The sequence below is a fragment of the Anguilla anguilla genome, chromosome 5, assembly GCF_013347855.1.
Source record: "Anguilla anguilla isolate fAngAng1 chromosome 5, fAngAng1.pri, whole genome shotgun sequence".
NCBI classification, from domain to species: domain Eukaryota; kingdom Metazoa; phylum Chordata; class Actinopteri; order Anguilliformes; family Anguillidae; genus Anguilla; species Anguilla anguilla.
In genome coordinates this window covers 37759913-37904091 of record NC_049205.1, presented here as the reverse complement: position 1 = coordinate 37904091, position 144179 = coordinate 37759913, and the positions used below count along the sequence as shown (strand labels likewise).

Here is a 144179-nt window from a genome sequence, read left to right as displayed (position 1 = left end):
CTGTTTCTTTGTCAGCAAAAAAACGCAACGAGGATGGCCCTCTCTCTCCGTATTCAGTCCACACTGCTTTTTCCTGCCTGATCCTTTGATCCTCTTCAATTCTGACGAGATGCAGCACGCTCACACACAGACCAATTCAATAAAACAAATGTAGGCAGTGCAATATTAGACTGACCTTCTGTCTGAAAATGCAATTTTCAGATGACAACGAAGCCACCGTCATGCAATAGCCAACGGCCTCCGTGAGCTTGTCTTCCAAAAGGGTGTTAAAACCGCTGAGACACAGTGTGGAAAGATTTGAGCCTAATTCTATACTTGTGAATTTTTGTATCAAGCCAATTGTGGTGGGTCAGGGATAAACTTGACAGTCTAGTCTTCCAGTTTTTTTCAGATTCAGGCGCAGTAGTCCTTCAGTTTGACCGTCTTACTCATTTTCCTGCACATTTGAGGCACATTCCATCTCCTTGCATTAGAATGAAGACATTCCGTTCCTTCTGACCAATTTCAGGAACGTATGAAATTCCACCCAAAATGGCTCACTGTATTTTATGGATTGAGATCAGACAGAATCAAATGGCAAGTGATTTTTGAAATCTCTTGCATGCAACACCAATCTGTACTTAGAGGAAGAGTTTACTTTCTGGAGTTTAGCAAAAATATTATTTCATTTTTGTGCAATGAAAGATATTTTAGACATTTTTCAGACGTTTCGGATGATCTGTGGCATTACACAGGCTAGTATTGGAGCAATGGGTTTGTGGTTTAAATCAAGAAACTACACTTCAAGTAGCTCCTAGCAGCTTGTACAGCAACCTATGTTTTCAAATGCCTTCTTGCAGTGATTAACACAAATGGGAGTCATGAACCCAACAACGAATGTAGCTATCCTCTGCTAAGCAATCACTGTGTGCTAGAGCCAGAGTTTTCAACAGGGGCTCCATCGACCCCTGGGGATCCTTGAAGGTACTCTTGGGGACTTCTGCCGCATCTATGCCCACCTGATCCACCCATCTCCCCCCAACCCCAGTCCGCAATCACTATTTCAAACTCCCCCTCAGCCCAGACTGTGATGGCAATCAGAAGCTTGGTTACTGGTGAATGATCACAGCACATAATGCAATTTATTGTCTTACAATAGCTTTAATTAGTTGTTAAATGCAACTGCTAAAATACAAATCTCAAACATGTCATGAATCCCAATTATGTATATTTAATGACAATAAACTGGAATTCAGTCAGAACTTTCAAACAGTTTCAAAACTTTTTTTAAGCGGCTTGTCAGGGAAATGCTGTGAAAGTTGAGAGGGAAGATCATTTAAATCAGTTTCAATTTAAATCTCAGCACATATCAGGTCTGTGGATGGGATATACGCTCTGAATAAAAAGGATGAAATAGAGAAACACCTCATCTGCTCTGAGGCTGTCATTTCAGAGAAATCTGCAGACAGCTGTAATTTTGGGTTCATTCTAGTCCTGCCAAAATTTTACCTCATCCCCATTGTCCAAGCCAGTGTCCTCCCGTGGAGATGAAGCGGTTTTTACCCATCTTACAACTGTCACTGAGCAGCATTGAGTCTCGTGAGGCCTCCTAGATGTGACCGGTTGAAATAATCATTAGGAAGGATTCCGTCTGTTCCATCCATAGGTCTCACTCACCCCCAAACTAGAAATATAAAAAACCATTATTAAATATATGCTTTAGATTTATATTTACAACTTTATTTATCTCCATTGGGCAGACAGTTATTTTAGGTCCACAGCGTTTCTGACAGCGTTTTTTAAAAGTAGGATCAGGTCTTGTGAGTAGTGAGATGATTCAGGATCCTGCGTGGGATTAAAAACTTTAAATAATGTTCAAGCCGCTATGTGTACTGTTGAATGAGGGGAAACAGAGTGTCAAATTAATTTAATTACTTAAACATGCCCTTTCTATCTGTCTGTCTGTCTCTCTCTCTCTCTCTCATACACATGCAAATCCTCAAATTCCCCCCCCCCAAAAAATCAACTTCAATACTTGTTCAGATTAGCCTCTCTGGCCTGTGTTCTTACAGTACTATAATGAATTATAATCCCGAAAAGGGGATTTTAGCATAAGATGCAGATGCAAATTAGAATACCTCATAAATAAACAAGCATCCAAGCTTAAACAAGAAGCCGGGATACAATGGATTAGCCATCTCTAAAAAAGAAATCCACGCATTATGGTGATTCACTAACAAGATCAATCGCAAATGCAAGCAGGGCAGCTGTGAAGATAGTCAGCTTGGCAATTCCCTGGAATTTTAAAATCAACTTCTCCGCGCAAAACTATATTGATATCGCTTTCTCGTAGTTCCATAAGCTCGTCATCGTCGCCCAGGCCAGGGATTTTCAGAGCTGGAAGAATCCCTGGGAAAAAAAAAAAAAAAAACAGGATGCAGTAACCGAGAGAGAGCGGGTTGCCATGGCAACAAAGGCGGGCACACCTGGAGCGCTGCCTCTTGTTTTTTTGCAGAGGGACAGTAGGCCTCACGCCAGCGGAGGGTGGTTTGGGGGGGGGGGGGGGGCGGGGTAGGCACGCGGTTGTAATCGGTGCGGCAAGGTGCATTAATGAGGAAGCGAGCCCAACACTCCGAGTGTGCGGCGTCCAGGGACTTGCGGCGGAAAGCCGAAGTCCCCCGGCAGCTTTTGGGGATAAAGGGAGCGCGGCGGAGAGGAACCCCCCTCCGCCCCCCTACCCCCCTCCACCCCCCGCCCCCCCCCTTCCAACCAGCTTCTGGCCAGACCGCAATCGGGGAAGTGCAGATTACACAGTCCGCCCTTCATATGCAGATGAGCGCGTTTAATTGTCGCGGCTCTAATTCCTAATGCATGAGAGGAAAAAAAAAGAGGCAACAAAAAAAAAAACGCATCCGGGGACGTGTATCCGATGAAATATTCAAGCCACCTAGTGAAAAATTCTGTCAGTTAGGCGCCTCCGTACTCCGCTGCCAGACAGTGGAGCCGTTAAAGAGGGGTGGAGAGCCGCTCGTAATGAGCCGGCGAGCGAGCCAGGCACCCACATTCGCGTTCGCGCGCTGTGTCTCGCGCCCCGCTTCTCCACTTTTATGTTGTCTTTTCAAAAAAATCGGGTGATGCCGGAGATGCTGCCGTTTTCTAAGATCTCCAAAACTGCCCCCCTACTGTCTTCATAATGTGGGACAAAACACATATCTTGCAGCGGTCCCTTTCTCCCTCCATCTTGTGTGTACTGCCACCACGACGGCAAAGGGAGCAGGAGGACTGTGCAGTAAAGTGCTTCACAGTTAAGGCAAAGTTGTTAATTTTAATTATTTATTTTATTTAACCTTTATTTAATACTTAATACTAAAGGATACTTAATCTTAATACTTAACTAAATACTTAATACTAATCTTTATTTAATAGTTAATACTAAAGGATGTGGCAAACCTAAAAATCTGATGCACTTTTGACCGTTCACCTGGAAAACAGTTTTAAGGTTTTTTGATCCTGTGGTGTCAGTACAGGTGGAGGAGGAGTGGATGGAACTGGTCCTCCTCTTTGGCTGCTGCCAGCTACCTGTTTTCTCCCAAAGTCTGGGAAGACCTGTGGATAGTGTAGACTGCGGTGATCTCTTGGCGACCAGTCCAGGGTTTGTTCCTGCCTCTCGCCCAATGCGCGCTGGGATAGGCTCCAGCACCCCCGACGACCATGACCAGGATAAGCGGGTATAGATTATGGACGGATGGATGGATGCAAGAAAGCGGTGACCTCACTTTCATGCATGCACAGCTGAGGTTGATTGGTAATTAGACCTCAACTCAAGAAAAGGCAAAAAGGCTTCCATCCAGCTTTGTTTTCTTTCCCCTCTGTCCACCCACCAACCAGCACAGTAGCCATAACCACTGCCGTGCCAGAGGTGGGTGTGGCCAGGCTGCATTTCATCTTTATCACATGGCAAACATCAGCTGATCATGACTTTTTACGAAAGTATTACTGTATATAAAACCTTAAACCCTTCAGGTTTTGAAGGTTGGAAACATTTTATTTTTATTTTTGCTATGTAACGAGTTTTCTTTTAAAACCTTTTGAAACCACTGAAAGCATTTGTACAAGCGTGTCTTTCTAAATATTAACATTCTGGAGTCAATGGGGAAATGAAAGGTTTTAATCCAATTATTGTTGTACCAAATTGGGGAAACCTATGAAAATAATAGAACTGCATACATATATGCTCCATTCCATATCTGAATTAGTAATAAGCCATAGAAACAACACTTTCTTTTGTTTTGTTTGTTCTTTAAGTTTTCTTCTCTTATATGCCAAGTAACTACAGAAGCTGGGTCAGGCCAAATTTTCAAATACTAAAAATATAAGATGCTGAAGTCTTGCAAAACAAATTCCTAATTAAGGTTTTCTGTAGATTTTCAAAACAAAATCTGAATAACTTGTTGAACCATATACATTCTCAAAGAAATGCATAAACTTAAGTAAAGAGCTTAGAAAATAGAATCATAATCATCCAGAATTACAGACGATATGAAATGTATGTGTGGGAGTATATTGTTTTTATATGCATACACTCTGCCATGTAGTTTATGCAATTTAGCTAAATCCATTTTTATATCGTCAACAGTTAAAAATGCATATAAACTAAAATTAGGACGTAAATATCATCCAACCATCCATTATCTTTACCTGCTTATTCTGGGCCGGATTGAGGGGGGTGCTGGAGCCTATCCCAGAAATTGCAAAATCAATCTTAATGCTGATAATACACTTAAATGTAAAAAATAACATTTTATCTAGTTTTAAATTTAATCATGCCTAGCAAGATTATTTCACTTAATTAACATTCCTTTATATGGTTTATAAGAAATCTATTTTTTGTACCCCACTGGCAGAAAAATTTGTTTTTTTCTTTCTTGAATTGTGTTTATTTGTTCTTAATTTTTTTAGCTTTGCAAGCTGTAAAAAAAAACAAAGGAGGCCTTGCTGAATAGATGTATCAACAGCAAATGTTTGTGTGTTTTATAGAATAATGAAAACCATGAACTAAAACCAAACTGTAATGAAAAAATATGAAGCCAGTCTCTGGTATGTGCTTCCACAGATGTAGTTTTATCATGCATATAGTTGATTTGGCAAAAGTACAAGAAGCAGAAACACCTTATGTGCTAAATATGGATTTGCTGCATTTGCAGAACACCTCATTACTATGATCACATTCCATCTTATTTTACCTTTATTTTATCTCTTAAAAGATAGAAGTAAGGTGGACAGGAAGGCTGTATCTTACGAACTGTACGTATGTGACTGAGGTTGAATGTGGGAGAAATAGCTTGATTTGGATTATATTATGAAATTAACAGAGTAATGGAAATGGATGGTCCATCAAGTTTGATGCAGTTTGGGTTAAATTATTTTAACCCAATTATGAACGCTTGTGATCATTATTAATCGGCAGATCAAGCTTTCTTAATTAAAACATTAATAAATATGTCAATTGTACAGACAGAGCAAAGTAAGAGCAGGAATGTTAAATTGTTCTGCCAATATGCTGGTGTACTTAAAATGAACAGCATGTCAGATTCCAAGGTTGTATATGAGAATGGGTTCTAAATGGATGCATTGATTTCAAATGCACTATATAGCACATCTTTAGGAAAGACAGACAGTAATTATTTCAGGTTCAGAAAGATTTATCTTAGGAATCAATGAACGTACAATTGACCTCCCCCTCAACCAAAGGTGTTTTAATGCACAGTCAAAGTGAATGAAAGGCTAATTATTAAACAAGCCTAGCACAATCAGGATGTGGGCTGAAGAACAGAAGAAACCTAGGGCGGGTGGCCATTCTCTTTAAAATATTTTAAACATAACAAGGAAACAAGCGCTGATGCAAGGTTTGAATCTTTTGTAGATATTTGATCTTGTGCATGTTTAAATCCATATCGATCAATCACATGCTCTGAAAATATTTGTATGTACTTTACATTCAAAACTGATTGTATGATTTGATACAAAATATATGGATTGCATCCCTGTTGCCAATATGTATATAGTCTAATATCAATTTTAAATCTACGCAGAATACACAATAATAAACTCTCAGATACAGGTAAAATGTGTAAATTACAAGAAAATTAGCAGAATATTTCCAATCCACTTCTAAATTAATGGGGACCTTGCTGTCTGTCTTTATGAATTTAAAATGAAATGCAACAATGCGCAATGATGGATGGGGCCTGAATGTGAATGATCTTTCATACAATAGTCCAAAGCAGAGATATTATACATGCATCTGTTTTGAGTTGCTACCACACAGAACGTATCTTTATTTGTTTGAGTTCTCCTTAAACGAGCCTGGGAGCAGATGAGAATGCGTCTGTACTGTCCTATTCATAAACAGCGAACTAGGAGTTTTGTCTGTTGCGTTGTTACGCAAGTATAACGAGCAGAATATATTATACTTTTTCACATTCAGTGATTTCATTGAAATTGTTTGAGAATGTGTTTAATTCTGTTTTTCGTTCTAATGTGATTATGAAAAATGATATTTTGGCTCACAGTCAATTTTGGTAATGCAATTTTAGAGTGTTTATGGATGCAATATTCATTTTAAAAAAGAACAAGCATCTTTCGTTACAATCCAATTAACAGCATGTAAGCTAATCAGAATGGCATTTGAGCAAATCAACAATATGCAAAAATAAACACACTTTAATTCAAGTGAATTTGGTTTTTACTAGAAATTATCCAATGGGTTTAATTAGCATTAGATATATAATTACATTTGATTCACATTCATCTTCTCTCATGAAATAACCCACAATATAAGCTCAATAAAGCGTAGCACAAGTCCAAAATCAAGTGACAGAAAAAGCATAAGTGTAATATAAGAAATTAAACCCATTCAGTTTGTTCTGATTGGCTGTTTCAGGGAGATAAAGAAGGAAGGAAATGATGTGTGAATGTTGTATGTTCTAAAAGTGATTAACTCTAGCCGGGCTGACTGGATGTGCATGGTAATGTTTCAAAGCTGCTATGTGTCGCCCATAGGCTTTGCTTTCAATGGTTTTTCTGCTCCTACTTTCCCATATTCTAAACACTGCTGATTGTGTGACCCCAAAATGTGAGAAGGCCTAGTAGATGGAGTTTTGCGTGTTTGAAATGCTAAACCTCTCGTGGTATGTCATGCAAGGCTTTTTAGAAGTCAACAAATATTTAATGAATCCTTCTGGGAAGAGAACAAATATATTCATTATGCATATATCACTACTGTACCCTGTCTGTGATGCCACATTTTCCAGAATGGATGGTTTAATCTTACTTTTTTTGCAATAAACTTTATCCAAAATACTTTAGAAATCTGTCATTTGAATCATGGCATCAAGGCTTTTCTAATTAGGATTATGTGTGTTAAAAAAAAAAAAAAACTGAAAGAAATACAGAGGCTTGATGTGAAATGGAGTGGAAGGGTCTGTTGTTCCTGGTAAAATTCTGTCACCACTCACAAGCCTGTCACCCAGCGGGGCTCTGACAACCTTCTCTGGAACCGCGGCCCCCTGACTGTTCACAAACCTAAATGGTGTTCAGTGAAAAGCTGACCCCAGTTGCATCCTCTCCTCCACATGAGACTTTTTCCACAGGAACTGCACCTTAACTGAAGTGCAGAGGATTTATTAAGCTGTTGTGCTGTTCTTTGTAGAGTGACCGTGTACTGAATTTAAAAAAAAAAAAAGAGGACGGTGCTGGCAGGCATTATGAACATAATACTAGGCTATTTGTTTGTTCATGTATGGTCTATGGAATGATCGAAAACCTAACCGGACATTACTGGAATTTAGAAATTCCACCTGGACAGATATTTCTGGTCACAAACAGAAAACTGGGAAAAACTTGGAAAAAGGGGGATGTCTGGTCAGCCTAATGTTTTTGTGCCCACCTCCCACTTCAATGTATCCAATCCAGATTTGACTACCATTGATTTTTGCACTGCGCGTCATTATGTGTCCTTGGTGCCGCTCAATGCCCGCCCACGTCACGTCACCATGGCGGCGAGGCTTCAGGAGAGTGAATTAACCCAAAATAACCCCCGAATGCGCTCCCTGTGCGTCGACGCTTCAGCTCCAGTCTCGTGATTGATCGCTGGCAGGCGTCTTCTCAGGTGCGCCAGAGTAGTCTGCTGTCTGCCGCCTGTCTGTTTCCTATGATTTCTCATACAAGTGGTAAAGAGGTAATCCCCACAGAAATCATCCCCCCCACCCCACCCCCCCACAGCCCCACCCTCCCAAACTGTTCCAGAAGACCACGATGCCTGAGTTCCATCAACCCAGCAGATCCCAGGCCGAAGACTCCAACTCGACATTGTCGCACCTTTTGTCCTATCTCATGCAAATTGTCGGAGGGTGGAAAAAATGGAGCCGTTTGATGTGCAAATGATCATTTTTGAGTTACCGAGCGAGCGGGCGCGCGCGCTATCCTTCCGCCCGTTAATTGCCTTCCCCAGTGGACGAGATAGACTTTATCAGAGAAGTGAAAAGTGCCGACACAGAGAGAACAGAGTTCAGACGCACGGGACCAAGGGAGGACAATGGGAGCACCACTGATGTTAGCAGTTCCTTTCTTTTCGTGGCTGTACTTTTCATGTTACGTGACATTGTTTTGGAAGAAGAATAGTTTGAGGATTTTCTCTCCTCTGCAAAAAATAAAGCCTTTAAACCTTCAGGAGCATCACAAATTAGTTGGATATTAACACACATTGTGTGTGTGTGTGTGTGTGTGTGTGTGTGTATGTGTATAAGATAGAGAGAGCAGTCAAGGGATCTTGGAAAGAAGGGATCCACAGATCAATGCGTGATGAAGATGAAACGACATTCGGACTTATTAAATCTAATTTCTCCTGCTCACTACAGCAGCACTATATTTGTCACTGTAGCCATAGTATAATTCATCCCACAGACTTTTTTTGGGCATAAGTTACTTTCATTCTCAGTGATGGATGATATGAGCAGCTGAATGGAAATCTGGTGTGCTGGCAGACTACTGCCCGGAGGGGCTTTGTGCTTAATTGTGACTTTAAAAAAAGTTCCTCTGTCAAATATAGTCAATTAACCTATGATTGTCATTGGTTTATGACCGAAAGGGGGAGGAGGTACCGCTTGATTTCAGTACGGTCCCTGTCTAAAAGATAGTGTTTCCAATTGCCTCTTACAAAATGAATGACAGCTGACAGTCGAAGATATATGTGGGTCAGCGATGTTTACCCTTGAATGTCAATGCTCTATATATCTTGAATAGCACTGGAGATGACTATGCTAATCAGGGAGCTCGGATACTCCCAGACAAAGTTGTTTCAACAAGTTCTGATAATAGTTTAATCCTATTGTATTGCATTGTATTGTATTGTATTTATTATGGACTACCTGCCGTACCACACTTGGATCCCAGAGAGCACAAAATTGAACAGATGAGATCAAAAGATGCCCAGAATAAAATGAATAGCTCTGCAGTAGAAATGTGTAATATGAGAAGAGCAATAAAAAAGGTTTACCTGCAGCACTTTTTCCCCCCCAAGTAATTCTCTTTGGTTTATTTCTTGCCAACAAGAATAAAAGCGCACTTTTTTCAATCGTATTGTTTGAATTTGAATTTAATCCTTCAATGGGATACTTGTTATTTTGTGCACAGCGCAGGTGCTTTGATAAGATTTGAGGAAGTATGTATGGCAAACAGAAAAACAAAACAAAAGAAGATAAATATAATCCCGGGCAAAAATTTGATTGTACAGCAATATTTTGGCTTATTTTGTCAACTGATTCGTATTAGTTTGCACATCTATATTTTCTAGACATACAAGGTAGGCATGTCTGCCATTTTTATCCTCTTCTCTTCTTTCCTTGTTCACACCAAACTAGTTTCTTAGCAATTGTGCAGGCCTATAGGTATAATGTGTGACCTAACTTGACCTCTTGCATTCCATTGCGTTGATTGATAGAGGGCAGTTTCAGCTATGACCTATATTCCCAACAACACTTAACATTCTGGAACTGACATATGGAGGCTTGTCATTTTTGTCTTGGTAGCGTTTTTAAGCAGAACAGAGGCTAGACAAAGGATGCATGACAAAACTAAAACTGTTGAACACACAACATGGCCTGAATTGGCAGTACAGTGAGTGAGCAGCATGGTGAAGGCAGACAGAAGGATATGCGTTTTTAATTGACAAGGCAGGGGTTACCCTGGAAACCCTCCTTACTCAGGACATCATACTGATTTATTTATGTTTAGCAGACGTGTAGAATATATTACAGGGATATTTCACTTTCTAGGGTTTTTGATATTATTTCAGTTTTGTTCTATGTTTGCTATTTGCCCAGACATTTTTTATATGTAATGAAGGATATTTCAATTAATTACAGGGTTACATATAATTAATTGTGATTAATCACATTTTTAAATGAAAGCACATTATTGAATAGTTTAATAATGAGACATGTTACTACGGCAAAACTTATACGATACAAACACTGTACATACACTCTACACACACAAACACACTCTATTAAGGCGCACTTCAATCCCTAATCTTTTCACTTTGTGTTTGTAATGTCACAATGCCAAATGTAACATCTGTAATTGATACTGACCTATACTATGTGTGTGGCACAAGGAGAGGACCACTGCTTCAAGCCCATTCCAAGTGCTGCAATAGGTACTCCAGCTCATACCCAATGTGGAAGGCAGCCACAGTGTTTCAGCACCATGGAGAGCGGCACAGTGCATATGGTCCACGCTCGCCTGTGCAGGAAAGCTCATCCGCATCAATTAAGCTGCAGCAATTAGCCTATAGCTGGTGGCTAGATAAAAGAAGGCACAGGCTGATAGAGAAGTAGAACAAACTCCCAAAGTTGGCATGCTCTTTGTCCAGACTCTCTCACCCCTTTATGTAATTTCAGGCTCAGAGGCTGATAACTTGTATTAAATCTGTACTGGACACCCTTGGGCTCTCCACCTCCATGACCGAGGCTATCCATGGGGCAGCCCACATACCACCGCCCCCTGGAAGGATGTGCTCACGAAAACAGTGGTGGGAGGTGACATTGAAGCTTTCCTCATTGAAGCACACGAGAGAACAGCTGAGCAAGAGATGTGGAACCTCCGGCAGTGGGCATCCACCCAGGCACTGTTCATCACAGTGGAGGCCATTTACATTTTATAATTTAGTCATTTAGCTTACATATATAGCCAAAATGACTTACAAACGTGTAGCCAAAGCGCACGGTAGCAAACAGTGCATGAGTGTGCATTGGTGTGCATGCCTCGTGACCTATGAGATAAAGGGAGAGAAGAGCTGGCTCTTATTAAAATTACATAAAAACATTGAGGTGCAATTTGCTTTTGTGGAAGGCATTGGGGTGCCTTCATTGGGGAAGAGATGGGACAGTCAGGCTGTAGAGAGGAGGCCAGCATGCAGACTTGTTTAATCACTGTGTGGAAGATAGGAAGAGGTAGTAGGAGGATAAAAGATTTGTAATTAATGCAGAAGGCCACTGGAAGCCAGTTGGACGGACCAGGCAGGTAGCATTTATTGCGTGGGTTGGTACAGGCTGGTTTCTACAGTTTCTACAGATGAGAGATCACAAAGGCTTGTACAAATAGCTGTGTAGCCTCTTATGTGAGCGAGGGCCACCGTCTCCTGATTTCATGGAGAACTGAGGGCTGGGCGCTTGCTGCAATATGATTGAGAGGCTCAGATGGTCATCCAGGGTCACACCGAAATCCTCAGTTAAGCCGGAGGGAGACGGGACAGACCTCGGAGCCAGGCAAAAGTGACAGAAGCAGAAATCAAATTGAAGAAGTTTTGTCCTGTCCCAGGTGGCCCCCGAAGGTGTGAGTGAGTCTGCTCTGAGTACCATAGAGACAACTGCTCTCAGGACTAATAGTTTCCTTGCCTCATCGTGCGGTATTGTGGTACAGCAGGCCAAAGAAGAAATCACCAGGCAGCAGTCCTTCTCCTTGCATCATTTCCTTCAGGAAGTAAGTAGATGGAGGCGGTAGGGAACTGGCCTCAGCCCGCCAAGTCACAGGTACAAGCCTTCTTGAGGTTGGTCTGCAAAGTAATTTCCTTGACACAGTGAATAGCTAACTCCTCACCTTTCTGATTTTAGAGAATTACATACTGTACTGCTGGGACATTCTTTCTTTAACACAACACAGTACCTACCAAATTAAAGATTGAAGGATGTAATAGGTTTTCTTTATACATAAAATGTTGCAAAAATGCCAAAAATACAATGGAATTACAGTAATGAGTTCCTGAAGTAGCAGGTTACCCACTGCCATTTTGCACCAGGTGCTGACAGCACTCATTTGGTAGTCAGTAATATATATAATGATTATAAATTGACATCATTTGGTTTATTTAGCTAGTTTTAGTTTGTGAATTTGTCAAACTATTTGTTTACATCTTTATATTATGAATGAAACTGTTTAACCAAGGATGCTGGAGATTTCTGTAAGTTTACTTTTCTATATTGAAATTTTTTCTATGTATTGTCTGTGCTCCCCTATAACGATATTGCAATGAAAATTCAGGGAAACAAATTTTCAGTTTGACGTTGTAAAAGCTTTCCCCTTAAGATTTTTACGTCTCGTGTCAGGGGATTCCGCATGAAAATTTCAGTCAGTCATGTGAAAGTAAGAAAAAGGTCATGTACTCATCAGAGTTCTCTGCGGTATTTTAATCTTTCTAGTTCAACTGAGCGAATGTCTTCTGAGAGCATCTGAAGTTAAAGAACAATCTTTACGGTTGTGAACAATTGAACTGTGTCATGGTTCAGTATAAGGATTCTCATTTGAACTATTTTCTCTGACAACACTTGAATAACTCAAAACCAAACAGCGCGAGTCATATTTGACTCTGAAATGACTTTCTTCACCTATTCTCCAAATTTCTGTTTTAACCTCAGAGCAGATGTTTAAATGACCAAACAACTTATTTGAAGTTAAGTGTTGTTGCGTAATCCTCGAGTTATCTTTTATACATATGCTTTAAGTCATTAGAAAAAATCCAATAGGAAAGATATGTAGTGATGTGTTTCACTGAGGCTTCCTGCATTGTGTATTTGACCCATTTGACACATTTGAACTTGCTTAGATCCTGGTATTGAAACCCATCGACTACCCAATACCCAGTATTGACTACCCAACATATGACCATCAGAAGTAAGAACAAAATTTGAAATTGAAAATGCAAAGAAAGGTGCATACGGATAGGGGGAAGGAGGTTATGCTCACACATGAAGGTAGAGGTACAAGCCAAGTCATGCCGAAACATGCTGTAGAGGGTTCAGGTAAGAAAGGAAAGAGTGGTCAAAAGATTAACCTTGTGAATGTTTTCTAACAACTCAAAAGATTTTCTAAATACATGTGCCATTGTGAAAGTCAAGCATGGCTGAATTAGAATTAAGGAGAAATAATATGTTGTATGAATATGAATTATATGCTGTGCGCTACATAGGACTTCATGAACACAGTATAAATATTCATAGACATTATGCAAAATAACATATGCTGTCCAGGTGTGCTGTGTCACCATGAAATCAGATTGGCACATGAGGGTCATTTATTACATGAATGGTGATGAACACCCTGCAACAACCTATGTCAATTGAATTCAAGTTTTTTTTTTTTTTTTTTAAAGTATGCATTATGCCATAATTGTGTTATGTATCCCTAATGAAGTTTTCATTAAAGCCTTAGATCAAGGATCTCAAACTCAAGTCCTGGAGGGCTCACTTTGTCTGCTAGTTTTTGATGTGTTCCTGCATTTAAAAGCATAATTTAAGTCACCGGTTGGCTAGAGAGTCTACATGCCTTGTTTCAAAGGCCACAATTGGCTGCTGCTTGAAAAGAAATCACAAAATCCAGTAGACTGCAGCCCCCCAGGACTGGAGTTTGAGACCCTTGCTTTTGACCATTCCGAAAATGCAGTAACACAAATGTTTTATCTCCATATGGGTGCATTTGTGTCAATTTTGTATGATTCTATACCAGAATTTACTGAATTTACTACAAAACCATCATTTACTGAAGCTAAACTCAAACTAATCTGAAGTAGGGCACAGAGGGTTCCTGGCTAGTTTTTTTTCCCCCCAGAATGACATCACATGGGCTGCAAAGTGCTGGTTTAAGGGCCCTCTGTCCGCCCCAACTCAAGACAGTGCCTTGCAGGGACGTGCAAGTCTAATGAATTCTTGGCTGCTTGCAGTGTTCGGGGAAAAATGTTCAGCCCGGTCCTCATTTGAACCCCTGCCACCGCTGCAGGGTATTTTTTGGCTTCAGTGGAGTTTGATCTGAAAGACCGGGAAACCAGGGGGCCGCTTTAAGTTCTCAGAGCCTTCGCCGCTCACTGTGAGCCGAGGCGCGTGGCTCCAGATCTGAGAACCTTCTCCTTTTTCCCGGAGCCACCGAAAGCGGCTCGTTGTCAGAACGTGTCAGAGCGGGTCGGACTCCCGGGGTCCCTCTCCTTTACAATAAGCTTCTTCCCCTTTCTCGATTATTTACAATTGAGCCGTTTCCACAGATTGAGGCACGACTGAATAATGTGTCGTGATGGGTAATCGTAATGGCTTTCGTGGGAATGCAACCCGTACCTACAGCGGATTATATTGAAGGAGTGACTGCATGAATGGGTGAAGTATATGATGTGGAGACCCGATGGATATATGCGATCCCTCTAGATTAGCATCCATCTGTTGCTCAAAATCAAAATATCAGTGTTTCTTGTTATGCTGTATATGGGCCATATATCACCACACACTGTGAATGGTCTTGACACCCTCCTTACATTCAGCTGTTGATTAATACACACTATTTGAAAAGTGACCCATGGGTTGTAAATGATCTTTTTTAGTTTTCCCATAACTCTTATCCACTCGAGTGATAAGTCCTTTGTCCTACTTCGGCTCTTTTACTTCTTTCTTTTTCAAAGAGATAAGTTACAACAAAAAAAAAAAAAAGAAAAAGAAAAACGCTGGTAAGTCCGCGCGTTACACGAGCTGGTGATGCAGACCCACTGGAAAGTACCAAGGTTGGTTGAGGACAGATAAGAGATACAAATGTATTATAATTAAGGAAGCTGCAGATAGGACAAAAGTGTGCAAGCTGGTCTTTATCTGCTCGCGTTCTGAATATAAATGAGCCTTTGGGACGGGGTTCGGAGGGACGGCGTTACGTTCCTCGCATTAAGAAGCCACTGGAAGCGAAGGAAAAAAAAAGCGGAAATGATAAATAAATATGAATTATTAAAATAACTCAACACTGATTCGGAGGACGTGAAGAGATTCGGAGCTCAGTGGGGATAATCTTACTGAAGGAAGTCAGGAAGCGCATAATAAAGGCACCTCAAAAAAAAACTAACTTAATAGGAAAATGAAATTAATCGCAGAAACAGTTCAGGAAATGGTCTGTCGCATTTTCTGAAATCCGAGTGATTGGATTTGACGGGAGCTGGAATATTTCCCTCTTTCCTTCCTCGGCTCCCAAGGACGACCGAACGTCGCGACGGAAAAAAACGAAGATCCCACCTGTAGCTCGCAATTAGTCCGGGAAATAGAAAGCGGAAAAGCCGGAGGAAGCCGCCGTTGCCGCGGCGCTCGCTGTGGCGGAGTCTCGTCCCCGCGGACACTGCGGCTCTCGTTTCCCTCGCCCTTCGCACCTCTTCACATCGAATCCGGGGGGGAGCGGCGAATTTCGCTCTTTCCCTCCATCGCGACGGCGGCGCCCGGCTGACCTTTAGCTCGGAATTAAATATTTCATATTTCGGGAGGCTAGACTCGATCTGGCTGAGCGCGAATCCCCGGGATCGGCGTCACGTGAGTGCGCGTTAAGGTTGGGGGAGAGGGCCGGCGCGAATGCAGAAATCTGAGCGCTCCCCAAAGCGGCTCGTCCCCTGTTACAGCGATAGGGACCGTGGGGAAGGCAGAAAATGTCATGCCCGTGCTTTTGATTAGCCCGAAAGACTCCAGGGCTCACGTGCAGGTTCATTTACATCTACAGTGGTGGTTCTGACACTGGCTGCATATAATTAATTGGATGGGAAGAAGGGAACTAAAAAAGGAAAATTTGCATGATCTATCACACAGGGATTGGACCCAGCGCTGATGCTTGGCCAAACAACAGGGACTGCCTGATTCAGCGAGATGAATGATCGTTCCCATTGTTTAGCTCCTCTGTCACAAATATCTTACCCCTGTCGGTGGTCGGGCTGAAGAAAACAAAAAAAATATCTTGGTGAATTGAAACAGCTCCAAGAAATAAAGGTCTCCTAAGACACATTATATAACATGATCTGTCTCAGGGGGTATTTTCAGTCAAACATATTGTAAAGACTGAAATTGCAGGGTAGTTGACGGCACAGCGGTGCAGATTGTAGGCTTCGCTTGTAACCGCAGCTTTTGAAGGTCATTAAAAGGTTTTCCTGCGAGCAACATTGACGCCGGGCACCCAGCATCACCTCATTGTCTGCCAGCGGAGGGCAGGTATTCTCGAGTATTCTGGGGAGAAACTGCAGTTGGTCTTTGTATATGAGTCCTTTTTTACCAAAACCTTTTCTTTCTCCTTAAACACAATCACATCGTGCTGTGCACAAAAAAGGCTAAATGGCACTAAAACTACAGAAATGCGGTCGTGTTTTAGTCTGATCTAATTTTTCCGCCTGGGTCACATTTTCTTTTTCCCTTTCTTGTTTTTCTCAGTGTTTCTGTGCCCTTTTTAATTTCTTCCCGGGCGGTTGTCATCTGTGATGGTCGGGATTTGTATCATTTCGCCGTAGTGAATCGATTTGATCTGGCTCAGAGCGAGGTAACTGACACGGTCCTGTTTGGAACGTGGAACACGGTCGCTTTGATCACCCGAGTGACCGGCGAGAGCGCTGTTAAACATCCTCACGGTCGCATCCGGACGGCGTCGGGCACGGGCCGGACCGTCGGCCGTGATGGCTCCCGCGGCGACGGCGGTGACAGGCACGCGGCTCGCACGCGGGCGTTAGCATGAGGCGGGGCGCGTTTCAGAGCGAGGCTCGGCGTGATGATAAACGGTGGGACTGAGCGATGGGTTTTTAATGTCATTAATTGGGCTCAGGACCTCATCTGCAGCGTTTTGATGAAAATGAGGAGTGGAGGAAGGGCGTGGGGGCGGGGGGGGGGGGGGATTGTGGGGGAAGGAGGGGTAGAATGCATTCTGATGAAGCTGAAAGCTGAAAAGATGCGCAGAGTTTGTGTGACTAACAGAATGTGTGTGCGTCTGCTTCCATGCGCATGTGTGAGAGCGTGCACACCTCTGCATATGTATGTGGGTCTACACGTATGCATGTGTGTGTGTGTGAGTGCACATGTACATGGTCTGGCAGTTCCAGCATATGACGTTTTCCCATGTTTTCCATTGGAAGCACACAGATTTTCTGACAATCTACAGGAGGCGATAGATCAGGGACATCACATATTGAAAAAAAGGTTATCAAACTTGAATTGTTAACTGTAACCCCTCCTGCAAAGCAGGATATGTCACTAAAATATATGAGGAAAAAAAGAAATGCTGTTTCAAAAGCAAACAAATGTGTAAAAACTGAAATATGTAAATGAGCAGTGTTATTTTGAATACAAAAGGGGTTTGAGCCCAATGGTCAGGTGACTGAAAACCTATGGACTTTAGTATACTGTGGAGAGGAATGATGAACAACCACACAGTCGCATTTGCGCGTTTGTTTAAAATTTAACATCCTCTGCTAGCACTGCAAACCTTTGCCAATGCAAACAAACCGATTTGTCAATTACACATCTCATTCAGGTGTTCCAAGAACTGAAATTACCCACTCAAACTTGTATCAAAGCTAAAACTGTTAACCAAAAAGAGAATTACCTTTTTTTCTCTACCAGCTTTTCTTGTAAAGCAAGCAGAATTAAGGCTCTGTACACTGTTCTGTTTATACATGCAGAAGATGTGAAGGTTCACTTGGGGAAAGAGGCGGGTATCCATTTTGGCTGCAGAGAGACATACACTGAGAGTATCTTGCTGATGTCAGCAGACTGGAATAATAGAGTTGAGACTTGCAGTTTCTTTGGAGTTTGCGTGAGGCACAGTTGGGAATTCACAATGATAAAGGAGATTTGGACTAAACCAAAACCAAATGTCACAATCTACTGAGCCAACAGGACAAAGGAAAGCAAGCAGATATTAGCATGCATAAAAACATAGGCAATGTGTAGGGGCCATTAAAAAATCTTTGATGGAGCTCTGCTTGTACGTTAGGTTACCCTGTGTGTGTGTGTGTGTGTGTGTGTGTGTGTTTGTTTGCGCACACGTGTGCATGTTCATGTGTGTGTATGTGCGTACCTTTGCGCTGGGGAGGCAAATATTTTAGTGACCTGTGGGACAATGGTAAAATGTGTCCCACCGATGTTATAACCAAATCTATACCATCGCTCTGAAGAAATTCAGGTCAGAAGGCATTTGATCATAGATAAACCAATTCTGGGGCAATGTACTGTCTAGTTTTTCTAATCTGACTGCAATCCAGCTAGCTTTAGGTCCCTTGTTTGTGTTTGCTCTCTGACAATAACGTATACAGTTTCATGCTTATTCAAAAACGACAGATGGCTTAACAGCAGCAAAAGCGTGTATTCTCCATTGATGGTTTAATCCAGATGTGTTGATGTCAAAACAATATTCCGTTATATTAGCAAACCCCAGTTATCATTAACAAAGCACACCCCCACTATGCAGACACGAGCAGGGACCTTATCTGATATTGAGGAATGAATCACACCACAAAACTAGCTTTACTCCTTTTCCTCCATAGTTTTTTTTCATCTTTCTTTCTGTTGTTCTGGTGTCTTTGGCCAGATTATGTGACTGCTTTTTTTGGCAGTCCAAATATTATTTTTTTTTGTGACCAAATATTTGAGAGTGAAAGTTGGGTAGAGAGAAATGGGAATTTAGAAACGATTGTATTTGTGTTAGGTTTTTGGAATGTTCTCATATGCCTGCACATAGCTGAAAATTTTTTGGATAAAAGCGTCTGCCAAATGAATGTAATGAAAAGAATTTCCTCTTGAAGACAAACTATCTTATCTATCTGTCTCTGTCGTATTCTCAGATAATGTAAATAAATGTGTTTTGATAGATTTTATTGATTCCATACGTGTTAGTGTTTGGATGAGCAGAGAGGTAGATGGGTAGAGATGTGGAGAGGAGGTGGTGTTGCAGTGTAGAGTAGCTCCTCTTCAACCTTGTTCAGTTCATACCTCATCTGCAACCTACACTCTGTGTAAGACACATTTATTGCACATTTATGATGTGTGGATTTAGTTATGCGCCTAAATGTATAATGGTTGTGATTCATTTGATTTAAGCATTTCAATATCAAAGGGTAAAATACGGTTTAATTAGGTTGATTAAACACGATACTTTCATTCTTGTGCCCTCTTGAGGGTGTCTACTGTTAGCCTATTACTGACTAGTAATATAATATCCTTACATTTATACAGCACTTTTCCGAATACTCAAAGTGCTTTACAGTGAAGGGGAACTCACCTTACCCACAACCAATGTGTGGCACCCACCTGGGTGATGCACGGCAGCCATTTTGCGCCAGAAAGCTCATCACACATTAGCGAAGGTGGAAGTAGATATCTCATGTACATACAGAACAATAAAGAAACAACAAAGCCAGCTGTTGCCTTAGAGAATGGATGAGGCTAGAATGTGTCTGCATCTTTAATACCCATTGCTGGCTCTGGTGGGACCAATGAACGTTTCACTATAATATTTATTGTGGGGGCAGGAAGGGGTAGAGGCTGAGGAGAAAGTGTGTCCCCCCCCCAATGTCAAACTCACTCCTATGCCCCTGGTTTTGTTATCGCGATACGAGGACTGACTATATGTAAATCTATCTGTTTTTCTAACGGCATGAATAAAAACTTTGATCACAAAAAAAGAATATTTTGATGTAGCGGGAAACCGCATTTATGAGAAAGACGAATGGGCGTATACATAACAAGCTCAGAAAATGATTGCGCATATATGATGGAGAGAGAGAGAGACCAGGAGAAGTGCGCACTGAATGACAGTAATTACGACCCTGCGGTTGTCTTTGTAGAGACTTTGAAAAGAAGCGAACCCCGCGTAGAGAAGACGATCCAAGGCGGAAGATTGCCTTAACATCTGCTTCGGCGTCTATATATCTATTGATTCGTTTTAGCTGATCGAACACCGCTCATAAAAATGTGCAAACCGTCCATGCCTGCACACTGTTCAAGCAGATAATAAGCCGTTTTACGTACCGCGCTTTTAAAATTTGTTCTAGCAGGCAGCAAATATTAACTAGGGAAAAAAAAAAAATGCAGAATTTTGCTGACAGATGTTGGGCCTCAGCTAACATTCAAAGCAGAAGAGACTAAGGCAGGTTGAATTGTGGGAGACTGGATGTGGCAGCGTTAATGAGGAAGCACAAGCCGACTGCTTTCGTTGTAGATTTTTCTGGCATATTGTCACTTCTGTTCATGGCTGTTCCAATTATATGTGACAAGGCTCTAAACACTAAAACTGTTTTGCTGTTCTTTACTCCATGAAATGTACCACACATGGTTAGTGTGAAAGGGCAAGGTGAAATGATTTAGGCTTCCTTGTCTCTATATTACCTTGAGGCATATGAAAAAATATTAAAATCCTAAAAAAGTTTAGGTATTTTAATTATTTGACATGATAGTACATGTATCCTGGATAACAAAACATGTTGCAGTGAAAATATTTTCAAAAATGTGTTACTGAATGTCCCTTGTAGTATATGTTTCAGCACAGCAGAATATACGGTTCTTTAAATTAAGACTTTAAAAGCATACTATGCAGGATTTTTTAAGCCTTGCTGTGGTCCTGTATTTATAATCAAAGACATCTTCTCCTCTGTCATCAAACCCGCCCACTCACCCCGATAACCAACTTTCGCCATCAAACTACCCAATGTAGCTAGCAGGATAGCTCGAGGTAATGTTACTTACAGGTCCAACAGCAAATACGCCAACTCCGTGTCGCTTTTAATCACTTTTCCGATTAAACTTCAGCTGTCGCCATCGAGGAAAAGCAATTCCAAGGCTAATTCTGCTTTTTGAACAAGCCCTTGCGCTTGTCATTTTGCTTCGCTGTCCTTATGCGTCTTCACCTGCGCCATTGCAGTAGCTAGCTACAAATGCTGCACTGAAACCTGATCCCACCCAACAGGCACTGCAGGCACACCCTCCCCTCCCCAAACAGAAAAGCATCACACTCAGAATCATCCCAAGCATATTTCAGAAGAAGAAATACAGGCAGAGGAGCAAATTCCGCAAATGTTTGCAAATACAGAGACTGCCAGTGCATCATAGATATGACTGAACATGGTCATTTTATAATATTTTCCAGGCAAAAATCCTGTAAAGTATGCCTAAAAAGTGCTGTCCAGTAGGTTTCAAGGCATTTGCTTTAACCTGAGCAGATACTCTTTAATAAAATCTGAGAATATGCACTTTATCCACTTGATGAATTGTTTGATCGCAAATCTAAAATTTAGTTGTAGAAAGTCAAATCAAGAAACATTGTCCCAAACGTTATGGAGCTTACTGTATATACAACAAAAGCTGAATCATTCTCAGAAACTGGAAAGGCTTTTGAAGACTTATGACGATTAGTGAAACCCATTAAAATTGTGTAACCCCAATTTTTCTGCTATGACAGAGGCCTGTCGTATTCCACTTAGCTGCTTCCCTTATGCAAGACATTAAAATGAGATTTCATCTTAGCCATTGAAATGTTGACAGTGCAAATTGCAAATGGCGCGCTCAGGCAGTACAATTACCATCCGACAGGTTTTTCCTTTGCGCTGTTCAAATGCCCTTTGCATTGCGTTAATTCAACTGGCGACGTGATTGGACGTCACAGTACTTAACTGTGTCTTTCAACCTAAAAATGGGCATTGAGCGTCAAAATGCTAAAATGCCTGATGATTTTATTGCTCGATGTTCCAGTCCAAAAAAGTAAGGTGGAGATGATGTTAGTGAAAGTAATTAAAAGCCGATGAAGAGAATCACGGTGTGCTCACAGGGCGATTGCCTGACCTCACCTGTAGTGCACCAGACCGGAGGTGACAGCTTTGTAATCCTCACGCTATCCTGCTATCTGGCACAAGATCCTAAAGACTCATAAATGTTTTACTGCTGCGCATGATAGTATAATGACATCTGGCCATTATGTGTTTGCCTCTCAGATTGCCAGTCTCAAAAGGGAAGTATACTGTAAAATAGCCGCCTTAGCTCCTGCACTGGCATGCTTTTAAGCATACTAATGTGCCCCAAAATTTTATAAGGACAAAGCATTGCCACAGACAGGACTTACTGTAAATGCAACCCATGCAATATGTATGTATACAGAGTGCAGAGATACAGAAATGTAAAGTAATTTGGATTGAGCTCTTAGAACTGAAACAATTGCAGCTCTCTCTCTCTCTCTCTCTCTCTCTGTCTCTCCCACTCTGAGCTGTGCAGGCTATGTACTGTAAATAGATATTAAATTACACAGCCACAATGACATTGGCATATCCTCATTGTCTGCACCATTGTCTTCACCACCGGATATACAAGAGTTAGTCTGTGTATACTGTAGAATTTTGTGGATTTGACCTCCTGTAGAGAGGAGATGAGGATGTGTGTGTGTGTGTGTGTGTGTGTGTGTGAGAGAGAGAGAGAGAGAGAGCTCATAGTGATGTACTGTGTGGTGGCTCAGAGAAATGGGGATGAGGATTTCAGTTTGATAGTATCATCACAAAGTTTTTTATTTTTATTTATTTTTTTAGTTTTACATAGGAGGGAAAACAGATAAAGGGATGAAAAAAAAACTATAAAATTACTGCGGATAGCAGCAGAATCTTACTCCTTTGATCTTGGCAGCCATCAAAGGGATTTGGGCTCCAAAACTGAGATGCCAGCCACTCAAACTTGGCTTAATATTCCTTGAAAAAAATAATATTCTCTTTTAATCATATTGCACAACTGGAAAGCATCCTATTTTTACCCATAAATGACTCCTCATTAGATATATGACTGAATTAATAATTATTGGTTATCATTTAATTCATTTATAAATTATTATTTCTCTTGTGTAATCCAAATTTTTTCCTTTGAGTAAATGACATTCTGGCCTCAATTAATTGTACTTCCTCTGTAACTTTTAGTAATAGTTTTAAAGAACTGACATATTTCCTTGGTTACGCCTTAAATAAAATCAGTGCCAAAACAGTGATTAGTAAGAATTGAAGAAAAAAAATAATAGTCAATTAAATCAAATTTTACTTTAGTCAATGTCAGGTCATACTTTTAACAGATAAATTATAAAATGTTACATACAGCTCATATAGTCTATGGATTTTGAAACCTGTCGCAGCTGCACTAATTGATTAACAAATGCATGGGGAATTGTGCATAAATGTAAATATGGCATCTAGCATAGATATGGAATAGTTTATTTTTTCACCACACTCAATATTGTCGCATTTTATTTTGTTAGTTAAACACGATTAACTCATCTGAGTCAGTGTACTGTAAGATGGTAAAAAAAAAAAAAAGATTTATTACTGCTAACCTTCCATTCTCAAATAGAGTGTATCCTTTAGTCAGAGACTGTCAGCCACGGAAAGCGAAGCACGAGCCATGTGACTGGGTGTTCCAGTCTCGGCCGCCATCATTGCCGCTCTGTCCGGTGGTCCGCGTCGGCGAGACAGCGATTGGCCCAGCCTTCGCTGGGGAATGACGAGGGGGTAAACCAGCCACTTCCCTTGACCTCATCACTCCCCAGCGACCATCTCTTGGAGTGGGTCCAAATACTCGAAAAAATGTATCCTCCTTTCCTCCACTACCAAGAGCAGCGCATAGAACTGCATTGGCGAAGCGGCTTCAAACTCGTCTCCACCCCTCCTTTCGTCTACACCAGTGGTGTCAAACTCGTGCCATGGAGGGCCGTGTGTATGCAGGTTTTCATTCCAGCCTCAGATCTTGATTATATAATTAGTTAAATTATTTGCTGAATTAGGGATGCAGGTTTGTGCACAATGGTGACCCGACGTCTATGGTGACCCACATTGTCTAAATAAAAATTTTCTTATATTCTGTGCTTCAATGCAGTTAAACGCATATGGCTGAATGAGTAATTGGACTCAATTAAGGCAGCATTAATTGGTTGGAATGAAAACCTGCATACACACGGCCCTCCATGGCACGAGTTTGACACCACTGGTCTACACGCTTCCCTTGATCTCATTGCTCTCAAGCGGTCAGTCCCGTTTAGGTGGGGAACCTGAAGATACACAACCCCAAGAACACGCTGACCTTGTAATCCTCCGATGACATGGGCGGTATGCAACTGGTGTTGCGTCTGCAGAGTTAAAAGAAGCAAGGATAGTTGTGACGCGAATCGGAGGAGTACGATGCTTACAGCTCTGACCTCCTGAAGGCAACAGGAAGGGTTGGGGGGAGATCAAGAAGGTTGGATGAGTCGGGTTGGGAAAAAGGGCCGTTAAAAAAAAAGATACAACACCAGAAAAATTGTTGGATGTTTTGAAGGTCGAAAGGCCATCAGTATGTTTGCCTGCTTAGGGGTCTGCATTTCATTGCTCTCTAGCGACCCCCTACTGGCCAGGCAGGTGCCCAGGGACTGCATGCCAGAGTCGCGCACGCAATGTCTTCCTCCGGCCCAACTCTACGTGGGCTTGGCTGTGAGCTATGGTATGAGCAGAAGCATGTTGGTGGTTTCTGGGGAAAACTGTGGATGTCTTCATTCTCCTGAATTGACAGCGAGGGATCACACAAGAATACGGCTGCAACGGTAATTGGACTTTCTAAATTAGGGGGGGGGGGACTTGGATATACTCAGCCCCACGTTGGGTGCCAAATAATTTTTTTTTAAGAAAAAAGATACAAGTCAAAGTTATGAAGAAATATTGAGGCCCTAAGTGCGTAATGGAATTCCACTTTCTGTAAAAATGTAAAAGCAGAGCTTATGTTTTAAACCACAGAAATCGGCATATTTCTCAACGCATTCCACTGTTAATGCGAGGCACTCTCAAGGCCAGAGAACTCAACGAGAGCCATGAATATGCGCCACAGTCCCGGCTAAACGATCGCTCTCCGCGCCCGAAATGAATGCGCAGTGCCGGGAACCTTGACGGTGCTCCTCGTGGAAGTAATTCCCTCTTTTGCCGATTGCAAAAACGTACGTCAATCTTAATCTGGAGGAGGACTATGTCATTTCTTGCCAATCAATGAAATTTTAATGAGAAAAAAGGGGGAGAGTCGTTGACACAGTTGTGACAGCTCGGATTGTCATTTGCCACCGTGAAGTTCAACGCCAATAATCCTGTTTCACAACGGCACCTCCCCGGATCGATTCGGCCTCTTGTTTTTAAGATTTACTCAAAAAGATCTCCTGCCATCGTTCCCGGAAATCGGTCAGGGCCTGTCGGTAATCATATATGTAGACAGTAATTGCTTGTTTATGCTCTAATGGAAGCTGAGTAGATGGAGTGGAGAGACTACATTGATCCAGATGCTGAGCAGGGGAAATCCGATTCTCTGCTGTTTGTAATGGGTGGGCAGCTTCCCAGAGTGATGATGGCTAAACCTAATTGTTGCTTGTTAATTCTGTTCTTGCATGCCGGATCGCTTTTAAGATTCCAAAATCTTGTAAAAGCTCAGTTAGCATTTTAACAAGTTAACTGTTTATAGCCCTGTTTTGTATAAACCATTGAAATGAATTAATTGGAAGATATTTAGTGGTTGTGTTGACTAATAATTAAGGAGTTCAAATTTTTTGCAGACTCCATGCGTACAATACAATAGGTTAGGCCTAGCTAAAACAGTTAACCACAACCCCTCTACACCTCAAGAACATTAAAAATAGTTTATAAAAATAATGGAATCTGTGGAACTAGGGAACACATGCGTAACCAAATTATCTATATGCTGTTTTGGGGTCTTTTAATATCTGCATAACATCTCCAAATCAAAATATCATGTATAGGTCTGCCATTAACAAAACAGTTTGCTGGAAGTAAATGAAGCCATTTATATATCTGCACAGCCAATAGAATCCAAATGCAAACATTTTGTCTTTAGGAGGTTGTGGATTATATAATTAGGCTGGATTTGTGAGAACAAGCAAAGCTGATCTTATCCTGCCATTTTGTTGTTTCAAATTTAACAAAATTAACTCCTTATTTACTATGGCAGTACCATGGTTGTAGAAATTCATCTAGAAGTGGCAAATGTCTATGTCCCCACTGTTATATATCTTCCTGTGCTATGGAGAACATTGAACTGAAATTCAAAAAGCGTGCTGCAAAAATGCACAACCCCCCATAGAGCTTTCAGCATGAAAAGGCAGCTATTTATATAGTGGTCTGACTAATGAATTGCAATCATTCGATGGAAACTAATTTTCATTTGTATGAACCTCTGGTTGCGATATCTCAGTGCGGTGAGCACAGTAGTCTTTAAGGAGAGTAGACTTCAGAGTAATCAGGGGCGTTTGATTGAATTACATATGCCCTTAAACAAGTGTGTTTGATTGAATCCGACCCAATATATACTTATAAATTTCAAGATAGATTCTGATTATTAATGTGTAAACCTTTTATTTATTTTGGCCATGAAAGCTCATTTGAAATGTGGAGGAAGGCTTGTTTTTGGTGCTGGTAAATTTTGTTTTTCTTCTTTTGAGTAGTCACTTATGCAAAATAAGGTCATTAATGAGTGCCTCGCTGTTCTCGAAACCAGAATTATCTTCCTCATATAGCTTCTGCTGCTGCCGCACAGTATACGTTTATACTGTACGGTTACTGGCCGAATACCCAACCCCCCCCCCCTCCCCCCGCCCCCCCCCAAAAAAACTGTACCTCACCCCCTTCTCTAGTCCCCAGAGCTAAAGGAGTAGACTTAAGATGAACCTCTAATGACTTAAGGCTGTGCTCTAATGATGCAATGAGACACACAGGGGCACTGTGTTTCTTACGCTGCACCACCTCGTGTCTGCGTCTCCTCTCCCGCGAGCCAGCGCTGAGGTGAGTTTTCGAACCCAGCCTCTGACCCAGAATGCCCCATTCTTCTCGCTCGACGCAGGAGTGACAGGTGCATTTCGCAAATAACTGAGGCGCTTGATATTTCAGCCTCCCTTTCCAGCGACATTGGGACTTGTTCCGACCTTGCTTTTTGAGCAAATGCATTGATTAATTACGCCACACGCAATTAACTCATCAAATCAAGTGGCTTATCCATCTCGAGAGAAGGCGGTGTCGCGATTTGACGGGGTGTCAGCGATCCGTTCATGTGCGAAACACTCCAGATTATTGCATTTTTTATATATATAAAAAAAAAGGGTTTTAGCTCGAGCGGAGTCCCGGTCCTCGGGCATGGGTGTGAAACACCGAAGTTAACCGCGCCTCTCAGGTCAGGTGTAAATAGATTCGCGCCACTGTTTCAGACACTCTCTGGACCCTTTTGCCGTGCCACAGTGCCAAATTCAAGAAAGACGAAAAAAAATGCGACAGGCAAACACAGCAAACCCCTGCTGGTTATAGCGACCAAACGCTGAGTTCATTCCTTTTCAAAGTGGCATGTGTTATTTACTTTCTGCATTTGTGTTTGGCAACTTAACATGGAAACCCTAAGCAATATTGTTACAGACTTCTGCCCAATGGTGGATTTGCAAAGGATTTGTTTACCCTCCTCCTGGCATAAATAGTTCAGACAGTCTTGTTGCGATGTGGATATAAATTGTTGGCATCAGACTTTTGATAATAAGGTTTTGCTCTAAGTTTCCCGTCACACGCAACACAGACTCCGCTCAGTGTTTGATTTCCTGCCCTTAATTCTTTATTGTTTCTTTTTATTTACCCCTTCATATGAAGCATGTCATTAAACTTCCGTATTATCTCTTCTCAGAAGAAAGTGTAAATTGTTTCAAATATGCTCAGAAATTGTCATACAGTATGTCTCGCAAACTGCTCATATAAAGATCCAACAGGGCAGGGTGAGCATGGTGAAACATCAGGGATCAGTGTTCTTTTTAAAATATGGTTCTGATTTGTTATTGTAGACAAGACTGTGAACACAGGCCATATTAATCTACTCCTTTCCTGCATCCTTAGCCCATGCCCGAAAGATAGAAACGGTTCATTTCAATCTTTTCTTGGCAGTCTGGTTATCACACCATTTAATACATATATGTTTTCTTCTCTTTTTTGCATTCCCCCATTCTTCTCTCTCTTCTTTATTGTGTTTGTTATGGCAATTGTGAGGGACATGGTCGGTTGGTATGGGCCGTGGTTAGTGGAAGCATTTCCATGACAACCGCTCGCTGAGGGTTCTCGCTGGGAAGGCGGCAGATAATTCTGAGATCTCCATCGCCGGTTTCTGCACGAGAGAACGAGAGGTCAGGGTTTTAAGCACCCTTAGCAGCGACAAACAAAATGTGCTCGATATTCAAAGAGACACGCGAGGCGAGCAATCAGGGATCTATTTTTAGCAGCGCAATAGTGAAGCAGCCTTTTCTTTTTGAGATGGGAAAAACACGATTGTTCGATAGACAAGTTTCAGAAGCTCGTCTATTGAATTTCATTATTTCGAAAGAAATGGACGCTGAGAAAAAAACATACAGTTCAATCATAAACGGTTTTAATTTCAACAGAGTAACATTGAATTGAGACCGGGAACAGACTGAATGGTCTGTAATGATTCATAAATGTACACACACACAAACACACACACACACAGACATGCACACTCACATGTAAGCACAAGAAACTGTGTATTTCCTGACTTTCCCAACAGTTTATAGTTGCAGATGGCTTTTAGATCAATACATGACATCCTTCCTTGGCCTACTATATTTGAGTCATTACTAACACACAGGCCCTCTCCCTCTTCATGTTAGCTGCATTTTGCACAAAGGTGCAAAATGGCTGTTTTCTTGTTTTATTGTAAAGCACACTGATATCATGATCCTATTTAAATGCAAACTGATCGTTATATCTTTTTTTAAAATCAAATTAAGAGCCAACACTGCTCTGTACTATGGCTTCCGAAACCAATCAACTCATATCAATGCTTTCCCAATATACTAATGCTATATAATTCTAGGTACCTCCCTCAATACTATTTTCAGCGCTTCCCATCAACATTAGCTGACATCACTAGTCAGCAGAATGTGGTATGGACTGAACATGTTTAAACTGAACAGTAATGCATTATTGAAGCCCATCGCCAGTAAGTGCTCTGCGTTTCTGTGGTACACATTTTATTTTGAGGCATATGGTCACTTACATGCCCTGCAATAGATTGGCAACGTGTCTAGGGTGTATTCCTGCCTCTCGCCCAATGCACGCTGGGATAGAGGCACAGTCTAATTTTAATTATGGAGCCCTCATGAAGTTATACTCTTTGTGTTTCTTGATTGTTTGTTCTGTGTGATATTTCTGCTTTTTTTCTCACCCCACTTATTCTGAGTTTATCTTGCAGAACACACGTTTATTAGCAAAGAACAGCAATTTTCTATGTGATATTACAAGCACAATCACAACTTGGGGACAGGTTCCTGGTGTAATGGTTTATAACCCACGTTCAAATGGAGTCAGCCTCTGTATGAACTGTCAAATGTGGGTTATCTGTAAATGAAACAAAAATAATTTGCCATATGCCTTGCTGAACATTGGATTTTATGCTTAAGTGTAAATGGATATAGCGAGGGAACATCCACTGCATTATGTAATAATATGTTCCAGTTTGGTTGTGTGCATAAAAGAAAGAGCTGGTCCGACTATTGCTCATATCCTATTCACATCATATCCTCATTCCTATGATTTTGGGCGCAAAAAAGCTTTTATTCCTCACTTGTTCTTAACTACCAAATATTTCCATTCACCATCTTTTCTTTTGGCGCACGATACAATATTTTCTTTATTATTACTTTAACTTCGGCACAGTCTTTGAATGTTCTATTTCCTTTTTCTAAAGTGGAATACCACAGGGATATACTGTACCCTAATGTACGGAACAGTATGTTCACAGTGAATTTGCCTGGTAATGTTTAATTAATAAAGTTTAAGGTTCAAGCAGGTTTTTTCTCAGTGTTTTATTCATGTGGTAACTTTTTTCATTACTACGTACTCAGGCGACCGGCGATAATTTATGAGGTAGTCATCTTCTTATTTATTTATGTAGGTCCATGGGAAGAGATGCATTCCTGGACTGCATGGGAGCAATAATGGACAGCAGAAAGTAGTACGACCCGACTGTACCGTACCCCTGTGTAGATACTGGGCAACCTCTTGACAGGGCCTGGACAGTTTTAATATTGTGCACATGCCATGAGACCATAACGCTTTACTGCTATCGTCGCCATGCCTACAGTGTCTCCGACCTGCTGCGAAGGAAACTGCGTGCGGTGAGTTTTCAGATTCCGTCTGACACGTCAAGGGAAACGTTGCCCCGCACGAACAGATAATGCGTTCGGAGGATTTGTTGTTAAATATTCCGGGCAAGAAGGTTTTTGTTTTTTTTTTTAAGTCAAAGAAATCAGGGCATGTGCTTTTTTTTTTTCAAAATCAAATGTTATGCAAGATAAAGAACAGATCTAAAAAATATAGGCCTAAATGCAATTCTGGTTTTGGTGAATAGGGAATTTCCTGTTTTAATTGTGGATGCTATTGAATTACTCCATTTGTCTGCAGAAAGGAAGGTAGAATACATTAAAGCATTAAACACTGATGGGGGGGGGAGGTTGGTTTTTGAGAGTGCACTTCTTCAGTGAAATGGAAAATGTAATTGCTACATTGTTGAGTCATGCAATAGATATAGTCCCATTTTACCCGTCTTCAAGGGACATGATAAATGGATGATATTGTTTACAGGGCTCCATTAAAAAAGAAGTAATAAGAAAGAAATAAAATGCTGACAGTCAATTAAAAAAGTGAAAATACATCATTTGTGCTCAAACAAATTTGTGTGAAAGCATGCATCCTTCTCCTGATGACACATCCATCTAATTTAGGACTGCTATTTAGGACCCTTCTATATTCTGCAGAAATATAGATTATCGGCTTTCACAGCAAAGCATTTTTTTCCCAACATTTCTGTACATTGCTATGCTTATGCGAGTGTCAACAGAAAAAGAAAATCTGACAGTGACAAAATGGAATATTCTTTGTTGTGGGAAATAAGCCATAATCTTTTCTTTGACTGAAATAGACGCCTCGCTGTTGATATGCCTGGTTTTCCTCACATGGTCTCTGGCTACCACTCATTTCTAAGCAGCAATTATCAGTTGGAAAGAAACAGATTTTTATTTGCAAAAATGCTAACACAAACCATTAGGCACCAGATGCAATGGGATCTTCACTGACATGAGCAGTTCAGAACATAGGCAAAGATCTGCGCCAAATATGGTTCCAAGCCTTTTTCTCCTGGAACGGGAGACGCCATTGCGCTTCCCACACTTTTGCAAAGAACAGTGCTGCTGAAACTCTGATACTCCTGCATGCGAGCCAGAGACCACTCTGCAAGCCAGACAGAACCACAAGAGAACTAGCACTGATTGGAGCAGATATGTATCTCTCATTTGTGATAATAGGTAGTCTGAAGGGTCCCTGGCAAAATCTTGGGAGCAGTGGCGGAGCCAGGAATTTGGTGGGGCTCGAAATTCAGAATTGAAGGGTCGCGGGGGTGGGTGGGAGATGATTAGTTTTCTACTTTTCTCGTTTTCTTGTAATCCACTTCTGTGTGCATTAATATTTGGGGTAGGGGGTGGGGGGATGGGGCGGTTGGGTTCCTCACATTGAAATTCTGCATGATTTATCAATATCTCCACACCCCCCATCCCCTCCAAGCTACTTGACTATGCGTCTGGTTGGGAGTAGCTTATGCAGTGGTTACCTGAGTTGCTCTTAAACTACCATCCTCCACCAGATGTGTCCATCTTCATCACAGTTGGCTGATGGTCTACTTCACAGGGCCCAGCCTGTGCTCATAATGAGCACCTTTCCTGACTGAGCCAATTTCAAGCCCATGGATCCAAGTTCGCTTTGGCTGCTTTGAAATGCAAAACTGAACCCCAATTTAGGAAACGTAATTAGGATCGGATCGCGGATGTTTCAGGGAAAGACACGGAGCTCATCCTCCCCGGGTGGAGTACAATTTCAGAGCAGGAGCCCATCAGGTGCTGTACATGCCATTGGGATGGCAGGTACGCCATGCTGCCAGGTTACACCTTGGCGCAGCAGCATGCCCCATACATATACTGTGACGTAACATTTTATATGTTTGAATGACCAGAATGTGTTTAGATGGTAAGAAGAGAGCACACAGAGCCAAGTTACTTGAAAGAATTTAGGAAGCATTGGGTGGCAGCATTGCTTTGGAATGCAGCATGTTTAATTTGTGTTAGGTAAGATAGCCAATATTGTTAATTGTAATTTGGCGTAATTTTTATATCAGTGCTTTTAATGGCAGGCCTAGATGGTTTGTATGTGAGAGTAACTTGGCATTTTTGTACGTTGAAAACGTGTTTTTCTTCCGATATGATGAATACAGCGCGGGTCATCCCTGGCCTTGTCTCTAGCGGCTAGAGACAAGGCCGGGGATGGAAGGGAGTATGACTCTGAGGCTGCGGTGTTGCCCGGGAGACCTCCGCTCCTTCATCAGCAGGTGCCCCCTCTCATCTCACCCCCGCTGTGTCGCCGACCCCGTCCCTGGCGCTTGGCGAACCCCGAGAGTCTGCTCGCCGCCACCCTGACCATGCGAGACGGAGAGGGCATCGTCCGGTCTCGGTCCGGAGCTCATGCCTCCTGAGACCTCCAGCTCACGCAGGGGGCTGCGATTGGCCTAGCGCCTGCTCTATAAAGGGCAGCCGGGCTTTGCCAGAAAAGGACAGAGAGGAGGCAGAGATTCTGAGCTGCTCTGTATATCTGGGTGTTGACTGATGATCACTAATCTAAAATGCATGTTACATGTATGATCATGCGCATGATGAGGGCTCGATTAAAACATGAATCCGTGTAACAGAGAGACCGGAGTTTTTTTAGGTTTGATTCCTGGGTTGGACACTGCCGTTGTACCCTTGAGTGAGGTACTTAACCAGCATTGCTTCAGTATATGTCCTGCTATATAAATGGATGCAATGTAATAGTTGTGTAATTCTTTTTGGAAGCCAAATGCTTGTAATGTAATGTTTTAGAAAATTAAACATTTATAAAGAGCTGAATGTTTTTGGAATTCTAAGTTTTCTTTATGTTCTAAGGTTGCTTTTTTCTCCACTCACTTTGCATTGAAAATTCATTTAAAGTCAGTTGAGCATGCTGAGTATCTGCTGCTCTATATATTGCACACCTTGGTGTCTCATGAAGAATTCACTGTATTAAGGGGGAAGTATATAACCAGTTGTGCAATTACACAAGGCTGTAAAGGTTCAGGAAAGTGTAATATAATTACTAAGGTTATCCAAATAACCGAAATTCCACTGTAACTGGAATTTCACACATTAAAGCTAAATACACATAGTGATAATTACACATAATAATAGTTACAGTACATACAGTGAGCATCATAATGTTTGGGACAACAACATATTTTTTCTTGATTTGGCTCTGTATTCTACAATTTTAGATTTTCAATACAAGCAATTCACAAGTGGTTAAAGTGCATATCCCCAGCTTTTATTTAAAGGATATTTTTATACACTTTGGTATCATCATGTAGAAATTTCATTCCATTTCAGGCCTCCATAAGTTTGGGACAAATTGATTCACAAGTGTTTCTGATTAGTCAGGTGTGTGCAGTTGCTTCCTTAGTGCAGATAACAGAGAACATTCAGTATCTAACATTGATTCTAGGTTTGTGGTTACCTTTGGAGTCTGTTGTTGGTATTTGTCAAAACGAGGACCAATTATGAGGCTGAGAAATAGGAATAAACAGTCAGGGACATAGACAAAATCCTAGGCTCCTATCAGCTGTTTGGAACACCATTAAGAAAGAAAGAAGCTGGCTTTACAATAGCTTGTATAGGGGTATCTGGGGATTTGTTTTTTAAAGCATGAACATATAGTTCAAGTAAGTTCAAAGAAACTTTACAGGGAGGTTCTGCTTCCAGAGGCTCCACAATTGTGCATTTATTCATAATTACAAACATAAATTTCAGTTTTTATTCGAGTTGGAACTTCTTTCCTGCAGAGGTCTTAGGTTACATGTGCCATAGGAAACAGTTCCAACTGAAAATAAGACTAAATGTAATCTTTTTGAAGACTAATCTAGTAATATACACACATACAACCCCTGGAGGCATAACAGTGTTGGAAAAGCTACTTTTGAGTTACCTGAAGTGCATTTTCTTGATTTAGACCACAAACCCCAAATGCCCCTATACCAGCAATTGTAAAGCCGGTAGGTCATCAGAAACCTCTGCTACTTAAAACATTCCTTCATTGCATGTAAAAACTGTCTGGGTCAACTGAAAACATGCTAAACGTGAAATGTTATATGTTATACGAAATGATTTGCTGTCAGCAGTGAGAAGGTGAGGATATGTATCATTACAGCTTACACCCCCAATGGGTAGATATGTGCTCACTGATATGTTCAGTGGTGTTCCCTTGACTTTTCTGTATTCAATCCAAAATGCACCTACCTGCTGGCTCGCGTTCTTTGCGATCTCTGAACATCAGATTGCGAGAAGCTGAACAAACAGATGGACAGATAGATGCATAACAACAGCGAGCGAAAGAGAGAAGAGGAACGAGGCTGAGAGAGGGGTGCCAGGAGGTGACGGGGAGGACAGAAGCGTGACGGAGAGCCGGGAGTCGGTGGCGGCCGAATCTCCAGTCCAGGTGGCCCCGGGGGATGGTGGGGGAGTTCCCGTATGTTTGCAGGATATTGAGCAACACGGGTCACGACTGTGCACTCTTCTGGAATGCTCCGAAAATAGAACAGGTCTCATTTGTCTTCTGTGAGAACATATTGCGTGGCATTATTCCAGTCCTGCCGTCGTCGCACCCTGGTGCCATATATTCCCTTTATTTGCTGCCATTTGGTTACATTTCCATCTGTTATCACGCCGCAAGGTGAAATTTATGTAACAGGTCATTCTTGTTTGAGATGTCGCATGCTTATTTGGCTGCTTAGAATATACCGCTAAGAAGTGCCATGCGTTTCGAAAAATAAAATATTAAAATATAGGAAAACAGGTTTTGGAGTTCAGTTTAAACTGAGTCTGGAATTGGCTTACAAGTAAACAAGCAGTTTATCTCCCACTGATTACATTTTTTTTTTAAATCACAGATTTGTTAATTATCTAATATAATGCGTTTGATTTTCCAAAAGCTATAACGTGAATTTCTTTTTCACAAGGTTTCGGGCCCCTAGGCATCCAGGATCATGACCACTACAAATATGTGCAAAACATCAATTGATTCTTTCACAATAACAACTGCTCTTTGTGTAAACAAAAAACGGTTTCAAGTGGTTTTTCTTCATAAAGCTCTAAAGCTTAATGAGTCGGGGACGAGTTCAGAACACCAAGTGATGACAAAGCGTCAACATGCCTGACTACTCCTGTGAAATGACGCAAATGCATTTTCCAGGCTGTAGTTCTGCAGTATGTCGGAAATCTGCAATAGCCGAGGGACTATGATAAACTTGAACATAATGCCATGCCAAAACGGGGCCAAATCCCTCATTAAATCTGAACCACGTATTGTCACAGAGAAAAGAACAATACCAGATTAGCTTGCATGCTGGGAGGTGACGTCAGGGGGCGCAATGTGTCCCACAGTCTCTATAGTGTTCTTCCTACATGCTCTGAGGGTGAAATGTTATAGAGGCATAATACCCTCTTCCTTATGTAGTTCAGATATCCCTTGACATGGTATAAATGACTACATCTGGATCCATGGCAAATGGACATGATTAAAACAAACTGCTTGTTACTCTGTGTCTCTAAATCTTCTGTGTCTTCTTCACCCCCCAATCAATTAACTTGATCATAGTTGTAAGCCTTTGTGCTCCACTGGAAAAATACAACAGAATAGATAGCATACCACAGATAGTAATAAGACTGTCATTCTATTCTGACAGGCAAACAGTAGCCTCTGAATTTGATGTTTAGTGCTCGTATTTCCATTTTCCATATGTAAAAAAAAATGGCCCTATGAAATTCTTTGCATTGCAGTCCATTATTGAGGAAGTACGCATTTTCTGCGCGAACAGTAATAACAGAGAATTCTGGGTAAGAATTATCGTGTGCGACATTTGACCGGCTTACTCTGGTGCGGCGTGACGAGTTCCTGAGAACCGACAGCGGCTAATGCTTCCCTCGCCAGTCTGGAAACAGCGGGTAGCGTGTGTGCGAGATCATGGGGGAGATGGCCTAACTGTTTCATTTATCTCGGCTTATCCTGGAATCAGGCCAGAAACGAGACGAGCTTTGCCAGAAATTTCATTACTTCTATTTATGTGTCTGTTTTGCTGGTTAGTGCCATTATCGTCCCAGGATCATTGCTTTCTTTCGCCCTTTTTTTATTAAACGAATAAAATGTATTTATGACAGATCGTGCTTCTAATAACACGTGTGCTCTGCCTCGGTGGTAATTAGCCTTGCGCGGCGGCAAGCGTGTGTATATTTGACTTGACATCGCTAATGTAATTTAGCATCTCAGCTTCTAATAACTCTCTTTTCATCCTTCATTTTCACAGAGTAAGAGATATGCTCGGATATCCACGGCTCTGATGCTACAAGGTCAATTAGCAAATTAAGGAGTCGTTTAGTCCTCTGTTAGATCAGGAATGAAAATGGAATGAGACTGGAATCGAATGACATGAAATGAAATGAAATAGGATGCGAAGGGATATCGTAGATAATGTGATCCAATAAAGCCGAATGAAACCGGAGTTTTAAAAAGTGGCTTACCGCTGATCTCCAATCGACAATCCCATACTGCCGTATGGCGTGGATGCATCACTCTCGCTCGTCTCACCTAATGTTTCTGGCTGGTATTGTATGCATGAAATTCGCCATCACGTGATGCCCCTTTACAATTCACCCCACCGGGTTCAGCATACACCATAACCAGAATAAAATCATTACTGAGTTGCAATAAATTGATTTGGCAAGGGCAGAACAATGCCGTGAAATGTTGCACAAAGCACTATAAAAGCAAAACAAATGAAGCCAGTCAATCTAAAATGGCTTTGTCTCATGAATTACTTTACTGCTGCAATTTGATGCCATGATTGCTAGCATAAATAAATGTGGGCTATATAGCCCGCAAGACAGGGTTTTAAAATCCACTCAAACTAAAGTTGAACATATTGTTTAGCACAGTCACAGCGTTTGGTGTTTGGTAATGAATAAACCATAAAAATAGCCATTTATCATCCTTTAAGACATGATCGACGTTGTCTTTTTTTTAAATGCTGGAACTTACTGGAATATCTGACACCCATAAAAGTGGCCTAAGGTAATGACAGAGGGAATGAAAGGGGCTGGTGCCATTGCTGTTTCATTTTAAATAAATAAATGCAAGACATGTACAGCCTATGATCACTGAGGTATTGGAAATAACCAAGGATGCAGCTGCAATGGGATTAAAAATAGTGTGAGAAAGCAACTGAGAACCTCTCAGTGTTCTCTCAGGGTTAATATTAATGAACCTAGATCAGTTTTATTTTCTGTTTGTGTTGAAATACACTCCAGCAAGAGTGTGTTTAACAGGTTCACGCAACTGCCATAACTGTGAGATTCAGGCTAATGTCATTCTTGTAAACTGCAAATAAATATTTGTATCCTTAGCAAAGCCATACATTGTCTCTGTAGAGAGTATTTATTAAGACATTATTAATAAAAAAGCACATGCATGTTTGTGTGTTCAAATCACCTATAGATGTATCAAGCTCCACAGGGGAGAGGCAGAAATATTTAAAAATCCCTAGTTGTTCTTCACAGGGTAAGTTTGATATCTTTCTTAAATATATTGTTGATGAAAATAGCAAAGCGGTCATTATCTCTAGAAAGCTGGAATCATCTTTTTTGTTTAAATCTAAGGATATTCAAATCATTTCTAGCTAGTGCCAGCACAGGGGTGGTACAAGGAAAAGTCGAAGCACTTTGTAAGATTTGTTTAAGAAGCTGAACTAAAAATGGAGGGTACCATGCCACGAACAGCCTGTGGAAGATGACAAGCTCGTCAGATATTTAAACCTTTCTTGTTTCCAAATGGAAAAAAAATAAAATAAAAAAGAAATTCCATAAATTACCCACCAACCTACCACCCCACCCACATCAGTAATTGCTTTCTTTGTTTCAGGGACAGTTTTAGCACTATGCATTGCAAAGTACCTTTGCTGTAACTGGATTCCATTAGTATGTCCTACAAAAGAGAACAACGAGGCAATGTTTAATCAATTATGGATGCTTGAGCACCTTTGACTAAACCTCAACCAGAATTCCTGGTTTGGTCCTGTAAGGCAAAAAACTGGCTCATAAAACCATCAAGTTGCATCTTTTCTCTTTTCGCCAGACCAGCCGTCAAATTCCACTGCTGTACATGGACGGAGCCATAAAATGCCACAGGTCGTAAACGGCAGCTGGAAAGCCAACGCCACAGGACACGGGAGATCGTAAACGGCGGCTGGAAGAACAATACAGTAGAACATGAACATTAAAGCTGCATGGGATGTTTTTTGTGACCTAATTTATTGGTACCAGTGGTCAGTAGACCTCTGAATACTGAGCTCGTGTAATGTCAGAGGACCCCTGGGTTCCACGCAGATACAGATCTCCAGTCTTCTGAGAGTACAGCCACTGGCCGCAACAAGTCTGGAGACCATCCGGAATCTGCTACATGCTACGGGCTTAGACACTGGACTTCTGAATTTTCGAGGTGCTGGGACTAGGTCCTCAGGCCTATGCCATGTGTACCAGTAAGAAGTTTTAGACCTTGTGAGTTTCTCGGACAAGTATACTGCTTGGACCCAAGTGTATGCAGGGTTCAAATTACGGGGGGGGGGGGCATAAGAGGACCTGGACCCCCCATAAGAGGTAAAAACAACAGGTCAGGGGGTCAAAATATTTATATATCCTTCTTACCTGTAATCACAATATATTTCCCATCAGTGGTGTCACTAGGGTTACCAATCTCTCCATATCTAAGTAAGAGAATTGAAAAGGTTTCTCCTAAACAATTCAAAGATTACTATCCTGTAAATGATCTGCTAGAGAATTTCCAACTGGATTTCATGCAGACTGTGAGACTGTTGTCTGTGAGACAATCATAACTGCCCATTTGCACTGATCTCCATCTCATCACCAATGCTTCACTTAATCTTATTGGATTTATCAACAATTTTTGATACTTTTGGTATCCTATGTCTGCGATTCAAAATAGTCTCACTTTCACTTGTGCAGGAAGGAGTAGCTTGAGTAGCTTACCTCATTTCACTCACTGAGCTTCCTTTTCATTTCCTTAGCCGAGGCTAGTCATCAACAATGATATGGCGATCCCCAGGGATGCATTCTGGGGCCAGTGCAATTCAGAGTGTACATGATACCAGCGGGTCACATCAGCAAGTGTCATTTTGGGATCCATTTATATGCTTATGAAACACAAATTTATGCATAATTTCCAGTTAAATCTGACTTGGCAGCATCTACCCTTACAGAGTGCCTTACTGAAATTAAAACATAGATGGCAACACATTGCCTGAAACAAAACCTTGATAAAAACCATAAATATTACTGATTAAAAAGTCAAATTTCTAAATTTGAAGCCTGAAATACATTTTTATGAAGATCAAATTTCATTGGCCACACAGGTTAAGAATTTGAGTACCCTTTTTGCCTCTGACTTGGTTTATTCCCATTTTAAATCAATTACTAGAATCACAAATCTTATTCTGTGACTCAGCAGGAGACACAGAGGTGCTGGTCCACTGCTTTATTAAGTTTCATTTGGATTACTGGAATGCTTTGTTTGCTGGTCTACTCGACAGTACACTAAATGTATTGAGGCTTGTCCAAAGTGCAGCTGCCAGGGTATTGACTCACGCCTGCAGGATTGAACACGTCACAACAGTTGTAAAATCACTGCATTGGCAGCCTGATAAACAGCACATTGACTGCAAGATAGCAACCTCGACATATAAGGTCTATAATGGGAATGAGCCTTCAAACATTGCAGAGTTGTTAGCACATTCCAGTTCGATCCTTGGAAGGCAGATGACTATTGGAGGTGCCCAGGTATTGCCTGAAGTCTGCAATACTGCGTCGCTTCACTGTTCCCTATTTGTGGAGCTCGCTTCCACCTACAGTGCTGTGAAAAGTATTAGCCCCCTTCCTGAATTTCTCTATTACAGCATATTTGTCATACTAAATGGTTTCAGATCTTTAGATAAAATGTAATATTAGACAAAGGGAACCTGAGTAAACACAAAACACATTTTTAAAAGTATTTCATTTATTTAATGACAAACAAAACAAAAGTAATTGCCCCCTATAACTTTGGCAGCAGTGTAGTATAATGGAACTGGTATTGTAACCTAAAGGTCACAGGTTTGATTCCCGGGTGGGACACTGCCATTGTTCCCTTGAGCAAGGTACTTAACCTGCATTGCTTCAGTATATATTCAGCTGTATAAATGGATGCAATGTAAAAAAGAAAAAAAGTTGTGTAAGTCGCTCTGGAAAGAGTGTTTGGTAAATGCCTGTAATGTAATGTAAACTAGTGGTGCCACCTTTAACCGCAATAACTGCAACCAAATACTTACAATAATTAGATATTGGTCACACATGGCTGTTGAGGAATTTTTGCCTGTTTTTCTTTGCAGAACTGCTCTAATTTAGACAAATTGATAGGTTTTCAAACGGTTCTTTTCAGGTCCGGCCACAGCATCTCTCTTGGGTTCAAGTTCAAGACTTTAACTAGGCCACTCCAAAACTTTACTTTTGTTTCTTTTCAGCCATTCGGATGTGGACTTGCTTTTGTGCTTCGTATCATTGGCTTGCTGCATAACCCAATCAAACTTCAGCTTCAGCTCACGGACAGATGACCGGACATTGCTTAAGAATTTTCTATAATAGCAAGTCAATAATAGCAAGTCATCCATCTCCCAAGGCAGCAAAGCATCCCCACACGATCACACTACGGCCACCTTCTTTGACTGTTGGTATGTTGTTATTAATGTGAAATGGTGAATTAGCTTTATGCCAGACATAATGAAACGTATGTCATCCGAAAAGTTGCACCGTTGACTCATCTGTCCATAGGATATTACTCCAAACGGCTTGGGGATCATTTAAGTGCTTTTTTGCAAATGTGAGATGAGCATTGAAATTTCTCTTGGTTAGCAGTGATTTCTGCCTTGCTACTATCCCATGAGTCCCATTTCTGCCTAGTCTCTTTCTTATTGTGGAGTCATGAACACTGACCTTAGTTGAGGCTGGAGAGGCCTGTTGTTCTATGGGTGTTCTTCTGGGATATGTTGTGATTCCTGGATGAGTTGTCGCTGCGCTCTTGAAGAAATTTTGGCAGGCTGACCACTCCTACTTCTGGGAAGATTTACCTCTGGTCCAAGTGTTCTCCAATTGAAGATAATGGCTCTCACTGTGATTCAGTGGTGTCCCAGAGCATTAGAATTGGCTTTGTAAGGTTTATATTCAACAGGGCTGGCTGCAGTCAAGCCAGAATGTATGATACACCAGCAATCCTTCACTGAATTTGTACACCTTTACCTGTATTTGTTATTATAAAATGTGTTCAGGATGTTTCTGGGCATGGCACTCTTTTCTGTGTGGGGAGGGTGAGTGCGACTACAGAGCCTGTGGTTTGAGATCAGATTTCAGTGGAGTGTTTGTTGCTAGCTAGCTAGTGAGGAAGCCCAAATAGAGTGAAGTAAAAAGACAAGCCGACAGGATACCACCACGCACTCTGCTCCTGCCGACTGGCTGAAGCTAAGCAAGTGTGGACTTGGTCAGTACTTGGATGGGAGACCACCAGGGAATACTGAGTTGCTGCTGGAAGTGGTGTTGGTGGGCCAGCAGGGGGAAATCTTCCTTTTGGTCAAATAAACCCCAATACCCCAGTGCAGTGACGGGGACACTGTGTTGTAGGAGATGCCGTCTTTCGGATGAGATGTTAAACCGAGGTCCTGACTCACTGTGGTCAGTAAAGATCCCATGACACTTATCGCAAAGAATAGGGGGTTCCCTGGTGTCCTGGCTAAAACCCCAGATCTGGCTCTCACAAAAACTTGCCACCTATCACCCCCTGATTCAATTGGCTAAAAAAATGTCCTCTCCCTCCAGTGGAGCTGTTGAATGGCCAACAACAGAGGATTGTGGTTGTACTGGGCAGCTGTACCAGGTGTGAATGTGTATGAGTGTGAAGCAGGGCGTTCCTGCAAAAGAGCATCGGTGCTCAGCGAATCTACCCTGGGTAAATAAAGGTTAAATAAGAAAATAAATAAAAACATTTGTTACAGTACAACTAGTTAACCTTGGAATTGCTTTTCCGTGGTGGCTGAAGTTCAGCAAGGGGATGCGATGCATAGTTGGCTGGTTTTCAGTTGGACCTGTATGTAATGTTACCTGAAGTGTGAAGCTAGTGACAATAAGGACTTCTGTGAGGGTCTGGATTTTTCTAAATAAAAGTCTGAATGATAAAACCACTATTACATTCAACATAATGGAATTAATTAAGCTATATGTTCAACCTAATGTAATTAACTGAGAAATAATTGAATCAGCCTTCGTACTGTACTTCACAATACTAGCATTCCCTTTAACTATCCAGCTAGATACATTAGGTGGGATACGTGGGGTGAGTGGGTGGGGTTTAAGACAGAGAAGGAGACTTATTTGATTGTAAACACAGGACCACAGAAAGGACTTAAAAAATCATGCATAATATGCCTTTAAATTTGGTTGATTGCGTAACTAATGGGGCAATTATGTTTTTTGCATGGGTGTTTGATAACTTGTGCTGCTAAATAAATTAAATAATAATTTTAAAAAATTACTGTTTCCCTTTGTCTACTATAATATTTTGAAACCCTTCAGTGTGGCTTATATGCAATAACAGGAGAAATCAGGAAGGGGGGGGGACACTTTTTCATGGCACTGTATGTTCAGACATTTGGAAATGGCTCAAAAGTGAGGGTAAATGAGTAAGTTTCCTTGAAAGGTAAGAGGGCCACCCTCCGGTGGCTGTCACACAAGCCATGTCCTGAATCCCCTCCATTCAGTTCAGGATTGGATCCCCGGCCGTGGCACTTTCTGTACTAACACCGTCTCCCATTGGCAACTCTTTCTGCTTTTCCCCTGTTTTAAATAAAGGAAAAAATTTCAAGGTGAGGATAGACTTTCTGCTCTCCTTCCTTGCACAAACCAATCACAGCTGTGATTTAATGCACTGGGCAGTAATCTATCTCAATATCTCCATATCAGTTTGCTTTCCCTATAGGGTGCACTATTACTTAGCACACATGTGAATATTTATACACTTTAGAGAACCCTCATATTCTCTGAGCAGTGTATTACACAATGACTGCAGAGGGGTGCTTCTGAAACAAAGCAAGCCAAGCATCAAATATAATTATAGAATAACATGTGAAGGTCTCACCTGGAACTCTATATTTGGAGTTTGGAGTCTATATATATATATATAACCTTTTTTTAGTTTTCCAGTCGTGTAACCTTGGTAATGGCTTCCAGCACAGGCTCACCATTTCAAGGCATAGCACTGGGCCATAGTAACCATAGTCTGGAAATTGATTAAATTATAATTTACAGTTGAAATGCTGCAGCATTATGTTCAGCCCATTGAGACTGTGAGAGAGTCAAATTGTCATTTTGTTGTTCACTACTTGTAAGTATGGCCATAGTTCTCTACATGCTATGTCTGTACATGTTTGTGTTTTTTTTATTTGTTCAGTAATGTAGTTCCTTTCCTTTTTTTCATCTAAGCATTGCTGAATTTCAATGCTTTCTCCTCAAATGCAATCTACTGTTTTGAATATTATTCACACTGTTCTAATGTAATCTAATGTAACTTGATATTTAATTATTGAATTGTCTTTACCAAACACATATTCTAATATTTGATGGGAATAATGTAATTATGTAAGTACTTCTGGTCAGTATCATAGTTCTTGGTCTTTGCACTGCATCAAAGAGTTATGGACACATATTTTTAAATTCCTGTCATTATTCCTCTGGGTGTGTTGATTGTGAAAAATTATATTTCAAAACAAAAACAAACAGTATTTAGTCTCCCACTGTAGTTCTGCGTATTTACTCTTTCGCTTTTAAATGCAAATGTTTCATTCTTTCTGTTTCTTTCTTTATTCAGATATTTAGATACAGCTGGTGGAAAACAAACCAAAGATGGCATTCCGAATCCCATCCAGTTTCCTTTAAATTATACATGGTTCTCAAAGGGATTCTGAATGCGCTAGTAAAGATAAGAAAGAACCATTAACAATTTTTGTTATGTTAATTACAGAGGGGATTAACAACCAAAAAAAAAAAAAACAAACTATGTGCAGAGCAACGTACAGGCAGTTGCCCTGATAATATACCAAAGCCATAAATAAAAAATTCACTTTGTAGATCATCTGAGGACAAAATATTTTAATGAAAAATAAAGAGCATAAATAACTCAGAAGCCGAGGCGTTCAGAGGCAGTAAACATTTTCTAGTTTATTTTCCCTGCTGTAACAAAGGCAGATTTTTCTTTTATCTGCTCTTATCTTCCACTGTAGCTTTAAAATAGCTTTATTTGCAGCCAATTGCAGGACAGAGTGCAGGAAACAATACAGGCAACAGAGTAAACATGGTTTAGCATCCTGTGCATTGATCTTTAGCATGCTGTGGGGAGGACAGCCTGGTGATTAAAATATATATCATCCATGGAAAAAAAAAAAGTGTGTATATATATATAACCCTAGGAACCCGCTGTGTGCCATTGCTATGATGGAATGGGCCTATGAATTCTGTGTAGAAATAATATGTGAACATGTGTGCTAACCGCCCAGCATTTGATAAGCCCTAACCCAACCTGGTCTTACCACCCATTCATATCAATTCAACACATTTCCATCAAATTTGTACTTACCCTATGAATGAGACTCCTCACGTCTCGATGACTCGATGAGTTTCTCTGAAGCAATATGCACCAAAATGAAAATCTGCTATTTTTCTTTCACTGGTGAAACACTACAGGTATGCCAATAATATTGTACTGTAACCCATGTGAACTGTAGTTCTGCTCCCTTCTCATCCCAACCCCTCCTTCCTCCCCTCCTTGTTCTCTCATTGCAGGTGACGTTGTGACCACCTGTAACATGACAGTAGCAGACATTATCAGCAATAATATAATCTTCTAGCCTCCATCCCATTGATACCTACCCCAGCCTACCCTCTTTGTCACCCTGACCAACACTACAGTGACTGCTATCTACACCAATGACCTCAGAGTTACACTTAACAGCAACCTAACCTTCACTGAGAACATAACATCTGGTCCTGCAGCTTTTTCCTGTTACATCTGAAGAATATTGCCCCTTTTCACCACTTACTCCACTCAGGTCCTGGTCTAGATCCTGCATGGAGTACTGCAACTCTCTCCTCACTGGTCTGCCTCCCTGTGCTATCAGGACTCTAAAACTGCGATCTCCCAAAATGCACCCATATCACACCTCTGCCCATATCCTTCCACTGACCAATGGTAATGCTTCCAATTTTCTGCATCATTTCACTGAAATTTTTGGCATGTTGGCCACAATGACATGCATTAATTAGAGTTTAACAAACCACATTTGTTGACCCCAGCATGTTCTGTTGTATGGGGAAAAGGGGTCAAAGTTCATAAAATTCAAATGCATGTTCCCCAACCGTTTAAAGCTAATTCTCATATAACTGATGCTTTCTGACTTTCTAACCTTAGTTATAGACGCAACGAGCGTTAACATGTTGTCATTAAAATAAACTAAATGTATTTATGTGCTGTGGTGAATCCATTGAAACAACCAAGATTTTGTGAAATGTAGCAATGGTTTTCAAATGCAAGCCTGGTTTTACTATCGGTCAATTCAACATATTTGGGAGTTGCAATCCCCACTGCATAACAAAACAAAAAAAAAAAGTGATCCTACGTTCAGAAATAAGAGAGCCATTCAACAAAGGTTAAGGAAAGTGTTTATGATGCCAAATGGTGTCATCAAGGTTCATGGATTTAAAACCAGTTTTTGGTTTTTCAACAGTGGTCTTTTAAAGGGGTACCATGGTGATTTTCACACTTTCTCGGTTTTATGTGCTATTTGCACAAGAGGCATTGAAGAAACACAATGAGCAAAGTATTAAATATGTCCGTTCTGTATTTTTGGAGAAATATGCGTTTTAAATTCATCGTCCTATTTTCAACCGGTTGAGAAAGTTGTCATTTTGCTACGTCACGAATACAGTAACCACTCCCATTTCCACGCCCCGTAAAGAAATCTGACAGGACACACCGTTCTGCTGTTCAGACAATGCAAATATTTGACTAACGTTAGGTTCACTTAAATTAGAGTGCCTTTAGATTATTTCTGGTTATATTCATTTAGCTAGCTAGCTAACGTTAGCTAGCTAGGAGGTTTGCTTTCATAAGGCAATGTTATCGATAACGTTAGCTTGCTAGTTTGCTTTTATGAGGACGTTAGAGTTGTGCTTTTATCTTAACTTGGCTAGCTAGATAGCAAAAATTATAATTGGATATAAGTCAACGTCCTTACCTTAGCTATCTACCGATACTTGATATACTAGGCTTACTAAGCTAGCTAGCTTGTGAAAATTCAGTCTCCCAAAGAGAGCGCGTATCATGAGAGTAGCTATGGTAACGGGGCACGGTCTGTCAATCATAGCTAACTGACAGTTCTCATTACCACGCCCAGACGGTTCGGGTGAATTTTTATCGTGGGAAATTTAGGCTTAGAAAAATACGTTTTTAAGTACATTGAAATGACTGAAGAATAATAAAATTATGCACATTTGTTTTGTTGTTGCCTGAAGACAACTGGGAAGTGTCACGTTCAACCACCATGGTACTCCTTTAAGCTTTAAGTTTGGTTTGTGTCAAGCTGACCTATTTTAAACCTCGTAAAAAAGTAATCACACTTTTGTGATGCGTGGTTCATAACCATTGATTAAACCAGTGTAGATTTGGTACTTGTTTTGTGTTTCTATTTGTTGTTCTGTATTAGCACTGTATCTTTTTGCCTGTATGGTTTCTTTGAAAATAATGAGATAAAGATGAAAAAATAATAGAAAATGTCAGTTCAAAACAATAAGTATCAACAATTTACTGCATGAAAACCTTTTAAATGTTTCATAACATGCCTCCAATGCCTTCATTACAGTGGATTTATATAAATCACATCTTTATCACAAAAAGTGAATTACACTTTCATAGATAAAAGTGATCTAGCAGAGGTAAATAACAACCATTAGTTTATGTTGTTTCAAATTTAGATAAAGTTAATATATATTGAGTATTTTTGTATACATTTTTTATATCTGTATTGTATTAAAACTAACCTGGGTATATTGACCTAGGCTAAGAGTTTCACAGGTGCTAATAAGTAAACAGAACATAAGGGTTAATTTAGAAGCTGCAAGGTCAAGCTCTTGAATATCCTAGCCTTTTTACCACTTTCTAGAGACTGCGTGAAGAACAGACTCTAGAGCAGTGGTTCTTAACCTTGTTGGAGGCACCGAACCCACCAGTTTCATATGCTCATTCACCGAACCCTTCTTTAGTAAAAAAACTAACTAACTGCAGACTAGACTGAGGGGTGGACCTCTGCGGCGGAGGCTCCACCGAACCCCTGAGACCGACTCACCGAACCCCTAGGGTTCGACCGAACCCAGGTTAAGAACCACTGCTCTAGAGCAATGAGAGTATTACATTAAGTAAACTGTGCTGTGTCAATGCCAGCATGACTAATGCTCTTGCATGGTAAGTAAAGGTTTTTTATTCTCATTTTCTTTATATTTACAGTCGATACAATTTGCATAGTCATCCTGCAAATATACAGGCCTCAAAACTGCCAGCAAGCAATAGACCAAAGTCACAGAGCTGTCTCGGTAAGGTTTAGTATTTACGAGCAATGAAATAATTCTGGTTGCCAGATACTTGCTTCATTTTATTTTTGACCCTCACTGATATATGACCAATGTATGGCTTTGATTCATCAGGAATCATGCATATTCGCCAATGTGCTTTGTGAGCTTGTGACTGAGAAAAACTGTCGTAACACATGACAATGATTAAAAGCAATGAACTGATGCGCACAGAGCACTTGCCACAAGAATGAGTTTATGGTTACCTGTAGCCACCGGCTTTTACATCGGTTTATGGAAGGGGTCCAGCCTTTTTGCAAAATTACATCAGTTGTCAGGCAAATGACAAGTCTAGGTGGATTGAGTTCCCCGTTCTCTTCGTCGCATGCTCTTATGTTCTTATGGCAAATTGAATGGCAGAAACCAAAGCAAAACAGTAACCTGGGACAGGCACAGAGAATGTGTGGTGTACTGAGAATGTGGCTCAGCTTGCAGGAAGCGCTGATTTGGCTGAACCGACCTCTGGCGACACGCTGACTGGTAAGCCGCTGGGAAAGCGTGCGCTTACTGGGGTTGACCTCAGCGTCCGAAGGGCGGCGGGAGTCAGAGAGGGATTTCACAAGTTTGCGAACTGATTGATAAGATGTGAATCAATTTTGCATTCGTCAGAATGATGGGTGGCATACATGCAGATGATCCTTTGACATTTGGTTATTGATGACGGTGACTTGCTGATACAGTTTGTGTGTGTGTTTGCATTTTTCTTTGGGGGGGTCTGCTTGCGAAACAGAAAGGGGGTGGTGATAAACTGAGATGAAATAGGGATCTGAGCCAAAACGTCTGAACAACCAGGGTGCATTCATCACAGGCTATCGATACTGCCCTGTTCTCAGTAGAAGCTTCAAATTAATTTTGCATGCATCAGACAAACCCTTCCAAGCTAATTAGGACATGGTGAAGGACAAAAAACATGCATATAATTGTTGGCAAATGTTATTAAGCATAGGAGTAAATACGGAATGAAAAATACATGATGCTATGCAGATATTAATGTCGTTTTACATAACAGCTCCGAATACTGAATGCTTAACGCATTTGGATTTCAAAGATGCCTTTTTTAAATTGGCTGTTTACAACTGCTTAATTGATTTTATTTGCAGCCTTTCCCTACATGGATGTTAAAACATATTAGCATCAGACACAATAACAAAGCTGATTCTTTCCTGTTAGAAAAAAAAAAATGGCATCTGCTTTTTTGAGCCAGGAACCTGATGGTGTACACAGACCAGCAGCTGTTGTTTATTGCACAGTCAGTCTTTCTGAGATAATATTTACAGCTGGGTGCAGCACGGATACCTGTTTTGCCCTCTTCATTAAAACTGTGCTAATTTCCCTTCAATGTGAATGAACAAAAGAAAGGGACTATCACACTCAGGGATCACTCGTTAATTAAACGAGCTGGCAGATGCAGTAATGCTGAAATGAGCTTGTCAGTGCGTTGACGCTTATTGCAGCTGAATCTCTCTCTCTCTCTATCTCACACAGCCTCTCTCTCTCTCTCTCTCTCTGTCTCTCTCTCTCTCTCTCACACACACACACACACACACTTCTTAAAAATCTCTCGTATCTCCAACTGATGAAAAAGTGTGAAAAAGCGAGGGAACTGTGATGTTCTGTGTAAGGACCCACACGCAGACCAGGGAAATCCAAAAAACGTTGTCTTTAATCAGTGCGAAGTTCGAAGCCAGGTGATCAGAGAGAGTGCGGTACAGAATCGAGTTTCCAAAAGAAAAGTAAAAAGACAGGCAAAAAGTCAAAAACCAGGAGATCAGAAATAGCGAAGGTACAAAGGGGCAGGCAAAAGAGAAGTCAAAGAAAAGCGAAGGTCGAACCAGATCAAACAAAACCAAAAGGGGCAGGCAAACTCGAAGTCGGGCAAAGGGGTGTCGCAAGAATCTCAATAAACAAAGGCTTACAAATAATCGGCACAATGAATTTGATCAACGTTCTGACAGGGACATGGTGGAAAAGACTGACATTTATACACTGGGGAAGGTAACAATCAAGGAGGGGTTACGTGAGTGAGGGCGGAGTAACAAACAACATCCAGGTGAAGAACATTAGGATAACTAATTAAATGACAGGGGACTGACAAAACGCGGACTGGAATCACATAGACAACAATGATAACAGACGGCCTGGGTTTAGCAGGTAAAACACGTGCAGAGAGAGAGAGGTGCAGTTAGAGCAAGAGACAGGTGCAGGCAATTGCAGAACTCAGCGTTAGAGCAGGCTAGAAAGAAAAGGGGCGGAGCTACAGCGCAGCATGGAAAAGGGGAGACTGGTTAATGTATTAGTATAGTGATCTAAACTATCAAAAACCCAAAACTAGTGTGTGTTAGTCCATTAGTAATATTCACATGTTAGTATATTAGCGAGGTTAGTACTTTACAATCTATAAGTTAGTAGGGATTAGTAGAAATTAGTAAAACTAGAAATCAGCAGGAAGAAAGTAAAGCGAGACTGGAAAGAAGGGGGGAAACCACGAAAACCCGGAACCACCCGAATAGTGAAATCACACAAGTACAGGGGAGTGAAGCAGCTCAGGGAACACAGACACAGAGACAGTACTGGGGAGACAAGTGACCGGGAAATACAGACTACAACAGTACCCCCCCCCCTAGGAAACGCCTCTTGGCGTTTTCACCGGTGGTACAGGGTGTTTGACATGAAAGTCCTTAACCATCTGCTTATCCAAAATGAAGCGAGAGGGGATCCAGCTTCTTTCCTCGGGGCCGTAGCCTTCCCAGTCCACCAGGTACTGAAGGCCGCGACCCCGACGACGAACATCCAACAGTTTGTTCACGGTGTAGGCATCACCACCATCAATGAGTCGGGGGGGAGGGGGGGGCTCAGGGGCAGGGCAGAGGGGATGGGTAACAACGGGTTTTAAGCGGGAAACATGAAAAGTGGGGTGAATTCTGCGCATGGTGGAGGGTAACTTTAATATAACAGCAGTGGGGCTGAGGATTTTAACAATAGGGAAGGGGCCAATAAAACGAGGAGCTAACTTCTGGGACTCAACACGTAGGGGAATGTCTCTGGTGGTGAGCCAAACACGCTGTCCAACTCTGTAGGAGGGGGCTTTAGAGCGGCGGCGATCGGCCGTCACCTTCATCCTGGCGCTGGCGCGAAGCAAGTTGAGGCGAGCGGTCTTCCATGTTCTCCTGCAGCGCCGGATGAAGGCTTCAGCTGAGGGGACCCCCACCTCCTCCTCCTGACTAGGGAATAGAGGCGGCTGGTACCCTAGGCAGCACTCGAACGGAGAAAGTTTGGAAGCGGAGGTGTGTGAGTTAATGGCATACTCTGCCCAGGGTAGTTGATAAGACCATGAGGTGGGGTTCTTGGAGCAGAGGCATCTAAGGACAGTTTCGATCACTTGATTGGCCCGCTCGGTCTGGCCATTGGTCTGGGGGTGAAATCCTGAGGATAGGCTAATGGAGGAACCCAACAGTGAGCAGAAAGCTTTCCAGAAACGTGCAGTGAACTGGGGGCCTCTATCGGAAACTATATTAGTGGGGATGCCGTGTAATCTAATAACGTGATGAATGAGTAAGTTGGCAGTTTCTTTGGCAGAGGGAAGCTTGGTGAGGGGAACGAAGTGAACAGCTTTAGAGAACCTATCAACTATGGTGAGGATAGTGGTGAAAGTGTTGGATGGGGGTAAGCCTGTGATGAAATCTAATGCTATGTGAGACCAGGGGCGGTGTGGGATGGGGAGGGGCTGTAACAGACCTGAGGGTGGGTGGTGAGAGGGTTTGTTCTGGGCACAGACCAAGCAGGCAGCCACAAAGTCCAAGATCTCTTGTTTCATGGAGGGCCACCAAAAACGTCTCTGAATAAATGTCCTGGTTCTGGTGGCCCCCGGGTGGCATGAGAGTTGCGAAGCGTGGCCCCAAAGGAGAACTTGAGAGCGGACTTGGGCAGGAACGTAGAGACGATCCGCTGGGCAATTACTTGGACCAGCCTCATCCTCCTGGGCCTTACGAACCATCTCCTCGATGTCCAAGTGAATGGCATTGATGAAACAGCTCCGCGGGAGGATGGTGTCAGGTGAAGGATCTTTGGTGGGTGGTTCAAACCGGCGGGAGAGGGCGTCAGGCTTGGTATTCTTTGACCCGGGGCGGTAAGCAAGGGTAAAGTCAAATCTGGAGAAGAATAGTGCCCATCGGGCCTGGCGAGAGTTGAGGCGTTTGGCTGTGTGAAGGTACTCCAGGTTCTTATGATCAGTCCACACCAGGAAAGGTGTTTGAGAGCCCTCAAGCCAATGGCGCCATTCTCCCAAAGCCATCCTCACCGCCAACAGCTCACGGTTCCCAATGTCATAGTTCTGTTCTGTGGGTGTCAGGCGGTGAGAGAAGTAGGCACAGGGATGGATCTTATTGTCCCTGGAGGAACGCTGAGAGAGAACGGCTCCCACCCCAATGTTGGAGGCATCAACCTCTACGATGAACTGAGCCGCAGAGTCAGGATGAACAAGGATGGGTGCAGAGGTGAAGTGGTTTTTGAGGGCTCGGAAGGCTGTTTCAGCCTGGGCGTTCCACTGGAATCGGGTCTTAATGGATGTGAGGGCGGTGAGTGGGGCTGCCAGAGAACTGTAATTACGGATGAAACGGCGGTAAAAGTTGGCGAAGCCCAGGAAACGTTGCAGTTCCCGACGACAGTCTGGCTGAGGCCATTCCACAACCGCCCGGATCTTCTGGGGGTCCATCTGAATGCTGCCGGCGGAGATGATGTATCCCAGGAAAGAAGTGGTGTTGCAACTAAACTCACATTTCTCCGCCTTGACAAATAAGCGGTTCTCCAACAGTCTCTGGAGCACCTTGCGGACCTGGATGATATGTTCCTCCTTAGTTTTGGAAAAGATCAGGATGTCATCCAGGTATACAAAAACAAACTTATTTATCCAGTCCCTCAGAACATCATTCACCAGTGTCTGGAAAATAGCTGGTGCGTTTGTGAGCCCGAAGGGCATCACCAAATACTCCCAGTGTCCGGTAGGAGTGTTGAAGGCTGTCTTCCATTCATCGCCCTCTCGAATGCGCACCAGGTGATAGGCGTTGCGCAGGTCCAGCTTGGTGAATATGGTGGCTCCTTGCAGGAGTTCAAAGGCGGAAGCCATGAGGGGGAGTGGGTAACGGTTCTTGATCGTAATGTCATTGAGGGCTCGGTAGTCGACGCAAGGCCGGAGTGAGCCATCCTTCTTCCCCACAAAGAAGAATCCGGCCCCTGCTGGTGAGGATGAAGGACGGATGATGCCGGCAGTCAAGGACTCCTGGAGGTATTTATTCATAGCTTCCGTCTCCGGCCGAGACAGAGAGAACAATCGACCTCTGGTGGGAGTGGTGCCGGGCTTCAGGTCAATGGTGCAGTCGTAAGGGCGGTGAGGAGGCAGAGAGGTGGCTCGGGACTTGCTGAAGACCTCTTCAAGGTCCAGGTACTCGGGAGGAACCGCCGACAGGTCCGTCGGCTTCTCGGGAGGAGGTGACTCAGGAACAGAAGAATGGGCCTCTCGCAGACAAGATGCTAAACAGAATGGGCTCCAGCCCAAAATCTTGTGCGAGTTCCACTCCAAGGTGGGGTTGTGCTTCTCAAGCCAGGGATGCCCGAGAATGATGGGTGAGTGGGGAGATTCAATGATGTGGAGCCGAAGCTCCTCTTGATGGTTGCCGGAGAGCCGAACCTTAAGAGGAACGCTGGTGTGAGTAATATTCGCCAACCTTTGACCATTGAGCGAGTTGGCCACTAGGGGGCATGACATCTTCTCCAAGGGGATCCCCCATCTCTCAGCGGCCCCAGCGTCCAGGAAGTTCTCCTCGGCCCCGGAGTCGATGAGGGCAGTGGTCCCCTTGGTTCGTCCATCCCACTCAATGTTGACAGGCAGGCAAGTCCGGTGTTTGGAGGAGGATTCGGTTGGAACCATACCCACTAGTGCTTCTCGACACACTAGCGGGCGTTGTCTTTTTAGCGGGCAGGCTGCGACATAGTGGCCTGGTTTCCCACAGTAGAGGCATGACCTGGTGTGCATTCTTCTATCCCTCTCCTCCTTGGTCAGGCGAGCACGGTTGACTTGCATCGGCTCCGGGTCCGACATCATGACTGGAGGAGGTTTGAGATTGGTAGAAGGTGCAGCAGTGGTTCTGGACCTCTCAGTGACTGCTCGGTTGTAGACCCCTTGACTGCGAGCCCGTTGGCGCTCTCGGATGCGTGAATCCACGCGGATAGCCAGGGCAATGAGATCGTTTAGGTCCTCGGGCAGGTCCCGGGTCAGCAGCTCGTCCTTCACGCTCTCAGACAGGCCATTGAGGAAGGTGTCGTACTGAGATCTCTCCTCCCAGCCACTGGCGGTAGCCAGAGTACGAAAGTCGATGGCGAAGTCCGACACCGTCATTCCCCCTTGGCGCATGCGCAGGAGTTCTTGCGCCGCATCATGGCCGTGCTTGGAGCGGTCGAAGACCCGTTTCATCTCTTCTGCGAGCAGCGTGGAGGTCTGCACGCAGGGAAGCCCCTCCTCCCAGGCAGCCGTTCCCCACTTCCTAGCTCGCCCGGTGAGCTGCGTGATGATGTAGGCAACTCGGGCCTGCTCAGTGGGGAAGGTAGCTGGCTGTAGCTGGAAGATCAGCCGGCACTGGGTAAGGAATGGGCGGCAGCCACCAGGTTCTCCGTCGTACTTCTCCGGAGGAGGAAGGTCGGGCTCACGAGCACGTACAGGTGGGATGTCAGGCGTAGCAGGAGCCGCAGGTTGCTGGGGAGCGAAGCCAGGCGAGGAAGCCCGGAGTGCAGATATCAGCTCCGCCACGCAGGAGGTTAGGGTCTGCAGCTGGTGAGAGACCGACTCCAAGTGGGACTGGTGGCGTCCCAACATGGCTCCCTGCTGCCCAAGTACAAATTGTACCTGGGCAGGGTCCGCTGGGTCCATCCTGGTCAGAACGTACTGTGATGTTCTGTGTAAGGACCCACACGCAGACCAGGGAAATCCAAAAAACGTTGTCTTTAATCAGTGCGAAGTTCGAAGCCAGGTGATCAGAGAGAGTGCGGTACAGAATCGAGTTTCCAAAAGAAAAGTAAAAAGACAGGCAAAAAGTCAAAAACCAGGAGATCAGAAATAGCGAAGGTACAAAGGGGCAGGCAAAAGAGAAGTCAAAGAAAAGCGAAGGTCGAACCAGATCAAACAAAACCAAAAGGGGCAGGCAAACTCGAAGTCGGGCAAAGGGGTGTCGCAAGAATCTCAATAAACAAAGGCTTACAAATAATCGGCACAATGAATTTGATCAACGTTCTGACAGGGACATGGTGGAAAAGACTGACATTTATACACTGGGGAAGGTAACAATCAAGGAGGGGTTACGTGAGTGAGGGCGGAGTAACAAACAACATCCAGGTGAAGAACATTAGGATAACTAATTAAATGACAGGGGACTGACAAAACGCGGACTGGAATCACATAGACAACAATGATAACAGACGGCCTGGGTTTAGCAGGTAAAACACGTGCAGAGAGAGAGAGGTGCAGTTAGAGCAAGAGACAGGTGCAGGCAATTGCAGAACTCAGCGTTAGAGCAGGCTAGAAAGAAAAGGGGCGGAGCTACAGCGCAGCATGGAAAAGGGGAGACTGGTTAATGTATTAGTATAGTGATCTAAACTATCAAAAACCCAAAACTAGTGTGTGTTAGTCCATTAGTAATATTCACATGTTAGTATATTAGCGAGGTTAGTACTTTACAATCTATAAGTTAGTAGGGATTAGTAGAAATTAGTAAAACTAGAAATCAGCAGGAAGAAAGTAAAGCGAGACTGGAAAGAAGGGGGGAAACCACGAAAACCCGGAACCACCCGAATAGTGAAATCACACAAGTACAGGGGAGTGAAGCAGCTCAGGGAACACAGACACAGAGACAGTACTGGGGAGACAAGTGACCGGGAAATACAGACTACAACAGGGAACGTGATATTGTCCTTTTTCTACATGTTACGTGTAATTCAGTTTGCTGGGGAGAGGGAGATACTTCACGGGGGAAGAACTGGAGCGCGGATTATGACATCGTAACGTGAATAAATAATACAATAAATATAGGTTTAGAAAGCTGGGAAGAGAATGTAGCTGAGGGGGACTTAAACAGAGTTAATGGTGCTCCTCCCATGCACAGGAACTTAAACCACGATGGTGCGTGGAGTCCCCCGCTCACATACACACTCCGCCCAGAACATATCCATAAAACGTATGAAAAATGATTAGGCTGTGACTAATTGCCCGTTTAGTGTCGCTGAAAGTTGTTAAACAGACCATTACCTTTTAATACCTAAAGTAAGGAATGGGATTAATTAAGCAGAAATGTATTCCTCTACCCTGCCAAGTCCCCTCTTCGCACCCTCTAAAAACAGTGTCTGACGGTCGTTCGGACCTTGGGGGAATGACTAGTAATGATGTGAGAATGGATTTCCGGTCTGCAGCCGCTGGTCCCAAAAGAATACAAAAAAAAGAGGAATGAAAAAATGGAAGATCATAGGAATGCAATTATAATACAATTAATATAAAAAATAATGAAAAAATTGTGCTATAAATTAATAAACAAATGACTGAAATAATGGACAAGTGAACAAACACAAAAACTGGTTTAAAAGGACAATGGGTTTAAAAAATGTGTTTTATTCTCAAGAAAAAACAAGCATTTCTCACAGGGCTGCTTTATTACTTTTTTTATTTTTTTCATTTATACTGTAGGATATTTTGCAAATGAATCCAGATTCAGTTCATTCTCCTCTCGATTCTCTCAGTAATTCACACCTGCCACCTGTAGTGTGACTACAGAACCAGTGTAACAGCTTCCCAAAATGGAAGGAGGAAATCGAAAGGTCAACTTGCTATTCAAATTGTTGCATTCAGTTTTGAGCTGAAGTCAATTATGAGTTTAAAGTTAAGATTTCTGCCGTCTCTGTTGCAAGTCTGCAGCAGATATCGGACACAAACACGCATTTAATTATTTTAAAATGCATTTCATGAGGTCATTGTCACAAGAGCTGTTTGTTCAAGCAAATACAGACAGGACAAGCAATCATAATAGGAAGGACAGCATCAATAATAGGAAGATTTATTAATACATTTTTTATACAATCTTTCTTCATTTTATTAATTAACTATTCAAATTATGATAAATTGGCATACAATTATACAAAACAAAATAATGAATTTCCTGAATGAATTTAATGATCACTTGGGACAAAAGGTTAATGTTAAAAAAACTAAAGAAATTTGTGATGAACAAAAGAACACCTTGGTTACAGACAAGCTGAAGATCATCGACGCTAGCCTACTCATAGTGTCATGCAGGTTCATCCAAACCAGAGGTGAGCATGTAACTGCTGATAACTCCATCAGCTTATGTTCTTTAAAATAAAAAAAACAACACTCCAAACAATTCTGCTAAAAAAAATAGCATTCTAACAACTAGCTTGGACCTGCAATAACTTAAAGAGATATGAACAGAAGGATTATGAATGGGTTTGTTTACTTTGGTCTGCAGGTGTGTATGTGTGTGTGGATTTTGGGTGGGTGAGGGCTGGGGGTGGACAGTCCACAGGTCCTGCAGTAAGCCAAATCTTATGCTGGGAAATCTGTCCCCAAAATAATTCAGAGAAAGAGGCAGAGCACAAGTGCCTCAGAGTCCACTGAGCGGGGAGTGCACTGAAGCAATTTAAGGAAACACGCAAGGAAATTCCTTTGCTGCTGCAGCAAAGATTCTGGAGTGCTGTACTGTAGATGACATGGATGGCGGCAGGGGGACATTATCGGAACACTTTTGATCCAGATTCTGATGGCAAATGGGACATCACAGGGGCTCTGATCAGGCGAGGGGCATTCGAGACCTAGAGCTCAAGTGATCCTGCAGTTGGCAAGGAAACCCTCCATCCACAGCAAAGCCACTGCTACTGCTGCGTATGGTCAGAAAGGAATGTATTTTCCAATAAAAAGGCAGGAAGTGTTATTAATATCCATATTACTTTTTTTGCCTATTCATATAAGCATGAAATGTACGCGATATTTTGAATTGTGGTTAAATTATAATGTTTAGCGCACACTATGCAGTTATTTATTAGACTGATTGTTAGGTCATGGAGGGATGATGAGAGCATTTATAAAATAAATAAGATTTCCTTCCTGGTTCATTACCAGGCTTGTTCATTTCACTAATTCTTCTAACTAATAGCGCCAGTTACCAACTGGTGTTCTGCCTGCCTCACAGGGGGGGCATAAACAAGAGGCCATGAGGGCAAGAGGGTGCAGAGAACATCAAGAGAGGAGCTATGGGACACTTAAAATGCCATTGTGGACCAATCTCTTGAGTGTGTCATTGTGAGAAGAAATAATGCCGTCCTTCCGCGGCCCAGTAATTGCAGCCGGTTTGCATCACCCAAAGTCACGGTTTATGACAGAGCGGCCAAGGGGAAGGACGCGTGCTTTCTGACATCCCCTTTTTGTCATGTGGGACACGGACTCCTGTTTGTCTGGATTCCTCCACCTGGACAGCCGCGGTGCGTTGCGTGCCATTCGTTCACTCGAGGGGGTGACAATGTGTCATTTCGTTGCACCCCAGACAGCTATTTCCGGCCGAGAGTTACTTTTGAGAAAAGCAGCCTTTGGACCGCTGATTAATTGCGGGTAATCTCCATTTCAATGGCTTCGGTAAAGAGGGACACAAACTATACCAGAGTGATGAACAAATATGCAGAAGTGTAATTAAAGTGTAAAAAAGATTAAGAAGTGTCAGGTATAAATTAAAGGTACCACCTCTCAGTCTGCTATTCATACCTTAGCATGGTTGAGGCTGAGCATTAAAACTGTCCTAACCCTAACATTAATCCTGTCCATGTTAATTCAAAAAAACATCAAAAGGAAGTCATTTTAAATATGTGATTTTTCCATTAAGATAGCTGAGAAACTTTATGTATACTGAACACATTTAAATATTTACAAGGAAATATGATTGAAATAATTAAGAAAAGAAATATAATAGACTCATTTATTTCCATATTTTTGAAATGTGAAATGTATTTGCCATATTAATGACTTCAAACACATTTCCTTTTTTCATCCTTCACTGAAATTGTGATATTTAGGTGGGTTTTCCATCACTCATATCAGAAGAATTACACATTCGAGATGGCACCTAGGGCTAGAATTAGGGTTAGCATTAGAGTTAGGGTTAGGCCAAGGACGGATTAATGCATGGGCCAACTGATGTGCACGGACCAAACATGCCCAGGGGCCCACAACAAAAAGGCGCCCAACAAAACAGCAAAAAACATCCATCCATCCATTTTCTAACCGCTTAATCAGGGTCACAGTAGCAACAGGGCAAGCAGAGCAGCCCAGGCCTCCCTCTCCCCAGCCACTTCCGCCAACTCATCCCAGTGGATCCCAAGGCGATCCCAGGCCATTCGGGGGATATAATCCCTCCAGCGTGTTCTAGGTCTGCCCCTGGGTCTCCTCCCCAGTGGCTGTGCCCAGCACATCTCCTGAGGGAGGCACCTGCCTGGAGGCATCCTTATCAGATGGCCGAACCACCTCAACGGACTGAGAGCCTGAGATACTTGAACTCCTCCACCTGGGACAGTTGCTCCCCCATTGCTTGAAGGGATAAGCCTTCTTTTTCTGGAAGAGGACCATAGCCACAGACTTGGTGGTGCTGATCATCATCCCGACCACGTCACACTCAGCCGAAGACCGTTCTAGTACACATGGAAGGTCACAGTATGATGAGGCTGGCATCATCCAAAAACAGCAGAGATGCCACTTCTATGTCCCCAAACTGGTCAGATTCCATACATCAGCTGCGCCTTGAGATCCTGTCCACGAGTACTGTACAAAAGACCAGCTCCTTTCCCTATTAGATTGCCATAATGCCTTGTGAATTTTATGTCAGGCACATATTCAGCCGACTATGAAAGGACTCATGGATTCTGTAAAGGCCCCAAAGCATACCTTAGTTTGCCATGCACTTTTGTCTGGCAGTGAGTGCAGTTGTCTCCCTCTGTGTTCCCATGAGTTTTCTCCTGTATTGAGTTGTGCATGCAGAAAATAGTGATTTCACTTCATTATATTGTCAGTAGTGCAATTTTTATGTTTGTACTTTAGGGGAAGATTTGTTTGCGTTTACTATTGGTGTTTAGCATTAAGGTTAGCTTGCTTACTTAAAATAAAGTTTTTTGATACTCGTTTACTACTCATATATATTAGCTCTTCAGTTAAAAGTTGCTGACATTATTGAGTCATTTATGTTCTGCTGTGCACTGGTAGAGCAACAGGTTACTTGTACATGAAGCTAAAGAATAGCTACCTTGTGCAGCATAATTTCAGGCCCTTGAAAAACTTAGCTCTTTCACATTAGTGCCTATTTGTTAACCGGACTACAGGTTTAATGGAAATGTACTCCCTTCTATTTTTCCGTTTTGAATAACCATACACCCACAGACACACATACCCCACAAACTTAAGAACACGCCTTAAGCTTTAGAGAAAACTAAATGAAAGAATCAAGTCCATTTGCATGGTGCATATAATTGATGTGGGTGTGGAGATCATAATAAATACTTCCTGTTTGGACATTGTGCATCCTGTGTTTTTATCAGATAATCCGTGGAGGTTCTTACCAGTGAGTAACTATCACCCAAGAGGAACATATCAACATTGAATATCTATACGGTACTTTTCAAATACCAAGAAAGCGCACCCTTAGTGGATTCCCCCATCCACTTTGAACTTGACTTAATGCTGAGAATGCACAGCTCCCCATACTCCTGCAGCACCACTGACAAGATACCCCAGGGCATACGGTCATATGCCTTCTCCAAATCTATAAATTACATGTAGACTGGATAGACAAATTTCCATGCCCCCTCATATATCTGTGAGAGGATAAAAAGCTGGCCTGCTGTTCCGCAACCTGGATGGAACCCACATTGTTCCTCCTTTATCTACGGCTCCACTATCTGTTGTAGTCTCCTTTCCAGCACCTTGGCATTGACTTTCCCTGTGAGGCTGAGGAGTGTGATTCCTCAATAATTGGAACACACCCTTTGGTCCCCTTCCTTAAAAATGGAGACCACCACCTCGGTCTGCCACTGTAAATGCACTGTTCCTGACTTCCATGCAATATTGAGAATTTGTATAAGTCTCTTACCACCCCAGTGACATCTGCCACAGGGATGGACTCTGATCCCTCAGATTGGTCCAGCTCAGCCTCCTGAAAGGAGGGCATGTCTGTTAGATTCAGCAGTTCCCCAAAGTGTTCCTTCCACCTTCCATCAATATTCCCAGTTGAGGTCAGAGTTTCACCATCCCTGCTAAAATCAGCCTGGACGGTGTCCTACTTTCCCCTCCTGAGGTGCCGAATGGTTTTCCAGAACCACTTCGCGGCTGACAAAAAGTCCATCTCCAAACACGTCCCATACCCCGGCTGGAAGCCGCAGCATTGCTCCCACACCAGACTAACTGTGGGCTAGCAGCAGCAGCAGTTGCACCACAGCCACCTGCACATCACAGCCTGTAATTCTACCAATGAGGAGGATTGTCCTCCAACACCACCACCAAGCGCGTGGAACCAGTAAAGTACAATCCATAGGCAGGCTAGTCTGCTAACTAGTCCGGCTGCATTTTCAGTACAATGGACAAATGTGAACTTCACTGTTTGGAAATAGTCAAAGTTTAATTACAGAAGATAAATAAATAAATATATAGATCATGCTGTAATTAACTAATCTTTGGACTGAAACTAATAAGATTTAATAAGAGTTATTTACTTTGTTCTTCTCTCACAGCACGTTTCCCATGAGCTAGCCAGTTGTAGGTAAAGTTTCTATTGATTCGGTGTTGTGTGTACAGTAGCCTGCAGTTAGCGTGTAAAATGAATTAAGCTTGTGACATTTTTTTTTCACGACGTAGAGAAAATTAAGCTAAACTTAAAAGCCTGTCACTGACAACATTTTTGCATTTTGGCTAGGCTGACCAGACATCTAAGGAAGCATGTCCATGCCAAAATTGTAATGAAAATGCAAATCAGCAATCGCATTCGGTTTTTGTCATAATTTAAATGAAAATAAAAAACCACATTTTAAATAGCAGTTTCTTATTGTAACCACATTATCCATGACAAAAATGAAACCATTCAATTGGTCATTTATCATTTCATTTTTATGTTTTTGTGGCACAAGGGTGACATAAATCAAATGCAATGGCATTGCTTTCGTTTACATTATCATTTTTGCGTGGTCATGAAAAAACCCTGCCAAAATTCAAATTGAAAATGCAATCTATCCTTAACATTTCCCCCATTCTTTGACTGACAGGTTGTTTTACTCTGAAAATAAAAATACACTATTTTTTTAAATTAAACTTTTAAAATATATATATATATATATATTTTTTACATTTCTTAGGAAAGGATTAGGTAACTATTGGGGTTGAGGAGAGATTAGGATAAGGATTAGGTTTATTCATTTATTTATTTATTTATTGTAGGTTCAGGTTGATTAGTTTCATTATTTTAATTTCTTTTTTTAATTTCATAATTTTAACGTTATTTTTTTCATAATATTTCATTTTTATAATAATTAAAAAACATCACACTTGAGAAGGGGTTAACACTCCTTCCCTTGTATTTCTGTCTTTGACTTGGTGATATTTAGGTTGTTTTTCTTCAGTTCTACTAGAAAAATCACATATGTGACTTGCTTTATCAAAGTGAGTCACATTGACCCCAAAACATATTTTGAGATTTATACACAAATGTGATGTAATCTTTCTAATGATACCAAAATTATATCTCTACTCCAGGCATCAAAGGAGGTGGCATTTTGAGTGCCACCAAACCAGTGTTTTTAAGAAAAATGGCTTGAAAGTTTAGTTTCATGATTGTAGTCATTACATGTGACTGGTGACAATTGGCTGGATCTACATTTAAAAACTTCAAAAAGTTTTACTCTGTATTTTACACTACGACATACTTAAAATTATGAAAGCCAAGATAATGTTCTTCAAAAATAAGATGAAATCCTAAAACAGCCAAAACATTTTTGATATTAACATTGATTTCTGTGAAGTCAGCCATAGTGACTTCCGACTAAATATGATAGAACGGGTCCCATATTTGAGATCACACCTAGGGCTAGAATTAGGGTGTGGGCTTAAGATAGTAAGGCAATGGTTAGGCTTCAGAAAACTATAGCTGTTTGGGTTGTGGCAGGACTGGGGTTATATTTAGCTTTGAAAAAGAATTAACAAGTGTTAGTCCTTGATTATGTTAGTCCTTGATATTTCACTCTTGGTCAACAATACAGTCAACAAAAAATACAAGGAAATATGTTTGAAGTATTTTTATTATAAATAAAAATGTATTTGTATGTATGATATGCCTTACCTTAATTTGAACCCTAGTTCTATACTTAGAAGTCATCTTGAATATCTTATTTTCCTATTATAATGGATAAGAAACCATCTAAATATCTTCAATACAATAAATCTATAGAAATGTGTTTGAAGTCTTTTTATTATAAATAAAAATGTATTTGTATGTATGATATACCTTACCTTCATTTGAACCCTATTTCTATACATATAAGTCATATTAAGTATCTTATTTTCTTTTTATAATGGATATCTTCAATAAAAGAAATCCATGGAAATGTGTTTGAAGTCATTTATTTTGAAAAAAATGTAACTCTAATCTCGCCTCAATCCTAAGGCTTTCCAAACTCCAAACCCTTACCCTAATTACTCCTTTCTTCCTGAATGGGTACACATGTTAATTTTTGGGGGGCTTTTTACATATTCAGTTATTTAAAAAGCAAAACTTAAATGTCTACAGTTCATCAAGATTAAATTGCACTGTTAACAGGACATGAGAGTGTACATTTTAATGCAATACTCAAGATTATGCATTTCAGTTTACTCAGCCTTGGGAAACTCCACGTTAGCCCTCCTTACATGAGCTTCCTGTAACATGACAAATGTTAGAGAAGGCATGCGGATAGACAGTGGTTGGACAGTGTGCTTGTGGTGGTCACCAAGCCAGACGGTGATTGAGTAAGAAGCTGAACCATTTTTGGGGTTGGCAAACAAAAATAATAATAAACTATTCAAGGTATAATATACCTGAAATACCTGATGAGTGCAAGAAAGACCTTTTGGCTCATGAATCAACTGGGAGGGAGTCCTCTCTTGTCCTCTTCCTAACTTTCTGATGTCACAAGTAGGTACAAGATGAACGGCTTGAGGGTTTGATCAGAAATTTAATCTTTCAGAACAAATTAAACATTTTTATTGACTCTTTTCCAAGTTTTTCTCCTTTGTCAGTGGAAGTCATAAAATGCTTCAAAAAATAAATCTCCTTTTGCATTCTTTCGAGGGATGCTTCAGCTGCTCTCGGGTCAGGGTAACGGGGCGAGCGAGGGACCAACCGTAAAATCATGTGAATTATTATTTGATTGTTAACCATCTGTTGCATGTAAAGCCCTATTGATCCAGCAGTACCCTTTGCTTTGCTATCAGAGGCAGTTTCCCCCCCCCCCAAGGTTTATTCTGGCCAGAGGTAAATCTGTCAGTGACGTCTAATATCCATCAGGCAGCCCTGGGATTTATACCTGAAGCACGCAAAAACCTGTGATGCGAGGCTGGGGGGCGGGGCCAGGGCACGACTAAACACGAACAACACGATGGCCTCATTTCGCAAATACGCGGTTCAGAATGAAGCACCATCAGCGGTGTTTTATAGGTGCATTAAGATCAGTGCCGGCACTGTGGGCTCAGCATCGGGGGAGATTTGATTGACGACTTCTCTAAAATACACATTTGAGCAGCTGCCAAAACACCATAACTTAGCTCCTTTAAAGCAGACAGGTTTGACATATCACATAGATGTTTTTTTCTCTTTTCTGTGGGTGCGTTTGCAATTTTCTGAAAGTATAAAAATCATAATTTAGCCAGTGCCATTCTTAATTTAATGTGATACATTAAGCAAATGCCTTTTTTCATTTTAAAGCATCATTTCTGCTTTATACAGCGTTATTAGCACTGTGTAGGTTGCTAATTGATGCTTAATTGAGTTAACATGTAACATTCCGTTACATTATAGGCATTAAGTGGATGATTTATCCAGTACGACTTACAGAGCTTCTGCATTTTTCCTTAGTAAACATTTATACAGCTGGGTATATACTGAAGCACTTCAGATTGAGTATCTTGCTCAAGGGTACAATGGCAGTGTTCTACCTGGGAACTAAACCTGCGACCTTCAGGCTACAAGCCTAGTTCCATAACCAAGTTACATAATGTTCCAGCAATTTTAATTGCAAAAAAGCAACTCAGCAAGCTTTTGCCCTTTGGGGAAAATGGTGAAATTCTAATGCATTATTGTTTATTCTTCAGCATCTTCCTTGATAAAGATATGAATTGATTGACTGTAATTAATTGACTGTAATCCCATAACTATTAATCTTGCAACATACCTTAGAGCTACTTTGTCAGCACAGCACTGAGAGGTGGTGAGCAGGAGATCGGAAACTGACTTTTTGCTAATTGGACACGTTTGAGAATGATCGCCTCACAGGGGTCCAGCGAAGCCACACTGTGATGTGATGCAACACTTAGGACCCCCCATCAGGTGTACAACCTACTTCACTGTTCACCTTTCAGAAAGAGAAGCGAGAACAAAGGCTAAATATCACCCCACAGTGCGGTTAGTCATCAGCGGTGATTCCATTGGACGAAACAAATGGACGGGAGATCGTCTGACTTCGATCGACGGCCTGACTTCGACCGTCGATTGAAATGGTTGCCCTTTCCCGTTCGTCGTCTATCCAAAGGTGATTCAGTCCGTGTCTGAGCGTCTGACACGGCCCTCTCCCGCTTTTCCGCTCCCCCTCCTTCTGTGTTCGGCCTCTGAGGATCGACTCCTGCCTCGCCCTTTTTGAGGAGGATGCTACTCCCTGAAGCACAAGATTGCACTAATAATAGGTTTAATGGCAACTTTCTGCTCCGTCGTTTCTGTGAGGGAGACATCTCGTAAAAGGCGAGCAAATGTGCATGTCAGGGAGGAACAGAAAGAGGAAAGAGGGCCATTTCTGCGGCTTTTATGATCGTTTAACTCTCGTGTGCTGATCTTACAAAGCTGTCAGAAATGCTATGGCATACTAGCCTGTACCTGTAAATGCCATAAAAGGCCTGACAGGCTGCCAAAGCCATGTCTGGCAGGGAAAAAACTTGGGTGTCTCTGTTAATAATCATCTGTCAGAAGAAGGTTCTTTATTGACTGAGATAGCGACTGCATGATTTTTTATCTTCATAACTGCATTACCTGGTTGATTGCAATGCATGCGGTAAAACCATTATATTTTTACGGTAAGTAACAGACTGACATTTTTAGATTGCTTTCTATGAAGTTTTTTTTTGGGGGGGGGGGGGGGGGGGGGGGGGTGGGGCTTGGGGGGGTCAGGCTATTACATTAATTTCTGACTGTCTCTTTGTAATCTGAAGGAGCTGGGATTTTTGGCAGGCGTTTTCACCAGTCTTTATCGTGGCTGTCCTATGGCAGTCGGAACGGCCCCTGACGTAAAAGTGATGAATTCTGGGTATAATGGAGCCGTCAGGTGCTGGCGGCCACGTGAACAGCCAGTTCCTCCATCAACAACCAGACCCAGACTTGCCCCCACCCCATCCCCCACCCCCCACTCCCCAATCCCAGCACCGAAAGAACATCACAAAGCACTGTTTATGCTATTTGTGTGTTTGTTTGTTTTTCACATGAGCAGAACCTTCTGGAAGACAGACAGGTTCGCGCGACGGGCGTGCATTGTCAGCTGCGCAAATATGTTTGCGAATCAATTCCGGAAACGGGGGTCTTAGAAATCTCATCAGCCGCAGGCTAACGCTCCTCGGCTCCCTCCCCCCCCCCCCCCCCCCCCCCGAAGGCGCAATTTCGTTGGGAGCCATTTCAGAGGAGATGCACCAATCATCCCTGAGCAGCCTGACAGGGTCTGAATGATGCTGTTGCGACCTTGCCCACACCGTCAGCCTCTTTCTCTCTACCCACACGTGCTCCCAGGCAGTCGCTCAGGGTGTCAGGCTCCTTTCCACAGCGACCGTCGACCGCGCTAGGACCCCGCTTTGCAGGTCTGCAGCGAGGAGCGAGCGCAGGAGGCTACGTGCCGGTTAGCGGACGCGTGCGTCGGTTGATCCACGGGTTCAGGGATTTTTTATTTGAAATTCAGATGAGATGCCGCTGTTGTAGACATTCACAAACAAACACCTTTCTAAGGTCAGTCAGGCCTGATGTGGAACCACAGAAATAAAATCATTGGTAATGTAAAAAGAAATAGGGAGTACATTGCTGCTGGTTAGTTGGCATTAATAAATGAGTGCATGTGTTAGAAAGAGGTCATAACTCCTCACATCTGCAATATATTGTACATTGTTGAAATAAGGAGCAGAATGTTGCAACAGCGCATGTTATAACCCTGTATGGAATTTCTAAATCTCGAAATCCTGGCCTCCTTAGTAACATATTTACTTATTTATTAATGCCAACTAAGAATGTATTATTTAATGATATACAATGTAATCCATATTCTGTATCAAAATCAATTAATGTTTTCTAAAATTTATTATGTCTTTTTTTGACAGAATATATTAAAGATTAGTTTTTAATTTATAAGTTAAGTTTTTACTGTTGGGCGCCCTACACATCTCATGATGCACTTTTTGCCCCAAATTTGCACACACACACACATTCACACACACACACACACACACACATTCACACACACACGCACAAACACACACACACACACTCACACTCACACACACAGATTTCATCAAAAACAGCAACACATTCCTTCTGTATGGAAATTCTACATTTTTTGACAGATTGTGACTTCGGCCCAGTGATCCTTTTCAGGACTGCGCAGGGCCTCATTTAAATGGCGCTGCGCTGTAGAATTTATGAACCAGAAAACTAAAACACCCCATAAATATAACTCAGGATAAAATCCCACTGTTACAGACTCGGTTACTGCTCTCACCCCCAACCAGCCCCCCTCCACCCCCCCCCCCCGTCCCCCACATCCCCCGACACCATGCAGTGAATGGGTGGAGAATTACAGGAAGTGGGTGGCGAAAAGGGAAGGCCTCGATGGGTTGAGGGTGGGCAGGGCAGGGAATGAAATGGTTTGTGCTAGTCGCAGCAGAGAAACAAATGGCACAGCGCTAAAACAAATTAACATTTGGTCACCCAGTCCGTTAGCCGATCCATAGTAATTAGCATGACTGTATTTAACTCCCATGGACCCTTCCCAGTCACCACCATGGCATTTCTCTCGGAACAAAGATATTTCTCTCCGGATCCTCAGCGCACTGAAAAGTTCTCGTCTGTTTGTAATGTAATTACGCCATGTTATGTATGCCATATGTTTGCAGAGCTTGGCAGAGTAGTTGGACTGAGTGTGTATTGCTCTTCAGTAAGCAGTCTGACACAGCTTGTACACCTTATAGACAGTGATTTGTGCAACCTAGTATCACAGCCAAGCATTTAAAAGGAGATGTTTTATTGTCAATAAGTTGACATTTGAAGTTGTGTTTAATCGATACCGTACTATTTTACACAAGGAAAAAAGGGAGATTTGCTCACTCAACCTGAGAGATTTGCATCAAGAGCATAACCCTTTGCAGCTATGCAGTTTCATCTAATTGATGTAATATTGTGTGATACAATATTACTGTTATATTATTCTTTATTTAATCATTTCAAAATATAACTTACCAAGAGGCAGTGCCATGTTAATTGAGTTTATATTTACCTACTTAGTCGAAATTCATCTAAATGAAATTTGTAAAACCCAAATTTGCGGATGTGATACTTTCATTATTCAGCTGCAATTTAAGCTGGATGGGTGGGAGGAGTATATCAATTCCACACAGTCAAATATGAAATATTGAATGAAATAATGTCACAACTCACCAGCTTGCGCTGAAAGCAGTGGTATCTTTCTCATCGGCCCTAACATGGGTACCCCCCCCCCCCCTCCCCGACACACACACACACACACTGCTGTGATCTAAACTGCTGCCAGCAGTGTAGCACGGTCCATGACATCTGAATAAAGATACATCTGTTTATTTGGGCATTTGCATAAAATTATCGATTATGCGTGTGTATTTTCGTATTTGGCAGCGGACGACGGGGGTGACTTTTGGTGAGCGCTTGGCCCGAGTTCTGGCGTGTTCCTATCTGTTGGCGTGCTTAGGTAATCATTTATCTAACCTTGGGATGCTGCTCTGTTTCGCGTTCCCTCAGCCAAGGAGAGAACACGTCCGCTGTGTTGCAGGGACAGCCAACACCAGACCTGGGTCAAATACGGTATTTGTTTTGGATTCAAATACTTTTCTGTGCTCTATTGATCTTTCCTGGTGTAATTGAGACTGCCAATATGACCAGAAGGCGGGGTTTGCACTTTTTGGGAGTATTTCATTGGTTCCAATACACCAGACAAGTAAAGCGTAGAAAAACATTTGAATCCAAAACAAATACGTACTGAACCCAGGTCTGGTCAACACCATTGATTTAAAAGGCCTCTGTAACCAATCCAGTCAAAAATCCAATGTTAATACTTATCATTAATATCCACATCGGATATGCACTCCATACCACATACAAAACTATTGTTGATCATATTTTGCATGGCTGCCCATATTTATTAAAATTTTGCATAGGCATTGTTGGGGAAAAATGTAATGGTTTTATTGTTCAGTGGTGTGTTATATAATCATGTTTTCTTGCAGTGGCTCCAGTGATACGGATGTAGCAGTACTAATGGTACCCAGCCAGCAGAAGTCACAGCCATGCCAGGGGAGTCAGAGCAACCTTCCCCAGTCAACCCCAATATTTAATTACATTACCTGCGACGGCATTATGGAAATGCCAACGATGAAGTGCAATCATTACAATTCCGCGCACATGCAAACAAGACCAGTCCTCTTTCTTTGTTGCAAATATGATTGCGCACCGTGGTTCTTTTTAATGAACATTTTGGAGGCTTAAAATGTAAAAAGGTTTGAAAGGAGAAAGTAGCGTACACAAGGCTAAGTGCTGCGACGGAGGGCAGGTGAGGCTGGGGGAGGAAGGCAGATGGGGGGGGGGGGGGGGGGAGAGGATGCAGAACGTCAGACGCGGCCCTCGCTGTGTGCCGGCCTCGAGCACGGCGTGTTAAAAGGTGATTAATAAGGGAAGCCGGCGGGTTTACATTATGGGATGCAGAAAGGTGCCACAGAAAGCTGGGAGGGCCGTTGAGAAGGAGGAGGAAATCAATCAGGGCTGTATTACAGAAAGCGCGCCCCTCTCTCTGGGGGGATGAGGGCGCGGGGCGTCTGAGAGACGAGTGAGATTTATACCCGGGGAGCGACTGTGCGGAGAACCAGTCCGGATGGGAGATTAGGCAAAAACAGTCTGACTCGGGGCGAGCGTTCTCTCTGTCAGTGTTCCTTTTTGCCGCGTACATCTCCGTTTTCAATGATGTACCATTTCCTGCTCGCCCCCTCCTCCTGCCATCTCTCTCTCTCTCTCTCCCTCTGCCTCTTTAATGATGGAGGTTGTTCATTTCAGTCTTTTCTCGAGGAGACGACTGTCATGCTTTCAGGACTTTCGTGATTCTGACGTACACATATCCCCTTCTATACCTCGCCCTCTCCTTCAAATTCAATGCAATATGCTTTACTGGCATGACTGTTCAAGAGAATATAATGTTGCCAAACAATACGTGTGGAAAAAAATAACCACTACTACTACTACTACTACTAGTACTACTACTACTACTACTACTAATAATAATAATAATAATAATAATAATAATAATACTAATACTAATACTAATAATAATCTGTTTGACTCTCCCTATCATATTTTTTTCTCCTTGTGTAGAAACAGAAAGCCTGGCAGAGGTTTGTGTTAATGGGCTCCAGTAAAGCAGGGCGTGTATATGGCAGAGAGGTGAGTCTGAGCATTTTAAATAACTCATATTGATCAGCGGAGCTATTGGCAGTATCCCTGTGGAAAAAAGCAACTCTGTTGAGTGCCAGCCCCTACTGGGAGCGAGAGAGCAGCCGTACCCTTTCCCATCATGCCTTTGTGCTCTTCCATTCAAACCGTCACCCCTAACAACCTTTCTCCTTTGCCGAGAAGAATGAAGTGGAAATGTCAGCATACGGAACATGGCAAATGGAAAATACCTGTTTTACTCCCTCACAGGTTCAGATTGCAAACACTGGCAATAAACTATTGAAATCACTTAGAAAATCAGGGAAAAGCCAAACTGTGTTGGCGTCCAGACAAACAGATACAGACAAACATTTCATGCGTGGTGTAAGCAAGATGACCTCACGACAGGGGGACACAAGAAGCAGCACTTACATTCCTTTCAAGCCCCCCTTCCCACCCCCCCCCCCCCCCCCCACACCACCCCACCCCCCCAGGACTAAAGTTTACACCTAGTGTGTGTACTGCAAGAAAACTTTATGCCATTGATTGACCATGTATGGTTTCGTAGAACAAAAATTGTACACGCTGTTAGATGGCAGCTTACCAAAAAATTTGATCTTTCTCACACATCTCCCGTAAATAAATCACACTCTTCCAGTAAATTCTGAAGGTTCAGGGAATTACGTTAGTGCTTTAAGGGATAACAAACCTTCAGGGCTCCCACCGTTTTGGTCCGGTTCTAAGGAACAGCTTTTCCATTTCTGTGGAATATTATTTCTAGTCTTTATTTCCCTGAGCCTCAAAATGACGTTAGGTAGTCGAGAGATTTCCCACATATCATTTATTTAATTTTATAATATTTATGTACTTATTCGTATATTAATCTATTTTCTATATATTCGATATTAAAGTGTACACGGTCCCTTTATTTGTCTCGTTTGAAGTTTTTGTGTCGTCTCAATGCAGGTCCTTTGTTTTCTGTTTGGCTGGTATATAGGGCAGTACAGTTTGGGTACTCTTGTCCGACACGGTCTGCGTGCTGCTGTTCCGTACCAGTTTCTTTCGGCAGCCCGGGTTGAGGAGACCCTTTTTGGCAGGCGTGGGGTTTCCCAAAGCCGTCTGCCCCCCGCCCGCCCGCAAAGACGAGGGGAGAGGGGAGGGGTCCAGGCAGTTGTGGTGGGAGTGTTCGGAGGGCGGGAGCTTGGGCGTGGCCGGGGGCGTGGCCGTGGGCGAGGCGACCGGCGGGCTGAGCTCGTTGTCCGTCTCCGGCGTCCCGCAGCCTCCCTCCTCCTCCCCCTCTTCCTCCTCGTCCTCGTCGTCGTCGCAGCACAGGGCGTGGTACAGGATCTTGTCGCTGAAGCGGACCCGCTCCCTGGTGCCGGAGTTGCGGGAGGTCTTGTGACTGTGCGTGGAGCTGGTCGCCTCTTCGCTGGAGGAGTCCGGGGTGACGATCAGGGGCCCGTTGGGGATGGGGAGGCCCCCGTTCATCTGCGAGTACGCCGTGGCGGTCGCGGGCGTGGTCCCGGGCGAGGTCGCGGTCGCGGTCGCTCTCGCCCGCGCCGGCCGTGACTCCTCCTCCTCCTCCTCCTCCTCCTCTGCTCGTTCGGGAGGTTTCTGGGGCGGCGCGGCGCTCGGAGACAGCGAGCTCTCCAGGAAGCTGCAGAACTCCCAGCTGTCGGAGAGCACGTCCGGGTTGAGGAAGTCCAGCCGGAAGGCGTCGCCCAGACCCCTCTCGCTGCTGGACGTGCTGCTCGCCGTGGCGACCGTCCAGTCGTCCGGCTCCAGGTCAAAGTCAAAGTCGGACGTGAGCTGGTCAATCTGACCGACCACCTAGGGCAGGGCAGGCAAACGAGGATGGAGGGAAAAAAAAGAAGAGAATGAAAGAATTAGAGGAGCGAGTAATCTACCGACTTCCAGCACTCCTGACTGCTGCCAATAGAAGGTTCCAGAAGAGGCCTGGGCCCATGAAATAGGCTGATCCTCTCCAGTCAGCATGCATCCTGCCTCAGCGTTTATGGCGCGTTTTTAAAAAGCACTTAAACCCCATTGACTTTATATTGATCCTTCCCCTGTTTATGGCATTTAAAAAGAAACCCGAACGCCTGAAGTCTACACCCTGCTTAATAAAAAGCCATATGCTCCCATATGTTATTTATTATAAAGTTCCAAAATGGCTAAATATTTGTACATTGTGTCTGGGTACATGAAGTAACGCATTGCAAATTTTGCTCTGGCATTTAACTTGCTGCGGCCTCATCCGCGATCCATTTTTTTGCGTACAAAAATAATATACCCTTTCATTTATGACTTAGAAAAAACCCAAATCCAGTCTCACGCCGGGGATTAACTCCTAAATCATTCTTCCGCCGGATTGAGAGAAAAAAAGAACAATTAAGAGTCCCACAGCCTGCGCATGAGTCTGTGATTAAGAAGGACGCGTTAGCATCAGCAGATGCACTGAGTGATTATGCAGGTGCTTCCCGGAGCAGATAGCATAAATACCTCGCGCCGAGCGACTTGATAATCAGGTGGTGAATTTAGGGGCTTAATGAAATACGAGGCGACTCTTTAAAAGAAAGGCAACCTTTACAGATCACACAAATCTCCGGAAAACAGAGAAGAAAAGCCCGGGGCTGGAGAAGGGCTCCGAGCGACCTCTGAAGGGTGGAAAGCTCGCAGGCCACGGACGCACGGCCGGGTTCCCCCCCCCCCACAGACCAAATAAAGCAGGCGGGGGGACGGGGGGGGGGGGGGGGCGGGGGCAGGGGACGGCACCCTGAAGAAGCATTTGCGCTAATCTTCTGAGCAGCGCCCCGCGGATAGGCCCATCCGGGGCCCTTCGCTTGCTTGAGTTCACGTGCGCGATCCCTGACGGTTCGATGTTCGGCATCGGTGAATACAGACGGCCCCAGAAGTCCTTTTATGTTAGCTGAAACTGTGTGTCTGTGGGACTGCATGCCAGTGTATATAAACACTGTGTGTGTGTGTGTGTGTGGTGTGTGTGTGTGTGTGTATAAATACATAGGCGTGTCAATATGCATGTGTGTAAGTGCCTAGGTGTATTTCTGTGTGCGTCTCTTATTGTGTTTGTCTTTGTGAATGTGTCCGTGTACCTTCTGCATATTCCAAGAGCAGCACCTGGGAAGCATGTTGATACAGTGTGCTGATGCATTTCATGGAGCACCTTCTGGTGGGTAATGTCTGCCTTCCTGGACAGAATGTCCATTTCTTGTGTTCATTTCTCAATTGCATGTGGAATGTTGGACGAAGAACAGCGTTTTCACCTTATTATTCCTCCTTTAATGGGGGATTTATTCAGCTGCTGTTTATTCAATGAACTACCTCATCAACACATCATCATTGTCCTACAAAGGTATAAAGTGTTGAAACGTATAGTTCCAACATTGCTATTGAAATTAATACTATATTAATACCAACAAATGAATCTTGATTCTGATTTTGGTTCCCATACTAAATTTAAAAATCTCCTTGATTACTTTATCATATGTATGATATGATATGTATGATTGTTCAGACATAAATATATGCAGTTCCAACAGACAATATTGTATAAGTGTTTGTGTATAGATTTAAAAAGAGCCTGCCACCATACAGTAGAAGCAGTAATAGCAGTTCAGTCCCTCTGTTCAGCAGGACAAATTTTGTTACAAATTAGCCACCAAATTCTACTATTATTAAAATAAAACTAAATGTATTAGAGGCCATATGCTCCCAACTCAGGGTTACCCTGAGGTACACCAAAAGACAAATAACAGCAGACGAACAGGGCATACGGTAAAGCATTCTGGAAACAAAGGAAACTACATTTTTCTGTTTAACTCTTATGTTCACTTTCTTACACACAGCTCAGAGGAGAATTTCAATTTACTCAAATAAATCAGGAAATATGTTATTAGGAGTCAGGGCACATTTCTCTGTTCTTTATAGGTAAGAGCAGACTGAAGACTTGATCATAATTACAGGCTGCAGGTTCAATGCTCCTTTGTGCGATTTAATATTCGTAGAACCCCGAGATTACAAATAAATCATCAAATTGGAGGTTTCAGGAGCGGAAATTATGGGTATAGTGCATTCATTTTGCCAACCAGCGTGGCGTAATGAGGAGAGGTATCGGAGGGACCGTGTTTTCCTCATCGACGGACACACAGAGTTGCCAGGCTTGTCGGCTGCATTTAAAATAAACGCACGCACCCGAGGACTGCGTGGGAGTCAGGATTTGCTGAAGAGTCTACTGTGTGACAGTCCGTCAGCTGTTTTTGTGCTTGACCCATGTTTTTTGGCTGACAACCAAACTTGCAATCTTAACTTTCCCCTGTCTGAGCCCTTCCTTTCTGTCTTGACAAGTTACTGTTTTTGACAACTCTCATTTTTCCCCTTTTGTATGTCATTGTTAAGCCGCTTAGCCCTCTGAAATTATAGAGGAAGCACACTGTAGTACAAATAGGCTGGAGCGCGTCGTTTGTCGTTCTGAAGTCCTTGTAAATAGCTGTTGTTGAAATTAAAACCCAGCGTATTCAGTGCAAAACCACATTGGTAGTTGTTTCCATTCATATAACACAAACAACTTACAATGTGCGTTTTGCACCAGACACAAATTGTAGTCATTCTGTCCCACTTCACCAGTCTGCTTAAATACATGTGTATTCATGGTTTACCTTCACCCTGCCAGGACTGAGGACATCACATTGTGATGTCATCATTAGTCCACTGTGGCCTTATGTTACTGTATTGTCAGCATGCTGCTCACAGTGGTACGTCTGTTTGATAACAATAATTTGGTGCGATGATGCACGCAGGCGTACGATTGGTTCCTTGCGGCGCCTCTTCCTTCCAGCTGTGCGGTTTTGCCTCAGATGATCCTTCGAACCGTGCCGGTATTGTGTAGTTGCCCATAGTGAGTCACAGTTCACAGTAAGGCCTGCACCCATAATCACACAAACAGCTAGGGGTGAGTTTGGATGCTGCTGTGCACATGTTGGTGCTTTTTCGGTTACCACGGTTACTTGCTGCAATAGCCCACCAGTTTCAGAGAAACGCACTGGGCTACTAGAGAGGCCTTTGTTCACAGTTTTCAAGTGTACACAATAAAATGTCTTGTGTTAATTCAACTCTAACAGAGTTTATATAGAGTCCACTAGGGACCATATCTACTATCTTAATGTAAAATGTAGTCTAAGAGTTGATTTAACACTGACCATTTTAGTCTGTCAAAAATGGGAATATAGCTTATGATGAAATGTATGCTGTATTTATGCTGTATTAAAGCCATGTAAAAAGAAAAAAATCTGATTCTGGTGTGCCTGCATTCAGTGAAGTATTGAACAAGTTTGTTTCATCCCTGTCAAAATATCAGAATGTATTGTTATTATTGTTGTTGTTGTTATTATTATACATCATTCATGCGTTGAGTAGGCATTGCCATTATTGATAATACATGAGCAAAAAAAATGTTTGCAGTTGCTATTCAAATATAAGGTCAAGGAAAATTGTAGAGCACTTTAGTTGGAAAGAACACTGTAGGTCATACTTCCACTAAACTATGGGCTCCAGAATCACAGGGACGCAGTCAATGGCACAACAACTGGGTGGACAGGGTGTGGCTATTGGATGTCGGTATTTTCATGATCAGAGGTGGGGAACAAGTGGAAAACGGGTTGGATTATGATGAATATATTATCAGCAGGTGTATTGCAGCGGCATTGCAGGACCTGGGGGAGGGGGGGTTCTCTTGGTAAAATCCTTCTTACATGACGTTGTTATACAATGTTCTGTTGCTATTCCATTTCAAATTTATACCGCTAATTCTGCGATAGGGGATCAATAACGTAATTATGAAAATAACGTTATTTACCTTACATAAACATTGGAACGTGTGCCGCCCCCCCCCCCCTTCGTCGTCGTGTGGGCCCCCCTAGCGGTTGTGGCCCAAAACAACCGCATACAGCGTTTATGCCACGGTCCGGCCCTGCCAACAACAGTCACCAATTGAAGTTTAACCTGTTGAAACTGTTGAAAACAAGGACTTTTGCAGAATTCTCAATGTAGAATAACCTAATTTCACCATGCCAAGCCGCAAGCTCTTGAGTCAGAAGCGTATTCCACAGCTCACATCTATCATCAAGGATGACCTGACAGCACAAATGCAGAAGGCTCAATACTGTATATCGGTCTTACGCTGGACATCTGGTCCAGCAGGGACATATGGTCTTTTTTGGGTATAATTAGTCACTTGCTTGTGGACTTTGAACTTCACACAGTAATGCTGGCTTGTGAAAGGTTCAAGGGGAGACACACAGCAGAGAACATTTTTCAGAAATGTGAGAATGCCATCTACAACATTGTCAACAAAGTGTCCGTCATTGCGATCGATAAAGCTGTGAACATGTGAAGGCATTCACTCTCTTCCCAACAGTGAAGGTTCATGACAGTGACACAGAAGATGATGATGATGATGACAAAGCTGACCTCACGGAGATCGGTATAATAGATGAACTGGGCTATTTGCAACCTGAGAAAAGCCCATGCTTCATCTACACTGTCCACCTTGTGGTGCATGTCCCCTGGAACAAGCTGGCCTTATAAAAAAACGTGATGGCAATACTTCAAAAGTTTTCATAAATTTGCCCCAAAACCACAAGAGCAACAAAAATCTTTGAGGGTCATCTGAAGCTCCAGGCTGCTAATGCAACGTGGTGGAATAGTCGGCGGTAGATGATGAGGTCACCTCTTCAGATCCCCTCACACGTTGTGTCACAGCTTCAAGCCCCCACTCACCAGAAAGCTCCACGAGACACGAGAGAATCAACTGATGCCAGGCTGATAAAGTTGCACCTGGGAGTCACTCCATATGTCGGACGTTATCGCTATGCTGTGACATGGCAAGCAGGTGAGTCTGGCAGCTGGCTGCCACCCTGGACCCAAGGTTACACTTGACTGGTGCATGGGCGGAGAAAGACACAATGGCTGTCTCCCAATACGCCTCGCTGCCTGCATCCTTAGAAGTGAGCTCCCTCTGAAGGCAGCATCCTAACGGTCAAGGAACCTCTAAAGGCAACAAATTTGGGATGCACTTTGAAGGCAGAATGACATCACAGAGAGTTCACAAAACCGACATGAGCTTAATGTTTACTGTTACAGCCGACCACTTTTACTTTCCAACTGACAGACCCAACGTAAAATAAATACAGATTCTGTGGGTATAGCTCTAATTGTCCTGATTCTCTATTTAAAAAAAATTTAGTTCAGCTAACTACATAACCAGCCAATAGCCTATAGTTATATCATGATTTCAGTATGTTCGCTGTATGTAAGCCAAGTTAACGCTAGCTATGTTGTACTACTGGGATGTAACATGATTACTAGAAAGTTAGTGGGCTAGTTCTGGGAAAACTGACCAAGGCTTATGAACATTATTTACATTATTCCAATGTATTAAATCATTAAAATGTACTTTTAGATGTGACAACAAGAAATTATTGAGTTCACTGTATATATGTTTCCACCACTTCGCTGGTTTGAGCTGCCATTAATTTAACGAAAGTGGGAAGTCTGAGGAAATAGTGACAATGCTGCCCTCAAATGCTGCCAGCTAAGTGGAAATTATCAAAGGGAATTGAACCAAACCCTGTCCCAAACTGAATTCCCTTTGAAAATGTGGGGAATAATCAGAAAATTGCTTTCAAATTACAAATTAAAAATTGGTAAAACCCCAAAATCCAAATGTGCAAAGCTCATACAGACTTTGCCACCACTCATTGTTCACCAGTACACATTTTCTTTCTCTCTGTATCATAGGAAATGTCTGAGCCAGAGGCTCCTGTGCTCATAGCGAACTGAAACAGATGTGGTTTCCATGCAGTCGCCCCATGCTTGCTTCCCTGTGATACTGCCCGGATTAAGCCAAACCAGGAACCTAAGTAGGTCATGCTGTGTGCATTTCAGGAAATTAGTCTGCCGAGTGAAAAAAGTTTGGACCGACTCTCTTCATAATGACTTAGCCGCAGCGTGGCGTCAGCTGTTTTTTAAAATTTATTTACTTTGAGAGTGCCAAAGGGGAAAGCCTTCTGGCCCAGCTTTAACAGGGTGACAGGGTATTTGGGGGGTGGTGCTTGACTGTGGCAGCCAGAGCTGGTGGTGGGAACTGGTCTGTAGAGATGCCACACACACCATAAATCCCACACCACAGACGCCCAACTCTTACAGAGAAGAGTGGGAGACAGAGCACGCTTAGATCAGAATCGTCAATTGCATCTAATGTCGAAACTCTTTAGCTTTAGTGCAGCTCTGAGCTTATGAGAGAAAGAAAGAGCGAAAGAAAAAGAGAGAGAATGGGAATGTATGCGTGCATGAGTGTGTGTGTGTGTGTGTGTGTGCGCACGCTCATTATTCGGATGTTTATAAAAACCGATGTGTTTAACCGTAGGGCTTATAAACCTTTGATGTGCCACCGCTGGTTAAAAATCTATGCGCAGTTCCAGCACCACTCCATGAGTGAGAGGCTCCACGCCCTCCATGGCTTCGGGTGCAAACCGAGAAAAGAGAGGGAGGAGAAGAGGGGGAAAGACGGAGCGAACGTCCAGCGTGCCAAACTCACAGCACGAGCTGCGTGATCAATATGCTGCAAGCCTATCCCACGTACTGTGGCCAGCAGATGTTTTTTAACGGGAGACACATTCCATTTTGCAGCATTTTGTAAAATCCACATATCATTACTCACCCACTGCTCACTTTTCCATCAAACCGAAGTATAAATATTGAGGCCCAATGGAAAAATCCATTTTCTATTCATGCTATTTCTGCAGTTTCTTATCTGAGGTGAATACATTCTATTTCCTTTTTTGTTTCACTGCCTTCTATAAAGCTGTCATTACCACCCCATCATAAAGCCACAGTAATGTTTTGTACAGCACCTAAAGAATTAGAAATATCCAGAGGCCAAACAAATTTGCAGTCAATGTTACTTTCTTTATCACTACAGAAATGACAAGCATGTTTCCTTGTCCATCTCAAGTCTTTGCGGTGATAAACTAATAATTTGGAATGTAGTGGTGGACTGCAGTGAAAGACAAACTGAATGGATTCAACTGGACAAAGTGGTTAAAACGAAATGGATTAAATGTCTGATTTAATGCCAGTCAAATTCATGAATCAGTTAGCCAGTACGATAGATATCTATGTATGATGAAAAGAAGGTTTTCAAAAGCTTCATTTTATTTTATTGATTTTAATTTAAAGTATGTATCAAAGTTGGAAAATGACAGCCTTATAGAATTTCAAACATACATTGTATATTTATACCTAATGATAAAATAAATCTTAACTCAAAAAATGTCCTGTAATGTGTAAAAACATGTATGTGGAGTGGAAAATGGGATTGAAATTGGGAGTTTTCCCTGGATTCAATCAATTTATCCTTTTCTCCGAAAGTTACATGCAAATATTCATTTGTTCACCTCAAAAGCATAATCTAAATTATGTTTGTGAAGGGAACAGCCATTAAATTGTGATATAAAAGTCACTTTTAAGGAAAAATGAAGACGTAAACCAGGTTGGAGTCAGTGATCATAACAATAATAAAAAACCCATTGAAAAATATGTTGTCAATGTTTGCACTGAAGGAAAATACTGACTACATTTTACTGAGGGACAAAGTTAAGGATGCATGTTGATTTAATGCAGGTCTTGGCAAGTCTGAAAAGGGACAGAGAAACCAAAGAGAGCAAAAGCTGAAAGACTTGGTGTGCCTTGCAACACATAACCTTGGCAGTGATGCGACTCCTCTCTTTTACTTCTCCTTCTTCCCTTCCGAAACAGTTTGTCATTTCCTCCCAGTTTCCTCCGCTTCTATCTCTGACAATCGGCGGGACGGCCACCTCAGAGAGTGACAACATATGCCACCCCGCATCCTCCTCACTTTCCCTTCCGCATGTGGGGGGACGTCTTTGAAGCCAGGACACCTTCATCAGGCCTGTCTGCTCCATGAAACCTACACTGGAATGCTGTGTGTGTGTGTGTAGGTGTGTGGTGTGTGTGCATGGGTGTGTGTGTGTGTGTGTGTGTGTGTATATTTGTGTGTGTAAGTGTGTGTGTGTGTGTGTATGTGTGTGTGTGTGTGTGTGTGAGAGAGTGTGTGTCTGCATGTGCGTGTTGTGTGTCTATGTGCATGTGTGTGTGTTTGAGTGTGGTGTGTGCGTATGTGTGTGCACGTGTGCGTGTATGTGTGTGCAGGGGGTGAGGGGAAAACAAAACTTTGCAGAGGGCAGTATACAAACGCTGCCATTCTGAGACATCCTGAAAATCCCCTGCGAGCCACCATCTGGCTGCTATGCTTGCTTCACCTCCGCAATATCAGTATAACATGACTAAATATAGATTTTTTTCCACACCCATAAGCAGCATGTCGTAAATGAATTCTTAAAAATGGACACCTGTCCTGATTTGACCGGGAATAACCAGGAGGCACAATGTCACCTCTTTCACTTGTGACATGATGAACTGCTTGCGGGAGCATGTGTGCTTTAGCGTAATTGCTAAGCACACCGTTTGAACGGTAACCAAATTTCCTACCGGAACAGGGAGAAATGGGCTGGATGGTGACGGACCGTGCTGCTTGGACCTGCGTAGTCCTGGAAGCATCAGGGAACTCCTGGATGATGTGTGATGCCCCACTGAGATAAGCTCTGCGTGGCAGAAGGCCAGCAGCAGTAAGGCTGAATGAATCCGATCGCAGAGAGCACGGCGCATGATTAATCTCAGCTTAAACACGTTTTCAACCCACAAAATGCCAAGCTGCTCATGTATACAAAGTACTGTCTTACTGTCTGTAAGTCATTGATTAAAACTTACAAAATCTAGGCCTGCTGTCAAAAATACTATCAATATCAAGATATCAATACGAGGCCAAGTTATAGCAAACCATATTGGCTATGTAAGCTCACACAAATTAAACAAGCTCTATTGAAAAGCAATGCTACCCAAAGTTTCGTAAATTATTTAATGTAACTTGGCCTTGGGCTTTTTTCATCTGACCATCTGAAGACAATGTGGTCAATCAAACTTTATGTGTCACATGAAATTTATATCATTTACAGTGGAAGGAATCTGCAATTCAGCTGTGTTACACTTAAAAATTGTAAAAATGACTACACTATATGTTTGAACAATTGTTGGCATCCAGTGCTTTGAGTATATTAAATGCACGTCATGAATAAAAGCATTATTATTATTATTATTATTATTATTGTTTTGTTTTATTTTTTTTATTATTATTTTGAAAATTGTGTTCACAAATAGGACTTTTTATTATTTTAATAAATTATACAATTGTACTTATTTGGCTAAAATTTATCTGACACACAAACATGCAGTACATAAATGGGGCAAAAACAGAAAAACAGAACATGAAATGCATCGTGCTCAAATTTGCATTAGGCCTACTAAAATAATAACGTTGGGCTATTATGTGTCCTCTTTTATTTGAGTATTTGATGAAGCATATTGTCACTAACATGTAACTGCAACGGGTGAAGGAGAGCTCAGCAACAACATTGTAGACAAGGGCGTCAAACATTTCATTACAACAACTGACCAGGACAATAATCTTGATTCCAGCACATTCTAGAATTGACATTGACCCACATTGTTTCTCCCAGCATTGACAATATGGTCAAAATGCTATAGGCCTAGTCTACAGGCAAAAAATCACGCTTTAGGCTACGTGAAGTTTAACAGTTTCTATCCAAAATTGCCAAAAAGTCATGGAAAGCACTAAAAATGGAGGAAATGGTGTAAATGACAAAATGTGGAAAGTGACGGAACTTTCAAAAATACGGAACAGCAATAATCATGGATTCTCACCCCGGGACAGAATGACCACTCAAGTACTCTTCTCAAGTAGAAATTTCCCATGAGTACTCAAGCACTGAAAATCACCCAAATGCCCATCACTCATCATCATCATCATGTAGCTAAATTTCCAACAGGGAGAATTATTGATTGTGGGACTGGAGCATCTGTGATGACGAAGAAGGAAAAAAATGCAAAATAACACAAGTTTGGGGCTGTATTGTGTGGACGTGTCAAGTTGAATCTGAATTCTGTGTGTTTACATGAGGTTAGGTAGGTACAGATGTTAATGCTCTTACTGTAAGGGTTAAGAGTGTGTGATCATTGTCGTTATTTCTGTCGGAAACCCTGAAAAGTTAGAAACTCTCAGTGCTGTATAGGATTGGGGCACGTCCCTTCAAGGCGTAACTTGGCGGATGGCATACCTGCCATCCCAATGTTATTTTCGCCAAGGGAATCATGCCTTTGTTGGTATGGGGACTCTAGACCTGATGTGGTCATGGTCATTGGAGCCACCAACAAGCACACTGTTCATGTGCTATTAAAAACAATTGGTGCTCAGCTAATTATTGTTGTGTCGTTCGCAAACAATTCATTCAAAAGAACAAATCTTTTGGGTGAACGAACTGAATTGAATCACTTCCTGAAAAGATCCGTTCATTTCTCAGTTCAGTTGAGCTCTCTATAGTCAATAGCGAGCGAATGTGATTCGTTCGCAGGGATACACTGAACGATGCATGTTCAGTGATTCATTCACTGAACGTACACAGTGAACGTGAGCCCTGAGTGATAGACAGTCGCTGAGTCACTCAAGCCCGCCCCTCTCCCTCTCCCTCCATCGCATGTCTTGAAATCTCGAAGTAGGAAGTAGTACCAAATAGTTTATTTAATAATTAGGTAGTTTGCAAACGGTATCTTTTTCGGCCGTGTTTCAGTTCAGTGAGTGGGACTTCGCAGTCGGAGCTCCAGTCAAGCACTGAACGATTCGGTGAACGAATCTTTTGAACAAATCTTTTTAGTGAACTGATTCTAATGATTCAGTACACTGAAAAGAACTGCTTTGCCCATCACTACAGCTTATGCATTGGTTGAAGATGGGTTGGCTGTGGTGTGGGGGGAAAGCTGTTAGAACTATTATCTGAAATTACAACAGCTGATGCATCAGGTATTTACTATATTTAAGTAATTATTGATTTACACACACCTATATATCTATCCATCTACAGTATATATCCATCTATCTGTCTATCTATCTATCTATCTATCACACAAATATATATACACACACACATGCATCAATGACGAAAGACAGCTTCACGCTGCTTGTAGTTCTCTTTAAACTTGTCTTTCAAGAACACATTTCCAATTATTCGAGTGTGAAATGAAAAGCAAATCATAATCACTTGAAATGCGTAAAACAGTGAGAGTCCATCAGAATTGCAATTAAGTCTTGTTTTCGTTTTCAATCCTGTTTTTTTGTGTTTTGCCATTGTGGTACTTATGTTTTTAAAATCATGAATATGTGCCGTGGCGGCATAGTTTTCTATATCCCTGTGATTGCTGTGAAACACTTCGTCAGAAGTGTTTTTAAATGACTGAGCTTACCGCTACAACTGCCGTGGCTGAAGCCATTCTACTCTGTTTGCATTGACATATTCATTAGTTCAACAATGTGGAGTGTGAAAGGTACACCCTGATAAATATTGATGTCAAACTGATTTTCAGGGCAAATATTTAAAATCACAAGGCACATACTGTAGTAGATAGGGACTGGCACAGGTAAGGTAATTGAATTCCATAGCATGGCTTCTCTGATAATAGCATTTTAATTGCTTTTTATATGTGACATAGCAATAATGTTATTTGTAATATTTATTTCATCCTTTCACGGCTTGCAGTGCATAGAGTAGACTTCCCCAGCCCCGGTCCTGGACAGCCACAGGATGTCCTGGTTTTCATTTTTCAGACACTAAAATCAGGTGCTTTAATTGGTCAAACAAGTGCTGTAAAAAGAGCACTGACACAGTTAAGGCGTTTCCAATCTCCAAAATGAAAAAGGTTATCTGTGAATTGGGATAAGCTTTCCGAAAAATTGGCATCCCATAGATATGAACAGAACACGTTCTAAAACTCTAGTTTTCTGATAAAACTTTTACTTATTATGTCGTCTGATTACGTTTTTGACATGAAGTGTCCACCGAACTGCAATTATCAGACTTAATGGAAAAGGTTGGTTCTTCTGCGATAAGTACCAATATAGATGTAAAATATATGCAAAGTGTTGCATGAACAAGCATGCATAGATACTGCCTATAGGTGCAGAAATGCATATTCAAAATGACTAGCTAACTGAAGCTATCAACTATTATAGCAGCAGTACAACTAGCCCTGGAGATGAATCCTAGTACCTAGTAGTAGCTAAGAGCAGGAGTTTATTATTTATTATTATTGCTTGAACCCACTTAAAAAATAGTGAATATAGTTGAAAGGATGAACAATGTGTGGAGATTTATTTCAGCTTAAAAACTTGAGATTGGTTTCACTCTGAAGCCTATTGTTTGTGTCTGCCGTGGTACTCCGTTTTGAGATAGCAATTGAGACTCCAGTGTCGGTGATCACTTAAATTGTTTTGTTGCCATGTTAGAATTGTTCAGCTGGTTGTGTTGGACTGGTATTGTGCAGTGGTTCAATTTTTACCTCAGATAATTATTAAATGTCTAATGTGGTCAGGGTCAACATCATGTTGCCATGTTAGAATTGTTCAGCTGGTTGTGTTGGACTGGTATTGTGCAGTGGTTCAATTTTTACCTCAGATAATTATTAAATGTCTAATGTGGTCAGGGTCAACATCTACAAGTTGAAACAGGAAGGATTCTGAGCATAATGCCACAACTTTCAATTGGGTTTTTGCAATTAATCACGGTTTTAGATTTTATTTTATTTTAATTTTTTTTTAGAAATATGAATGTATCATCAGATAATGACATTTGAAATTATTTTAAAATATTTTTATTGAAGTGTTCAACATTTTTTTTTTCTTAAGAGCTTTAAAACGTTCTATTTTTAAATGCTCCAAAGCTATGACTGCATATTACAGCAAATCACTTGCATGACTTATTATCACTTTGGTCTTTTAATATATGTGAATTTCAGGTGTGTATATTTCATACTTTTATTTGTTGACGCCATAATTTATCTCAGTTTTTCTTTTTTTCATTCACTATTAGCTGTGGAAGTAAAGAGACTTTCTCTTTGGCCGGTGAACGTTACCAGCCTGCTGTTTTCTTGCAAGACACGTTAGCAAATTAAGGGGCAACACTGACAAAACCAAAAAAAAACAATTTCAAATATAAAGTTCTGCCAAGTAAAAACTCCCAATTTTTTAGCAGTGCTGTTATGGAATATACAGTATATGAGTTGTTGGTTACAGTCCCACAGTAGGTCTACATGTAATTCTTTTGTCCAGCTCTATCGTTCGTGTCCTATGAATACTAGGATCTGTCTTTCCGAACTGTCACATCACTTACATTACGTGTCTGTAGGTACAATTCATTTCACATTTAAAATTCAGCAAAATGAAACACTAATCATTAAACACAGTACATTCACCACAAATACTGCAAGCACAATACAAATTATGTGCTTGACAAGGACTTCATTGGATTTGATTGATTTGGGAGTAGAATACATTTTTACCATTCTGGATTTGGAATGATCCAGCACATTTAATATGTCCTTTTCACAAGGCTGCTGTGTTGCACTGAGTGTGTGGTGCTGTTCCAATTTTAATTCAAATATGCTCTATCGAGTGAATATTTTTGAATATGCAAGTAGGCTACATAGTTTGCAGTCATTGTTTTTATAATTTCATTTGCAACATGCAGCTGTTATGCTTACAGTTGTGATATGTCCAACTAGCTACCTTGCTAGCTTGGCACCGAGATATAGCTCCGATTAAGTGGCTATGCTGAGCTAGGACACAGATACAAATGAACTAGTAAACAAACACCCACAATTAGCATGATGCACAAAACATCATAAAGGCACAGAGCTTTATGGCGCATATCCAAAAAACAAAATCCCTTAAGTGGCAATGGTAGTGTCCCCTTTGTCTCAATACCAGATGAACTATCCCTAAAGCGTCTAGAAATGGTAGATACAGATTGTGAAACTGGCACTAATTGGAATCTAATTGCAATCTAATTGGGTCTTGCAAGTTTTAGTTGGGGTTACGTTATAGTTCACTAGTTGGGTCCGTTTGAATTTCCAGCACCAAATGGAGCCCCAGCAACAGAAGATTGTGATTTGACAGATGTCCATTAATTTTAGCGAAGCGCATCCACAGAAGCTGGGCAGACGCGTCACTCTGGTCAGGCTCATTGTTTCTTGATGGTTAATTGTGAGCCGGGCAAATGAGGCGAGAGAGTCCTGATCCGCAGGGCCGCTTGCAGGGAGGCTGTGCAGAGAGGAGAGGCAGAGTGCGGGGCAGTGTGTGCCAGACTGTGCGTAAGCGCCACCAAGCTCATAGACTTCCTCTCCAGTGCACATCGCTGACTCTGGCCAATCGGAGAGGGCCGGAAAAGACTAGCGCTGTCCCGTGGTAGCCCATAATAATCCAGCTAACAGGCTGTGACGTTTAACGCATCCTGCGCCTGGGCCAGCTTGTGCTCACATCACCGAGATATTTAAAAGCTCCCTTACTGTATTAGCGCTGGCTTTATTGCTGTTATGCGGGGGAAGCACAATGAACCTTGCTCAGCCAATATACGTATATTACAGATAAATATCATGACGGCCCATTAACTAAGCATCAAATTCAGCTGCCTTTGGCCATGTTTACATGCAACATTATACTAACAGACTATATGTAACAGAATATTGAAGAAAGTTTGAGATCATATGCAACCTTATGAATAAATAAAATATTGTTAATTTGGTTGTATTTTTAATGGTGAAGATTCTGAATACCAGGGGTAGAATCAGTCAAGACAATGACATCGTTTGAATGCTCAGTTCAGCTCTTGACACCCATGACATGTAGTTTGACTGTTAGATTAGTTCTTCTAGTAAAGGGCAAAAAGCTACTCCTGCATCATATTCAAATGAACCTTTTATAAAAATTGGAAAGACACAATGCATCTGTTCCACAATAGCCTGTCAAAGCACAAATCCCTTTACTGGCTTCTCGCAATGTTGTTGAAAGCATTCATCAGTCAACGGAAATGACTGTCACATGACACATTAGATCAGTGGTTCAAAAATAGTAGGTCACAGGAGATGAGTCCTGATCTAGGACAAAATTATTAATTTAATGTGTGTGGAAATGGATCTTTTCCCTCCTTAGATGCAATGCACAAGTTTGTCGGATTTCCAAATCATAACAGTTTGGGAGGGACTGTACAGACTGTGTAGGTAATTCATCTTCAAAAAGATGTAATGTTTTCAAGCAGCTAGAAAAGTGTTTTTATTTAGTTCAATGTACGGGAGGCATTTTCACAGATGCAGCAGCAAACTCTAACATGGTGCTAATTCACACTTTAGCTCAATAACTATCTACATGAAATGCAATTATACAAAACACAATTTACTACTGTAACATGTAAACTGTTATTGCAACTTTTAATTCAACATTTATTTCGCAATATCAGTCTGGATCTTGCTGCACCACGTAGCACTCTTGGAAAGTGGGCAGCGCTACAATATGTTACACTGTTTTTATTCTCTTTAATCTTTATTTACCATACATGGCATTGCACAACGTTTATCAGATGCGCTCACCAGAAGCAAAATAGTATTTTAAGAATCATATCTTTCCACTTTGATACGATGACTCTTTCTGGTAAACTGCTGACTAACAGGCAGTGACTCACCTTTTTGTTGTAATCACCATGACTACCTTAGCCTGAATTCAATCCTTTGTCCTTGATTTACAAATAAATTCAATCTTTCAATTTTTTTATTCCTTCACAAATGCAGTCTGGGGAGTTAATTATGGAAATTGCTGAACTCCCCAAGCTGTTTCACTAGAAAAACAAACACTTGTCAGTTGGATTTAAAGTCAAATTTTTGATCCGCGTCCTATTTTAACCCACGTTCAGCAAAGCGGATACGAATGAAAATAAATTTTAAAATAAAAAACTTCCGCCACATGAGAAGACCTCGGGGCGAGGGGAAAATGAGGACGCTGTTTTATGACAGGGCAAGCTGAAGAGAGACGTTTCTGATGGGAGAGGCAGGGAAACAGCCCTGGGCTGTGGCAGGATGAGCAGTCAGGCCGGGTGATCTGTGCGCGGCAGCAGTCGAGAGACGCAGTAAGGGCTCTAGCGAGGACCAGCAATTTCACTGGCGATGGTTGCGGCAATTTGCCAAAGTCGGCATTAAAATATCGCGAAAATAGCACGCGGCTCGTTAAACTGACGAACGGGGCACGAGGCTTGGTAAAGGGGAGCGGGTTGTGGGGGCAGTTTTCTCCTCTGAGGCGCCCCAGGGCAATGAGGTCGATGCTGGAAAACAACGGCCAATCTTCGGCTCTTCAGAGCCAAGTGTGCATTACGTTTCTGACACCTAGTTCTTTAATGTGCAATTGTGTGAAATGTACGCAGCGAATTGCCTGGGCAAAAACAGCAGCTAGCGCATGGAAATTAGAGAGGAGGTTGTGAGCTTGAGAACCACATAGCTGCAGGCGCCAGGAAATGATAGCGCCATTGTCCCTCTCAATTTCTATTGATTGCTCCTCAGATTTTATGTCGGAAGAGCGTGAGAACATTAGCACTTGAATAAGAAATGGGTTTGAAGCCTCGCGACGAGTACCTCTGCATCTCATCTCAGGTTAAAACCGGAGCGCACGCACACAGCTAGTTCCTCTGACAAGAAAATTATGGCACGTGCTCATTTGGGGCCATCTAACCTTGCCTCGTGATTGTCCTGATGTCTGACACTGCCTTTCTGACCGCCTAGACCTTTCGGAGGTGCTGTGCAATGTTGAAGTCCCAGGTTGCCCAACACACCCTAGATGGAAGAACGGACTGGTAAATCCATGCAGTCAGCCACTGGCAGTGAAATGTCACACTGGCAGCACAGAGTGGATTTATCATATCATTCATGACGCAAGCGGTTGTTCGTAAGTTCTTCCAGCCTTTCTACTTTCAATCAGTACATGGAAATGAGAACAATGTGACTGTCAAACAGAAGAGTGATCCATTATATTTGCCATGTGTCCTACAGAGTCCTTTTAGTGTTTGAATGGCTAGGTTAGTAGGATTATGTTGCAACTAGCCTTTCAATAGCGAACCTTGGGCTGAAGTTTACAATATCACTTCATAAATAATGTACTAGCTATGTTTGTTTGGTGTCACTCTACTTTCAGTTGTTGTTGCCCAGGGGAAAAGTCACTGCGACTCCAGACTACAAATATGACACCTGTTCATGCACAAACTTACTCCCGAGCATCAGACACTACACTTGTGCATCTCTGTCAAAAGAGTCAACCTGAATAAGATTTAAGGAAAAATACAGTGTGTTGTTTAGGCATAGCTGCCATCACACTCTATTGGCTTAGTTGATATAGATTCATGCTGTGAGAGGCCTTCTTGTTTTGACAGAGGCAATGCTAAGACTGGATGAGGCATTTTGAGGAACTTTCGACATTCAGATGCTGGAACAAAGTTGACACTCCTACTGTGGTTACACTGTCAAATCTGTGGCACATCATAATATAAGGTCCACTCGGTGATACCTCTCTGGACCCATTCATAGTTAGAAGGAACACAAAATTATTTGTGTTAGCTTACCTCTAAAACTATTTATATAGTCCAAGAGGGACGAAATGTACTCTCAGACCACAACAGTATTTGCGAGACAATAAAATTATATTGCTTAAAATCAGCTACATTTAAAATAAATATGACGGTTGTTCTAAAAGGTAATACTGTTATTTGCCAAGGTAGAGGATTGCATTATTTAAAAAGGTACTGTTTAGAAATTCATATTTAAATACAAACTTAGAGACCCACATCGATGTTAGAGACTGCAAAATTCTTAAAACAACATTACTGAAAATACTAAAATTGTTCTACATTCTACATTTGTCATTAGAATTGACTCAGGTACAGTAAATGTCAGAATTAATATGAATCCCTCACAAACAACTTTAAAGCAAAAATGTTGACAAGGAAATACACCATTATGAGAGAGTGGACTCATTTCATGTCACTTATAGAGACATAGAAACAATGCAATTGCTTATCTTTTAGCAATCAATGCCTTTGCATTTTTCAATATTAACCCAAGGTTCAGCTGCTCTGCAGGCAAAGCAAATATTCCTATGGCTTTGACAAGAATAACTTCCTACAGAAAGAGACAACTTATATTTTGTATTGTGCTTTCTTATTCTCAGATTTAATGTGTCTCTGAAAAAAAAAAAACCCCTGAATGTCAGCTGGATTCAATCAACAATCCAATTTGAATTCAACTTGACAAGCAAATGAAAGTGGAAGTTTTTCAATACAAAAACATTTTTTCCTTATTAATTCTGGGTGATCATTGTACTTGGCAAACTCTGCTTGTGGTGACATAAACAGGAACAGAAATGTATTTGCTAACAAAGTTATGAATAGATCTTAATTCTGGATGAATGTGCCAGACTAGGACTTCCATAAGGACATTGATTTACAAATTCTAAAACTTGCCAATATGATGCATGATAGAGAGCCTATTCGTGTGGTTAGAAGCTGGATCTGCAGCTAGCATTACTGTCTCTCTAGTTCTAGATATTGTGTGTTACAGAAGTGTATTCCTGCTCAGTTCACCTAAGTTCACCTAAAAAACTTTTGCCACTAGTGAAATATGACACTTGTGGACGGCAGTGTAATGTAATGGGTAATAGACGGCAGTGTAGTATAATGGATAAGGAGCTGGTCTTGTAGGTCACAGGTTTGATTCCCAGGTAGGACCCTGCCACTGTACCTTTAAGCAAGGTACTTACCCACCATTGCTTCAGCATATATCCAGCTGTATAAATGGATACAATGTAAATACTATGTAAAAAATTGTGTAAGTCACTTTGGATAAGAGCGTTCGCTAAATGTCTGTAGTGTAATGTAACGTAACGGTTAGGAGACTGGGCTTGTAACTCTGAGGTTTTAGGTGCAATTCCGTTGCACTGCCGTTGTACCCTTGAGCAAGGCACTTAACCTGAATTGCTTCAGTAAATATCCAGCAGCGTAAATGGATTGTATGTAAAGAACGTAAGCCGCATAAGCTGCTTGCTAAATGCCTAAATATAATTATTGCAATGAAATAAAATGACTGTAATTCCGGTTTCTGGAATGCTGTTATCCAATTATTTGTTCTTGGGTGCTTTCGGCGCACTTCAAAAGGCCAAAATGCCAGAATAAAATAAGGACGGGAGAGCCCTCCAAGACTGGAAAACACCGCAGCTGTTCTTGGAGCACAGAAGAAACCCCCACCGCAGACCCTACTGTCTGTAACGAGGAAGCATATATTATTTTTTCTGATAGTTTGTTATAATAATAGTTTTCTCCAACGTCATCAATCATGTAAATGCATCTCGAGGAGGATAACGCCCTGCCACGCTTCACTTCTCTCATCAGATTGACTGTGAGGAGGAGGTAAGAGGAGGAGGAGGTGGTGGTGGAGGATAACATTACCCTGCCAGAACAGCAGGAAGGGTTGATGGTCTCCCCCTTTTCAAAAAAACTAATCTCAGATTTTGATTAGAAATGCTCCAAAGTAAAACAGTTCATTGCCAGGCCTGTTTTATTTGTTGGTGTATCATTTGTAACTTGGAAAATTCGATTAAAACAAGGTGAATCTTGGCAAGGGATCTAAAATGTTACTATAAAGAAACAGCAGTCAGAACTTCATATTACTTGGTCAAAAATATAGATCAGAGGTCAGAAAAAATCCTTTCTCTAGCAAAATTTGCAGTTATTTTGGGAGTCCTCTGATTGATATTTGATGTGTCCTGATAGTCAGCTGAGCTACTTACTCAAAGATAATGTGGTTCATCAAGCTTACATCGCTGTTATCTATGAAAAAGCTATCTGCTCTTAATTTGCCAATATCTATATATCTTTCCTAAAGTGCCTTTGTTTATGTGTGAAATCTCCTCCACAAACTGCTTTCGCTTTAAAAAAATAAAAATAAAAAAAGATCACTGTTTCTCAGTTATCTGGTTAGAACAAGATAAAATTATTCATTGAAGAGATTTACATCACTGATGCATGAAATGTTTCACTATTGAGAGCCAAAGAGGGCACGGTCAATCAAGACCGGAGAACACTTCCCCCGAAAAGTCCGAAGGTAAAGTGACGAATTTCGTACTCTCTCATTATACTCCACAGTTAGTAAAGCAAGGACTGAAAGTTTGAGGGCTTCCATGGATATTGTGCATATCCCCATGTGACTTTGCTAAGCTATGGCATCAACCCACCCTTGAGGGAAGCAGGTAGGCAGAAAGCGAGAGGGTATGGCAGGACAGCACAGCCCCCACAGTTTGGGATGTCTCTGTCTGTCATTCACTGTGTCACACTGGAACCTTAATGTCTAGGGACTGTGCGAGACAGCGACAGCGTTTCTGCCCGAGTGGAAAGCCCAGTCAGTGTTCTTAGCAGGCCTGGTTCAGCGCTCACAACACTGCACAATAATCAATATGCTGTATGGGATAAGACTGGCACACCTGAGCGCAAGGCTGCCACTCACTCACACACACACACACTCACACACACACGCACGCACGCACACACGCACGCACACCCACACACACATGCACACACAAATATATGTACCACACACACACAGCGTGGGTGGCATCTCCTCACAGACCGTATGTGACTCACTTGCTGAGACAAGCTAGTTGATGTGGGGTAGTGTTTATTTGGGTGCTGGCTTGTCCAGTTCGACAAGCATTTCAGCATCAGCACCTTTTGGGACTGCTGAGGTTCTACACCTCACTGGTAATACCTGAATTTCCCTAAGGGAACTTCCCTACGGGATCAATAAAGTTTCTATCTATCTATCTAATGGCAGCATTAGGGATTTGGGGGACTCCGCAAGAAATGGGGGAGCCCAAAGGGGATTGTAATGTATTCTGGGGTATACGTGAGCATTTTCGTTTCACTCTGTTCTTCCATCTTTGGCGTATGCACGTCTATTACATGATATATGCAGGAAGACATGTAAATCATTGATTGAATCTGTCTTCTTTCTACACCTTTTCCTTAAGTGGCGCTTTCTCTTAGGGCTGGTTAAGGGGAAAGAGTAACACAGCAGGCATCTAAGTCGCCATGAATCGCTGTTGCATCGATGCCTTCAGCATGTTTCATTCACACCAATTCTGCGAGACTGTGGTGATGGATGCCCTTACTCCCGCTCTACAACAGATCTTGGAATGACTGCAGTATCTGAATGCTGGGGATGTTCGCATGTAATTACATTTACCTATGTGACCAGCGAATGATCTATTATCTCAGGGTACTAGACTTACCACCACGATATGAGTTCAGAGGTTTCGAGACCTTAGCTCCCATATGATTTACTGAGGCATATATCACGTTTTCTCCTCCTGAACACTTTTCCTCCCCATGTGAATAGGAGTGATTGCAGCTACTCAGGTTGTTCAGTTCCAAAGAATAGTGAAGGCCTATATGGGATGACCTGGCTTTGCTGTACGGTAGCAGTTTTTGGTGGTTCTTAACCATAGTTGCGTTGTGCAAGCCTTCCAAAACTTTCCCTACTGAAGGAATGGGATTCAACAAAAGACAAAATAAAGCAACATAGCAGAGAGGAATCGATACTGCCAGTGTGCCTAGCTGGACCATCCCTCCTTAAATAGCCACAGATATTATGTGCCGACAGCAGCAGTTCTGACAGCCTCGACCCCAACACGGTCTCTCAGCCTCTGACAGATTTTAGATTTACGGGGCCCTCTCCCCCTGCCTAGTATGCACTGTTTGGTACCCTGGACCCTGGAGCTGTCAGTTACATTCGGCTGCCACATTTTAAAAACCCAACGGATTTATGAGCTTTACCGCCAGCCAATCCCGTGGCTCCTCGCTTCTTCCCTCGTTCACCGATTTTCCTGTTTGGTCTTTTAATTTGGAGGTGCTTTCAGAAGCCGGGCGCCCTCTTTTCCTCTCGGTGACATTTTCATCATCCTCCTTTCGTTCTGTCTGGGCCTGCTTTCACGGCAGCGCTGCTGCAGCTGCTGTGCGCGCGCGTGCGGTTCGTTCGCCTGCTCCGGCGTCGTACCCCGAGTGACATGGGAGCCCCACGTGCTAAGGAGGATAGGCACCGAGCGGCCTGAACACGCTCTGCAGTACAGGCCAACGTCGAGCCAAAAGAAGAGCAGGTGGCGAAGACAGACTTTGACAGATTTGCTCTCGCAAATTGTTTTTCTTGCGCAGTTTCTTGCTTTTTTATAGGCCCGCCTAAAAAGTGTGAATATTTTATCTTTTCGAGCGCTGCTGAGTGTAACTTCAGTGCGGCAATAAAAAGTCGAATTCGCCAGAAACAGTGTGTGGGAGCTTTCTGTTACATAGTGAGGTTTGTGGTTTTACTTTTTGGTTTATCCTCCCAAAACACCTGTTGGTAAATTTTTCAGGAGTGAAAACACTCTCACTGCAGACGTGATGCTAGAGTGCTGCTTTTCTCAAACTCCCCTTGAGTGAACAGTACTACTAAGGTCCCACAAGTACAGTCCTGCTGCCACAGTCTCCATAAACTACCTATAACTACCATGTACAGCCCTGCACTATTTACCTGATGATCCATTTTTTTAAAAACACAACACTTACTGCAGGCTGCTTTGTGTAAGGGCCATTAAAGTAATGTCTGCTGGATATATCCAATCATTTTTTCTTGTTGGTTACTTGTTTTTAACATGAATGGATTGTCCAGAAATACTTCATTTTGTTTTCAAGTTTCAATTAGCTATGCACAGTAAATGATAGGGTAGGCTGATTTTTCTTCCATAAAACAGTTTGATTTAAATTAACATTTCTTAAAGTTAACGAAAGTTAGTTTGTTTTATTAATTATTTGAAGGTGGACCCTAAATTTTCAACGCCATGATTCATGCAAATTGTTGGCTAATTGTATAGTTTAGTTTAGTTCACGATATTTTGGCTGTGATATCCCTTGCTAACCCCTTCTAAACACCAATTCCCATCAACCAGAATTTGCATCCACCAGTCCTCTGTTCCTCTGAACTACATTTCCCATGTTCAAAGCCCGACTCCATGTAAATCATTGGAATGTATTTCCTCTGTATTTCGTCCTCTGTATTTCCGTAAAATGTACTTGTACGCATGTGGATCTTTGCGCATATGTTGTTTTGAAATTATAATTCACCATGGGTTTGTGTAGCAATGGCAAAGGAACGCATCAATCTATCTTTAACGCATCACTGCTATCTTTTTATTGTACGCACGGCGGTATCGGGTGTGAGATCCATTTCCATGTTTCCTTAGCCCCCTGTCTGTATGCATGATTAATTTAATAGAAGCTTCAAACATAAATCCTCTATAATTATTCCATGTTTATGGAGAGGGAGAGGGATTTTCGTCCTCTTCCGAACACAAAGATGAAGGTATGAAGCGAAGACGCAGAGGTTGTCATGCTCCGTGGTATTATGAGCAAGATCTTAAGGGAGAGCGAAGGGGGGGGAGATGGCTAAGTGAATAATTACAAGACCCGGTTGTAACGGCTCCATTTTGATGACAAATACAAAAAGACGGCCCGATTTACATTTTTGGGTTGCCGCCTCCGTGTAGAATTACGACGCGCTCGCCGCCGCTTAATTTTGTCCCCCGTTCAGATGGGCCCGAGAGGTTATTTTTATCACCCCTCTGTTGTACTGCTCCCATCTGTGCAAGGGGCTCTTTGATAATGATCAAAATGTAAATGTAATCTAACTCCCTCCACCACCTCTCCCAACCGGCGCTCGTGCACCTAGCTCTGGATTGAAAACAAACGCAATTAAAACCGTTTCCCCCCCATCTTAGATAATGGCCAGATGTTGCCAGGAGAAGGGGAGGGGGGGCGGGGGGGGGGGAGCAGGGGTTGCTAGACATCTGTGAAGTGACCGTTGTGGGGGGGGGGGGCGCCTTGTGCAGCTGCAGATTACACACAGACTTGTAGTTCCTGCCTGCTGTGCATTTGTCACCAGGGAAGATAAAGAACCGTTTCGGTGTGTGTATGCGTGTGTATGTGTTTGTGGGGGGGGGGGGGGGGGGTTGTCGAATAGAGACAGGAGCAAATCCTACATAATGGTCCATGACCCCAGAGGGTCAGTTTATGAACTGGAGTTTGAGGATTCAAGGACTCTGGAACAGTGACAGAGTGGGAGAAAGAGAAATGTGCGTGTGTACATGGTCCATTTTTTCATGATAACTCACTGGAGAATGACTGAATTGCTGCCAGGAATGCTCGTCTCTGAAAACAGAGCCCGTCAGAACGGAGGCGCAAATCCCGGACTATCCTTAGGGAACCAGCTTTGTCCCTCTTTTGTCCCATGACAGGGGTCCACAAACAAATGCAAGTATCTCTCAGCCCACTTCTACACAGTACACCGTTGGCTGGAGTGGACTCCTATAAACTCTGTTAGTGTTGAAGTAACCCTGGACATTTTACTGTGTAACCTTCCCTTCTGACCCTCAGTTTGGGATTCACTGCTCTAAGGACATGCTCCTCATCAAGGAGAAGCAAGCACAGAATCGAGCCATCTCGACAATGTGGAAACATTTTAAACAAGGGGCCCCTGCACTTTGCCAGATCACTGTACATCTCTTTATGCAGTAGCAACAGCCGAACCTTGTTCTTATGCCAGTCCTGTTCTACTGGATAGGCTCATTTAGAACGTGGTAGCACAGAGTGTCCAAGACAGCATCTGTGTTGTTCTTTTATTACAAAGTTCTCCTGGCCAATAATAAGCCTGGTGTGATGAGTCAGGGCCTGGGCTTGCAACTCAAAAGCTGCAGGTTTGTGACCTTGGCAGGAACTGTTTGACCTCAAACTCTTGAACAAAGTACTTCAGGGAGGCAGCCTAAATTGCTTGCGTAGATATCCAGCCATATGAATAGATAATATGTAAATATGAAAGTTATGTAAGTCACCCTGAATAAGGGCATCTGCCAAAGTAAACAAATAATATGCACAACGGGGCCAAATGGGAAAGACAGAGCATGACAAAGATACAGCTCATTTTATTTCTGCCTGACTGGATTCGCCAGGCGTTTTCTGGTGTTGCGATATCCATCTAAAGCTGTTATAAATAATCTATCGACATTTTATTAAGAATTTATAAACCGTAGTGCATAATGGAGTGTAATGACAGGCGCTCTGTGAAAATAAATAACAAACATTGCGTTCGCTCATTCATGATCATTCATCATGAACGAAATTGCAGATCCATGGAGTTCTGAAGCAACGATTTTGTTAAATTGAGGAGAAATACCAGGCAGCACTGAGGTTTCCCTCCCAAATACAGAGTCACAAAATAATAACTAATCTCGTTGATATAGATTATTGATATGCAGAAAGCACCGCATTGCAGACCTCGGCTCCCAGTGTAATTCATAGACACAATGCATTATAAATAATGATATTACAATATGTGCTTCTGTGCATTCAAACAATGCTGTGATAATGTGGAGCGAAACACACAACAGCAAAATATGGAACTAACTTGCCCTTTCCAAATACCATGCATTTATAAGTTGCTGTTTCAATTAAACTATTGTATAGTGTTCATGTTTTTTTAAATTACATTGCAAAGTTGACTTCTATACATTTCTGGATTAATGAAGTGATAATAGCACATTCCTGTAGGTTTTTGTTGTTTTATGAATGAACAACATTTTGGGCTATGACCCAGTAGGCTGCAACCCCTATAACATGTTAGAATCCCACACTCCATCACAAAATAAGCTCCCTCTCAGCACCAGCAGTACTTGTATTTCCACACTAGGTGGCCACGCATTTGCCAAACAGTGCCTGTTGACAGATCCAAGATTTTGAGATGGAAGTGGGACGAGCAGAAAAGGAAATATCTTTAGCAATTCTGCTAATTGTTTCATATTTTTAAATGGTGTTTTTTAATGTCATGTCTATTTATGAAATGCTACATTATGCTCTGTTTATCTCGGCATGTGGGTAGGAAGGAAAGTGAAATTAAATGAGGCATAGCATTTCATAATTAAATGATCCTTGCTGACTGTTTTTCATCCATTTCCTCAAAAAAAAACTCACAAAAAGAATGAGACAATATTTTACAGTCTTGCATGTCTATATAATGTGACAAAAGAAGTGTGCCTATTTCCATCATAAAAGGAGCCACCCAATATATGATATTATAATATACACAGTACATACATCACAAAACTATATTACAGCAGATTGTTTGAAGTTCAGCCATTAGTTATACGACACATTTATCCATATTTGTTTTTGCTTGTGGAGCATCACCTTGATTTTATGATTTACATGTCACTATTTTCCCAACTAAATCAATCAACCTTGCATCGCTTTTATCACTTTTGTAACCTGATTGATGTATCCCCATCATTCATCTAAACTATGGATCTATAATGTTTCCTAAAGTTTCACTGAGCATCTTTTTATCTGTCAACTATGAATCTGTACAGTATATCAGTGAGAAACAAATCATCGGTATATCACCGAAACATCACGACACATTGATACAATATAAATCCTGCCCCACACTCATGTATTCCACAAGAGTAATACTCTTGTTTTGTGCATTCACACTTCACTGATAAAGGTAAATAAAAGAGTCCAGTTACTTTGTGTTTGTCATTGTTGGCCCTTATGGATATATATTGTGAAAGATGGCAGCATAGTTATTTATTTTTTTCATGGGCAAACAGCAGCTCCGCACTTGGGCATGATGAATGCGTCCATCGGTCATTCTGATTTTTGCAGCAGACTGATTGGCATTCTGACTTTGTCAGGGGGCAGATAGGGTCTACGTATAGCAAATAAAAAACATTAAAGCAGCTGCACCCTCATGACTCGCAGTAGCTGCCTATTTCCTGGGCGCGCTAATGGAAAAGAGCAGACGCCTGCCCTGAAGAATGGAGCTGGATTGCAGACTCTCTGCTGGGGATTCTTTAGCCACTGGCGGGGATCTTGGCAAACAGGCAGCAGGACTCTGATTGAGTTTCATTAGAACACAGATGCTGATGGGCTGCTGCAGGTACAAGTGCTGTTTTCTAAATGCTCACAGTGAACTCTTAGCTGAGCTGGCATCTTGGGGAATTCTCTTTGTTTTTAAAGACTTTTGCAAAGTGGAGACTTTTCCAAATTTGGAACAAACAAAACAAACAAACAAAAAAACACAATAACAATTATTGCATTTGCATGTCACAAATAAGGGTGTTTCAGATTTACATTGGGAAAAAATATATGAATTGTTTTCCTTTTGATCGTACAAATAGATAATAATACATTTACAAAGGTTTAAAAACCTGAGAGATAACAAAAAGAAAATACATTTTGCTATTAGTAGAAGCACTGTTGTGATAGACCACAAACAAACGGCCCACACTTGCCTAGCAGATAATCCACTTTTCTAGACTCTTAATGTTTTACAAATATTTTGAGGTAGCTGGAAGAGTTGCCATTAGATACTTGAATCCCATTAGGATGCCGTATAGGAGCGGCAATCGAGAAAAAACCCTTCTTCAGAGAGAAGCCTTTCGGAACTATTTTTTGGATACATCAATACCAAAAGGCCTTAATGAGGAGTTGCCATAGGCTTGTCTTATTTGAGCTTTGTTTGTTGCTGGTTTCTTGTGCACGATTGGCCCTATTATGTATTACATCATCTAACCTGGTGTTCCAGGAGATCGATATTTGATTGATGACCTGCAATTTAGTTTTCTACATTTGACACGTAAAAGAAGGGCGTTTTGCCCCGAAACATCTATGCAAATAACAAATATATAAAAATATTTTATGTAAATGCAGTCCTTATCTCATTTTTATATATTTTACGCAGGCACCGGCACCAAAGTTCACTCACTTGAGTTTTTACACATTTTTTCCGCTTTATTTTTTTAAATACTGGAATCCTCTCCATAACTGTGAGTCGAAAGATTGAGTCAAAATAATGTGCCCCTTAAAAAAGAATTTAATGAATTTAAATGAATTAAATGAATTTAACTGTATATGTATTTAAAACAGATAAATGAAACAAAGTTTTCTATTTCTCTCTTATGCCCTGAAAATGTAATTAAATGTGTAACTTCACATAATACTATATTTTTTACCCATTGATATATACAGCATGTCCATATTTTAAGAAAAAAGGAAGTGGTCTAATTTATTTGGTAAAAGATAGCATATACTGTAAGAGCATAAGATAGCTGTAAGACATCTCTGCAGTTTTTTTCTTTAATTGCACAAACGCAACCTTGATCTTAGCAGGGCTTGGTGTGCAAATTCAGTTTCCGCAGTCGGATGTTGATCAGTAAATTTATTAATTTTTGTTTTCTGACACCATATTTTCCTCCCTGGTACAGATACAGCACTTGCCTTAAGGGTTCCAGCACTGAACACATCGACCTGTCAAGCAGGGCGTTCCACCCAGAGGCAATTTGGTTATACTGACATCTAAGCACTAGTGGCAGGAGTTGGCAAGGCCCATTTTACAGCTGGCTGCATCACATTTGCAGCCAGTGGACTTGCAAAACAAATCCACCGTAAAAGTACACGTGGCCTGGGTATTCTTCATCGTGCTGCATAAAAGCCGACTTGGTCCGTGCCGCTACAGGACCATTAGCAGCGCAAGGGTTGGTTTGCCTCAAAGGTCACGCATCTTGGATGTGGATATTTTCCGATAATATCTGCAAGTCAGAGATGCCCTGTTGTTTCTCAACATCGCCCGGCAGTGTAGTGTTCGGAGCCACGAGTCGTGTCTGACTTTGGCTTTCCACTTTGATATTCCACAAGGATATTCAGTCATGTCCTGGAGTCAAAGATCAATAATGCATCTTCTGGCTGCCCTACCCTTAGCGATAAAGAAAGAACATCTTTGTGAATTGAAAAATAAGACTATATTGATTTTCGTTACCTTTTTTTTTCAGAATTAAAAGTGATAGTTCAATATTCACTACACATAATGCCGTCACCGGGTCCTTTGCAAAGAACTGGTGGACGGAACAAGATAACATTGGTGGTAGAAAGCATGGTGTTGTGTCGAATTTGGCGTGCTGTGCGATGAAGGTTGAGGTGTATGAAGGCAAAAACCTGGTCTGAGGAATTGAGGTCATCGTCCCAGGGCCATTTCCTGCCAAACCATAACCTGAGCAGGCTTCACGCTGACGAGCCATGATGCTGTGCGGAATCTCAGACACACAGTCTGGCTTCAGCCCTCATTAACATGATCCTGCTGATTAAGAACTCTTACAGATACTGAAAAAAACATGGAAAGCAATCCTTAAGTTCTTGGAACTCCTACTGACTATACATTTTTTATGAGTGACAGAATATTGGGTAAAAAAGCATTTTCTCTCCTGAGCTGGAACTACGTGTACATTTTAGCAGTAGTCCCTTACGATACTTCAGCCATGAAGTCATAAAAATGTATCACACTTGTAAAAAGGCAGCAGTTGGAGCAGAGCAGCATAATGTTGTGTTTTTCATGGCAGAAGCATAATTTCCTGACCAATGGTGGTCCCAACCTGACTCAAATCAGACCCCCTCCATAACCGTCAGGACTACTCCGCGCCTCCCCCAACCCCCCCACCCCCACTCCCACTCCATTCCTCCTCCCTCACATCAGTTCATATTACAGCAGTTATGAGATTCCGGTAAAAGCCTCTCTGCTTCCCTCCTGTCTGTCAATGCTGCACAGTCTTAAAGCACCTCTGTGGTTTCCACATCTAGGCTTCATTTTTCCTCTTTTCTTTTGATACACAGTTCTTGAAACTTTTTTTAATACGCGGGGTTTCTGTTTTTCAAGTTGGGCTTGTCGTAAGAGTCAGGAAAATCAGCCATCCCAGGTTTGGTAGTCCGGTAGGAAGCCATTGTCCCACGGGTGTGCAGGTCATTGAGTACACTTGTCTCACTAAAAGGACTAGTTAAGGATTCAAAGAAAGCTGTGTTTTATTTTGCTACGTTAGAGCTGCTATAGAGCAGTGTAAAAGGCACGTTCACCACTATTATGCTGCAATTACTTCTCTTTCAATCAAGGTAAAGGACTGTTGGAATATTTTTCAGTTTAGTTTCTAACGCAAAACTTTTTCGTCCTTTTTTCGTCCATAGTGATACTGTAAGCGACATGAAACACAGGCTAGCTAAGAAACCAGACTTTTCTTCCAGGTCCAGTGTTCAGGCACATGCAGAGATTTAAGTTAAACCACTGCCCTTTAGACGTGTCACTCACAAAGTACAATAAATTAATTTAACAATTTCAGTCACTCTTAGAGAGTGATGGAAGTTAAAAATAAAAATACCAATGTATTTTGGCTGGAAGCCATCTTCAAGGCAGTCTTGCAAGAGAGAAAAACAGTGATTCACCAGCGAGAGCACTCTTGACCGATAGGGAAGAAATGGTCAATTAAGCACAGTGACCACTTTCTGCTGTTAAGTAGCTGAGGGCAATTGATGTATTTAAGCAACAATTAAAAGAGATTTGTCTTAATAACAATTTCGACAGGAAAACAAAAAGTAAGTTGAAATAAGGTGACAAACTAAAGCATGCCTTATAAGAAATCTTTAAGGCTAAACTCTTCATTCATAACTTGTAGGTGGAGACTTTTAAATCGGAAGATGTGTTTTCTAAGATGATTCATGTCCCCTCTCTAGGACCCAGGGTAACTTGCCCTATCCCTATGAAAGAAAAACATAAACATGAGATGTTTGGCCTATTTTTCAAATGTCTGACTACAGGATTTTTCATCCTCGCATTTAATTGCACTTCTTTGTTCTGTGATACGTTCTTTTAGAGGATGCACCATCTATCCAATGTACACTTTACCACAAGGACAACTTCCATTCATCCATTATGTATAACCGTCTATCGTGGGCAGGGGTGTAGAGGGTGCTGAAGCTTATTCCAGCATGTACTGGGTGAGAGGAACAGGAAACAGGCATAACTTTTATATAGAAACGTATTTGTTTTTCTGGTGACAAAACTATTAATTGGCATTTCTTTCCCTTTATAGGATATTTGAACCATTTAGTGGCACTCCTAAATTGACAATTACCACATTTACAACACTCAAAATTACCTACAGCAGTGATACCATTGAGAGGTAATGTGAAATGGTAACTTGTTCTATCCTATGAAAGGGTAACTTGCTCTATTCCTATGAAAAGGTAAATTGCTAGAATCCTATTTAAAATGTCTGGCTGCAGGGTTTTTTTTCATCCTCACATTTACACATAAGATATTTATCCAAGATGAGAAAGATTATTAAAGTGATTTTGTATTTTCTTGGGCCAAAAACAACAGTAGACCTGAGTCTAAATCAGCACCTTACCCTGAACAGCAGATCAAGCAACAGCTCAAAATGCACTTGAAGAACGCGCACTTTGAAGGAAAATTCATCCACCAAATCAAAAACATGATGACTCCACACCTCGCCTTGCACACTGTGTTCCTTTTTGGAGAGAAGACACATTCCATCACCATGATTTGAAAAACACAAGAGCAACAGACACTATACCAATCACAACACAAGACAAGGAGGACGCACAGGGGAAAACGCCACTGCATGTGCCCCTGTACCAGGTCTCAGGATTTTGTAAGAAATCATCTTTTATCAACTCAAGCCAGACTGAACTCACTCAGGCTCAATACTCAGTACTCTCTGTGGTGAAGAACTCCTAACCTCCTAAGAACAGAAATATTTCAACTGAGACATATTGCACACTTACAGAGAGAGAGTTTGAAAACCACTTAAAAACACAACTTTTTCCATAAATAATATATCGAAAGACCGAAAGAATTGCACTGCAGGAACTGGAACATGATAAATCCATTGTGATAAAACCATCAGATTAGGGAGGTACAATTGTTCTGGACAAATGTAAATACGACCAGGAAGTTTTAAGACAATATGATGATTCTTTCTTTTATAACAAAAAAAAGAAACATGACCTTGAAAAAATGTTCCAATGCAACTGAAATGAAATTTGTGCAAAGGACCTGTGGAAGTTGTTTTTAAGTCAGGAACATAACAAGAAAAAACATTCCCTTATATATTGTGCAACTTTTATACCTAAGACAAAGCATTAGCATATTGTTAAGCACTGGCATCTACAGTATTACAGAGTGATCCATTGTTAGAGAATGTTTTTTAAGACAAACCAATTGTAACTTTTTAAAAAGCTAGTAATATTAGAACTACAGTGATTAAGGCCTGTCCCCTAACAGTGATCAACTTGAATAGTCTCACTGGTGACTCTTCTGTAGGTCATTTAAAATTTGGTAATTGTGTTAACTGTCAATTTACGAGTACCACTAAATGGTTCAAACACCCAGTTAATGGAAAAAGAATGCCAGTCAATAGCTTTATCACCTGCAAAACTAAAAATGTTGTATGTATGGTAAGTTGTCCTTGTGGTAAACTGTATATTTGAGAGACTAAGCATCCTCTAAAAGAAAATATTACAGAACTCAGAAGTGCAACGTAAGGATGGGAAAACCCTGTAGCCAAACATTTTAAAAATAGGCCAAACCTCCAATCTCTATGTTCTCTTTCACAGGAATAGACCAAGTTACCATAGGTCCTGGAGGTGGAGATTAATTATCTTAGAAAATGTAGAGAAGCTTTTTACATCTTCCTATTTAAATATCTCCACCCACAAGGTATGGAAGAGTTTAGCCTTAAAGATTTCTCATAAGGTATGCTTCTTTTTGTCATCTAATTTTATTTCATTTTTGTTTCCTCCGATTGTTATTAAGTCATAATTTATTTTAATTGTTTCCTATTTCCATCAAATGCACTCAGCTACTTTGCAGCTGAAAGTGGTTACTGTGCTTAATTGATGCTTTCTACCCTATTGGCCAAGTTTGTGAGCGCTCTCGCTGGTGTGTAAGTGAATCCGTTTTTGTATCTTGCAGAACTGTCCTGTAGAAGGCTCCTAGCCAAAATGTGTTTTATAATAAATACAGTTTTAATTTCCATTGCTCTCCCAGAGTGGCTGAAATATTTCCGTTCAGTGTTTGCCTTCCTTTTTCATGCACCTTGGATGAGTTGCGAAGTTGTACCAGCAGAAAATCATTTAATCCTGATTGCACCACAAGAAAAAAAAACATTATCATTTCATCATCATTTAATAGAGTACCCACATGTTTACAAGGGCACCCCCACATACCCCAAATGCTATAAGTCACTTTGGCTAAAAAGCATCTGCTAAATGACTTAATTGTAAAGTGTGAATGGGTGTGCTTCCCCAATCATCGAAGAGAGAATGACTAGTATTGACCTGGGTCAAGTACAGCCTGGTGCATCTGTGTAAGTGTACCATTCTCATTGGTTACTTTTCTTGTGTGTCTGGCGCCATTCTCCGACTGTGTGTGTCTGTGTGTGCGTGCGCATGTGACTCAAATATCAGATATCTGTTCATGTTTGTTGGAAACGGTAGTAATATAGGATGACGGCTGTTCAGGTACTTTTCACAAACTTTCTCTGGCATTCCCGACAGGCTGCAAGCTACTAATATTGCCAGTCAGAGGTAAAACCTGGCAAAATGGAGTGAATGGATTAATGTTGACTTTCATAACCAATGTCTATAACTGTAAATGACTGAAATTGTATAGATGAGATGATCCATATGTGGCACACTGTGGGAAAGAACTCGGAAGGTGTTATGGGAGCATTGTGGTACAATATCAGGATGGAGGATGGTGGATGGTGGGTGGGGGTGCTTAGTTAAACCTGTAGTAAAGTGACACCTTTTTTTAACGTTTCAACACCTACTCCCCCCCCCCCCCTGAATGTACTCTGACAGAAAAATGTCTGAGCACATTCTGCTGCTGTTAAACAGATTTATGTATTGGGGTTCGCATGCAGTTATAGTTACAATAAAATGCATCTGAAACTGCCACACCCCTTTACGGTCATGATCGTTGCACGTCTTCAATTGCACATTACAGAGAGAAAGCAGCTTTGTGTTTTCTGTAAGACACACATCACAACGCAATCAGAATGTGGAAGTCTCCACGAGGGAACTATATAGCTCTAGAATTTATCCTACTTGTCACAACCATTAACTGATTGAACTAACAGATGTAAAACTAAATGAACAATAATACATGTCAAAGCTGAATGCTCAATCCTTAGAAGGCACTTCATAACATTTAGTGAACTCACAGCTTTAGAACTGCTCTTTTAAAACTGTCATATTTAATCTGACTGTTCAAATGATTGATTTTGTTGTCTCTTCTTCACCACAATGGCGCACGTCTACAGTCAAACACGATGGGGCATCTTAAAATCACGATAACCCTTTAACTGTAAAAACAGAGTTTGCTTTAGAGATGTTACAACTTTGGCCATATCAGCAAACACTAAACACTACTCTACATCAGCCCAAACTGTCCATCAGAACCAGGGACGTAGCTGTAGAAAAGGTGAGTAAACTCAAGATTCCGGAGATCACTGACTTACAGCCTCCTTTGCTTTAAAGTGACAGACGGGTGACAAATTAAAGGAAAAACCAACATAATGTGTCTTAGTAAGGTGTTGGGCCACCACGAGCTGCCAGAACAGCTTCAATGCACCTTGGCATGGATTCAGAATGTCTGGAACTCTGGAGAGATGGAACACCATTCTTCCAAAAGATATGTTGATAATGATGGTAGAGAGTGCTGTCTAACATGTTGTTCCAAAATCTCCCATAGGTGTTCAATTAGGGTTGAAATCGGGTGACTGCAAAGGCCATAGCATATGGTTGACATCATTTTCATTGGCATTTTCATCCTGGAAGAGACCACTCCCATCAGAATGGAAATGTTTCATCATTGGATAAAGGTTATCACTCAGAATAACTTTGTATTGATGTGCTGTGACCCTTCCTCCTCTAAGGGGACAAGTGGACCCAAACCGTGCCAAAAAATTGACCCCCACAGCATAACAGTGCCACCGGACCCCTCGCTGCAGGGGTCAAGCTTTCAGGCCTGTACTGTTCTCTTGGTGTACGGCACACATGCAAGTGTCCACTTGTCAAGAATATGGTGATGGATGACTCATCTGACCATATCACTTTTTTTCCACATCTTTGTCAACCAGTGCCTATAGTTTCTGCACCACCGAACTCTCAAATGTGCATTTGTCTTTGTAATGAACCCTACAATAATATTCCTCTCTGTGGAGTTGTCAACAGACTGTTCTTGCTGACACAGTTTGATCATGTCCTGCATTGACATTCTCAGTCACCAGAGGAAGATTTGCTCTTTTGTTCTTCCTTACACACCACACTAATGCACAAGCATCACAGTAATCGAATGTGTGCTTTCGACCACAATGTCTGACCCTATTTACTGATGTCTTTCCTATAGATCTAAATGTAGATATCATTTAGTCACTGTTCCTATTGAAACTCTAGCCAGTTGAGCAATCTTTGTGACTGAAGCACCTGCCATCTGTGCCCCAATAATTAACCCTCTTTCAAATTCACTTAGATCTTTTCCTCTCGCTATCTTGACCCAAAATCGAGGTCAACTGGGCCTGCTCAGCATTTTTATACATGCCACAGAGCATGATATGATGTCAACTGCTTAATTGTATCATGCAGTACAACTGTATCGAAGCATCAGCATTTCTTATTACATTACATTACATGCATTTATTTAGGCAGATGCTCTTATCCAGTGACTTACACAACATTTCTCGTTATGTCTCTCCATTCATTTATTCAGGTTTTTCCTTGAATTTGTCACCTGTCTGTATATAGAAATGAGGCAAGAAACTTGTGTTAAGTAAAATTTAAGAAAGAATGCTTGAGCTATAGCAAAGAAACTTGCATACTGCATGATACACTAGTCTGTGTGAAACACTGTAACTGAAACCACAACCTGGTCTGAAACCACTATCTAAACTGGACGCATGCTACTGTATCTAGGCTATGTAGACCTATGTTATCCTTAATCCTCATTCAACCCATCAGAATAGACACTACAACCAAATACTTTATTAATTCACTGTGCAGAACACTATTCCAGTAATTTTATTATAAAATGTTATCATAAAACCATTGAAATAATACACAGTAAAATGTCCAGTGTTCATTCAACTCTTAACTCTTGAATCTGAAAAACCTAGGATTGAATTTCAAATGCCTTTAAACTTGGCCAAGTGTGTTTAATTGAATCTAGGTGTATGCCTTTCAAGGCATACTTGTCACATCAAAGTGTAAGCACATATGCATGTAATTAAATGAAGTGCTGTGAAAATAGATCTTAATCAAGTACTAACTTCTGGTGTCAAAACAAATGTACAAGTGTCAATATAAGAAATTTCTGCAGTGCAGGAAAATGTTAATCATCAAATCAACTCATCATATATATTTAACATTATTTTCATCCTTCTTTCACCCCTTATAAACCCTGTTAATTAAATAAAAACTGTAAATGTCATGGTATGGAATAACTTGGATTTTGAAAATGTGTATGGTTGAGCATAAGGCAAAGTATTCCATCTAAGAAGATGGACTTAAAATTAATTTAATTTGGTCCAGTTGCAATTTGCAAACATCCAAATGTAAATTTTCTCTTTATGTTGCTATTGGCTACAAAGAGCAATTGCTGCTATTGGCTCAAGATTTCAAGTTTAGTCTATCTATACAGGACAGACCAATCCCTGACATATAACGGGCAATAAAGTTCAGGAGTGGAATGGGAGGAAGATAAGGAGTACTATAGTATGAGTTTGGCAATTTATTGTGAGGCCTTCTGAAGTTGCATCAGAATTATGTGTTTAAATGAGCTTACAGAACAAAATTACATTTTTCAAAGAACTGAAACCCCAGGGTCATTTCTGTGAGAAATCCTGAAAATTAATACTGGCTTGGTGGGGTATAGTATTTGTACAGGCAATATGCAACTAACCAGACCTTTGGCCGGACAGCATATATGACATCATAATCCCATTTTAATAGTTAATGGTATTTATCGGCACACACTTTAAAAGTGTGTTTTTGTTTTTACCATTTCAAGTCACAGAGAAAAATACACACAAATCTAACAGCTCCAGAACCTCACCAATCACCGCTACAAATTCTCCCTGCGACTGCTCGCTCCCACAGTCCCTGCGTATATATAGAGAGAGAAAGGCAGAACGTGCACTTTTCCCAAACAATGCATTGCATTCGTCTGATTCACACGGCGCCAAAACAGACGCGGGCAGAGCCAGCGCCCCTCTGGCTCCGCAGAGAGACGGAGGGACCGCACGCCTGCCGCCGGTACCGTCCCACGAGGCGCCCGCGACGAGGCGCCCGCGTCGATCCGCCGCCTGCAGCCCCGGAGATAAGCGCCCGCGAGCCTCCTCCCCTCGCACACGCACACACGCGCGAGCTCCCAGGAGCGCATCTCGCACGCCCGCGCGGCGGATTCCCGCGCTCCCCGCTCCCCTGTCTTCCCGCCGTGTAATTCATCTCGCGACCTTGGCTGCAGCACTGGGGGTCAAAGCCTGTTTTTGTTTTTTTTTTTGTTTTTTTTGGTTTGTTTTTTTCTTCCTTCCTTCCCTATTTAATCCATGTCAATTGAAGCTCTTGGCCAGGCGAGGAGAGACATTAACGCTCTGCCAATTAGTCATAGTTTGCCTTTTGGCGGTGGCAAGAACGCGGAGCATTAATAATCAGCCGAAAACAAGCGGGGGTCATGGTGAGTGATTTATGACGCAGCGGCCGTGAAGGGGGTTCGTATGAATGATGGCATACATGCACCCGGGGTACCACATACACCCTCAAACTGATATAATGTATATTTATAACTCTGGCTTTCAGTGCGCAGCGCTAATTGCCTCTAGGCTCGGTAACAGTATAAACAAAAAAAACAGGAGGGTTGTTGTATTGCAGGAGGATCCAAAATCATCCTCAGAATGCACATACAGAAGTAAATGTGTACACACACGCTTATACACGCACACGCACTCATATCTCGCACACACACACATACACACACACACACGCACACACTGCTAAATGCTTGCAGGGGGCTAGAAACTTTACCTCGCATGCCCCCGCAGCACAATCCAAGTGATTTTGGATTTGCCGTTGCGTGCTCTTTTTGAAGTGCCCTGCTTTCACACTGTATAAATACCTAAGCTCATTGCAAACCCTGCACTGAATCAACTCTGATACTGTCAGTGTACTGTGAAACTGCATTGTACAGCTCCTTCTGTCACAATACACTACTCCGGGGGTGATAACAGCTTCCCTAAATGGCTCTTTGGAGAGTTCTCGCAAACAAATTAATATATGATGGTGTCTTAGTGTTAAATATTAGTTTGGCATTTGGAACAAATATAAACTTTGTCTCAACAGAAATTCAATATTTACTTTTGTAAGTAATGTTTAGTGTCAGCAAATTCTCCATTGCCTTGTTTTATAGTATATAGCCTCTGGGTAGACAAACCTGCAGTTTCTCTTGTGATATCTGTAAATGTGACAAATATGGCAAAATAATAAGTTTAGAATGACTGAGTTCAGCGCAGCATGACACCAACCGGTAAGAGCTGCTTTTCTTTTGTTATAAATTGATACTGTATGTCCTCAAATGGGGAACATTATATAGAATCTGTAGCAAGAGGACTAGGACTCAGTTTATATATAAAGATAGCACTTGTATATAAACTCGTATGAATTATTTTCATGTATTGCCTTCATTTCTGTGACATATACAGCACTGCAGCAATGTGACTTTTTTATTTTCACATTTCTATTCAAAATGAATTTCCCACAGCCAGATTCAATCAAACACACTTAAGCAGAGGGCATTTGTAATGCAATCAAACCAGACTTAAGTTTGTTTCAATCAAACAAATTGTTGGTGATTAATGATGAAATGTCTATGGCATAGGAAAAGATATGGCCTTAACTTTGCGATGCCCAAGTTTGAGAAAGGAATATTTGAAAGAGCAAGTGTACCTGCCCTTTGCAAAGAATCAGTTGGCCTGTTTCTCGCTTGCTGTTTTTTATTCAACAAATAGAATATAACATAATGAACAAAGAACAAAGTTTAAAAATGGTTTTCTCTATTGAGTACTACCACCATACTTGTTTTATTTTGGGAAAAATATAATTAAACAATACTAATTTCCCACTTGTTCTGTAATATCTGGGACATATGGTTTGTAGAAAACTATTTTCATGGGAAACAAACATTAAGTCAACATAAGCTGCTCAAAAAAAAAAATTCTGTGCGAACAACAGAATTTAGGATTAAATATTGGTTCAGGTTTTACACACAATGGGCCTCATTCACAAAATTTTTTCTTAAATTATTCTTACTTTTTTTCTTACCATATTGGTTTTTCTCTCTTCCTGAGAAAAACCAATATGGTTTTCATCTTGTGCATATCTCAGGTGCATGAGATGATGAATTCTGACTGTTGGTACATTTTATGCACAATCCTGTTCATGTGATTAGCATAAGGAAACAGTCATTAACAGACACAGATAAGAAATAAATGATGAATGTCGAAATGTTCTTGGAGACGTTCTTAAACACAATTTACGATCGAATGTGATGTTTCGTGAATTAGGCCCAATGAGTTCACGTATTCGATCGTAATATGTATTCTAATGTTTGATGTTGATTTAGGAAATCAAAGTTTTTATCAGACGTTATACATTCATGCACTATAGCATGTGCCTGGTTTGAACCATAAGCATTGCAATTGCTTCCTGAGGAATCAGTGGATTCAAAATGTGTTGTTGCACAGTCTACGGTGACGTGCTGGGTGAAACTGCTTTTGCCATCAGCAGTTCATTCTGGCTCAACCATTCTGTCAAGCCTTGTTTCACTGCATAATAAACTTGAGCTTGCCTCATGTTTATATTACATTAAAGCAAAGCAGTCAGTACCAGTCAATGACCTTGGACCGGCAATTACTAGAATGTTGATATACAATTCGGAATCAGTTTCTATATAATATGGCAATGATAGGACACCGTCAAGATGTACTTTTTTTTAACATCATAGAAACTAAAAACAAAAATCTCTAAGTCTAGATTCATCTACATGAGGTTTTTTAAATAGTTGTTTGTATGGGTTCATGTACAAGTCTGTCAACAAAAAAGCTTGCTGGAAGAAAATGAAAGCATTTATAAAAATGCACAAGCTGTAGTAACGAAGTCTGAACACACTACAACCTTCTTTAACCCTAGGCTATATTTTTAAAAACGCAACTAGATTTGTCCTTGCCCCGTGATGTTTTATGTAGGCTAACCAATGAAACCATGCCAACTTTTATTCATCCTGAAGTAGCAACAGTTTTTTCCCACGGTTTGATATCTTCCCATGCTTCACGGCAGACTGGGCTGAATTTAGCAAGCTAAAAATTTGCAAACCAAACTAGCACACTTAACACAACAGGTAGGTGCATTTTCTTATATCTGACCAATTAATCACATGGCACGGTGCACAGATAATCTGGTGTGGCACAGTGGTGTGTTATGAAGCACCTCATTAAAAGAAGGTCCTGGGTTTGAATCCCAGCCGGGGCCTTTAAGTGTGGAGTTTGCAAGTTCTCCCCGTGTCCATGGGAGTTTTCTCTGGGTACTCCGGTGTCCTCCCACAGTCCAAAGACATGCAGGTAGGCTAATTGGAGGCTCTAAATTGCCCATTGGTATGAGTGTGTGAGCGAATGGTGTGGGTGCCCTGAGATAGATTGGAGACATGCCCAGGGTGTATTCCTGCCTCTCACTCTGTGCATGCTGGGATAGCCTCCAGCCACCCCACAACCCTGAACAGGAATAAGTGGGTTAGATAATGAATGTATGGATAATCACTTCTGCAATCCTGATGTCAGCCAATGATTAAAATAAATATATATTTTGAGTGTGACTGAATCCTCCTGCCAGCCTACACTTTCATGTATTTATGTAGATTAAAGAGACTTTTAGCAGCGCTGTTCTACAAGGCGCGGGTCCATTCATGTATGGTGAGCTCCATAATGTTCGGGACAAAGACATATTTTTTTTTCAATTAGACTCTGTACTCCACAATTTCAGATTTGCAATCAAGCAATCCTGCAGCAAGACAATGATCCAAAACTGCTACTACTGCTAAAGCAACAAAGTTTTTCAAAGCCAAAAGCTGGAAAAATGATTGACTGGCCAATTCATTCACCCAATTTGAATGCTGTTGAACATGCATTTTATATGCTGAAGAGAACATTTTGAAACAACCAGTAGCTCAAGATGGCTGCAGAACAGGCATGACGCAAAGAAAATACTAAGCACCTGGTGATGTCTATGGGTCACATATTTCAAGTATGTGAGTACCTGAGGTACTTAGCATGACTACTTTCTTTAATATAACATTAATATGACCCAAATATTATGGTGCCCTGAAATGGGGGCTATGTATAAAAAGTGATGCACAACTGTTTCCAAAGGCTGTAAATCTCCAAAAACATTTACCACACAAACCAGTGGACAACACTTAAACATTAATTTTTGTTACATTTATGCATGTATTAATGCAATGTGTCATTTTATGTTTTGTGGGTATTGTAGTATTATGCATTACAGTGAGTAGCATTATTTCACAATTTCATGGAATCTCAGATTCACTTTCTAATGATCCTGTCTTGGTGCAAGTTTAACAAATTGCCAGGATACCCTCTCCAGTGCACCTGTAGAATCAGAGCGTGGAAATATCCCTGACTGTTGAGTGAGCCTCTGGCAGAGAGAACGACGGGGCACTCTGCTGGGAGAATGACTGAATGCAAATGGGATACCGTGCAAATGATCCTTTGGAAGATGACACAACAGTTCTGCTCCATTTCTCTCTGAGCAATAATGTTGCCTCGAGAGATGACATGGAATGTGTGTAATGTATAGATGCAACAGGGTCTGAGCCTTTGGGTTGCTGCTTTGAAGCAACGCCATGCACATAACTATTCAAGGTCACGTCCCCTCTCTCCACATCTAATACTGAAGGTGAGGTTCCAAAAAGATAGATTTGACACAGACTAATCCCTGATGTGGCACAATATCATTCATGTTGCACAAGGCGAAGCTGCTTGGCCTTTTTTTTGAGCATCGTTCACGTTTTTTGCATTAAAGCCCTTTCAGTCTGTTCCCAGCTAACTTTATCGTCTTTATCGTGAGAATGCGAACCTCCTCCTACAGAGCCATTCGGAGTCAGTTTCAACCCCCCATACTGTCCGCTGCTCATCGTGAGACTGCCGGTAGCTAATGAAGTGAGAGAAAAAAAAAAAACAAGGTTCTTCGAGCAAAGCGTCGACCGACTGAGCTGTCTGTTATTCGTGACATCATTTAATGCACCAGCGCCCACGTGACAAGAACAGCAGGGACGCGGCAGCGCAGTTCACGCTCAGGGGGCCCGAAGATAAACCAGCTCCACAGGAGGGGCAGCTCCTGAAAGGAGGCGCCAGTAGGGCTGCAGGTTGACGCCGCTCGTCCTGCAGTGAAAGTGGCCTCAGGGCTGCCTCGGCTGACAGTGTGACTGCAGAGGCGGAGGGGGTAAACAATTTGCATCCCCGTGCATTTTTGTCCATTTGAGTTTACCCAGTTTACGGAACCTTCCAAATCAGGAGCCAAAAAAGACACACTTTCATAAAGCATCTTAACGTTGTTTGTGTTCTATGAGCAACGCAGTATGTCAGATGTTTTTTCATTCAATAACAGTCCACCCTAGGTGATAGTGGGGAATGACTATGTCACTTAAATTATCATAATTTTTTTGGCGTTGGCCATGTTTGTATTTATTTTGGCAGATGCATGAGACATTTCCTTAAGGATTTCACATAATTGATTGTGACAGTCTGAGACCCATGATATAACTTTAAATTGCAGGCACACCCCGTCTCGGCCCGGCCACTTCTGACCTTAGTGTTGATGCTGCGGCAAAGTGACAGATGGTGTACCGGAAGGACGCCGTCACATTTTGACCCTCAGCTTGAGGACAGCGGCCTGGCTAAAGAACAAAAACGCCTGGCAAAGCCACAATTAGGCCTGGCAAAGCCACAAAACTGTTGGCAAAGCCACAACACACCTGGTAAAGCCGCAAGATACCTGTCTCAAACATTAAAAGCCCTGGCTGAGCCGTAAAACACCAGCAAAGCCACAGAGCGCCCGGCTAAGCCACAAAATTCGTTTAGGCTGAGTCCGGCCAAAACTCTACTCCCGGTAAAAATAGCCTAATCAGGAATACGGCTCATTTTCCGTGACTTACCTCAGCATCAGAAACCTGGAGCGTAACGCAATTGTAAGTCACGGCGAAACTAAGGGTACACAAATCAGGCAGGCTGGAGGTCTCGGTAGACTCATTTTTATAAACACGCATGCACGCACACACACACACACACACACACATGCACACACAGAAGAAGGGTAGGCTACTCACACAGAGAGGAGGAAAACCAGAGATGACAGGTTTTCTGTTACCTCGCAGGCCAGAGCTCTACTAAGGAAGCTCCAGACACGGCCTTAAAAACGGGCGCGCCAACGCGACGGAGCGACGCGGAGCGGGGCGGTCGGGGACGCACCCCGGCGGCGCACCGGGGGGACGCCCGCGTGACCCGTACAGATGGCCGCCGTGTCCGCGCGTCGCACGGGAAGGGCGCGGATCGCTGAAGGTGAGGGGGGGGGGGGGGGATGGGGGCGACAACGAGAGGTGAGCAAAGTGACAACTCGCATCAGCCACCCTGAAGGGTATTGCCCTTCCTCTACCGAGCTCCTGACAAAAAGGTTAGTCATCAAAATAATACGTTGACATTTTTTTTTTCTTCTCCTCCCACCTTTTTTTTTTTTATTTTTTTTTTCTCAGCCTTGCTCTTCGAATAATTAAACTGCCTTTTTGCTCGCCGCTCGTCTTGCTGGCTGCCAGATGACCCCTGCGCTGGGGGAATTTATTCGCGTTGACAGCGTTAGCGAGCATTCGTGTCCGGGCCCAGGTGAGCGTGATTGTCCTTGCATGACCACTTAGTATCCTTTTCCATGACCGTGCTGCAGAGGTAGCCTTAAGCCCGACGTTCCAGGCCTCGACGAAGTTCCTTTCCACAATATTATTATATGCTGCTTGGCCTTGCAGTGTCACTCGGTATGCAAAAGGTTCCTCGGAAAGCGATAATTAATGGCATTTAAACGCAAAATGTATCCCGGATTCATGTTAATTAGATGGATTAGTAACAAATCCCACTAATCCAAGTTTCCTATTGCACTGAAGTTCACGGATATGAGAGTCTTTGTTCTTGTGACAGAAAATAACTTTTATAAAGGGTACTTTTGCCCTGATTAAGTGCTAACAATACAGTTCTACCAATGTGCCAACATGTTCTCCACTAAATAAAAAATAGAATATATTGAAAAAGCCCTAGATACGCAGATGGTTTGCAGTCCACTGATTAAGCCCTGAATATTACCTTCGGGTTTATCAGAACAATCACATTATAGGATCATCTCAAACTGGGTTGATTCGTAATAGCCAGGGTCAGTAATGGGAATTAGATTTATAAATAGCAGAGCCAAACCCATGTGATTTGCAACGGAGTACAGAACGGGCACCATTTTGAGTCTGTCACTGAAGTGTTTAAGTGGCATCAGTCCTAAAGCGATGCATCCATCTTTTTCAAAATAAAGGAGAAAAACTGTCACCGGGCGGTTTTCCCCTGCTTGTAAAATTCAGACCTCTGGGTATTCTCTGCTTCATAGTATGCTTTTTCTTTCATTGTTTTCTTTTCTTCATCAATTCAGATGGTCGAATTGCAGAGTCAGTCCACCTGCTCTGAAGGCCAGAGATCAGAACACCATGCTTATTTATGGCAACATGATGGTAATATCATCCCGCTCAATCCATTTACAAGGAAATCGTGAAGCACTGTGGCTCCTTTAGCATGAAAGGCTTGAGTGGCATTCCCATTATACCTTATTCTGCCTCTCATGCCTTTTAGTTGGGATTATTCATAGCACTGAGATTTACGAAAAACCATCCTGAACATGCACGGGTGCAGCATTGCGAGGAGTGACTCAAGCCACGACACAAAGGCTGCCCCCTGCCCAGAACTGAGACTCTGTGTACAGAATTAAGGGGCCCTGGTAAAAAAAAAAAAAAAAAAAAAAAAAAAAAAAAACCAAGCCCCTGCCCCCCTCCACCCCCCCAGCTCACCAACACCACCTACACAAACAAAACAAACACAGGCATAATCTCTCCCTGGAGAGCGCAGCAGCTCCAAACGCACCCGCATCACAGGCCGGTGCGTCCGGCCATTTCTGCCTCATGACGCGTTAATACGCATCTCATTAATATCCCCATTCATCAAAACGAGCTTTCCCAGCAGAGGTGCGGGGCTGATGGATACAGCCTCATCGCTACCGCGGCAGATGCCTGAAATATATGAGGGAAAGGGTTTGTAACAGGATGCCTCCTCATTAACTGCGCATAAAACAGTAAAGACAATCAGAGAGGAAGGCCCGTATATATTTTTCATTGCTTTCCTTGCGCCCAAAAAGTCGTATTTAACAATGATCCACCGCTGTGGCTGTGAGAATGTGGATGGGTGAAGGCCTTCTCCAGTAAGAGTTTTACAGGAATGGTGCAATGCTCAATATTACGTTGCATAATGTTCTGTCCTAATGAATCCCTTGCTTTATGGGGCATCATTACAAAAAAGCCTGGAGGCATGACATGTCTGTCACGGCTCTGTTTGTATGCGGCTCTCGAAGGTTAAAAGGTACCGATTCTTGGTAGGCATCCATTAGCTTGCTTGTTTCTTTTTGTTTCAACGGTTTCAGCTGATAGAGAGATTTTGCTCTCGGAAATAAATGGCTCCCTCGGGAGTCGCACTGGCAAACCCCCTCTCTCTGGGATCTGCCCGGGGTGATTCCATTCACACCTAGACTGGACAGCAAGACTAATGTGCTCCAGTCACACAGGGCATTGTCATAGGTACTGTACAGTTGACATAGACATCTCTGTAATTAACTCCTGCAATAGGACAAAACCTAACAGGGAATCCGGCCCCCTTCTCCAGCACATATTTTACAGGCCCTGTTGCAGATGCTGTACCTGTTTCGTGAGACGGGGAATGGGAGAGAATTTTCACACGCAGAGGAGAATCAGTTTGGCTAAAGGACGTCGATCACAAAATTGGGAACGAACCAGGTTTGGAATGAACAGCGAGAGCTCTCGAAGTGTATAAGGCTTAATCTGAGTTTTTTGGTTGCTTGCTTGTGTCATTTAGCCCGCGCTGTAGACCCCAGTGAGCTCTGTTTGCCTGCAGGGTAGCTTGTGAGCTTGTTTGAAGGCTCCCAGCTTGGCCAAATCCTCCCCTTAATCTACAGTAAATTGACTCTCCAATGGTGACAGGGCAACGCTGACTAGACAGTATGTGTCTGTTGGCTGTAGATGAGTAAGTTCTCACCTGGGGAAAAGCTTCTGATATGTTTATAACTGCCAACCGGTGTGGTTTGAGGACCACAAAAACTAAAGGCAATGACACACCTGAAAAAAATCAGGTGTGCACTGACGTTACGTACGCTGTACATAGCTGCAAGTCTCGAGAACATATTTTACAATTTATTTATTTTATTTATTTATTTATTTGACAGGGACAATACACATTGATCAACATCACTATTATGTGATGTAAATGTGCCAGATTTAGCTAGATCGCTACAAACGCTGATATAAACCATGCTTAATTTTGTGACTTTAAAGACAGGATCTTTGTATTATATTGATCTCCAATTAACTTGGAATTTCCCCAAAACAAATGATGGCACTCTGTACAAATATCAGCGGCAGCTAGATTGAATAAATGCCAGGCAGAAGAGGCTAAACTGCTGATTACTTCAGACTGTATGTAAAACTACATTTTCATTGAAATTGGAATTTACACTCCATATTTCTTTTGACATTAAACATGAGTTCATCCCGGAGCTTTTAAGCCACATACACATATTTTTTTGTCTTGATTTCTTGATAAAATGTGACCTACAAAAAACTATTTTTGTAACATTTTGTACATACAGGTTGAACTCTTATGCTTCCAAGCCAAGCCAGGCCACTGTTGCTAGGCAATCTGTCACCAAGCCAACCAGGCAACCCATGAAAGTTTGAAAAGGATGCCAGGTTCTGCCGTTGGTATTTGAAATAGAAGCTATCAAGCTATAAGTTACCGCAGTCACCATGACTGTAAAACACCAAACCACCGGCTATCTAGGAGACTGACACTACAATAGTTTCTTGAATGATATTATGTTCGGAAATATAATATGATCTACCCATGGAAGAATTTAACATGGTTATTAATTTCTCAGTTGACACAGTGAACAACATCAACATCAGCAACAGAAATCATGTGTTCTAGCAATTTCCCACAGCAACTGCTTTTTAACTGGTAAAGCAACACATACATAGCTGCAGTAGGAAAGTTCTTCAAATACTTTTTAAGCTCAAAATGATTAATAGGCTGTTTCATCAGATCAGGCTTAGTCCTGTTCTCCAGATGTTCAACCAGCATTTGTCTTTAAATTTGACTTGTAAGTAAATTCAAGCTTTACGCAAACTCATTTTGTTTTAGTGATTGCTGTTTTTTTTTTTTTTTTTTTCTGAACTGTGTTCCAAAGCCTTGCTTTTAATTGTTAAATACAACTTTTAATAGAATCACAGTCAGTGGCTGTACATCTCAGCACGGTACAGTGGTGGATAATACAATATCTTGAACGGGATATTTAGGCGTTGTATGCTGCTTTTACTGCTACCCATTGCAGGTACTGTAATGTTGCAGATTATGTATTGTCAAGGGTTGTTCAAGCACAGCATTGAAACCATATTTCCATTTGTGTTAGTATACAATTATGTAAATGCTATGAAAAGTGCTTTCACGTGGGTAGTGGAGGTAGGTCTGCTGCAGTCTGAATCCAAACCCCTCAATGGCCGCTCTGCAGGACAAACAATAAGACCACACGGCCCCAGCCAAGGGAAACAATTGTACTCTTTTTGCTTCTCACGTTTGCTCATGTCTCTGAGCACTACTGTAATCTGTAATCTTGAACAAGTTGTCAAACATAGTGTTCAACCAGGGACAGTTAGCTGGAGAACACGATATTGACATACCTAAGACACACATTTGAAGATGAAGTAAATGACATCATGTTGCAGTGTTGTTTGGTTTTGCTTATAACACAGATTTGACGGTTATGCTTCGTGCAACCTGGGCTGAATATAATAAACTCCGAATATCACAAAGTCAACTCCTCTGGGAATTCCATTGTCACAGGCTTTCAGGCAGTTGCTGGGAGAGCTGTCCAATGCACTAATGCACTAAATCTGACCGCCATCCAAATTCTACTGCTATTTTGGCATCGGCCCATGATTTTAACTGACCTCTTACAACAAACAGGTCTTAGAGGAGAAACGGGTGCGACACTCACTCACAAGAACAAAAAATATGTGACATTTTTAGTTCCAAAACACAATCAGATTTCAGCCATCAGATCGGATAAGCTTTCATTAATTATTTTTGAGCCAGGGTCATGCCAGGTTTCATCTTCTCTGTTGTATCAGTTTACATCTGTGGCTGCATCTCACCTCAGCTGTCTGAGCTCAGTTTTATTTATTTATTTATGTATTTATTTATTTATTTTAACTCAAGACAAGCCTTGGTATCAAGTTGCTTCTGAATGCCCAAATATAGTAAACCTGTTTTTGAAGTTGAGCGAGCAATGAATCAATAGCATTGTATCCCTGTCATTTTACTAGGGATTAATTTTAATTTGGTGCACAAATAATGGTGCAGAAATCATAATGGCTTAAAAAGGAACCACAGAATTGGTTGAATAACGGTTGAATGACCAGCACTGTGTGGTTATTTGCCTGCTGGTGCAGTTGCGCGTGCTTCCCACCCACTGTGTGTGCCTTGTGAGGCATGCATAGGTTTTTCTGCTACATGCCATGGTTTACTGGGAGGAAAAGCAACGCAATCCATTTGAGGAATCCATGAGGAATTCCACCCTGAGCTTGCTGTGAAACCTTAGCATTCTATGTACATTGTTCTTCTGTCAAAGAGGAAGAGAATATACATGGTGGACAGAGCTGGTGTCTCCCAACGTCCTTTGACAGACACCGGTTTGTGTGAGCAGCACACAATGGCTAGCCTACAATTACATCAGCCAGCAAGCCAAATAACACGTTCAAACATCTTTTTTTTTTTAGCTTGTGGAAAGCTGTGAAAACATATTCTCACAATTTGCTATGCTTGATCACACAAAAGTAAACAAGCATGATCGGGGCATGTTTGCAACATGCTGTAGCTGAAAAGTTGAGGCTTGAAGGTCATGAAAAAGACACGGCTCTATTGTCATCCACAACAAACTTGATACAACATCGGAAAAAAAAAAATTACATTACCACTTGGTGCTAGTTGGACCGTAAATACGTCGCTTTATCACTGGGCCATTCACAGCAATTCTCAAAGCCTTGCGGTATTTGTTGTGGTCTGGGGAATTGCGGGGAAATGACTAACTAGCCTGGAAAAGCAGCAGGCTTTGATTTTGGTTTAAGGCTCCCCGAGGCTTTCCCTGTGCCAGCGACAGATTTCTCTGTGCTCTCCATTGCACAGGCCACGTGTGAAGTGAGCAGTAGGTGATTGCTCCTCAGTCCGGGCAGGATCATGAAGGGCGTATCATGCGCCCAGTTGCACAGAACACTCAGGATCAAGGTCCAAATCACCGGTGTACCCCAACAGTATGTTTGCTACCTTTGAATTTCAAAATGACCAACCAGTGCAGTACGCCTGCTGTGCTCTGCTTTTGCTTTTATAACTACATGCTGTCATTGTACATGACAGGACAAAAGGTTTGGACCAAAAAAATAATAATAAAATCCTGTTCACAAAATTCTCACCCATACAAAATGAACAGAGTGGATTTTAAATGTTTACTGTGGCATGACACCATGGTCATAATACTTGTGTGAGTTAGTGTTTCATTTCTGAGTTCCGGAATACAAATTGTATGTCACGTAGTCCTGTATTATATTTATGCTCTCATGAACCAAAAGCAATTTTGCTTGTTTATGTGAATTTTATATACTTTTTAAAAGATGCATTAAATAAACCATATTAAATTTCATGTTGCGATATCATTAGAATACCAACTTGTTTTCAATAAAACAGGGCCATAGATGTAAGTACAAAACCAGAATACAAAGCATGGAGATCCTCCCCTCAGGTCTCTGTTACGGAGAAAACATGCTGATGAATTAGGTTTGAGGTTGGCTTCAGCAATATACTGTAGGCCATGCAAATTATCTATACTCTTCATTTGATTATTATTTTCCAAGTTATAAATGATTGATTATGCTTGTTTTTTGAATGGATATGGGCAGTTTCCAAGGTGCTCTGTCATGGAATTATTCCTCAGCATGTAATGGAGATGGGTGACTGCATGTTCACAGACAAGCTGGGAAGCCTACTGAACTTCCATCAAAACACAATTCCTAGCACAGGATGCGAAGAGCAATGGACAAGGATGAAAAGCCAATGGGCTGATTCTCTCTGTGTGGCCTCCATTGTAAATTAATCACTCTTAACTGTTGATGTTTTAAGCAAGCCTGAGATTGCATGATGATCAAAATCAGCAACTCCATAGGGAAAGGTAAAGTGGAGGATGTGAATGTTCCTCTTTCAGTATCGAAGGTCAAGGTATGTGCTCACACTGAAGAGAACATGTTAATGTTCCCAGAAATATTCTATATGAAAAATAATTTTCCATCTCCACGTCATTTTCCATTTAGAATCTGTACTGCAATGCATTCTACATAACGTTCCAATCTTGATAGCTGCAAGTGTCCTTTCTAGCCTTTCTTTCTACGTCAAAAAGTACTGACGTAAATATATCAAAATGAACTGTTGGCAATGGCTTAAGTGGGTTAATGCTGTTAGAAGAACAAAAACTGATACACAATTGGCAAAGTGTTGTTCCTTTTTTGTCATTGATAATAAGTAGTCGTTTCAGCAACTTTGCAAGAAATGTTTCAATTTTGGCTGGCGGTTTTACAATCAGTTTGGTAACTGCTATCCAGTGTTACTTGATAATGTGAAATGAATGTAAAAAAGCAAAGCTGTGGCACAGTAATTACAGTTACAGTGTCTGGCAGTGGAAACTAATTATTCAACAGTGATCACAGAGAACCGGTTTACACGCTTACTATTCCAGCCAATATTTAAAAAAGTAGTGGGTTTAACACTTATTTGTTCCCATATTCTTGATGACACGTGGATGAGGTAAATAGGATGCGTTTTTTTTAAAACTAGGAATATGTTGCAATTATTCATTTACTGGCATTGTATTTATGTAAGTATTACCGGCATAGTTACGCAACTTTCAGTTTCTCCCATTCCTACTCCTCTCGGGAAAGCTTCGGATAAAGCGGCGAAGCCACAGGTGCGCGCGAACGAGCCAAATAGCAGACAGGTCCCGTTTGTTTCAGCTGTCACTCGCTGCCATGTTCGCCGGTTCGCGCGGCTCGTTGTCGCGAGGGGCAGCTCGTGGACCTGACAATCTCCGGGAGGACCCCGGCTAAGGTTACAGCGCGTGCAGAACGGAGCAGAGCGTCTCTGTGGACGGCGATGTCACGTGTGCGGCACCGCTTAATTCCCTGCTCTCCCCGGTCGCCACCGGAGACCCTCTATTATCACCAGCGTCCAATAATCATCTCCTTCCTGAAAGCGTATACGTATCCGAAATGCTGTAAATCGACCGAGTACGAATCACAGTATCGCCGGATTCATTTACGCGCGTTACAGTTATTGAACGTATATGGGAGATTTATCGTGATCGATTTGGTTTTTATCTCTTACCTGTTTTGCGTATGGCGCTTGTGCTACTGTATGAACACCCATTAAAGTTGTACGGTACATTACTGTAATGCCATTTGCGTTCCACTTCACTGCACACTCGTGATGGGATTCCTAATTAAAACACATTGCTAGGCCTACATTATTAACACTACCAGCACCACTACTGTAGTAATAATAATAATACTAATAATAATAATAATAATAATAATAATAATAATAAATCATTATTATATAAAGTATTGTTATTATTGCTACTACACAATACAGTGTGTTACTCTTTCTGCCAGCATCCCATAATCATCAGTCACAGCTGTGCCCAACACTGCTGTTCTGCATGGCCAGCTTATCACAGCACAGGAGCAGCCTCGCCTCCGTGCCTCGTGCGGGTAAATAAAGAGAGAGAGAGAGAGCAGGCTAGCGAGGGGGGTGGGAGGCGATCAGGGTGGGGATACGCGGGTATGGACTGAACCACGGCCACACCGTAACCGCCCCCCCTCCCCCCGCCCCAGTCACCTGCCCTGCCCGCCCCGCCTTCCCCGTTCTTCTCTTCCACGGCCGGTCTCCGGGTCGCCTGTCAGGGAGCCCGTGTTTAACGCGGCCCCCTGACAGCCCCCGTCGCCCTGATCAGATGGATGGCCGGAGCTAATAACAGGCTGGCGTCCGGTTCCCGCGGAGGGGGATAAGAGGCGTCGGAGAAGGGAAGGGAGGGGAGGGGAGGGGGGGGGTGATGCAGGGCGGAGGCAGAAGCTCTCAGTGCTCAGACAGTGAGAGGATAACCTCTGGAGGAAAGGGTTTAATTAGAGCTGCTCTTTGTGAAAGGCTTTGAGAGAGGAGCACTGCAGGAGGGAAGGCATCCAGCTGTGAGTCTGATGGTCAAGACTGATGCTTTGTCCTTACGCACACACACACACACACACACACTCGGCTGAACATTCACACGCAGGCACACACACACACACGCACGCTGACTCAACTTGGCAGTCATACAGCTGCCCCCCACACGCTCACACACACAAATATATACGACACACATGCACTTAAGCTGACGTTTATATAGGGGCACGCACATGCACACACTAGATTCACACTAGTACACACATGCACTTCTTCACTCAACCACACAAGCACACAAATGCGCACTTGTATGCTGAAGCAAGCAGTCATGCAACACACATACACACACTCATAAACCCTCACACACAGGGGGACACCAATACACATTCATACACATACACATGATAACACACATGCATACTCTGGAACTAACACTCAAATGCATGTTCATACTCACAACTAGTAAATATATAAACATGCTACATTTGCAACACACGCACACGCGCGCACACACACGCGCACACAAACAAACACTGGAATCGTCCCATCTTGTTACCATGGCAGTCCTCAATAAGCAACACACCAAAAATCCAACTGTTAACAAACTAGTTACATAACCTGAGTGGTAACGGGTCCTGTTTTACCTCAGTGAACCTCCGTGTTTTAGACCGGATTGGTTCTCTCTCTCTCTCTCTCTCTATCGCTAGCACCATGGGATCATTTCTTCCGGAACTGTTCTATTTTTGTGTCATAAATCCGCAACATGCGCACCTTTGAACAACACTCCGTGCCTCACCGTTGCCCTACAGCCTGAATATCGTGCAGTCTTCCAAAGTAAACACGGACGCGCAAAGCTCATAAGCGTAAATACAAACGACCCACTTTCCGAGCGTGAAGCGGGGGGGTGGGGGGTGGGGGGTGGGGGGGGGGGGCTGGGACTAAGACCCATCCTCGTGGCTTATCCGACGGGACCGCTGCATCCCGAAACGCTTCCGACCCAAACTTTCAGCACCGCCTGTCCCCCGAAAACCGCCCCCCCCCCCCCCCCCCCCCCCCCCCCCCCCCCGTCGCTAACTCAATGGCAGAGTAGAAAAGACTGGCAGCCCTCCCTCGTGTCCTGAGACTCACCTCCCGGAGCTCCTTGGCCACATCCTTGAGCTCCTTGAGGATGCCTTCCAGCTGGTCGATCACCATCTTCATGTGGCTGCGGATTCGCTCTCTCTGGCTGGGAGGTGTTTCAGAGGTGTCCCGGGCTGGCGCTCTGCTGAGGGACATCCTTCACAGGGCGGCGTGGGGCCGGGGGGCGGCGCGCTGTGGTCGGGGGGGAGCCGATTCGGGGTCCATGTCTCTGGCCACGAGGAGCCGCGGCGGCGGCGGCGGCGGTACTGATCCAAACGGGAGCCCCGGAGTCGGAGGGAGATCTCAACATCTTAAAAGCACCTGGGCAGTGGACGCCGCTCCTGTCGTCTAGCTGTCCGCGCGTCGCGTCCACGGGCCCATGTCCCTCGGTCGGCGGGGAAACGCGGCGGGAGAGGGAGAGCGAGAGGGAGAGGGAGCGGGGCGCCGGGGGAACGCCGCAAAGCCGGTGGGGAAGACAGCGGGAGACCTAGTCGGCGAGAATCCTTACATAATGAGAGACGGAGCCTACTCATCGCTGTTTGAGAGCATGTGTGTGTGTGTGCGTGAGTGTGTGTGTGTGTCTGTGTCTGTGTGTGTCTGTTTCTGTATGTACAAATGTGTGCCTGTATATGTGTACTGTCTATGCCTTTACATGCGCGTGTGTCTCTGCCTCTATAGAGACTGTACAGAGCGGTGTGTATCACTGTAGTCTGTATGATGGAGTTTCCTCCTTCGCTCTTCACTTTCCCCTGTCAGTCATTCCTAAACGGTTCTCCAGTGCTGTGCCTCGGTCGTTCCCCTGTCGCGGGTCACCCGGGGAAAGCGTGAGCAACCGCGGCTGTCGACCCGAACAAGGGATTCATTCTGACCTCCCCTGTAGCGCTGCGGTATCCAGCGCTAATGGAAAAATAGAACTCCCAGCGCTAGCTCAATTTCTTTAAAATAGTTTTGTCCTAAATCATTGTTAGCCAGTAGGGATGAGATTCTTATTCTTTCTAAATTTATCTCCCCGGTGTGAATTTGTCTCGTGGGCTAATGAGGGGAAGAAAAATGAAAAAAGAAAAAAAGAAAAGGAAAAAAAAACATTGGACAGTGTTCAATGCAATGATGTTATCCCTGCTTATTCCAATGGCCCTGGGCTGGAGTTGTCTTTACTCCCACGTCAAAAAATTCACTGGCTGCACGTGGCCCTCTCTTCTGGGACCTCTGTGACACGTCCCTTTTATTTTTTGTTTGTTATTTTGTCCAGGAGGAAGGAAGGAAGGAAGCCTGGAATCGACAGTCCCCGCTTTAGCATTTTTTTTGATTCTTGGGTTGCAGAAAAGGAAGAAACTGGTATAAAAAAAAGAGATACAGCAACTCGTCAAAAAATGTTTCCCGTTCAGAAGAGGGGCCAGGTAGGGCAGGGGACGTGGGGGGTAAGGTCCAGGCAGCGGGGGCGCTCGGCTCTCCCTCCGACGTCTGTCATGCCCCTATTCATGGCCGTCCAGCACCCCAATCCACTCCCCGACACGCGTCCATAGGGGAACCACCAAAAAACCAGGAAGCTGGGAGCAAACCAAAAACAAAAACAAAAAAACGACCAATTAATATAACTCCTTCAGCTGTTGCTAAGGGAATCCTTAGTCACACAGGGTCTGCAGATTAATGTATCATTCAGTTATATTTTTCTTGTCGACTGCCCTCTTCAAACCCCCCCCCCCTTCCTCAGCAAGAAGTTGTGGGCTTTCACCGAGGGAAAAGACCACCGCAGTCTGGCGGGAGGAGGTAAGCCTGCAAGCGTTTCCCCGGAGAGAGACCGAGCGGCTCGCGCAAAATCCACAGCGCCGTTGCCAGAGAAACGCTCAGAGAATCCTGCATGACACCTGGAGGGACCGGAAAAGCACGCACTTCTGCCCTCCTCTTTCTGGGGTGCGCAGCTCTGCAAATAGAGTGCGAGGAAGACAGAGCGAGAGAGAGAAAGCGAGAGAGGGAGAGAGAGAGAGAGAGAGAGAGACATTAAACAGCAGTGCTACAACTTGTCGATTTAGCTCCATTGAAAATGTGTTCTTGATCCAATCCCCCCCACCCCCACCCCACCACCCGCCCCGCTGTCCAGAGCACTGCTCCCCCCCCCCCACGCCCCCCCCCCCACCCCGGCTGTACACACCTCTCTCTTTATAGCTCCGTGTCCAGGGCTTGCCTTCCACGCCGGTCTGCTCTACGCCGCCGAGCGCTCTCTCCAGACTGCAAGGACAGCTGCAGCCAAGCCATGCACATCCCTCTACTTCTGTTGCAGTCTCAATCTCTGTATCCTTCAAGCGCACACACACACACACACACACAAGCGCGCGCGCACACACACACGCTCCTGCTCCCTCCCCCTCACGCTCTCTTTTGCTCTCTCTCACCTCTCTCTCTCTCTTGCTCTCTCTTTCTCTCCCACCTCTCCCTTTCTCTCGCTGTCTCTCTCTCCCTCCTCACCCCGTCTCTCTCTGTCTCTCTCTCTCTTCCTCCTCACCCTTTCTTGCTCTCTCTCTCCCTCCTCACCCTCTCTCTCTCTCTCTCTCTGTCTCTCACTCTCTCTGTCTTACTGTCTGCCTGAGTCCGAGATAGAGGGGGCTCATTCACTGCTGCAGCTCAGTGGATGAGGAGCAGGGAGAGGGAGGCGTGGAGTCGTGGCTGTGGAGGCAGGGAGAGGTAGGAAGGGATGACAGGAGAGAGCACTGAAAGCGGCAAAAGAAAGAGGAGGGAATTAGAAAAAGACTGTGGCTGGATCTTCCTTCTGCTCCCTCTCTCTCTCTCTCTACCTCTCTCTACCTCTCTCTCTCTCTCTCTCTCTCTCGTCATCAGCACTGCTGTTCTGTGAAAGCGGCTCAGCATTATAACAGGAGGGCCGTGGAGAAGCAGTGGCCTGGCCCTCCCGTTTCTGACCGCCCCACCCCCAGCCTCTCCCTCACTCCCTCCCTCTCAAGTTCAAATTTAAATATGCTTTATTTCCACGTCAACAGACCTTTGTGCCGCTAAAGCAGCGCGCCGTGAAATACAGTCAAGCGCTAACCGTAAATGAGTAAGCGGGTGACGACATCAACGATGGCAAAAACAAAACAAAATCGCAAGCCCTCCATCGCTTTCTTTCTCCCTCTCTGTCTCCTGCCTGTGACCCACTGTGTCCCCACAGACTCCCGCTAAGGGGGGAGGTCACCGCTGGAGTCAAGGGGGGCTCCGGCGCTGCGCGATCGCGGCTCAGCTGTTCTGAGGGGGGAGGGGGGAGGGGGGAGGGGCCCGGTCGTTTAAAGGCACAATGACCCCCGCGGTGTCGCTATCTCCGCTCCTCTCCAGCGCCTCCTCCTCCAGACACGTGCCCGTCCCACGCACACAATCAGATGGGAAAACAGGTGCTTGACACAAATCCTGGGATTTTCTTTGTCGCTACAGGATCATTACAGTTTGCGCTGGGCTTAAAGTCCGCAGCTATGACAGGTACACAGGGATGACGCGTGTGTCTGTGCGCGTGTGGGTGTGTATATGCGTGCTGTGCATTCACTTAAGCGTGTGGCCATGCAGGACACACATATTACAATGGAACTCCTTTCAAATAATCTTACCTGAATGACATATTAAATTATTTATAAGATCACAATATATTTAGGTGGGGGAAATTCTGACACATTGCATGACGGTTGACTAATAGCATCGGCTGCGGTATGTGAACATCTTATGGATTTTTTTATATTTTTCAATCATTTTAGAAGGAATTATGTCACAGAAATGGACGTAGAGCCTACATTTAGACTGCAGTGCTTTGAGAACCACTGCAGAAAATTCATAGTTTTCATTGATCAAAACATCTTTTGTAGATTATTCTTTGGAAAAGAAAATTATTGGGTGGTTTTCTGTTCAGTTTAAGAGTATGCTTATCTTTCGGTTTTGAGTGTGCTCACGCCTCAGTTCACAGTGTGGTTATGCTATGGTTCGGTGCATGGCTATACTTTGGGTCAGAGTACAGTTCTGCTTCGGTTCAGAGCATGGTCATGCCTTGGTGCAGAGCGTGGTTATTGAGAGGGGAATTATCCGTGACTTATCACAGTCCTGAGGTGAGTTCGACAGGCAAAGGAGAGGAAGTGCTGAAGCCTAATACTCACAGGCTTTCGGAGAACTTGTATTGGCTCTGGACTTCAATTCCCATCAGCACACAAAAGAAATGTGTTACCGGCTACATTTTCCTCAGGATGCTGTCTCTAGTTCGATCATGTACGAAACAGAAATGTGCTCTCTGGCTTTGATACAGATTCATGAACAAGGAGACAATTAAACCAGTAATGAAGAGAGGAATGAGTGTGTGTGCGTTTTTTGTGAATGTGCATGGATGTACATATGCGTGCAAGTGAGTGTGTGGGTGTACAAGTGATCTGCTTATGTCCATTCAGACTGCGCAGAGGCGAAGGAAGTGGCAGCTTGAGTCACAGCTTATGTACTACATTTGTTTGGGAAGGAGGATCTTTACCCCGAAAGGTTTCCGTGCAGGAGATGTGTGTTATGTACAGGGAAAGTGTGGTAACTTTTCAAAGCATCATGGAAGTGATGCTTTGGATCTTGGGCAGTTCCTTTTGCCCTCCACACTTTGCTCTTGCCATCACTCTGATACACGTGAATACTGGTCTCATCTGTCCATTTTCCAGAAGACCTTTTTCCAGAACTCTGCAGACTCTTTAGGTACTTCATAGGGAACTGTAACTTGCCCATCCTGTTTTTGCAGCTAACTAGCGCTTTGCATCTTGCAGTGTTTCCTCTGTAGTTCTGTCCATAAAGTCTAGTGTGGACACCAGTAACTGATACATCCATGCCCACATCCTGAAGAGTTTTTTAATGATCTGCTGGATTTTATTTTTTTTTTCATTTTGGTGATACTTCCTCAGTCATCAACTGTAGAGGTCTTCCTTGGCCTACTAGACGGTTTGCAATTACTGAGCTCACCAGTGCTCTATTTCTTTTTATTGATGTTCTGAACAGTTGATTTTGGTAAGCCTAAGGTTTGGCCTATGTCTGACTATTTCATGTTCTTTTTTCTCAGTCTCATAATGGCTTCTTTGACTTTCATTGGCACAACTCAGGTCCACATTTTGACAAATGCCAATAACAGACTCCAAAGGCAATTAAAATCAAGATTAGATACTGAAAGCTGTCTTATAACTGCACTAAGGAAGCACTTGAAGACACCTGACTAATTAGAAACAACGTAAAGTCATACACGGCGAAACCAAAATGTATAAAAATATGTTTTAATAACAGTTGAAGATCTGCATTTTAACCATATGTGATGGATTGCAAATCTAATATTGTGGAGTACAGAGCCAAATCAAAAAAATATATATCTTTATCCCAAACGTTATGGAGCTCACTGTATAAGTATAAGAAAAATAGCCCTGGGCTAACCTTCCTTTAACTGCTAAGAACAGATTCAAGATGGTTATAGGTCTAAAGGAAAAAGCAGTTTTCTTCCATTGTTTTTTGCCCACTGGCTTGAAAACTTGATTTGTTAAAACTGGTATCACCAGTGGCAAGGGCCACAGTGGAAGTGTTTTAATGCATTTGTCCCCAATAAGAAATCAGCTCGCCAGATGACCTGCTGTAAGTGACCATGTGTGCACTGAACATAATCTCATCCTTGAGATGCCTTCATTGAAAAGCAATTGCATTATTATATTTTCCCCCTGTAATATATATTTTTAATAGTAAGGTCATCCAGCCCGGCGGTTTTTACTAGGGAGCTGGCATGAGTTCAAAGAAATATTGGTCCCACTTCAGATTTCTACCTAGGATTTATTGTGCCAGGCCATTTATGGAGAAAGTTTATAGAACACAGTAATTTTTTTTTTCTCTGAGCACTCACATCCACTTGCAAGTAAACCTCAGGAGGAAATTGTCTTGTTAATGTGGAAGCATAACATTGTCTTGGAAGTTTATTTCAGTCGTTGTTTCTCTGGCAGTCAGCAGTTGAACGGTAGCCATGTGATACTATGAGCATCACGGGTCTTTTTATGACTGTAAAAAATTTTTGTTTGCAGTGGCAGCCGCCATATCCACAACAGCTCAACTGTGGGTATGTTTCCGATTTATTTTCTAATAAACCTGAGTGAGATGAACACAAAAGGATCAATGGAGAGACATTATTGATTCCTCAAACACAGCTATGACCTGTGTCAAAATGGCTGCTCACAAAGAATATTTGGTGTTTGACTTTGTAGCTTATTTACATACATTTCTGAAAGAGAAATGCATGGATTATATAAATGTAAAAGAAAAAAGAAAATAAAGATTCAAACACTTGTTAAGCAAGGGTGATGGATTAATCCCTTAATGTAATTCATTTCATTTGTTATTTGCTAAACGTGAGATATTCTCCTGGTCAACTGGGCAGCATTCTATGAGTGTCCACAGTGGGGCACTGTGGGGCAGCCATGTTGATGCTGGCCTCACATTCCATTGTCACACCTGCACAGGACTGGACAGAACAATCACATAAAATTGGGAAAATAAAACAAAGATACTAAAGTGTAAAAATCTAAACCCTTACACACTGTTCCAACAAAGTTATACTAAATTAAATAACTACCAATGCTGTATGAGATAAGACACAACATTGTACACTATGATGAAGTCGAATACCAGGTTGGATTATAGCAAGTGTGCTTATAGTGTGTACAAAATACCCAGCACCCTTGGGAGTCTTCATTGTCTAAATTAATCTACATCAGCCTCATTAAGATAATTAATTACTTTCAAGATTCAACCTGCAGCAGAAGCAGGTTGTAAGAAATGTATTTTTATACAAAGGCCCCGGTCTACCCTTAAAAAACAAACTAAAAAAATAAAAGACTGAAATCTGGTACAAGGGCGAGTCGTGACATACCATATTTATAAAATGTATGTATTTTTTTAAATGAAACTTTTAATAACGAGTGTGGTGCATAGGAGGCATTGCATCTGTAGCTTGTCAAGGTTTCAGGCTTGGTACATTTCACAGCTATCACCTGAGAATCAGCCCATATTTACTATTGAGGCTGTTGAGGCTGAAAAATCTCTATACAAAGTGCTTAGACAAGATAAGATACACATTTATTGAACCCTGTGGGGTAATTTGTACTCTGCATTTATCCCATTCTAGTCACTTAGGAGCAGCGGACAGCCACAGTGCAGAACCCGGGACCAACTCCAGTTCTGAGGTCAGTGCCTTTGTCAAGGGCAATGGCAGTGGTATACCTAACCTGATATGCAGGTTAGGTGTACTACTAACTGGCATATGTCTTTCGATGTGGGAGGAAACCGACGTACCCGGAGGAAACCAAGGCAAACACGGGGAGAACATGCAAATTTCACGCAGAGAGGAGGCAAACCTCCTTGCGTGGCAACAGCGCTAACCATTACGCATACCGTGTTGCGCTTGTTATTTTCCTGCCAGTGAGCATCAACCTCACAGACCTCAGGGACGATGTTCTTTTAGAGAAAGGAGATGAGAACTAGGTGTATTTTTGATGTCCTTGTGGAACGAAACACAACATGTATCTATGGCCTCTCCTTCATTACATCCAGGTTGCTCTCTATGTATGAGCACACCATATTCACAAAGCTGTGTTTCCACCAACCTCTTCTGATTCAACCCATTGTGAGTGTGTGTGTGTGTCTGTGTGAGTGTGTGTGTGTGTCTGTGTGTGTGTGCATGTGTGTGTGTATGTGGGAGACAGTCTCCTCTCTCTCTCTGTGATGTAGATGAAGGATGAGCGCAGTACTGCGCACAGGAACAGGATGTGATGGATCGCAGCTGACTCCCCATCAGGGGTTATCTCCCTCTGGGCCTGGCGCCTTTATTTTAAGGCCAGTTAAAAATGGAACCACTGCGTTGCTTTTTTATCCCTTTTTTGGTTCACAAATAGAGGTCACTATACTCACAGGGGAAATGATAAATATATAAAATGTGATGTCTTCCTCTTTTGTTCTTTTCTTCAGCTGCAAGAAGATGTAGGATCAGTGAAGGAAAAAATAACCCCAGGTACTCACTGTCCAGAATGACACACAATCTAGATTAAATCCACATGTGATTAAACCCCTATAGCATGACTTGCCCCAAATTGGTGAGGTTACAGTACATATTCCCAAAAGCATGGCTATTGTGCAAATGGTGGGCCAGCCCCCTTAGGCACCTATGGTGATGTGAGAGATAATTGTTTTTGCCGTTGACAGCAGACTCACTGATTGGTTACTTGAGAACCACCATAAACATAGCAGTCAACCCTTGCTTACCAACTAGCTAGGTAGCTGAAAAAGTTAAAATCAAACATCTTTGGCAACACTAGCCAAATATTCCATGAGCCCATCCCTTCAAGAATGCAATCACAATATCAATTCCACAAATAAACACAAGACTGTTAGCACACAAACAGAGCCAAGCACAAGTTCCTCAATCATCTGTCTTGAACTGTAAGCTAAATAACAACAGTTAACAGCTAACCTTAGCAGTTTTGAACACAGGAAAACAACAAAAGAATAGACTTCAAAAACTTCTGAGTAATTTCAAACCTGGCTGAAGGGCTTGAGTGTGTGGTTGCCGCTCAACTTCACGACTGCCTTACCTCCAATAATCTTTTTGAATCCTTTCAGTCCGGTTTCCGTCCCAACCACAGCACAGCGACAGCCTGATCGCCCAAGATCTCTTCCGTGCAGCTGACCCTGGCCTGATAAACATCTTAATTTTACTTGACCTGTGTGCTGCCTTTGACACATTCTCCCATCACATTCGTCTGCAAAGATTAGCTAGCCTCTGTGTCACTGGCACTTTTTTGGTTTACATCCTATCTGTCTGACAGGCAACAATACATTTCCCTCTCAAATCAGTCAAATGTCAAATCTGTTTCTGCTCCTGTCACTAGAGGTGTCCCCCAAGGTTCGGTGCTGGGCCATTTACTCTTCATCACTCATTTTCTTCCCTTTGGTCAGATTATGCAATCTCACGGCAGTGGATTTCACTGTTACCCCAATGATAGTCAACTATACATTAGCTCCAAACCCTCCTCTCCTGTTCTCGCACTCTATCTCTCACTAAATGTTTAAATAACATTGAAAACCTGCATGACCCAAAACGTTCTTCACCTCAACAGTACCAAGAACTGAATCAAGGTTGTTGTCTACAAATCTGTCTTATCTAAAACTTCTCATTTCAACATCTCCATCAACAATTTCCCTCTCCCTGTCTCTGCTCAAGCCAGGAGACTTGGTGTCATTCTGGACTCTACACTTTCCTTTCAACCACACATAATGAACATCACCAAAACCTTTATCCACCTCTGAAACGTCTCCTAACTCAGACCCTCTCTCACTTATTACAACACAGAAACTCTAATCCATACACTTGTAACATCCCGACTGGATTTTTACAATTTACTTCTCATAGGTAACACAAACAAAGCTTTCAATAAATTAAAACAAATTCAAAACTCTGCTGCTAGTCTCTTGACCCATACAAAACCACATGACCCCATCATCGCTGCACATGCTCCACTGGCTCCCAGTTAAATTCTGAATTCAATTCAAAATCCTCCTCCTAACATACAAAGCCCTCTATAACCCAGCTCCCACCTATCTCTCTGACCTTCTGCAACTCACTACTATTCACCCTCTCGCTCATTTCGCTCCTCCTCTTCTGGCCTACTCCCCAACCCCTCTTGCCTGTCCTCACTTAGTGATCGGGCATTTAGCTGTGCAGCTCCAAAATTCTCTCACATTCCCACCTCAGACTCTCTTCATTCAAAAAACAGCTCAAGACCCACTTATTCAGGCAAGTGTACGGGTAAGGCATTTAAATATATACACACAGGCACACATGAATACATTTACTTTCTTGTTTTTTAATCCAAAGTAAATTTTATCGTTTTGTCTTTTCCCTTAATGATATTCTGTAGAACCTAACATCTTTGTTTGTTTATCCTCTGTACTGTGTCTTATGCTGATTTCCCTGTGAAGTGAATTTCAGTGACCTGAAAGACGCTTTTTAAATACAATGTCTTATTATTATTATTATTATATATTTGTACTGAATATACATCAAAAACAATGGGCTAGCTAGCCGCAAATGCTATGGAATTTTTTTTTTTTTTTAAATGTGTGCACTTGCATGCAAGCTGCTTTCTCAGTTTACTTCAGCTGATGATTTTGTCCTTATGTTTATGTTCAGTTGTGATAGAAGTACGTGTTGACAGACACAGGTAGCTACAATTGAGCGCCTTCAAAGATGCACTTCCTGTTGGGGACTTGTGCATGTCCAACTGAATTTAAAGTAATTGCACTTCTATCAATTTGAAAATATTTAACGTGGAACATAAGTAAAGTACATATCTCATTGAACATTGTCTCAAATATCGCAATATTTGAATTTGCCCCCCACCCCCCACCACCCCATCACCCTCTCACTGGAGCTTTTGCCAGCCCTACTTATACTCTGTAACTAATCCACTGGTAAATTAACCAACGAAAGGGGAAAAGTGCTGTGTGTGTGAATATAATAGCCAAAGGCAAAGCACTTGCATATGCACACAGAAAAAGCGACTCACCGATTTTCATTGTCGTCTCAACTGAATTGATTGTACTTCGGCCATAGTGACCAAAGCGAAGAGCAATGGTAAAGGGATTGCATTCTGTTTCTGGGCCCTGCAGACTCTGATGAAGCAGAAATTCTGCAGGATGAGCCGTACTGTGGCTGCTCAGTTCTATCAATGGGTGCATAAATGAGAAGTGAGATTATGACATTTGACATACATTTTGATTTATTGAAATACCCATGCCAACCTTGTTCATGCACCTTTGTATTATGTGGCATATGTTAATGTTTCCCTGTCATACATTGCTTTCACATTTCTCTTTTCTTGTTGCGTCATGCCTTGCAGTCACAGTATCTCTATATTATGCATAAAAATCCATTCATGGTTTTATGGCTGTTTACCAAATCATATGTCTGCTATCTCTTCCTTCAATTTAACCGTCTTTTCTTTGCCTTTTTTGCTCCCTGTTGACATTGTTTTCTTTTCTCTTTCTCCTTCCCTTACCCTGTCTCTTTCTCACCTTCCAGGATTCTAAGAAACCCGTCCCCCCCTTAACCCTCGCCCTTTCTTCGGTTGCTGAAGTGCCTTTGGACCAGCCTTTGCCAAGAGCTGTAAACAAGCGTAATAGAATTGCACAGGCGCAAGCCGAGACAGCCGACTGTGCATCCCTGATCAACCTGGCCCTCCCCGCCCGTGCGCTAACAAGCCCGGGTGCTTCATTGTGCATTCAGAGAGAGTCCTGCCAATGTAGGTCATCTCCACCCCAGCCAGCCACTTCTTCGCCTCTCTTTCTCTTTCTCTCCTTTCACTCGCCTTCCCCAGAACTTATTTTATTCCGGCCGCACATGTCTGCTCTGGTGGCGAGACTCACACTGCACACATTGCACACCTGGCTGTCCCCAGTGCATCATGCATTGCTAGTTTGCTCATGTCCCACTGCGTGTCATCGCGCTGCATGCGTAGGCAATGAAATCTGATACAGCCTCTGTCCGATGGCAGAGTGGCTGTTTTGGTGGAACAGATCCTCAAACACAAACAGATTCCTGGCTCTCAAGGTGACTGTATGAAAGTGGCCATTTATCTGAGGTAACATTTTCACAGCTCTATAAGGGAATGTGGCAAAGTTTGTATCATGATGTCTTCTTCATTCCCACTTTTTCATATCACAGAATCCCGTGGAATGACCCCCACCGACCTCCCCATTCCACCTGCTTAATAAAAAAAACCACCAAGCTAAATTTTTTACCATCTGTACCGCCAGCCACCTGTACCGCCAGGAGCATCTTTAGATGCATCAGTAAACATCTCCCATCTTCGGCTATCTAACCTTGTGGCAAACTGGTTCCCTGGTTTCCAGCACACCACGTACAGCACGTGCTCATTTAATCCCAGCACACTTCATCTCAGCTATCAGCAGAAAGACATTCTCAGCTCACACTGATGAGTCATTTGTTTGTGAAAGCAGACCTGACAAGTAGGAAGACTAAGAAAAGAAAAAAAAAGAAAAGAAAAAAAGGGTGCTTCTGGAATTCTGTCATTTAACACAGCAGAGCTGCTCATGTTACTGAAGGTCACAGAGGGTCAATCACATCTCAGAACCTGAAACCAGTGCGATGTGAATGGAAAATTGTTCCCTCTATGACTTATATAAACCATGTCAGAGTTGATTTAGTGCTGATATTTTTCAAGATTTCATGTCACCTGTGTTTCTGCAGCAGCCAGAATAGGCTTCCTTCTCATTGGTATATCAATGGAAACTGGGAGCCAGTTAGATGCATTTCAGCAGCCGCAGCTTGTTTCTTGGGAGTCTGCATGACATATTCGACTGACATCCCGCCTTGATGAACCTGCACAATTTACTGCACAAAGCATTTGTCTTGTTCACAGAATAGTGCTATGGAAAAAAAAAAATCATATTTCTGTTCTTGGATGACACGGGTCCATGTGAGACTATTGTTCAATCCCCCTTTTCACTGCAACATTTGAACTAAAATGGCTGGAGTGTTTTTTTTTTTGTTTTTTTTTGCGGCAACACATTCTTCAAGTACACCGGACGTGCTTCTCAGGTACCGGCTAATGATTTCATTTAATTCCCTCAAGAAGAGCCATTACTTTATTCAGATATTCATGGGATTTGAAGTGTAAAGTATGTGCTGGAAGTGAAGGTTAGGGCTACAGGGAGGAGGAAAAAAGTCTAATTAATCCACAGAGGAAAAAAAAAATGTTCAAAGTTTATTATTTATTTATTTATATATTTATTTTTATTTTTTTAACACAGCCCCCAAATTATTGAAGCTGCTGGCGCTGATTTTGGTCGCCTCCTGGTGTCCATGGCAGCTGTCATCTCAGCAGAAAACACTCGCAGCCAGGACCAAAGTGGGAGCTGCCCAGGACCGCAAGGAGTGGTCTGGAGGCCCCCTCCCGACGCAGCACTGTGCAGGGCTACACAAAGCAGTCTGTCTGCACAGCGGGTGGGAGGGGGGTGGCGGAGGCGGAGGGGGGCGAGGACATGTCCACCAATCACCCAGACGGAACGCTTCCCTCCCTGCCTCTGTCATCGACTCATCAGGGCCTCTCAATGTCTGTCATCCTCGCCATCGCCCACCATCCGTTTCCACGGGACCAGCCAGCCATGTCTGGCACTGAGAGGAATACAAGGGGTGGGGGGGGTGGGGGGGTGGGATGGGGAAGGGGGGTGGTGAGTCATTTTTAAGACAAACTACATTATGCCAGGGAGCCATTACCCTTGAAAGTGAGAATTCCATTTTGGGTCCAAGGCAGTTAAACTGTTTCCTGTCCAGTCTGTCAGAGCCACACAGAAGGCCTGTTACACCCAAACCGCCGGTGAGCTACTGAAACAGTAGGGAGTTTTCCCACAAACATGACTCCCTCAGGGAGGAATTAACAAAAAAACAAATCAATAGTCGCACAAACAGATTCTCACCTTCACTGGGTGCCTTGAATATTTACAGTGAAAACAAAACACAGAATGTTTGTCTGTTTTTCTATTTGTCACATAGCTACATTTAATTTACACGTTGCCCATCACTGGAACCTGCTGACAAAAAGTATAACATTTTTCCTTCCTTCGTGCAGAAAAACTTTGTCCTGCTACTTTCTTATGAATATAGGTGTTTACAGAGTTTCAGATGGTATACTTATGTACCTCATGGATGGAAAGGATATTGCATATTATGCAAAAACATGAAATGCTAAAATCCCCACAGGCAGGGTCCGTGGGTCACAAAATAACCTGAATAAAACATTTAAATATCTAATGATGGCAAAGTCACAAGTAGCACTTCAGTGAAATGATGCTTACTAATTACCCGTGGAAGTACAATCGCAGTAAGAGTACAAAAGCAATAAGTGTAATAATAACAGAAAACAAAACAACCAAAGAAAATCAAAACATCATATATACAGAGGTTCAAGCACTCAGCCAACTGCCCTATGGTGCAGTCAAACTCAGACTCAGACACAGACTGCTCTCTCTGGCATACCAGGGGCCATCTTACTCTGTTAGCTCTGCACCCATCAGTTAATCAAACTCTGAACTCAATGCAAAAACATAACTACATTTTTAAATTTAATACATTGAAATAAATAAATCAGTACTATATTAGAATGGTTAATAATACCCATTTTAAGAATATGCAAAGCTTGGAGGGATTCAGAAATCCACCCTGAATGCATCTCATCAGATTGGGTCAGAGTACTATATTGATGGGAGACAGGCCTTGCAATTAGCCTACTACATATGGGAGCGAACATGGACAAGGAAGCATCTCTCTAGCCACATGTCTTATTTCAAAAAAATGAACAGGCATGCTCAGATACTGTATGGCAGATTTCTGTTTTCTAGCAGCTCTAGTGGTTGTATCCTGTACAATGTTTTCTCTCCCCTGACCTCCATTAACCCCTTTGCACAGATACCAAATCTGGCCAGTCCTCGCCTATTTAGGGGGTGTTCTATTTAAGGCTTTATAACTCCAGATGTGAGTATCACATGAAATAAGACACTTGTGTCATTTACAATAGGTTAACAACAGCAGGTTAATTTATGTTCATACCGTAAATGCAAAAATGTTATCCTATAGTTTTAAATTAAATACTGACAGATCACATATATAAAACAGGTAAAACTATACATTTCCTGGATCATAAAGTCCTTGACCACAAGGAGTGCAACATGAGAGTGACATGCAGAACTGAAGATATATGATGCAAAATGTAAGCAGTGTACCCTGGTGTCCCTTAGGGTCTCCAAGTCTATCCAAAATGGCTAAGTTGTGCACTGCTGTAAATCATAGAATAATCATATAAAGGGGGCGACATAGCTCAGGAGGTTGTCTGGCAGTCGGAGGGTTGCCGGTTCAAACCCCGCCCTGGGCATGTCGAAGTGTCCTTGAGCAAGACACCTAACTCCTAACCCCTAACTGCTCTGGCGAATGAGAGGCATCAATTGTAAAGCGCTTTGGATAAAAGCGCTATATAAATGCAGTCCATTTACCATTTAAAGCAACTGTCGTGACTCATGAAACTCACTTTTGCACCAAGGGAATTACTATCTATTCATCAGTGTAGGGGTCTAAGATATCTAGGAGTCCGAAAACTTATCCAAAGCCTCTCCAAAAAATGACTAAAATTAGTTATGTGCATTATATAACATATAAATTAGCCTCTTATTATGGTGTACGATGAAACATTGATATTGCATCGAAAAATAATGCAAAAACATTGTGACACACTGTGGTACACATACCTAAATTTAATCATTCTTGCATGTGAATGGGATGATATTTTATAAATGCTACTATTTATGATCACTCCATGGGACATTTCACATTCATACAGCACATATCAGCACACAGTAAATTTAAACAAGCATTTTCCAAATGACAAGTATAGTCCATGTATACACTAATACCCCATATTATGTACAGTAAGTTTACAATAAAATAATATTCCACCATCAGAAAAATGTTGGCAATGCTCTAGCTTATGATAAACATCAAATACAACCTATGACTTAGCCACTTACACTACAGTATGTAAAATACACACATTACTGAATGGCATAAACCTCTTGAAAGACACTCAATTTCATTGTGAGTGGTATGAATTTTAACAAAGCAGGGCACTATGAGCCACTATGCTGGCATCACCCAGGGTACATTAATAGTGCCTCTAGATTCTGATCATAGAAACTTGTGCCTAGTGCGTTTGACTTTGACCGAACAAATCATTTTTTTAAAACAGTAATTCTAAATCAAATGGCTATCAGTTCCTTTTAGCAACGTCACTACCTGGTGAACAACATTAGGAGAGCCAGCTTTACTAGGATTAATACAAGTCATGCTTTCATTAATTGAGCTGGCAGTAACAAAGTGACTGCACCCTATATAACAAAATATATATATATATATATATATATATATATATATATATATATATATATACTATGAAGCTTTTCTACTCCCTTTGTTTATATTTATTTGACTGAAAAAACAACTTAAGTACTGCAACTTGAGTAAATGTAATTTGTTATTTTACACCCCTGTTGGATATATCCCCACGCTTGATCGATAGCAGTAGCAAGATGTTGCACCAAATGCTAAAATTATGGAAACTGAAATGTGTGTGAGCATGTGCTGAGTGTGTGCGTAAGAGTGTGTGTATGGGAGCCCAGTGACAAAGCCTTCTGTCACAAAGGCTAAACAGGGAAAGTCAATAAATCATAATGGACTCGTACGCCTTGTAGTCCTTTGGCCTAACACCACCGTGCTGCAGCTATTATTCTACTTTATTCACTGCTAGTTGAAGGAGCAATATCTTATTCCATTTAATTTATTTGTAATGAGTTCAGTTGTTGCTGCTGTTATATATTTGCTGCTAGATTTCCCTCAATTTCCTTACTACGCCTCAACAAAGCCGTGGCCAGAAGAGTTATCAGCAGGGTGGCTGTTGCTGCAGAGATTGCCAGGAGACCAACATTGTTCAGAAGACAAAAGATAGAGCCTTCCATGTCACTGTTCTGAGAAAATCTCAGAGAAAGCACATAAACTTTTATCAGACTATATTACTATAGATTGTGATATAGTTGTAGTACAGCTGTATCGCAATTCATGTCTAGAAGGTGGTTGGTATTTTTAGTGGAAACAGCTTTAGAATCTAACTGAATCAGGGATTTTGTCCCTGATCACCTTAACTAGCAAAATGCAAAGATCCCAAGATTATTTAATGAACGTGTATAGAACAGAAGTCTTCAAATTCAGACAAGTGTGTGTGTGTGTGAGTGTGAGTGTGTGTTAGAGGAAGCCATTTCATTATATATGATGGCTGAAGGCCACCCCTGATGGCTTGTAAATAAATGTATCAAGGCTGCAATAGCCCAGAATATCAATCAGTGAAGAGAATAGAGCCATCTCTACCTTGCTCACACACTGTCTGCCTGAGTTCCCAGAT

General features: G+C 42.3%; 1 protein-coding gene and 1 long non-coding RNA gene across 2 annotated transcripts; one reads left to right on the top strand and one right to left on the bottom strand.

Annotated features, from left to right (window-relative positions):
- Positions 1-72102: 72102 nt before the first annotated feature.
- Positions 72103-129562, bottom strand: LOC118227017 (inhibitory synaptic factor 1-like). The gene is made up of 3 exons (XM_035417068.1): positions 129290-129562; positions 127150-129061; positions 72103-73106 (listed from the first exon to the last, which is right to left on the bottom strand). The coding sequence occupies exons 2-3, from the start codon at positions 127294-127296 to the stop codon at positions 72234-72236; spliced, it is 1020 nt and encodes a 339-aa protein (XP_035272959.1). The 5' UTR covers positions 127297-129061; positions 129290-129562; the 3' UTR covers positions 72103-72233.
- A 7299-nt stretch (positions 129563-136861) lies between these two features.
- Positions 136862-140355, top strand: LOC118228263. Its single transcript, XR_004765436.1, has 3 exons — positions 136862-136963; positions 138239-138458; positions 139990-140355. It is a non-coding gene; the product is annotated as an uncharacterized LOC118228263 (long non-coding RNA).
- Positions 140356-144179: the final 3824 nt, after the last annotated feature.

Coding starts and splice junctions, on each gene's coding strand:
- LOC118227017 (XM_035417068.1), bottom strand. CDS start 127,296: ATGTCCCTCAGCAGAGCGCCAGCCCGGGACACCTCTGAAACACCTCCC. Junction 73,107..127,149: donor TGGCCAAGGAGCTCCGGGAG/GTGAGTCTCAGG, acceptor GCCCTGCCCTAG/GTGGTCGGTCAGATTGACCA.